The sequence below is a fragment of the Manis javanica genome, chromosome 16, assembly GCF_040802235.1.
Source record: "Manis javanica isolate MJ-LG chromosome 16, MJ_LKY, whole genome shotgun sequence".
Lineage (NCBI taxonomy): Eukaryota > Metazoa > Chordata > Mammalia > Pholidota > Manidae > Manis > Manis javanica.
Genome location: NC_133171.1, coordinates 62750768 through 62894946, shown reverse-complemented (window position 1 = coordinate 62894946; position 144179 = coordinate 62750768). Strand labels below are relative to the sequence as shown.

The following is a 144179-nucleotide window of genomic DNA, read 5'->3' as shown; positions in this document are numbered from 1 at the left end:
ACTCATGTTTATGTCTAAGAGGTTTTTGCCTATGTTTTTTTCCAAGAGTTTAATGGTTTCATGACTTACATTCAGGTCTTTGATCCATTTTGAGTTTACCTTTGTATATGGGGTTAGACAATGGTCCAGTTTCATTCTCCTACATGTAGCTGTCCAGTTTTGCCAGCACCATCTGTTGAAGAGACTGTCATTTTGCCATTTAATGTCCATGGCTCCTTTATCAAATGTTAATTGGCCATATATGTTTGGGTCCCAGTATATGTTAATGATTCCAACAGGACTCCTGGTCCTTATGACACTCATGGCCCCTTAAGTCCAGGAGAAGAGGGCATGAAAATTGAAAATTATACAGTGGGAGTAGAGGGGATACCCATTTGTATTGGACATGAAAACCACTGCTTGAAAATACAACCAGCTTCATGGCTATCCATTGTTAAAAATGATACCTATAAAGAATAAAAGAAAAAATTATCCCTTCTTTAAGCATTTGGATTCCACAAAATAATTAATACAAATGACATAAGAGATCATCCCCCTGATTTGCCAATCTGCACCTTGCCAATAGCTATGAACATCAGTGAATCGGTAAACCTGATGAATTGTCAAGGAGAAATAGGATGGGTTTTACTTAATACATACTATGGAAACTTCACTGATTGGAGCCCCCAAGGTTCCACCCAGACCAGAGGATGGGCATGACCTGAGATGGAATAAATATATTAATGGCACAAATTGCACCATTTATATATTTTCTAATGGGACCATTTATTGACATGGAAGTGGAATGTCTCCTCCTGCCCCACATTTACCTTTTGGGCACCTGCAATATCACTTATGGAAAATTCCCTCTGCTCTACTGGGTCTCATAGCTTGGAAAGACCATATATGGAATAATAGTTTTACAAAAAATAGTCAACCATGTTTCATAAGAAACAAAATTTAATTATGATTGGTCACACAGCATGGAGTTTGTCCAGATATTCCATTTCCTGTGTAAATTGTTCATTCTATATTTGTATTAACAGCTCTGTTCCTTTTTCCACAAAAGATAGTCCTTATATTCTTAAGGCTAGAACAGGTAGCCTTAAGACTACACTGAAAGTGGCAACATTCTCCAAGCATGATGCTTCTCCAATATGCTATTGACAATCTTTGGAAAAGAACTAAATGAATGATTGGATTAATCATTGCAGCTATCCTGGGAATCATAGCTATAACCGCAACTACTGTGACCACTATACTGCACTTCAGCAAAGTATTCAGACTGTGGACTTTGTGAATAATTGGTATTCTTATTTGTTGAAATTGTGATCCATCCAAAGATAAAAAGATAGTGAAATTAATGCACAATTGACTGATTTGCAACAAGCATTTATTATGCTATGAGACCAAATTGTTAGTTTGGAACATCAAATATCTATGAAATGTGATTGGAATACAACCAGATTTTGTGTTACTCCTGTACCTTATAATCATATATATTTTCCATGGAACAATGTTAAAAGGTATTTGTAAAATCATGGCAATATGACTCAAGAAATATTAGACTTTCAGCAGGATATTACTGACATGTTCCAGACACAATTACAGGTTTAAGTGGGTCTAATTTACCGGAAAGTATTGCAGATGGAATAAGTAACTTGAACCCAATCCAACACTTAAAAATATTTAGTGGGAGGAGGAGGAACCAAGATGGCAGCATGAGTAGTTCAGCAGAAATATCCTCCCAAAATCATATATATTTTTGAAAATACAACAAATACAACTATTCCTAAAAGAGAGACCAATGGACACAGTACAACAGCCAGGCTACATCTACATCTACGAGACTCAGCATCTCACGAAGGGGGTAAGATACAAGCCATGGCCCAGCAGGACCTGAGCACTCCCCCTACCCCAGCTCCCTGATGGGAGGAAAGGAGTCAGAGCAAGGAGGGAGTGAAAGCCCAGGACCACTAAACAACCAGCTCTAGTAATCTGAACTGGGAACAGTGCATGGTGTGCTGGATATTAGAGAAATGGAAAAGCAAAATCTGTGAGAGGGTCCCTGTAACCAGCTCCCCTGGGACAGAAGAAAAGAAAGTGCTTTGTGATGGTCTTAGACAGGAACCTCACAGCTGGATGGAATTGTCCCAGCACAGTCAACCCAGTAGCTGTGTATCTCAGGGAACTACAGGCAACCTAACCCCCTGGGTGGCAGTGGAGCTCTGAAGCCTCTCACAGTGATAAGCAGCCTGCCAGTCATTCCCCTGGCCAGCACAGCCCCTGACACACCGACCCAGTAGCCTGAGTGGCTGCGTGTGCCCGTGGGGAGCAACTGTGTGAGACAGGCAGCAGCGGCCAAGCGCCCAGAAAGCAGGTGCACAAGCCTGCAGCAGCAGCAGCCGAGCAGCATGGAAGAGGCTGGGTGAGAATGCGGCGGTGGCGGCAGTGGCCCACAGTGGTGGCAGAGTGGTCTAGGAGCAGCCGTGCCCCCAGCAGCCACCCAGAATATCCTCCCAGTGCACAGCCACTGGGCCAGAACCTAAGGCCACTGCAAGTGTGCAGCTGCCTGGCGCAGGCAGCAGAAATGGGGGCAAGGTGTGAAGGTGCTGCTTTCACAGGACAACACACCCAGTGCACCTGCCACTCCCCGTAGGGCTCTGCACTACCTGGACAGTGACCCAGCCCACAGCAGCTTAGGGGATTAACCCAGAGGCTGCTCCAGGAGTGTGGGTAACCAACACAGGCAGTGGAGAAGGGCAAGGTAACCAGCAAACAGGAAAGGAATTTGTTCTCCCAGCTGACACATGCGCTACCTGCCTACAGCTACCTCTATCACCATGAAAAGCAAAATTCGGTCCAGTCCAAAACTACCCAGACAAACACTGAGAGAGGGCCTGGGGAGATAGATTTAACCAATCTCTGAAGGGCCCCCACCAGTAAGATGGTGAACTTCCGGCTTCTCTTCGGGGTCCTTGGTTCCCGCCGGCGCCACCTGAAGCCCAATCACCTCTCACCCCCATCCCAATCCCAGCACCTAGCCAATAGCCACCAGTCTCGTAGAAGTAACACCACAATCACCCCATACCCCTTCCTATATAACCCAGCACCTTTCCCTAATAAAGCGGAATTCTCCAGTAAATTGCTGCTGTGTGTTGCTCCTTTCCTTTCAATCTCCATGAAAAAGAATTCAAAATAAAGGTCATAACCATGCTGATGGACCTGCAGAGAAATATGCAAGAGCTAAAGGAGCAAGTAGGGAGGGAGAATACAGAAATAAAACAAACTGGAAGGACTTAAGAGCAGACTGGATGAGGTGCAAGAGGCCATTAATGGAAGAGAAATCAGATAACAGGAATACAGAGAAGCTGAGGAAGAGAGAGATAAAAGGATCTCCAAGAATGAAACAATATTAAGAGAACTGTGTGACCAATACAAATGGAACAATATTCGCATTATAGCGGTACCAGAAGAAGAAGAGAGAGAAAAAGGGATAGAGAGTGTAGTTGAAGAAATAATTGCTGAAAACTTCCCCAAACTGGGGGAGGAAATAGTCTCTCAGACCATGGAGGCCCACAGAACACCCAACACAAGGGACCCAAGAAGGACAACACCAAGATATATAATAATTAAAATGGCAAAGATCAAAGACAAGGACAGAGTATGAAAGGCAGCCAGACAGACAAAAAAGGTGGCCTACAAAGGAAAACCCATCAGGCTATCATCAGACTTTTCAACAGAAACCATACAGGCAAGAAGAGAATGGCATGATGTATTTAATGCAATGAAATGGAAAGGCCTTGAACCAAGGATAGTATATCCAGCACTATTATCATTTAAATATGAAGGAGGGACTAAACAATTCCCAGACAAGCGAAAGTTGAGGGAATTCACCTACCATAAACCACCTCTACAGGATATTTTAAAGGGATAGCTCTAGAAGGAGGCACTCCTAAGGCTAAATAGATGTCACCAGAGAAAATAAAATCACAGCAAAGAAAGCAGACCAACCAAATACTAACTAAAGTCAAAAAATAAAATCAACTACTCACAAAAGCAGTCAAAGGAAACACAAAAGAGTGCAGAATAAAACACCTAACATATAAAGATTGGAGGAGGAGGAATAAGAAGGGAGAGAAATAATCATCAGACTGTGTTTATAATAGCTTTATAAGAGAGCTAAGCTAGATGGCTAGATAGTAAAGAAGCTACCCTTGAACCTTTGGTAACCACGAATCTAAAGCCTGCAATGGCAATAAGTACATATCTTTCAATAATCACTCTAAATGTAAATGGACTTAATGCACTAATCAAAAGACACAGAGTAACGAAATGGATCAAAAAGCAAGACCCATCTATATGCTGCTTATAAGAGACACACATCAAACCCAAAGACATACCCAGACTAAAAGTCAAGGGATGGAAAAAGATATTTCATGCAAACAATAGGGAGAAAAAAGCAAGTGCTTCAGTACTGGTATCAGACAAAATAGACTTCAAAACAAAGAAAGTAACAATAGATAAAGAAGGACATTAAATACTGATAAAGGGGTCAATTCAACAAGAGGATATAACCATTATAAATATATATGTACCCAATACAGGAGCACCAACATATGTGAAACAAATACTAACAGAATTAGAGGAGGAAATAGAATGCAATGCATTCGTTCTAGGAGACTTCAACACACCACTAACTCCAAAGGACAGATTCACCAGAAAGAAAATGAGTAAGGACACAGAGGCCCTGAACAACACACTAGAACACATGTACTTAACAGACATCTACAGAACTCTACACCCAAAAGCAGCAGGATACACATTCTTTTCAAGTGCACATGGAACATTTTCCAGAATAGACCATATACTAGGCCACAAAAAGAGCCTCAGTGAATTCAAAAAGATTGAAATTCTACCAACCAACTTCTCAGGCCAACAAGGCATAAAACTAGAAATAAATTGTAGAAAGAGAACAGAAAGGCTCACAAACACATGAATGCTTAACAACATACTCCTAAATAATCAATGGATCAATGACCAAATTATAACAGAGATCAAGCAATATATGGAGATAAATGACACTGAAAGCATAAAGCCCCAACTTCTGTGGGATGCAGTGAAGGCAGTTCTAAGAAGAAAGTATATAGCAATCCAGGCCTATTTAAAGAAGGAAGAACAATCCCAAATGAATAGTCTAAAGTCACAATTATTGAAACTGGAAAAAGAACAAATGGGGCCCACAGTCAGCAGAAAGAGGAACATAATAAAGATCAGAGAATAAATAAATAAAATTGAGAAGAATAAAACAATAGAAAAAATGATTGAAACCAAGACCTGGTTCTTTGAAAAAACAAACAAAATAGATAAGCCCCTAGCCAGACTTATTAAGAGAAAAAGAGAATCTATACACATCAACAGAATCAGAAATGAGAAAGGAAAAATCATGATGGACCCCACAGACATACAAAAAATTATTAGAGAATACTATGAAAATCTATATGCTAACAAGCTGCAAAACCTAGAAGAAATGGACAACTTCCTAGAAAAATACAACCTTCTGAGACTGACCAAGGAAGAAAGAAAATCTAAACAGACCAAATACCATCAAAGAAATTGAATTGATAATCAAAAACTACCCAGGAACAAAACCCCTGGACCAGAAGGCTTCACCGCTGAAGTTTATCAGACATATGGAGAAGACATAATAACCATTCTCCTTAAAGTTTTCCAAAAAATAGAAGAGGAGAGAATACTTCGAAAATCATTCTATAAAACCAGCATCACTCTAATACTAAAACCAGACAAAGACACCACCAAAAAAGAAAATTACAGACCAATATCCCTGATGAACATAGATGCAAAAATACTCAACAAAATATTAGCAAACTGAATTCAAAAATACATGAAGAGGATCATACACCATGATCAAGTGGGATTCATCTCAGGGATGCAAGGATGGTACAACATTCAAAAATCCATCAACATCATCCACAACATCAACAAAAAGAAGGACAGAAACCACATGATTATCCCTATAGATACTGACAAAGCATTCGACAAAATTCAACATCCGTTCATGCAAAAACTCTCAACAAAATGGGCGTAAAGGGCAAGTACCTCAGCATATTAAAGGCCATATATGACAAACTCACAGCCAACATCATACTGAACAGCGAGAAGCTGAAAGCTTTTCTTCCAAGACTGGGAACAAGACAGGGATGCCCACTCTCCCCAATTTTATTCAGCAAAGTACTGGAGGTCCTAGCCATGGCAATCAGGCAAAACAAAGAAATACAAGGCTTCCAGATTGGTAAAGAAAAAGCCAAACTGTCACTATTTGCAGATGACATGATATTGTACATAAAAAACCCTAAAGACTCCATTCCAGAACTACTAGAACTAATCTCTAAATTCAGCAAAGTTGCAGGATACAAAATTAATATGCAGAAATCAGTTGCTTTCCTATACGCTAATGTTGGATTAACAGAAAGAGAATCAGGAAACAATACCATTCACAAGTGCATCAAAAAGAATAAAATACCTAGGAATAAACCTAACCAAGGAACTGAAAGACCTATACCCTGAAAACTACAAGACATAAGAGAAAGTAAAAACGACACTGTAAATAGAAACTCATCCCCTGGTATTGGCTAGGAAGAATTAATATTGTCAAAATCGCCATCCTGCCTAAAGCAATCTACAGATTCAATGCAATGCCTATCAAAATACCAACAACATTCTTCAATGAACTGGAACAAAAAGACCCTAAATAGCCAAAGCAATCCTAAGAAGGAAGAATAAAGCAGGGGCATCTCACTTCCCAATTTCAACCTCTACTACAAAGCCACAGTAATCAAGACAATTTGGTACTGGCACAAGAACATAGCCACTGACCAGTGGAACAGAATAGAAACTCCAGACATTAACCCAAACATTTATGGTCAATTAATATACAATGAAGGAGCCATGGATATACAATGGGGAAATGACAGCCTCTTCAAAAGTTGGTGTTGGCAAAACTGGACAGCTACATGTAAGATAACGAAACTGGATTATTGTATAACCCCATACACAAAAGTAAATTCAAAATGAATCAAAGAACTGAATGTAAGTCATGAAACCACAGAACTCTTAGAAAAAAACATAGGCGAAAATCTTTTGGACATGAACATGAGCGACTTCTTCATGAACATATCTCCCTGGGCAAGGGGAACAAAAGCAAAAATGAACAAGTGGGACTATATCAAGCTGAAAAGCATCTGTACAGCAAAGATCACCATCAATAAAACAAAAAAGGCATCCTACAGTATGGGAGAATATATTCATAAATGACAGATCCGATAAAGGGTGACATCCAAAATATATAAAGAGTTCACACACCTCAACAAAAAGCAAATAATCCAGTTAAGAAATGGACAGAGGAGCTGAACAGACAGTTCTCCAAAGAAGAAATTCAGATGGCCAACAGTCACATGAAATGATGCTCCACATCACTAGTCATCAGAGCAGTGCAAATTAAAACCACAATGAGGTATCACCTCACACCAGTAAGGATGGCCACCATCCAAAAGACAAACAACATCAACTGTTGGGAAGGTTGTGGAGAAACAGGAACCCTCCTACACTGCTAGTGGTAATGTAAACTAGTTCAACCCTGTGGAAAGCAATATGAAGGTTCCTCAAAAAGTTCAAAATAGAAATACCATTTGATCCAGGAATTCCACTTCAAGGAATTTACCCTAAGAATGCAGCACTGCAGTTTGAAAAAGACAGATGCATCCCTATGGATAAAGATGTGGTACATATACACAATGGACTATTATTCAGTCATAAGAAGAAAACAAATCCTACCATTTGCAACAACATGGATGGAGCTAGAGTTGAAAAAGTCAGGCAGAGAGAGACAAATACCAAATGATTTCACTTGTATGTGGAGTATAATAACAAAGAAGAAACTGAAGGAACAAAACAACAGCAGAAACATAGAACCCAAGAATGGACTCACAGTTATGAAAGGGAAAAGGGCTGTGGAGGATGGGTGGGAAGGGAGGGAGAAGGGGGTGAATGACAGGGGGCATTATGATTAGTATGTATAATGTGGTGGTGGTGCACAGGGATGGCTGTGTAACAGAATACAAGTAGTGATTCTACAGCATCGTACTAAGCTGATGTACAGTCACTGTAATGGGATTTGTGGGGGGGACTTGGTGATGCAGGGAGTCTAGTAAATATAATGTTCCTCATGTAATTGCAGATTCATGATAACAAAAAAATATATATATATATATATATATATATATTTAGTGGTTTCACTGCTACACTTACAATAATTTTATTATGTTTGTTATTTGTGTTTTCTGTTGTCTGGAGAAGAGCTGCCAGAAAACGTCAATATGCTCAGCAGCAACCAGTAATCTTCTCACTAATGCTTCAAAAGATACAAGCTAAACAAAAAGGGGGAAATGTAGATATCTGAGTATAGATACCCCAACAGTTAACCTTGCTGTAATTTAGTTCCTGCTTAAGCTAAATCTATAGCCAAAACTAATTCAACAGAGAAGAACCAGAGAAGAACAAAAGGTACTGCATCTTGGAATCTGGTGTGAGTCATGAGCAGTGTGACAAGGACTGCAAACAGTTCTCATGACCTTTTCTGAGGCCAGTCCAGATAAGGAATACACCGTCAGACTCACGTGGCTGGATGACTTGATGAGACATAAGAGAAACTTTTAAGAGGTGATTAGCATGCAATTTTTAGTCTCAAATGGCCAGATGACTTAACGAGACATAAGAGAAACTTTAAGAGGTGATTAGTTTGCAATTGTTTAGCTTGAAGAAACTCATTCTATAACCATTAATTGATGCCTATCTCTTTACTTGTTGTAACTAAATAAAAGCACAGGGGAGCACTGACTTGGTGCTTAGTCTCCCAGGAAGTCTAAGCCCTCTATATTAAATGTCATTCTGACTTGGTTTCTCATTTTTGCGGTCCCCAACTGCAACAATGAGGTAGGATACATGTGAGACAGTGGTCCTATGATAGTGGCAGGAAGGGGACTTTGTCCTGGCCTAGTATACCAGATGTTCACTTCCCTCCCTGGGGAAGTTACAGTTTGGTCAATATATAGGGCTACAAGAGGTATATGCACTGCCATAAAGATAAGATAAAACTTCTCTGCAAGATGCTCCTACTGCCTGGATGTTTTGGATACACTACAGTAATCTTTGGGGGCCACTCTGCTGTTACTCCAGAAATACACATGAGGCCAGCTTCCAGGATTTTTTCCAAAGTGCCAGAAGGGCCAGCCATTGCTGCTCCATGTGTTGAAATGTCCAGGGCTATGTCCATTCCACAGTGTCTCCAGGGCTTAACGCAGTAGGGCCTGGCAGCCGGATGTTGCTCTGCTGATCATATCCTGGCTTCAATAACTCTTCTTTGGATTCGATGTACAATTGTATAGGAGAGGCAGGAAAGTGGGTGAGCATAAGCACAGGGCTCAAAGCTCCTTTATGTGGCTTCTCATTCAAACACTTTAACACCATCCATAGGTGAACTGACCAGCCCCATAGACTATTGGTGTCTGACTTCAGGCCAGATTTCAACAAACCATTATGCCTATCATGCCTGCCCTGGTAGGATTATACGGTACATGAAATTTCCACTCCATTCCTAATTGCTGAATTTACTCTTGTAATGCATGTCAAGTAAAGTGGGTGCCTTGATCACTTTCAATTACCTGTGGCTGGCCATAGGTTGCAAATATCCTCCAGGCCCCTCTTGGTGGTTTGCTGATCCACACGATGTGCAGGAAAAGCAAACAATAGTCCAGTAGCCATGTCCACACAAGTCATGGCATACCGATATACTTCTCATATTGGAAGCAGCCCAATATAGTCTATCTGCCAACTGAAAAGGTTAGAAACCCCTTACTATTGTCCCATGTTGCTGTGGGACACAGTATAAGTCCCTCTTAAAGCACACAAGGCACTCCTTCCAGGCTCACCTGACTTCTTCAAAGGTCAATGGCAAGTCCTATGGATGGACTAGAGCCCACATTGTCTTTTGTCCCATGTGCAACAAATGCAGATGTAGCCACTGGGCCACATCAGAGGCAGGTTTTTCTTCTAGCCAGCACACCTGGTCCAATGTGTCTGCTTTATCATTCCCTGGGGATGTTAAAGGCAAATGGCTAGTCACACGATATATGGTAAAGGTCTTAGTGTCACCAGAGGCCCATAGGTCTTGCCACAATTCTTGCCCATGAAGGGGTCTGTGACCAACCATCCAGTTGGAATGATATCATGTCTATAGCCATGGGGCCAAGCCCCAGTAGACAGCCCAGCTGTCAGTGCAGACAACTATGGAGGAAGGGTCCTGGGTGATCATGAGCCATATTATACTGCCCACAACTCAGCTCTTTGGCTGTTCTTCCCCTCTCCATCCTCTATCCATATTGTCTCAGTCTTAGGATGGAAAGCCACAGCCCTTCACTTTTGGGGCTGCCAATGAGTAGAGCCATCTGTGTATGAAGCATCTTCAGGTATAGAAGCTTTTCCCTCCTCATAAGGAGTCTCGGTTACCAATGGCTCAAAAGCAAGTTCTTCCTGCTTTCCACTGGTATATGTCACTGACCACAGTAAGCATCAGAGCTCTCCACTTAAGGGGCTAGTAGAGAAGGGGCTGCACTGATGTAAATATGCATCCCATTTGGCCAGTGTAGGCATCTGTGCTGGGCCACTCTGTGGCTTTTCAGTCCAGCCTCGTACCAACACCACAATGGGATAGGGTTATTACCTTGGTTGGAGCTGTTCCAATGATGGGCTTCATAGCCAGCAAGACATGGTACACAGCAGCCAGTTGCTTCTCTATCAAGGTGTACCAGACCTCTACTCCTTTCCATAACTGTGACCATAATCAAATAGGTTGGCATGTTCATTCAAGCTACTGCCAAAGACCCCATCCATAACCATCATCGGTTACATGAACATCTAATTCATAGGGATGTCACGATTCCACTACATTCAAGCCCTCTATGGCCTTGATTGCCTGCTTGGCAGCAGTAAAAGGAGCTGCACATGTCTCATCCCAGTCCCGTCTGATGCTCTTTTGTACCAACCATTATAAGGGCTTCAGAACTTGTGCCAAGTGTGGGATAAACACTCTCCAATAGCCCCAAAGACTCCAAAACTCTTCTAATACTGCCACAGTGGTAGGAGTGGAGAAAGTCTGGACCTTGCCTATGACTGCTTCAGGAACAACTTTAGTTTTACTGGACTCAACAACTCCCAAGAATTTCCCAGACAAACCAGGTCCCTGAACCTTGGTGCTGTTCCTGCAGATATTGCAACAGTCTGGGAACTTCCCCCTTCTAAATCTGAAAGAGAACCTGATGTGAGCATACTATCATCAGTGTAGTGATACAACTGCACTGTCTGCTACAAGCCTATCACAGATGGTGGGACTGTGGAGGTATCCCTGTGGAAGGACAGTGAATGTCTACTGCTGGCTTTCCCACATGAAGGCAAACTCTTCCTGGCTTTCCTGTGCTATGTCAATAGAGAAGAAAGCATTAGCAAGGTCTACTACATAATGATACATTCCCAGCTCATGGCTCAGGGTGTCCAGAATGAATGCTATAGAGGGGACAGCAGCATGCAAAGGGGGTGTGACTTTACTTAATTCTTTGTAGCCTACGGTCATACACCTGGAGCCATTTGACTTTTTCCCTGGCCATACTGGAGAATTAAAAGGACTATGTGTGGGCTTTATGATGCCCACCTTCTCCAACTCCTGTAGTTCCTCCAATTTCCTTGTGCCCCCCGGCAATTTATACTGCTCAGTATTTGTCACCTGTTGACTTACAGGCAGAGCTACAGGTGGGTGCTTAGCATGTCCCCTCAGAAGTGCCTTTACCACACATACCCTCAGTCTAAACTCACCTGCAGTGGTCTGTAACCACAGGCCCTGAAGGATATCTACCCACAAAATATATTCAGGGGAGAAATGTACATGGTCTTCTCCTTTGGGGGCAAATGCCCTATCCCCAATGAAATTTGGGCTTTCTTCACTCTAATTGGCTTACCCCCATAGCCATCTATCACATCAGTGTTCCCAGGAAAATGTTCAGAGTTGCCATAAATCAGAGAACACTCAGCTGCTGTGTCCACCAGCACCCAGGACACGTTGTACTTCACAGGAGATCAATGAATTGCTAGTTATACATGTGGCCTCTGGTCCCCAACATGTCCCCAAAAGTGGGGACGTTGACCCCCCTCTCAGTTGAACCACAATGCCCAATCATCACTGTATGATAGTAAGGGCTCAGGTGAATCCTGAATTCTCTCTCCCAGGAAATTTTGCAGGGACACAGGCCAGGAATGACACCTTCACTCTGGTTTTTGTGTCCTGGACCTCAACAGCTGGAACTACTGCTCTGGCTTTAATTGCTGCCACAGTTCTAACAATATTCTATTGGGCTTCCCATCAAGTTTTTCTTTCACTGCCCCTGCCTTTATGAAATCAACCCACATCTGGGTCCTTGAGACCTTCAGAAGGCCTTTTGCACTTCTCCTTTCAGTTGTAGCCCAAACTTCCTTCCATGCCCTTATTGTTTCAGACTCCTCCAGATCTGCTGAAGTACGAGTAGGCTCACTTATGGGTTGCCCTATGTGGGGGGCAAGAGTAGTCATTAGAGATCCAAAAAGAGATGTGGGAGTTGTGTGCAGCACCAAATTTCTCATTCCTACAGTGAACAACTCCTCACCCAGGCCCTGGAAGTCCATATTATAGATTATATTTTTCATACTCAGTTCCCACAATACCTGTTGGAGCTCTACATATGTTTTCCAACTACTGGGAAAATATGGTAAATCACCATGATTAAGCCAAACTATGCTGATGGCAGCTGTCAGCTATTCCAGAAGTGTCTGATTCCCTGAGGTATGCTGGGCATTTTGCAACTGTTGCCAGACTGAAGGGTGAGTCATCAGGGAAGGCATTCTACTCATCTCAGGATCTGACAGAACAATGTTTTCCACCCCCATATCCCAGAGATGTAAAAGCCAGGTAGGCAGAGATTCCAATGGCCTCTGCCTATACTAGACACTCATGTCCACCAGCTCATCCTTGGTATAGAGACAGAGCAAGGAGTGCTCCACAACCTGGAGAAGGGGTGGCTCCTTCCCTAGAGGAGCCCACGGTTGTTTTGTTTTTATTTTCTTAATTAAAGTTGAGTGGGCCTTTAAAAGAGGATAGGGTGGTATCTCCAGCAGTGGCCTTGGTAGCAGATTGGCCCATGGCTCTGCCTCCTCTTCTCCCCCCAGCTTCTCCTTCATCTCTGGGGCTGAAGGCACCATTCTTTCCTCCCCCTCCTCCATGGCCTCCTGCAACATGGCTTTTCCTGCCACTTCCCCCATTGCTGCTGCTAAGGGATCTTCTATAAGTGTTACCTGTCTTCTCAATCACTGTCTCTTTTCCTTAATGACATCCCTTAAGTTCCTCCAAGCAATGTCAAAGTGTGTCTCTGTCCCACCTACATCGTACTCTCTCCTCACTAACCCTCTCTCTAATCATTTCTCTCTCAATAACATTTTCTACTACTTCAATGAAAGACCCTACAATGCCAGGTGCTACATGGCCACCTAGGATGTCTAAGCAGTTTTCCAACTCATGGAGGTCTAATCCTGTGGCTTCTGGTGTTTCCACCCTTCGCCAGTTTTGGGGAAGTCTCCACCCCTCTAGGAGGTACTTTACCCTTGACCAATTCCCCATTAGGGGCTCCCAAATTGAAAGCCCCAAAGCTGGGGGGGTAATAACAGGTGAAGCTGCACCCTCTGCCACTACATTCACTGGTGCCTCACCACCATTCATGGGTGGGGGGTTCTGGGCATCTTCCCACCATCCCTACAGGTAGCTCTGCCAAGGGTTGTACCCATTTTGACAGATTTCAGGTTTAGAGATCCTGCTGACTATGCCAGATGTAATTTCAGGGAGAGGAAATCCCAGGGCAAAATACCTCTAAAACCAAAATCAGTCAAAGGGAAAAATAAAGTTTAAAACCCATTTATTGCTTACCAACTGAAGTCCAGGGCCATCTCTTTCCTGCTCTGGCAGAAGCAAGGAAGCCCTGCCCCCAACCTCTTAGTTTCAGATAAGCTCTTGATCACCATTCCCATTGATATGGAGATAAACTACTCTCTGCTCCTGAGGAACACCTGTTGATATGCAGATGCACTAAAGCCAGGCAAAATATTTTAGAAATATAATTTTACCCACAATCAGCCCTGTCTGAAAAGCGATGCAGCATCATTCCAGTAGCCATAAATCCTTCAAGACTTAGGGACAGCATTGTTTGACCCAAAGTTCAGTCAAAATGCGTGGACATGAGGGGACTCACCTGGGAACCTCAGGCTGGATGTACTGACCAACTGAGGCTGGCATTGGCCTCAAGAGGTTGACTTCAGTGGAACCTGTCCTCTGGCACCTGGTGGTCAGCTCTAGAATTGTGGGGCTTCCCTCAGTGGTTTGGGAGCTGCCAACATGAAAGGCACTGAGAATAAAAGATTCTATTTACTCCAAAGAAGGCATTTTCATTTTTATCTACTTTAGTCCCACAAAGCAGACATTACAGTCCTCTCATATATAAGAAAACTGAGAAGCAGGTAAGTTTTCCCATGTCAGATTACTAAAAAGCAGTAGAGATTAAATTTGAACCTGGATCTATCACAGTCCCAACTCCTTCCACTTAGCACTCAGAGACTACTCCCTAAATCTGTAAATTTAACACTGTTCGAATAAAAACATCAACTTTTTTACAAATAGATTTTAAAGTTCACATAGGAAAAAAAAAACAAGCAAGACTCCCTGGGAAAACCTTGGAAAAGATGGCCAATGAAGGGGCACATGTCCTAAAGGATTTTAACCATGGTATAAAGCCTCAGTAATGAAACAGTGTGGTCCTGGTGAGTGAAAGAGACATATGACACAAAATAGAAAGTCCAGAAATAGATGCACTCAGAGGCAGAAATTTACTATATAATAAAGTTACCAAATCAATAGGAAAAAGATGAGTAGACTCTTCAACAAGTGTATAGACATAAGTGGGTAATTATTTGGAAAAGTGCTGAATTGGATTCCTACTTCATTCTATATACAGGTAAATACACCAAATAAATCAAAGTTCTAAATGTTATAAATGAAACTGTAAAAGTACCAGAGAAAAAACATGGGAGAAGTCTTTTATAATCTCAGAGTAGAAAGGCCTTTCTAATTATAAGCCAAAATCCAGAGGCTATAATGGAAAAGATTAATAAACTTGAACTCCAATCAAAATTACTGCTAGATAAAACAAACAAAACCATTTTAAGCAAAGACAAAGACAAATAAAACATGGAAAATATATTTGCAACTTACATGTCAGAGGACAGCAAAGATGGAACTCCTGAACAATAAAATATTGTGGAAATTACTGAACAGAGCTGGGTGCCCTTGTTTCACCCTTACTTTGAATCAGATTTGCTAAGTGTTCAAAACAACACACTTCCCCTGGTACCCTTAAATGAAAGCTTTAAAAAGTCTCTTTAGGTCCCTTACTTCTAGAACCTTCAGAAGATTTCAGAATGTCAAAGTTTAACAGAACTCTACTGTAGGGGGAAGGGTCCCCATAATTGGTATTTCAATGTAATATTCTTGGATTGGAACTGTAAAGAAAATAATTCTCCTTCTGCTCCCAGAGATGGCATTTCTTGCTTGATCTTTTTTTTCACCCATCCCTCTTGCTAAATTACTTCTGTCTGCAGTCAAGACCTATTAAAAGTAAACACATGAAATTATGAATGAATCACTAATTAACAAATAAATCAGCAGGGCAGGCCAGTCCCAGGGAGGTTAAGAAAGAAAGAAATAATTACAAAAAATATCCAGACAGCACTTTTGATGCATCAGGTACTATTCACATAATCTTGATAACAAATCTAGACAGGTACTTTTATCATCCTCATTTACAGATGAGAAAATGGAAACCACAGAGAGATTAAGTGATTTGGTTTACCACAATCTAAACCACACTCACAGGTATATACTTATATGCCAAAAACAACAACAACAACAACAAAAACAAAATAAGCGAAGCCTTAAGAGACTAAAAGTTTTAAGATGACTTGATAAAGACTTCTCCCTTCCCTTCTTGCTGGGTTCATCAAAGGCTGTCCAGTTTATCCCCTTTCCCCCAAATCCTAACACACCATGCTGTTCCCAGTCCCAGACCTGGTGCTCCACAGACATAATGGTCAGGAACTGGCCTCAGCCATTGTCTACTGAGCTGTTGGATCCAGTTCAGTGCAGAGTTTTCAGGTAACAGAATCTTTGAAACCAGGAGAACCAGCTCCTCTAAAATGCAGCCATGCAGCTTTCTAAATGAATTCTGAGATTCAGTAAGATTCCTCTTGAGGACCACTTCTCTTCTGACCACTTTTGTAAAATAAACTTTATTTTACTCCTCGGGGAGGGGCTGGGAAGGGGCCTCAGGAGAGAACAACAACAGCTGGAAGGTGGTCCCCAGGCATGGATAGGAGTGACTGCTAAAGGGGAGGGCGATCATTTACTGACAAGCTGAAATTCAGAGGTGTATTCTGCATTCAAAATGAAACCTCATGGGCAAACGAAGTGGAATAGCAACTCCTAATACTTTTTCCCAATCATTTGCTGTTTCCCCTTTATGTTTGGAAAGAAGAGGAAAAGTTCTGGTGGGTACTGTCCACCGTACCAGGGATGGACAATTATGAGTCAATTAAACCCTCAACATCGTAGGAAAGACCAGGGTTATAATCTTATGAGGGAAGCAGTCCTAAATGTGGACTCCAGCAGTTCTGAATCACGAGAAAACCTCTACGAGGTTGAATTTGGGCTTAATCTCTACCATCCACAGAGAAGCCGTACCCGAGTCCCTGCCCAAGCTTCACCCGGGTCACCCAGGGAGGAATCTGGGGGGTTGCAGCTAAGCAATTCCCACTATGCCGCCGTCCACACGCAGGGAAAGCCCCCAGGGGCCCAAAGGTAGCAAACCGCAACCCCAGCCTCCCGCAAGACGGCAGTCCCTCCCAGCACTTTGGGGGCGTGCCTGACTTCTCCTGAGGCTGGCAGTTGCCTGAGTTTTCTACCCATCCAGGCACGGTTGGGTCCGCATTCAGTCCTGCCTGGGAGCGACTCTGCCTGAGCCAGCCATAAGACTCGGATTTCCCAACTTACCCTTCACAAAGGTAATTTTGCCTTCTGGTTTTACCCAGGGTATGATCACTCTTGAATCTTGGAATTTAAAGACATTGCAGCTGGGGAAAGGCACCAACTCCAGTGTGGCGCTACAGGATCCCTACAATGCATACATGGGACCGCAAAAGCTCTGGTCTTTATTATTAGTGATCTGAAAGCCAAAGCTGCATAACCTCTGTGCTTCTTGAAGATTAGGGACAAGGCCCAAGCCAGCAGGGCTTTTCAAAACTGTGATACTGTAAAATCCCTTTAACTCAAGGCACCAGTCAGTATTAGTGGTTTGGACATACAAAGCTGATAAAAGCAATATTCATAAAATGAAATATTACAGTTTGAGGTACTAATTAAGAATCCATCCCATAGAAGGATACTTAGAATATCCAGTAACAAGGGTCAGACCTGAGCACATAACCAGATAGAAAATAAATGGTCAAAGCCTGAGGAAACTTGGACTCTTTCCACCTGTACCACTAACTTAATGGGTGACCCAATGCAAGTTACCTGTCCTCTCTGGACCTCCTCCTTTATTTATGAAATAGACCTCAAAAGTCACTTCCAAACCTGGCATTCTATGGACTCTGAATAATTAAACACATCAGAGCGATGTAGTTATTTCTTTGGTGTATTACACATTGAAACTGACTTTCCAACTTTGGGGTTGATACTTTTTAAACTTGCTGAAGGAAGTACCGTAGAGCTACAAAAGGTTACTAGTATTTATAAAGTCTTCTTTTAAACTATTTAATTTAGGAATTTTCCCCTACGTATTTGCCTTCCTAAGTAGGATTAACAGTGTTAAAAACTTTAAGTGGGAATGCTTTTCACTTGGCAAACTGATATTCTGGCTTCTGGTTTTCTTCGAGTTGGTAATTTGTCTAGGGACTGCCTAAGGGACTGTGGAAGTTATGCATTGTCAACTGCCAGAGTCCAGCTCCAGGTGAGGTGTGGGTCACGAAGGAAAGGACAGCGTCAGCGAGTGAGGAGATGAGTGAGGAGATGAAACACCCAGTTAAGGTTGTAACATCTCCTGACATAAAGCGACAGGATTTTTATTTTTATATCTTTTTAAAGTTTATATAATGTTAAGTATTTTTCTTTAATTGTGAATAGTACAATTCTTTTCCTGTCAATCTACAGAATTCCAGCTTGTTACCATTAAGTAAATATCATAATTTAACGTTCCCCTAGTTTATTGTGATTAGTTATTCATAAAAGCTATGTGCTAAGTGCTAAACAGGAAATGGTGTAAGACAGTATATGAGCTAAGCATGTGGGCTATAATTTTTACTTTAAGCATGTAAAATTGTATAAAGTTTAAGATATGTGTCTAAGGCTATATAAAGTTTAAGCAGCTTATATAAAATGCAAGAAGGGGGCAGAGCCACGATGGCAGCGTGAGTAGAGCAGTGGAAATCTCCTCCCAAAAACACATAGATCTATGAAAATATAACAAAGAAAACTCTTCCTAAAATAGAGACCAGAGGACACAGGACAACATCCAGACCACATCCACACCTGCAAGAACCCAGCGCCTTGTGAAGGGGGTAAGATAGAATCCCCGGCCCGGCGGGACCTGAGCGCCCCTCCCCCCAGCTCCTGGCGGGAGGAAAGAAACCGGAGCGGTTTTTTTTTTTGGCGAGTGCTTTTTGGAAGCCTTAAAGGGACGGGGACCCCGGTGCTAGGGAGGCAGAGCAGCAGGACCGGTGAGCGGATACCTGGGACCGGCGCCTGACGACAAAGAATATCGCGCATTTTTCCCTGCGGGACCTGTGGGCGGGTGCCTGACACCGGCACCTGAGGATGGAGGAAATTGCGCGTTTTTCCCCCTTTTTTTTTCTCTTTTTGGCGAGTGCTTTTTGGAAGCCTTGCAGGGACGGGGACCCCAATACCAGGGAGGCAGGGCGCAAGACTGATGGGAGGGTGCCTGGGACCTGTACATGAGGAAAAAGAAAATCACGCGTTTCTCCCATTTTTTTCTTTTTGGCTAGTGCTTTTTGGAGGCCTTAGGGTGAGGGAACCCAGTGCCAGGGAGGCAGGGCGGCACGGCCGGTGAGCAGGTGGCTGGGACCGGCGCCTGGGGACGGAGAGGGTCGCGCATTTCTCCCTTTTTTTTTGGCGAGTGTTTTTTGGAGGCCTTGGAGGGACGGGGACGCCAGTGCTAGGGAGGCAGGGCAGCAGGACCGGTGGGAGGGTGCCTGGGACCGGCGCCTGAGGACAAACAATATCGCACATTTTTCCCTTTTTTTTTTTTTTCTGTTTCCTCTCTCATTGTTGCTGTTGTTATTTTGGTTTGGAGAGTGATTTTTGGAAGTCTTAAAGGGACAGGACAGGACACTTAGACCAGGGGCCCAGAATCTGGGAATCTCTGGGCACTCTAACCCCCTGGGCAACAGGGAGCACAGACGCCCATTATGGAGATAAATAGCCTCCTGGCCGCACCCCCTCCAACGGGGCTCCACCATTTTGGAGGAGCAGCCACAGCCAGGCCATGCCCACTGCAACAGTTGAGATAAACTCCATAGCAAGTGGGCAGGTAGCAGAAGCCCTGTCTGCACACAGCTGACAAGCATAAGCCACTAAAGGTCGCTATTCTCCCAGGAGAGGAAAGCCACAAACCAACAAGAAGGGAAGCTCTTCCAGCGGTCACTCATACCAGCTCTGCAAACTATCTCTATCACCATGAAAAGGCAAAACTACAGGCAGACAAAGATCACAGAGACAACACCTGAGGAGACAGACCTAACCAGTCCTCCTGAAAAAGAATTCAAAATAAAAATCATGAACATACTGACAGAGATGCAGAGAAAAGTGCAAGAGCAATGGAATGAGATGCAGAGAAAAATGCAAGAGCAATGGGATGAAGTCTGGAGGGAGATCACAGATGTCAGGAAGGAGATCACAGAAGTGAAACAATCCCTGGAAGGATTTATAAGCAGAATGGATAAGATGCAAGAGGCAATTGAAGGAATAGAAGCCAGAGAACAGGAATGTATAGAAGCTGACATAGAGAGAGATAAAAGGATCTCCAGGAATGAAACAATACTAAGAGAACTATGTGACCAATCAAAAAGGAGTAATATTCGTATTATAGGGGTACCAGAAGAAGAAAGAGGAAAAGGGATAGAAAGTCTCTTGGAAGAAATAACTGCTGAAAACTTCCCCCAAACTGGGGGAGGAAATAATCGAACAGACCATGGAATTACACAGAACCCCCAACAGAAAGGATCCAAGGAGGACAACACCAAGACTCATAGTAATTAAAATGGCAAGGATCAAGGACAAGGAAAGAGTTTTAAAGGCAGCTAGAGAGAAAAAGGTCACCTATAAAGGAAAACCCATCAGGCTAACATCAGACTTCTCGACAGAAACCCTACTGGCCAGAAGAGAATGGCATGATATACTTAATGCAATGAAACAGAAGGGTCTTGAACCAAGGATACTGTATCCAGCACAACTATCATTTAAATATGATGGCAGGATTGAACAATTCCCAGACAAGCAAAAGCTGAGGGAATTTGCTTCCCACAAACCACCTCTACAGGGCATCCTACAGGGACTCCTCTAGATGGGAGCACCACTAAAAAGAGCACAGAACAAAACACACAACATATGAAGAATGGAGGAGGAGGAATAAGAAGGGAGAGAAGAAAAGAGTCTCCAGACAGTGTATATAACAGCTCAATAAGTGACCTAAGTTAGGCAGTAAGATACTAAAGAAGCTAACCTTGAACCTTTGGTAACCACAAATCTAAAGCCTGCAATGGCAGTAAGTACATATCTCTCAATAGTCACCCTAAGTGTAAATGGACTTAATGCACCAATCAAACAACACAGAGTAATAGAATGGATAAAAAAGCAAGACCCATCTATATGCTGCTTACAAGAAACTCACCTCAAACCCAAAGACAAGCACAGACTAAAACTCAAGGGATGGAAAAACACATTTCAGGCAAACAACAGTGAGAAGAAAGCAGGGGTTGCACTACTAATATCAGACAAAATAGACTTCAAAACAAAGAAACTAACAAAAGATAAAGAAGGATACAACATAATGATAAAGGGCTCAGTCCAACAAGAGGATATAACCATTCTAAATATATATGCACCCAATACAGGAGCACCAGCATATGTGAAACAAATACTAACAGAACTAAAGAGGGAAATAGACTGCAATGCATTCAATTTAGGAGACTTCAACATGCCACTCACCCCAAAGGATAGATCCGCCGGGCAGAAAATAAGTAAGGACACACAGGCACTGAACAACACACTAGAAGAGATGGACCTAATAGACATCTATAGAACTCTACATCCAAAAGCAACAGGATATACATTCTTCTCAAGTGCACATGGAACATTCTCCAGAATAGACCACATACTACCTCACAAAAAGAGCCTCAGTAAATTTCAAAATATTGAAATTCTACCAACCAATTTTTCAGACCACAAAGGTATAAAAGTAGAAATAAATTCTACAAAGGAAACAAAAAGGCTCACAAACACATGGAGGCTTAACAACATGCTTCTAAATAATCAATGGATCAATGAACAAATCAAAATAGAGATTAAGGAATATATAGAAACAAATGACAACAAAACACAAAGCCCCAACTTCTGTGCAGTGAAAGCAGTCTTAAGAGGAAAGTATATAGCAATCCAGGCACACTTGAAGAAGGAAGAACAATCCCAAATGAATAGTCTAACATCACAATTATCGAAACTGGAAAAAGAAGAACAAATGAGGCCTAAAGTCAGCAGAAGAAGGGACATAATAAAGATCAGAGAAGAAATAAACAAAATTGAGAAGAATAAAACAATAGCAAAAATCAACGAAACCAAGAGCTGGTTCTTTGAGAAAATAAACAAAATAGATAAGCCTCTAGCCAAACCTGGTAAGAGAAAAAGAGAATCAACACAAATCAACAGAATCAGAAATGAGAACAGAAAAATCACGACAGACTCCACAGAAATACAAAGAATTATTAAAGACTACTATGAAAACCTATATGCCAACAAGCTGGAAAACCTAGAAGAGATGGACAACTTCCTAGAAAAATACAACCTCCCAAGACTGACCAAGGAAGAAACACAAAAGTTAAACAAACCAATTACGAGCAAAGAAATTGAAACGGTAATCAAAAAACTACCCAAGAACAAAACCCCGGGGCTGGACGGATTTACCTCGGAATTTTATCAGACACACAGAGAAGACATAATACCCATTCTCCTTAAAGTGTTCCAAAAAATAGAAGAAGAGGGAATACTCCCAAACTCATTCTATGAAGCCAACATCACCCTAATACCAAAGCCAGGCAAAGACCCCACCAAAAAAGAAAATTACAGACCAATATCCCTGATGAATGTAGATGCAAAAATACTAAATAAAATATTAGCAAACAGAATTGAACAGTATATCAAAAGGATCATACACCATGACCAAGTGGGATTCATCCCAGGGATGCAAGGATGGTACAACATTCGAAAATCCATCAACATCATCCACCACATCAACAAAAAGAAAGACAAAAACCACATGATCATCTCCATAGATGCTAAAAAAGCATTTGACAAAATTCAACATCCATTCATCATAAAACCTCTCAGCAAAATGGGAATAGAGGGCAAGTACCTCAACATAATAAAGGCCATATATGATAAACCCACAGCCAGCATTATACTGAACAACGAGAAGCTGAAAGCATTTCCTCTGAGATTGGGACAAGACAGGGATGCCCACTCTCCCCACTGTTATTTAACATAGTACTGGAGGTCCTAGCCATGGCAATCAGACAAAACAAAGAAATACAAGGAATCCAGATTGGTAAAGAAGAAGTTAAACTGTCACTATTTGCAGATGATATGATACTGTACATAAAAAACCCTAACGACTCCACTCCAAAACTACTAGAACTGATATCGGAATACAGAAAAGTTGCAGGATACAAAATTAACACACAGAAATCTGTAGCTTTCCTGTACACTAACAATGAACCAATAGAAAGAGAAATCAGGAAAACAATTCCATTCACCATTGCATCAAAAAGAATAAAATACCTAGGAATAAACCTAACCAAAGAAGTGAAAGACTTATACTCTGAAAACTACAAGTCACTCTTAAGAGAAATTAAAGGGGACACTAATAAATGGAAACTCATCCCATGCTCATGGCTAGGAAGAATTAATATCGTCAAAGTGGCCATCCTGCCCAAAGCAATATACAGATTTGATGCAATCTCTCTCAAATTACCAGCAACATTCTTCAATGAATTGGAACAAATAATTCAAAAATTCATATGGAAACACCAAAGACCCCGAATAGCCAAAGCAATCCTGAAAAAGAAGAATAAAGTAGGGGGGATCTCACTCCCCAACTTCAAGCTCTACTACAAAGCCATAGTAATCAAGACAATTTGGTACTGGCACAAGAACAGAGCCACAGACCAGTGGAACAGATTAGAGACTCCAGAAATTAACCCAAACATATATGGTCAATTAACATTTGATAAAGGAGCCATGGACGTACAATGGCAAAATGACAGTCTCTTCAACAGATGGTGCTGGCAAAACTGGACAGCTACATGTAGGAGAATGAAACTGGACCATTGTCTAACCCCATATTCAAAGGTAAACTCAAAATGGATCAATGACCTGAATGTAAGTCATGAAACCATTAAACTCTTGGAAAAAAACATAGGCAAAAACCTCTTAGACATAAACATGAATGACCTCTTCTTGAACATATCTCCCCGGGCAAGGAAAACAACAGCAAAAATGAGAAAGTGGGACTACATTAAGCTGAAAAGCTTCTGTACAGCGAAAGACACCATCAATAGAACAAAAAGGAACCCTACAGTATGGGAGAATATATTTGAAAATGACAGATCCAATAAAGGCTTGATGTCCAGAATATATAAAGAGCTCACATGCCTCAACAAACAAAAAACAAATAACCCAATTAAAAAATGGGCAGAGGAACTGAACAGACAGTTCTCTAAAAAAGAAATACAGATGGCCAACAGACACATGAAAAGATGCTCCACATCGCTAATTATCAGAGAAATGCAAATTAAAACTACAATGAGGTATCACCTCACACCAGTAAGGATGGCTGCCATCCAAAAGACAAACAACAAATGTTGGCGAGGCTGTGGAGAAAGGGGAACCCTCCTACACTGCTGGTGGGAATGTAAATTAGTTCAACCATTGTGGAAAGCAGTATGGAGGTTCATCAAAATGCTCAAAACAGACCTACCATTTGACCCAGGAATTCCACTCCTAGGAATTTACCCTAAGAACGCAGCAATCAAGTTTGAGAAAGACAGACGCACCCCTATGTTTATCTCAGCACTATTTACAATAGCCAAGAATTAGAAGCAACCTAAATGTGCATCGGTAGATGAATGGATAAAGAATATGTGGTACATATACACAATGGAATACTACTCAGCCATAAGAACTGAAAAAATCCAACCATTTGCAGCAACATGGATGGAGCTGGAGAGTATTATGCTCAGTGAAATAAGCCAAGCAGAGAAAGAGAAATACCAAATGATTTCACTCATCTGAGGAGTATAAGAACAAAGGAAAAACTGAAGGAAGAAAACAGCAGCGGAATTACAGAACCAAAAATGGACTAACAGGTACCAAAGGGAAAGGAACTGGGGAGGATGGGTGGGCAGGGAGGGATAAGGCGGGGGAAAGAAGGGGGGTATTAAGATTAGCATGCATGGGGGGGAGGGAGAAAGGGGAGGGTGGGCTGCATAACACAGAGAGGATAAGTAGTCTTTTTGCTAAGCTGATGGACAGTAACCATAATGTGGTTGTTAGGGGGGACCTGATACAGGGAGGAGCATAGTAAACATAGTACTCTTCATGTAAGTGTAAAGATTAAAAAAAAGAAAGAAAGAAAGAAAAGGGGGATTACTCCTTGATAGGATAAAACTATTGGTAAATCAAAGATCAACGCATGCTTTAAATATTCTCAATGTTGATCACTTAAAGGGTGTCAGATGGTCAGCTATGGAGGTACTCTTTTCTGATATATTCCTTTATTTTGATAAAAAAAAAAAAGCAGTCCCTGTGTGCTGACCTCCAATGAGTTCTGTACAGTGGTATAGAGGGCATGTCAAAGTGTGGGCAAAGGGTCTGTTTGTTTCTATGCAGAAAATCAAGGCCTAGCTTGGATACCCAGAAAATGAACTAAGATACGATATGAGGAGGAGCTTCCGGCATCAGCACTCTCTGGAGGACTCGTGCCGGGGGATGATCATCAAAAATCCTCAACAGGGATCCGGGTGATGCTGCGGTCATGGCTGCGTCCACCCGACCGTTTCCTGGATTTGCCATTGTAATGAGGAGGGAGATGTCTAGGCTGGCATGTGCATACAGTGAGACAACGAATTTGACCGGATCTGTACTGTTGGAACTCAACCAGGAGTTGGGAGGGGTGCAAGTTGTAGCACTCCAAAATCTTATGACTATAGACTATCGACGGTTAAAAGAACATATGGGATGTGAACAGATCCCAGAAATGGGCTGCTTTAGTTTGTCTGATTTCTCTCAGACTGTTCAAGTACAGTTGGACAATATCCATCATATCATAGATAAATTTTCACAAATGCCTAGGGTGCCTAACTGGTTTTCTTGGCTTCACTGGAGATGGATGGTAATTATAGATTTGCTTTGTTTATGTCACCGTATTCCTATTATGTTAATATGAGCGCAAAGTAGTTGGTAGTTTAAAATCTATACATGCTTAAGGTACTCTACAAGAAGATATGTCAAAGAAATAATCAATCCTCCCATGTTTTCTTCCATATGCTACCTCTATAGCTTTTCTTCTTCCTTCCTAATTACAACCCTTAAATAGAATTCGTGCCTCATATCGAATTTACCGAGTATCATAATTCCTCTAGGTGGTAAAGATACCTCGAGACAAGTGCTGGGCATAGAACCCACAGGGCATACATCTGCAAAGAAGTAAAAAGCTAACCTTTTCAAACAATATTGCTTCTCTCTCACTTAGCAACTTTACATTTCCCTGTATGGCCCCGGAAGATGACTGGTTAGCCAGAGACGGGTAAGATTCCTCAAGGGAGGAACAACCTAAGACAGGCACAGTTGCAGGGGGGCCATCAGGTGAGAAATTGGGGATCAACAGAGGTGAGGCTCAGAACCTCACCTCCCCTGTTTTGAGAGAAATCTTCTGCATCCGTGGATGTTTTCCTGCCCTTGTCTAGCCTGGATTAATACTTAGTCCATAGGCACACACCTGATCATCTACATTTGCCCTCATACAGCACTAAACTATGTTTTCTACCTTTATCTTGCATCTACCTACCACTTCAGCATTTTATTAAAAATAATAATAATAATAAAGTGAGAAATGTGGGATCAACATATAATCAAGTATAAAAATCAAACAAATATTCATATTTGACCTGATTGTTTATAGTTCATAATGCGTGATCAAAACCGAAAGTTTCTGTGATGAATGCCCTTGTCTGTTCACCATGTAAGAATTTATTCACTATGTAAGAATTCGTTCACCATGTAAGAACTTGTTCGTTATGCTTCAGAAGATTGGAGACTGATGAGAATTAGGCTTGAGATGGATTAATGATTGTACATTGAGCATAACCCCCCTGTACAGAATTTTATTGTTGTTAAGAACCACTTGATCAATAAATTTGAGAGATGCCTTCTCAAAAAAAAAATGCAAGCTATGTCTTTTGGTTATTGACTGTAACTATATTATTAAATCCTATCCTACACATGTGGGTTGAGGCTTACATCTAAAGTCTAGGGATGATACTCCTATCACCCATTCCTCAACAGTCTTACAAATACAATAAAAACACCTTCTTTTATATTCATTCCACAATTTCAGATGTTTACACCTTTCCTCCTGTATCTACATGCACTAGGGCCTTGCAGTCTTTTTTATTCTTTATATAATAACACGAAATCTGCTCTTACTACCTTACCATTAATATATTTTATCATAAGTTTATTATAAACTTTTATATATGGGATATTTATAAATATAAATTTTCTTATTTTGCTCATAAATTCTTTCTATGAGGGGGATACCAGAGGTGTCTTCTAATATTATAAGCAACATAAGGGGGACCCTGGGAAGTGGGGACTATTAATCTTTATTACTTTGCTGTTTCATATAAATTTCTTGGAAAAATGGGTTTTTCTATGGCCCAGTTTACCATAACTTCTGGTTAATCATGCTTCAATTGTTACAAAAGGAGGAACAAACTGCATCTAGTTTTGAGAGGCCTGGGTTGTTCTGCCTCCCTTCTTTGTGGCAGTCTGCCTGGAACAGTTGGTCCCACAGCACTGCTTTCATTTCCAGAATTGCTGCTTTGATCAATATTTTGGGTTATGTTATTTACTAAAGATAAATAAAGCTTAAATACATAAGATTTCCCATATATGAGCCCAATCACCAACATCATAACTGCAAAAATAAGTGCGGGAATTAGCAGGGGCCAGCTATGAGGTTCCCTGTTTTCAGGATTCCTCCTCGTGCCTGGACCTTGTCAAACAGCTGAGCAGCATGGCCCATGCCAGTCAACAAAGCTAAATCTTTGATGTTACACATTCCTACTAAAAGTATTTTATCTTTAATTCTATGTAATGAACCAAGATATGGAGGACTAAAACAAGACTTGTACTGCAGCACCTTCTACTTGGCATAAGGATGGAGGCAGATCTAATACTGAAAACAACCATATAATATCATCAACAATTTTAGTTTTACCTTCAATGACATGTAGGTTGCTGTGAACCAAGTATTAAGGATTTTTTTAAAACTCTTACAGACTACAGATATGTACACTTAGGATTCTTTTAAAGCTTGGTATAGCTAATTTTTCTACCTGTAATGCTAGCATTTCACATCTCTTCTTTTTCCCATATAACTTAAATTATCTAGACCAGGGTATCTTAACCTTGGCACTATTAAACATATGCAGCCAGGTAATTTTTTAATGTGGCCACTGTCCTGTGTATTCAGGCTGTTTAGCAACATCCCTCTGTTAAAAGCCAGTAGCATCCCAGCCATCCATTTGATGGTACAACCAAAAATGTCGCCAGTTGAGAACCACTGGTCTAAACTCACATACAAAAGCCTATTCTCAAACAGTTTTGCAATGGTAACCTAAACATGGTATTGAGGGTTTCTTATTTTCTTTCTTCCTTCACCAGCAAATAACTCTGGCCAAACAAATGGAGAGCTTCATATTTCAACTTTTCATCCATACTTTCCTGAAGCTGCATTTTTTGGTCTTCATCTTAGGTATTGGCAGTTACTGATGTACTATGGGAACAGGTTTGTGCACAACATGGTAAGAAGAAACACACAACTTTGAAAATAGCTTCAATTTTTCTGTAGATGACTGCATAAATAATCCACACAATAATTTGACAATCATTTATTAAACACCTACTGTGTGCGCAGGACTGTACTAGGCACTAAGGGGTGTAGATACAAATGTAAAAGTTACTATACCTGCCCTCAAGGAGCTTACAATTTAATTTCGAAAATAAATACAAATATGAAACTACAATACAGAGTGCTATAAAATGATTACATAGCAACATATTAGTAAGTGCATGGACCACAGTTTAAAGGATAAGTGCTGGACAGCATAGAATAAGGGAGGTCTCAGTGTGAGGTGATATCAGTCATGGATAGCTCACTCAGAAGACACAAAAGAAGTTAGGTTTTGAAGGGAGTGATGAACATGAGGAGGGGCCAAAGAGAAATCTTAGCAAAAAGAAAAGCATGAGAAAGGCACAGAGGCAAGGGCTTGTAAGACAACACTGGAAGGCCGCAGGAAGTGTGAACATGATGAATCAAGATGAATATGCTAGAGAATGAGTCTGAGGCAGATCAAGCATGGAGGGCATGATAATGGAGAACTTGGAACACCAATGCTCTGACAACAATTATCTGCTTGGTATTCTTGAGTTAAAGTTAGACATCAGGAAAATGAACTTCTGAGGGGGATCACCTCGGAAACATACAAGATGGGGATCTTGACAGCCAGGAAACTAATTGGAAAGAATTATATTTGGGCCTCAGATGACATGGATCTGCACAGAGAGCTATGAGGCTATAGTAAAATGTAAAAGATCCAGCCTCAAGGAAAAAACTGACTTTGAACAACTTAGCAAGATTCTGGACATGTACAGTGGAGAATAGAAAAGAATAAAAGGTAAGGCCAAGATTAGTTTAATAAATACAAAGGGTTTTTGTATTTATATATGGTTTTGTATTTATATATGAACCCTAATTCAACGTAAAGAAGTTAAGCATTGATGGCCATTTAAAAAGAAAATGGGGATGCGGGGACAAGAGTAATGAATTCTGTTTTCAAATACCAAGTTATGTGTGTACTGGTAGAAAAGTCCACAAGTAAAGAGATGACCCAAAAGGTGAAAAATCTTAAGTTACTGAAATATAGATAGTAAGTATAAATAATCAAAATATACAAGTAGGAGTGAATACAGAAAAAGTAGTGAATACAATTAAGACATATGTATTATTCTCAGTGAAGAGGAGGAGAAAAAGGACTAATAAAGAAAAACTAGAAATTGGAGGAAAATGACCAAAAAAGGAATCCCACAAGCTGAAAGAAGAAAATTCCTGAGATTCAGGGGAAATTCAACAGTGTGAAATATAGATCAAGTACAAGAACTAAGAAAAGGCATTAATATTTAGTTTAGCCACAGGATATTTCAGTGGATTGGTGAGGACAGAGCCACTAAGGAGAAGTTTCAAGAATAGATCAATAAGGAACTGAGGTTGAACAATGGATGACATGTTTGAAAAACCATGAATGATAGATGAAAAATAAAATGGTAGCTGGAAAGGAAAGTGAAGTTGAAAGTTTTCTACATTTTATGCTGTAGATTAACTTAATATTGTTATCCTAACTGTCCATCCACCTGGCCTTGCATTAATATTTCATTTCTTTCCACAATTCTACTTTCCCTGAAGCAGTTTAGATAGAAATGTATTTGAATCTGTAAGTTATTGCTTCATCCTCCCAGTTTCTCTTTTAAACACATTTTAATGCACAATAATTTAGTTTCCTAGAACTACAAAGCATCAACAGTATCAAACATTTAAAGATATGAACCAAAATGACATTTTCAACCAATTTCCCAGTAATCATAATGGATTTGTACTCTACTGTACACTCTCTTCCCCAGTACCTCTTATGACTGGGGATACATAATTTTTAAACAGCTGGCCAGGGTTAGGGTGTTCATTAGAGATATTGTAGCACAGTGGTCAGGAGCATAGGCTTCTGAACAGGTTAGAATCTCTACTCTACCACTTACCAGCTATGTGACCTTGGTTAACTCATTCAGCTCTCTGAGACTCAGTTTCCTCATCTATAAAATGGGAGACAATTTTATAAAAATAATACCTATCATAAGCTTATAAATACTTAACATAGGGTTTGGCATGCAGTATGTGCTCAACTGTCAGCTATTATCATTCATAGCCTCAGAACCAAGAGTAAAGCTACCTGCTCTGTATGGGAATCAACCAACACATTCTAGCACTGCCCCCTTGGCTCAATGGAGAAAATCTTTGAAACCTAAGATGCCTCTCCTAGGACTATGTTGGATGGTAGCAGTTATGGAAGAACACTTTATCATGCCAAGCCCTAAAATGAGAAGCTGAGGATGGGAGAAGAAAGTATTGGTAAACAGTTCATTCCATATTAAGAGCATAAAAATAGAATCTGTAGAATAAAGGAACCTAGTGCATGTAATCCACAGTTAAGAGTTCAAAATAAGGTCCTATAGATTGACCTACAATACTATAATGCTAACAGAACTAGAAACCAAAAATGGATTTCTGCTTATGCTCCCAAAGAAACAATAGCCTTTTTCTGATATGTTATACTACCTGGCTGTTTCTATATATAGAGTAAGATACGATGACAGTTTTTCAAAGTTACAATCTTTTCTCACATTCATACCAGTGTAACACTGATCTTTCTGGTCGTATTTTCTTTTATCTGAATTTCTACCAGATGCTTAGTAATTCTAATATTTAAGTAATCTCGTTACACATTATTCTGAGTAGAGATGTTAGCTGGTCTATCTAGTCATTTCAATATATTGCTCTACTAAAAGCTTTCACTAAAAGCCATATGGGAGAAACGTGTGTGTGTGTGTGTGTGTGTGTGTGTGTGTGTGTGTACACATGGCAGAAACGTGTGTGTGTGTGTGTGTACACATGGCACACATCTAATTTCCCTCTGACAGTGTACCCATCCTATGTAATATCTGCACACAGGTAGCACTGGCTTCAGGAACAATTAATATCTTATAGAGGGTAAGGCACAGAGATGACCAGATTTGTTTCTGGTTTCTTGAAATTTCAAGCATAAGGGAATTAAGAATAATAATCTATATGGAAAAAAAGAAAAGAAAGAAAAAAGAACAAAGGAAGGGAGGGTAAGAAGATAAAGGATAATGGAAAGCACTGGTTTGAAAAAGTTAACCAAGGAAACCAAGATGACAAATGACAATGGCTCAATGACACAGGTGTAGATAACCTTGATGTTGTTAGTAGTCAAGGTGGGCCCTGGAGGGGTAAAGAAGGGATATTAGAGGGAAGGAATTTATAATCTAAAAGGTGGACCTCTATAATGTAAGATTTTATGATTGATTTTTAAAAACATCAATCATAAAACATGACTCATAAATGTTACCCCTGTACAGGATAGTCAGTGTGAAGTTGTGTTCATCAGAACATATATTACATTCTGAATAGGATTAATGGAAAACCGATTTTGAAAGCCGATTTTGGAAATAACCATGTTACTCAATCCCAAATCTGGTGAATAAATGAGTAATCAAATGGCCAAAAATGAGATGTGATTCCAGATTAATAGTTTTCTTGTATGGTTTATTAAATGGGGATTTTGAATTGTTCCAAATATTTGAAGGAATGGTAGTACTATTGGAATAACAGCAGTACCTGAATAACTAGAATTGCCCAAAGGACAACCATGTTTAGATGCTTAAGTTCTGGTGTGTTACTTGAAACCAGCCTCAATACTTTATACAATATTCCTTGGTATACTGAAAGCCTCAAAAATGAAATACAGTACCTGGTGATAATGAGTTTTATATTGTCTTTGTTGGATTACAGATGTACTCCATAGTTCACCAGAATTCAGAAGAATGTAGAATTGTGAGGTGAAGAATTTAACAGATTACCACTGTGGATATATAAAACTAATGGCAAGAAACAGATGGCAAACTGAGTGAGGTGCTGAAGCCATCCAAGGAGGTGGACTGAGGGTAGTAACAAGAGTGACAGACATCTAGTCAGGAAGTTTGTGCACACTGATGGGAACCTGAGAGAGCAGTACTGAAATGGGCGAAAGGGATGTGTACGCATTCTCTGCAAGGGTTTTTATGACTTCTTCAAGCACCTCGGTCTCCTCTCTCCCATGTGATGTCCTAACTGGGACAGTGTAAATATCTATTTGTACCACAGCCTAGAATGGGAAGATGGAAAGAAGAGACAGAAGTCACCCCAAGATACAACCACCCAAGCTCAAGAGCAGCCAGGCTGAGTCTCCACTCACCTCTTTCTCTGCATCATTCCCACAACCAGCACTAATGTGTCCACTTCCTTTGCTGACAGGTACTGGGATGGGGGTGGTGAAGGAAACGTATGGATGCTCAATGACTCAGTGGAGTCAGTGAAGGTGATATATGAAGAAAAATGCTGGTGCGCTGTTAAAAATATAGCATTCAGAGTTTGCATGGGAATATGGATTTCTGCTATCAGGAACATTAGAATAAAATACAAATACACACTTAAGCATAAATACATTAAGTGTCTGTAAAAATTTCCCTAGAACTAGCATCTTAGAAAGCTATATACAAATATGTCTCACACAGAGGCTGCTTAGAACTCTAAAGCAGCTTCTTAGATCAGATTAGGTGGATAAGTGCACCTTCAGGAGAATAAATGGGAGAAGGGGATCACAGGAGATGGGAAGCAGAGAAACTAGGAGTAGCCTCTCTTAAACCTACAGCTACCCACCCAAAGACAAAGTTAAGTGCCTTGAGGAACAACAAGCAACTTGCTCTAAAGCTATTTTAGGTTTCTAAAGGATACATTAGACCCTTGGGGAGCTCCACTCCATCAGATACCTCCCAAGACAGTCAAGCTACTCAACCTACAGCAAGGCACTGCGCCCAAACTACTGAAGAGCTACTCTCTCTGCCACCACTATTAATTCTGACCCCAAGTAAGGCTGCAATGACGACAAACTTTCCACCTTTTTATTACACTGAAAGACCTCTCACTGGAATGTGGTTTCTCTAATGCTGAATAATGCCCAAACTATGACAAGTTTTTACCTAAACTCCCACAGATTCAGACTTTTCTCCACTGTGAATTCTCTGATGTCGAATGAGACTCGACCTCTGAATAAAAGCTTTCCCACACTCATTACATTGATAGGGTTTTTCCCCTGTATGAATTCTCAGATGCTGAATGAGGCCAGTGTTCCCATTGAAAGCTTTCCCACATTCTTTACATTTATAGGGTCTTTCTCCAGTGTGGATTCTCTGATGTTCAATAAGGCCTGATTTCTGACTGAAGGCCCTCCCACACTCATTGCATTTGTAGGGTTTTTCCCCAGTATGGCTTCTCTGATGGCCAATAAGATGTGAGCTCCGCCTGAAGGTTTTCCCACACTCATCACACTCATAGGGCTTCTCCCCAGTGTGGATTCTCTGGTGTCCAATGAGGTGTGAGCTATGACTGAAAGCTTTCCCACATTCATTACATTCATAAGGTCTCTCCCCACTGTGGATTCTCTGGTGCAGAATAAGGCCTGCACTCTGACTGAAAGCCTTCCCACACTGATTGCACTGATACGGCTTCTCCCCAGTATGGATTCTCTGGTGCAGGATCAGGCCTGTGTTTTGACTGAAGGCTTTACCACACTCCTTACAGTGATAGCGTTTTACTTTGTTGTGGATATCCTGATGGGAAAGAAGGGCTGACCTGTAACTGAAGGCTTTACCACATACATTACACTGATAGGGTTTCTCCCCAGTGTGGATTCTCCAATGGCGAACAAGGCCTGAACTCTGAGCAAAGCTCTTCCCACATTCATCACATTTATGTCGTCTCTCTTGGGTGGGATTTCCCAGCTGCCTCTCTAATCTGCCCATGTCTCGGGTTTCTCCATGCTCAAGACCCCCGATAACATCCCCGTTGCATTTGGCAGCTGTCTCTCCATGTGGTTGGATTCCAGAAGATATTACCTGTTTTGAAGCTAACTCCCTGTTCTCATTCCTGGTCTCACCACCTGAAATAAAAATGTAAACATCAAGCCAATGTCACTTCCTATTCTCTATGTTAGCAGAAAGTAACTGAAGATAGGGAAAAGGAAAACACACATCTAACAGTTACAAGTGAATGCAAAGCTTCCATATGTCTCCAAAATGCTTTTACAAGATGGGGAGATAAGAGCAAGGGCAAAGAGATGTACCATAGGCCATCTGGATAAGAGCCATGAAAAAAAAGGGTTGTTGGAAGGAAGACTAAAGTAGGGAAGGGACCAACTGAGAAGTGGAAATTGGAAGTGGAAAGGATGTTGCTACTACTGAAAAATCTAGTGAATGGGACAGAAATGGAAAAAAGCCCGTTATTAAGAAGGAGCACAAATAGTCTAAGTGACAGAAATCCATGTAACTACCTTATAGGAACTGGGAGCAAAGGAAATGAGTGAACTCAGCAATAAAAGATTTCAATTTCAAACTGGCAAACAGCAATACTCAGTTACAAACTGTCAAGTAAGTCCTGGATTGGAGAATAGAAGTTTCATTTTAGACTTTGAGAAGTCTCAACACTGTATCTTTCCACTGGATCCTGAGTTTAAACTCAACTGTGTCTTTCAGAAAGCTCACAGCTACCATACGCACATAACAAATAAAAAAATCTTAAATAATAATAGCAAGAGCTCTCCTTACCCAGGGAGAACAAGTTTCTGTAGTTCTCTGGCCTGTTATCTCTACTCAGATCCTTCTGTGATGGATCAAGAAGCCACTCCTCTTGAATTAGGGACACAGCCATGTCTTCAATTTTCTCCAAACTCTGAAACAAAACAAGATCCCCATTTGGGACTGGGACTGTTCCACAGCTCAAACCTTGAGTGTCAGAGGTTCCAACCAGCATTAAGAGGTGGGAATGTACTGTTTAAAGGGATCTGAATAGCCAGGAAAAAGGGGAAAATGAACCAGATTTACTGGGGGTAAATCAAGGATGGATCTGTCCCTGTGCAAAAAAGGTTGGGGCAAGTTCTTGATGGGTATTGCTACAGATAATGCAGACATGCGGCAGATGCCACAAACACTGCCAAGTAGAGCTCTGGGGTTTCAGTGAAAAGGAGTACAACTCACCTGGAACCCTGCTGTAAGAAGTGTAGCTGTCATCTCCTGGTCTCCAGGACTTTCTTTCTGGGAAGGGGCAGGACTCTGAGAAGTAGATATGGCTGAGAGAGAAGAGAGGAACTATGAGTAAGACACAGCCATATACTACAGTTGTGGGAGCCAACATTCAACCATTCCAAAATAATTTCTATTTCAGTAGATACACATGCCAGAGATTTTGCATATAAAATGCTCCTTTCTGGGCTCTGGGTCCATAACTATGGCTACCCACAAAACATCTGCACTTTGGTGTCCCACTCAGCCTGAAGTTTCATATAAAAAATATAGTGTACTGGTTTTTTTAATAGGAATTGCTTCACTATTTTCTCCCTTGTGTTTGTGCATAGTATTTCTTTAGGTCCTGATCTCTTGGCAAACTGAATATGAGAACCAATCTACCTCTATTACCTTTCTGAAATATCTACAATGACTGCCAGTATGTGCTTCCTATAGATATCAGAGAGTACAATCCCAAAATCAACACAGATTACTGTGTCCTGGATAATAAACTCTAGAACTTTAGACAAAAATTATATTAACTGAAGATGTTTCTACACTTCTTTTTTAGAAATACCAAAAATCCATTTATATACAACTACTATAAATGACATAAATGAAAAAATAAGAAATGCAGGACAAGTAGCAAATGAACATCACTTCTGGGATGTTCCTGCCAAATATATACAACTTGAGTCTAAATATGAGGCAATGTCACACAAACCCAAACTTCAGCAAGCAGGAACAAGTACATCTTGTTCTCCAAGAAAAGTTAGTTCTCAAAAAATTATGGGGAAGTGTCAAATGGACACAGGATCCAGACCGAAGGGCCTTCTCTGGCCAAATCTGAGACAATTTACACATTGAAATAAAGATAGTAATATAATATTTCTGGAATAAAATGAGAATTTATGAGTCCATACTAATAAAAAATAAAATGGCTAGAAGGGAATACTCTCCATTATAAAAACAAATGTAGAAGGAATGACAGAAAATTATCATTTTTTAATGTCATTTTCACTGATTGAGACAAGAAGCATCAATGAATACTAAAACTAGTGCTTTAGCAACAAAAGTTTGATGAGGACCAGGATATCTACAGATTAAAGAGTCTCTACCCACAAATTAATTGTTAATTATAAAGCAAAAAAACTTTACAATGATTAATTTAGCCAACAATTAATCTAACCTACAAAGGTAACTTTAACCAAGTTATGAAAGAGAACATCACCAGCCACAGGAAAAATTCCTGTTGTATCCTTGAGAAGGACACAACATCACTTCTAGGATGCTTCCACCAAATACAACTTGAATCTAAACATAAGGAAACATCAAACACAAATTGCAGCCATTCTACTGACCTGTACTCTTCAAAAATGTCAAAATCATGAAAGGCAAAGAAAGGCTGAAGAACTGTTCCAATTTAGGACCCTAAAGATATATGACAACTAATTGCAAAGTATAATCCTGAATTGGACTCTGGAAGAACATTACTGGCACAAGTGGCAAAATATGAATAGGAACTATGGACCAGATTAGTATCAGTGTCACATTTCCTAACTACGATAAATTTACTGTGGTTACCTAAGAAAATTGCCCTTGTTTGAGGAAATACATACTGAAATACAAATAAAGTGGCAAATTCACACCTAGATCGACATTGGATAACAAATATGTGAATACATAAAAATCCTCAAATTCTCTAATTTGTTCACTGGGACTGACAGTCTGTATTTGAAGCCTCAATAAACATTTAAACCTAGATCTTAGGACACTTTTGTAAACAGTGATTCTAGCTCCTGGACTAGATAGGTGTCTCCAATTTACTTTCTTTTATTTCCACTTCCCCAATGCTCATCACTGAAATACGGCCCCTCACCTCTCTCTGGTGGCCCCTGGGGGACTGGAGATTTGTGCTGGGTTGTCACAGGTTGGAGCTGAGTATTCGGAGGCTCTGGTGTGGATTCTGAATGTACCACCTCCTCCCAGATTACCCTATGTCCATGTGCATGAGTTGGGACCTGGAAACAATAGGACAGCTGCATTACAAGGAATTCTTCATTATAAGAAATGAAGTGAGCAATGGTTAAGAGGACCAAGAGCACATCTACAGGGATACATGCTTGGAAAGGAAGCAACAGACCCTCATTTACTTCCTAGGGGCAGTAAAGAATTCAAGTTCATGTTGATTAGCACAGAAAGGCATAATTTCTGCTCAGTACTGAAGGAAAATATTCCTGGTGATGCCCTCCCAGCTGCACCTAAAACCAGTATTTTGCACTCCCAAGGTATGGGGAAAACAATGAAGGAAATTTAAAGCAGTGCAGTTCACTGGAAAAGACTTATTATAAGGAATCAAGAAACCTGAGTTTCAGTCTCAGATCTACCTCTATTTGGGGGTCCCTGAAAAAGTAACTTAAGCTCTCTATGCATCAATTTCTCAACTGCCAGAAAGAGCAATATGTTTGTAGGGATGTTATGAAGATAAATAGCATTATAATCTTTACAAAAATAATAATTCTGCAAATACAAGCCATAATACACGATATTTTCATCCCCTTAAAACAGAAACTGATGCCCAGTATTTAGTCTCCCATTGTGGTGCCAATGTCCCTCCACCCAGCTTGCAGAACTCCCAGTCACAGCAGGCACACCTCCTCCTACTTACTGGCTGTCCTAGTATATCAATCTGCCTTTCCAAATCCTCCAATAGGGTCACCAACTTCTCTCCATTCTCTAGCTGATGTTCCTTAACCAGAGACTGGAGCTCCTCAGGCAGGATGGTCAGGAACTGCTCCAGCACCAGCAGCTCCAGGATCTGCTCCTTAGTATTCAAATCTGGCCTCAGCCACTGATGGCAAAGTGCCCGGAGTTGGATCAGAGCTTCTCGGGGTCCCAATGTCTCCTGGTAGCATAACTTCCTGAAGCGCAAGCGAAAAAGCTCTTGGCCAGGAGGGTTATTTTCATGCAGACTGGATTCTTGGTCCCAACCATGATCTTCTTCTACCTTGACGATTACAAGGTCCTCTTCGGGAGCCTGGTTTGGTGGGGATGGGACTAAAGACTTTCTTGATTCTGCAGCCATTTAGGGCTGGAAAAGCTCAGGAGGCTTGTTTCCACTACCTTCTTTTTATTCTTTACAGATTTCCAAGGGCCTCTTTTCTAAGGGTACTTTTCAGGGAAGAGAAAATGACAAATAGTGTGAAGGCAAGTGAAAGGTCACCATAATTTACTAAAACATCTTAACAAGCTCCATACTGTGACATGGACTTAATGGCTCTGTCATTTAAGTGATTCCCTCTACTGCTCCAGAAGTAACTCCTTACTTCCTTAGCCTTCTGCCATTGTCAAACCCTGGAGAATAACCCCTTCCTTCTGCTTTCTCTCCTTGGAGACATGGAACATGGCTCAACAAACTCAAGAAACCATGTTAAGACCGGGTCTAACTGAAAGTCTGCTTTAACCTCAGCTAGCCCTCATTGCTGCTGATATAACTCTGTTCAGTTTGCTACACATGCTGTACTGTCTATACACTTCCAGTCTCAAACTGTCCCTCACACTCAACAGATAAAAATAATGAAAATAATTTCCATATAGTCTGGCTCAAGGTATTGCCAAGTTCATTATCCTATCTGTGCTCCCCACTTTCCCTTCTGACTCAAGGCTAACTTCTGTAATGAACCTCATTCAAACTCTGGAACTAGAACTCTCTGTGCAGCACTGATCCTGTATCTATAAGGAACTGGGATGCCCTGTCAACAACAGCAACCCAAAAATCTACTCCCATGCACTAATGACCTTCCAAATGATTTTATAAAATCATACACTATTAGGGATTAAAGATGGCTGCATGAGAGGAGAGACAGAGGCTTCCTCCTAAAACTGGATACAATTAGAAAATTTAATTGGTGCAACTAATCCTGAGAGAGCAACAGGAAAGAGGACGGCATCAGACTGCACACACCTGGAGAAAAGAGCAGACCTCACCGAATGGGGTAACATACCAGAGCTGTGGCTCCGCAGGACCTGGGCCCCTCCCCCACCCCAGCTCACCGGTGGGAGGAAGACAAACAGAGCAGGGAGGGAGTGGAAGGCTTGGGACTGCTGAATACCTAGCTCTGGAGATCTGCTCTGGGAGCACAAACCTACATTTCATGGTGCTTTAATGAGACTCGCATAACTACTGGGTTGGAAAGTTAATACAGGCAGAGTTCCTGGGGAGACTGGGATTCTGGCTGCTTGTGGGATCACATACAAAGGAAGGCCCATCAGACTAACATCCGACTTCTCAGCAGAAACCTTACAGGCCAGAAGGGAGTGCCATGATGTATTAAATGCCATGAAGCAGAAGGGCCTGGAACCAAGATTACTTTATCCAGCAAGATTATCATTTAAATTTGAAGGAGGGATTAAACAACTTCCAGATATCTAATTACAACCCTTAAATAGAATTCGTGCCTCATATCGAATTTACCAAGTATCATAACTCCTCCAAGTGGTAAAGATACCTCAAGACAAATGCTGGGCATAGAAGCCACAGGGCATAAATCTGCAAAGAAGTAAAAAGCTAACCTTTTCATACAATGTGGCTTCTCTCTCACTTACCAACTTTACATTTCCCTGTATGGCCCCAGAAGATGACTGGTTAGCCAGAGACAGGTAAGATTCCTCAAGGGAGGAACAACCTAAGACAGGCACAGTTGCAGGGGGGCCATCAGGTGAGAAATTGGGGATCAACAGAGGTGAGGCTTAGAACCTCACCCCCCCTGTTTTGAGAGAAATCTTCTGCATCCGTGGATGTTTTATTGCCCTTGTCTAGCTTGGATTAACACATAGTCTACAGGCACACACCTGATCATTTACATTTGCTCTCTTACAACACTAAACTAAGTTTTCTACCTTTATCTTACATCTACCTACCACTTCAGCATTTTATTAAAAATAATAATAATAATAATAATAATAAAGGGAGAAATGTGGGATCCACATATAAATCAAGTATAAAAATCAAACAAATATTCATATTTGACCTGATTGTTTATAGTTCATAATGCATGATCAAAACCGAAAGTTTCTGTGATGACTGCCCTTGTACTGTTCACCATGTAACAACTTATTCACTATGTAAGAACTTGTTCACCATGTAAGAATTTGTTCATTATGCTTCAGAAGATTGGAGACTGATGAGAATTAGGCTTGGGGTGGATTAATGATTGTGCATTGAGCATTGACTCCCCTATACAGAATTCTATTGTTGTTAACAACCATTTGATCAATAAATATGAGAGATGCCCTCTCTGAATGAATGAATGAATGAATGAATAAATAAATAAACAAAACAACTTCCAGATAAGCAAAAGCTGAGAGAGTTTACCTCCCACAAACCATCTCTGCAGTCTATTTTGGAGGGACTGCTATAGATGGAAGTGTTCCTGGGGTTGGATAGCTGTCACCAGAGGTAGTAAAATCACGGTAGGGACGGTGGAGCAGCTGATTGTGAAGCAAATGCAAAATTAAATTGACTATCCCCAAAGTCAATCAAGGGATAGACAAAAAAGTACAGAATTTGATACCTAATATATAAAGAATGAAAGAGGAAGAAAAAAGAGGAGAAATAGAAAGTTGGCAAGGATGTGGAGAAAGGGAAACCCTCCTACACTGCTGGTGGGAATGTAAATTAGTTCAACCATTGCGGAAAGCAGTATGGAGGTTTCTCAAAAAACTAAAAATGGAAGTACCATTTGACCCAGGAATTCCACTCCTAGGAATTTACCCTAAGAATGCAGCAGCCTAGTTTGAGAAAGACATATGCACCCATACGTTTATCGCAGCACTATTCACAATAGCCAAGAAATGGAAGCAACCTAAGTGTCCATCAGTAGATGGATGGATAAAGATGTGGTACATATACACAATGGAATATTATTCAGCCATAAGAAGTAAACAAATCCTACCATTTGCAATAACATGGATGGAGCTAGAGGGTATTATGCTCAGTGAAATAAGCCAGGTGGAGATAGACAAGTATCAAATGATTTCACTCATCTGTGGAGTATAAGAACAAAGAAACACTGAAGGAGCAAAACAGGAGCAGACTCACAGACTCCAAGAAGGGACTAGTGGTTACCAAAGGGTGTGGAGGGCAGGTCAGGACGGAGAGAGATGGGGATTGAGGGTATTATGATTAGTACACATGGTGTGGGGGGGTGGGGTCACAGGGAAAACAGTGTAGCACAGAGAAGGCAAACAGTGGATCTGTGGCATCTTACTATACTGATGGACAGTGACTGCATTGGGATATAGGGTGGGGAACTTGATAGTCTGGGTAAATGTAGTAACCACATTGTTTTTTCATGTGAAACCTTCATAAGAGTGTATATCAATAATACCTTCAAAAAAAGTTTAAAAAAAAAAGGAACTAAGGAGCAAGAGATAAGGTGATTAACATTAGAGGCTTTAATTCATGGGTGATGACTTGATGGAGAAATGGGAGGATTTTCTGGAATTGTGAGATTTGAAGAAAGAGTGAATCTGGACAAGAGGTTAAAATTTTGTGGAGGATTTGAGATAAGGGGTAATTAATTGCTTTGAACAGAGAAGATTAACACCCACCTTTTAAAATGATTTATTTTAAAAATCAATTAAAATTTAATGAATTAATGAATTTTCTTAAAGAGCTACTTATGATTAAGAAACTTAAAAATTCATTACCATAGACATGAATTCTAAGCTTAATTGTTTAGAATGTGATGCTGCACAGCCATGGCTTTATCATGTTTTCTTATGAATTTCCTTAAAGCCAAATTCATCTTTACTGAACAACGAGCTATCTTCCATCTTAAAATCAATATTCATCATTGCCAGCTATAAAATATTTCAATGGTAAGTGTGCACCGTTCAAGAAATTTACATTATAGATATACTAAAATATTTGATCGATATATTATCATGCTATTAACTGATATTAAATAAAGTATTGACAGTGAAACTGGAAGTCATCTAATTACCAGGTATGTTCGTATTTTATATAGCAAATCAGCCAAGAAGTCTTGTCCATTCCCCATGTTATTCTTTTTAGTAGCTAATTTTCCATTTTTCAGTCTTGTCTCTCTCCAGTTTTTGATAATTACAATCTAACTAACCAAAGACAAAAAGTCCACTATGCATCTTCCTCTCAAACAGCTGTACATATACACATATGTGTTAAGCTGATAAGCACCTTGGTGATATATAAAGACTGCTTCTATTCTGTTTAAGAACAGCTCATCACATTTATTGAATTAATAAGTATAAATAATTTGTAAAGATTCTTCCCAAGTCAAATGCTATAATCCTGTGAATTACTGAAAGCACAACTCAGATTTTGACAGCATTATTTTTTCAGTAAACAGAGAAGGAATGTTTTCTTTCTTTAGAGTAATTAAATCTGAGATGTTTGGGAAATGAAAATAAAACAAAGCAAGATAGATGTTTTCCAGGCTTTAATTTAAAGGTCAAGAAAAAGTGGGTGAAGCAAATACTGTGCTTTATAGTTATCTCAAACTGCACTAAGTTGGCTTTAGCTTTAACATCTACCATTCTCACACTTAACCACACCAAATATTAAAAATATGTATGTATTTGCTAAAACTGATTATTGCATAAATATACCTAACTGAAATGAACTAATCAAAGAGATACGAATTGTTTTTAGAGATAATATTGGCAGCCTTAGTGTTGTCTAACAAAAACTACTCATGAGTGACCCGAGTTTTGGAAAGGGAGCCCCTCCTGAACAGTTTCTGGGCTTTATAGTCAGTTAGCTTTATAAACGAAGTATTATGAAAAAGGCTGAATTCTGTATTACTACGAAGTTGTCAAAATTATTTCTTTTGTACAATCATCCAGTCAACACACTACCTTTTTCTAAATACACTACGGAGAACAGAATAATAGCAAAATAGGTTTCCATGTTTAATTGGGGTTTTTTTAGGAAGGACAATTTTATTGTAACAGAATGCAAAATTATAAGTAAAAACAATTCAGCCCATAGAAATAGTTGGATAAAAGGTAACGTGGAGACAGGTTCCTACTTTAAGACAAATCGACCGCAAGTATCCCACAAAACAATCAGCGATGATGAAAGAGAACCCCCATAAAAGGCTCCCACACAAAAAGCCTGGGGACGCGGACTATGCCTGCACTGGCAACTAAAGCGGTCCCGGGCTGCCCGTCCCCACCTCGAGGCGCCAATCGAGATCCAGGATCCCTCCCCAGGGCCCTCAGGCCTGTCTCAGCAGCGGCCGGCTCTGGCCACAAAGCCCTCCCCTTTCTCCCTCCCGGAGCCCGAACCGTACTCACCGTGAGTTCCAGAGGCTGTCCGGGTGGGGAATGGAAACTGGGAGACTGCAATGATTGAGCGGACCTGGGTAAAGTCGGGGGGAAAAAGTACCGAAGGCCGCAATAGTACCAGGCCCCTCTGGCCCTTAACTTCCAAACCTGCGAAGGAACAAGACCGGCCAACACGCATTTTGCCTCCAAGCCACTTCCGGAAGCTCTCTAGGAATTTTGGAGGTCTGAAACCTCTGTGGTCGACCGACTGAGGGGACCGGGTACCAAGCTGCTCACAGTCAGTCGCCACGAGGTGTCTCCGGTTTCTGTCGCATCTGCGCGTATAAGGGCTGCGCAGCCCCAGAGCACAGAGAACGTCCTGGGAAACAACGGACCCTAGTCTCACTTCCGCCGTAGGCACCGGACCGCTCCGCGCGCTCGCTGGCTAGGGTAACTGTCCCTGAGGTCTGATCGCGGGCGTGCCGAGGCCGGGCTGGCAGCTGGCAGAAGCTGCGGAGCGGTAGAGGAGGATGTGCTTAAAGGATCCTTGAGAGGCCACTTACCTGGACCCGGGTTTGGCCAGATTGTATACCCCGCTACTTAATTGCTGTCTCTTCCTATATATCCAGTCCTCCCACACGGACCGCAAATTTATTGAGGAAGTCTTAATTCCTAACTACTGTTATCAATTCATAACAATTCACAACTTGTTCCCCTGTGGCACTTAGTAAGAGCACACCTTATACTATTAAAGTGTTCAAAAAATAATTGCGATTGACTAAATTCTATTTGAATCTTTGCATATATTCCATCTTTTCCTATCTTAATGAATTGCAATCTCACAAACCTGCCTTGCAGCATAAGGTATTAAATGCTAAATCTGTGACATAAGCTTCGGTAGTAGGCCTTAGTTTTAACACCACAAAGTTTGGGAAATATGGGTTCAAATCTATGTTCATTCTTTACACACCTGCTGTATTAAAGTTTTAACTTTTCAGACTAAAGATTTTGGTTTGGGGGTGAAGGTTGTGGAAATGACTTCTATTTCTACTGTTGTTCTGGTCCCCCATTTTTATTCTTCACGTCAGCACCTTTCCTTACCATATATTCTGAGTTTTCAGGTGCCCCTCCAATCTTCACCTTAATTTCCCCTCTTTATGTTCCCGCTGATAGCCACCACCAGCATTTCTATTTAGACCCAAATCCAAACTGGAAAATATTTTATCCACACACTAGAAACAAATCCTACTAATTTTTATTTGTTTTTAAGTGTTTGTCATCAAATCACCACAACAAAACAAACACGAAGAAGTTACAGTGCTTCTAGATGCTTTCTAAACACTTATTTTGCTGTTCATTTCACAGCTCTTGCCTTCTGACTGGGAAAATAACTGACAACTAGGGCTCTGCTCTGTTTCCTTTTTTATATTAAAAAATAATTCTTTTAAACCAAAGTTGTAGATGTACATAATTTAGAAGTACAATGGTTTCATGACCTAAGAAAAGATTTCTCAAAAAGCACTAATGGTAACAGATAAAATTGCTAAATTTGACTTCATAAAGATTAAAATCTTTGGCTCAACAAAAAGCATCATTAAGCACGTGGAAAGAGAAGCTACAGACTGGAAAATATTTGCAATACATATTTCTTACAACTGGTATCCAGAATATATAGAGAACCCTCACAACTCAGTTATCACTAGACAACCTGACATAAGAAGGCCAAAAATTTGAAAAAACAAACTTTACAAAAGAAGATATGTAACTACCCAAGAACAAAACCACCGGGCCAGATGGATTTACCGCAAAATTTTATCGGACATATAGAGAAGACGTAATACCCATCCTCCTTAAAGATTTCCAAAAAATAGAAGAGGGAATACTTCCAAACTCATTCTATGAAGCCAGAATCACTGTAATATCAAAACCAGGCAAAGACCCCACCAAAAAAGAAAATTACAAATGAACATTCCTGATGAAACATAGATGCAAAAATACTCAACAAAATATTAGCAAACTGAATTCAAAAATACATCAAGAGGATCATACATTATGATCAAATGGGATTCATATCAGGGATGCAAGGATGGTACAACATTTGAAAATCCATCAACATCATCCACCACATCAACAAAAAGGACAAAAATTATATGATCATCTCCATAGATACTGAATAAGCATTCGACAAAATTCAGCATCCATTCATGATAAAAACTCTCAATAAACCCACAGCCAACATCGTACTGAACAGCAAGAAGTTGAAAGCTTTTCCTCTAAGATCGGGAACAAGACAGGGATGCCCACTCTCCCCACTGTAATTCAACATAGTACTGGAGGTCCTAGCCATGGCAATTAGACAAAACAAATAAATACAAGGAATCCAGATTAGTAAAGAAGAAGTCAAACCGTCACTATTTGCAGATGACATGATATTGTACATAAAAAACCCTAAAGACCCACTCCAAAACTACTAGGACTAATATCTGAATTAAGCAAAGTTGCAGGATACAAAATTAATACACAGAAATCTGTAGCTTTCCTATACACTAACAATGAACTAACACAAAGAAAAATCAGGAAAAGAATTTCATTCACAATTGCATCAAAAAGAATACAATACCTAGGAATAAACCGAACCAAGGAAGTGAAAGACCTATACCCTGAAAACTACAAAACACTCTTAAGAGAAAGTAAAGAGGACACTAACAAATGGAAACTCATCCCATGCTCTTGGCTAGGAAGAATTAATATGGTCAGAACGGTCATCCTGCCCAAAGCAATCTACAGACTCAATGCAATCCCTATCAAATTACCAACAGCATTCTTCAATGAACTGGAACAAATAGTTCTAAAATTCATATGGAACCAGCAAAGACCCCAAATAGCCAAAGCAATCCTGAGAAGGAAGAATAAAGTAGGGGGGATATTGCTCCCTAACTTCAAGCTGTACAACAAAGCCACAGTAATCAAGACAATTTGGTACTGGCACAAGGACAGACCCACAAAACAGTGGAACAGAATAGAAACTCCAGATGTTAACTCAAACATATATGGCCAATTAATATATGATAAAGGACCCATGGATATACAATAGGGAAAGGACAGCCTCTTCAACAGGTGGTGCTGGCAAAACTGGATGGCTACATGTAAGAGAATGAAACTGGATCATTGTCTAACCCCATACACAAAAGTAAATTCAAAATGGATCAAAGACCTGAATGTAAGTCATGAAACCATAAAACTCTTATAAAAATACATAGGCAAAAATCTCTTGGACATAAATATGAGCAACTTCGTCATGAACATATTTCCCTGGGTAAGGGAAACAAGAGCAAAAATGAACAAGTTAGACTATATTGACCTGAAAAGCTTTTGTACAGCAAAGGACACCATCAATAGAACAAAAAGGTACCCTACAGTATGGGAGAATATATTCATAAATGACAGATCCATTAAAGGGTTGACATCCAAAATATATAAAGGGCTCACACAGCTCAACAAACAAAAAGCAAATAATCCAATTTAAAAAGGGGCAGAGGAGCTGAACAGACAGTTCTCCAAAGAAGAAATTCAGATGGCCAACAGTCACATGAAAAGATGCTCCACATCACTAGTCATCAGAGCAGTGCAAATTAAAACCACAATGAGGTATCACCTCACACCAGTAAGGATGGCCACCATCCAAAAGACAAACAACATCAAATGTTGGCAGGTTGTGGAGAAACGGGAACCCTCCTACACTGCTGGTGGTAATGTAAACTAGTTCAACCATTGTTGAAAGCAGTATGGAGGTTCCTCAAAAAGCTCAAAACAGACCTACCATTTGACCCAGGAATTGCACTCCTAGGAATTTACCCTAAGAATGCAGCACTCCAGTTTGAAAAAGACAGATGCACCCCTATGTTTATGGCAGCACTATTTACAATAGCCAAGAAATGGAAACAACCTAAGTGTCCATTAGTAGATGAATGGATAAAGAAGATGTGGTACATATACACAATGGAATATTACTCAACCATAAGAAGAAAACAAATCCTGCCATTTGCAACAACATGGATGGAGCTAGTGGGTATTATGCTCAGTGAAATAAGCCAGGTTGAGAATGACAAGTATCAAATGATTTCACTCATATGTGGAGTATAAGAACAAAGAAAAACTGAAGGAACAAAACAGCAGCAGAATCACAGAACCCAAGAATGGACTAACGGTTACCAAAGGGAAAGGGACTGGGCAGGAGGGATGGGAAGGGAGATATAAGTGCAGGGAAAAAGAAAGGGGGCCTTACGATTAGCATGTATAATGTAGGGGGGTGGCATAGGGAGGGCTGTGCAACACAGAGAAGACAAGTAGTAAGTCTACAGCATCTTACTATGCTGCAGGACAGTGACTAATGGGATTTGCGGGGGGGGGGGGACTTGGAGAAAGGGAGAGTCTAGTAACCATAATGTTCTTCATGTAATTGTAGATTAATGATAATAAAATGGAAAAAAATACATAGGCAATAACCTCTTGTACATAAACATGAGCAACTTCTTTATGAATGTATTTCCCGGGTAAGGGAAACAAAAGCAAAGATGAACAAGTGGGACTATATCAAGCGGAAAAGCTTCTGTACAGCAAAGGACACCACCAGTAGAACAAAAAGGCATCCTACCATATAGGAGAATACATTCATAAATGATAAATCCAATAAAGGGTTGACCTCCAAAATATACAAAGAGCTCACGCACCTCAACAAACAAAAACCAAATAATCCAATTAAAAAATGGGCACAGGATCTGAACAGACAGTTCTCCAAAGAAGAAATTCAGATGGCCAACAGACACATGAAAAGATGCTCCACATCACTAATCATCAGAGAAATGCAAATTAAAACCATGATGAGATATCACCTCACACCAGTAAGGATGGCCATCATCAAAAAGACAAGCAACAACAAATGTTGGTGAGGTTGTGGAGAAAGGGAACCCTCCTACACTGCTGGTGGGAAGGTAAATTAATTCAACCATTGTTGAAAGCAGTATGGAGGTCCCTCAAAAAACTCTAAATAGAAATACCATTTGACCCAAAAATTCCACTCCTAGGAATTTACCTAAAAATGCAGCAGCCCAGTTCAAAAAAGACATATGCACCCCTATGTTTGCCACAGCACTATTTACAATAGCCAAGAAATGGAAGCAACCTAAGTGTCCATCAGTAGATGAATGAATAAAGAAATTGTGGTACATATACACAATGGAATATTATTCAGCCCTAAGAAGAAAACAGATCCTACCATTTGCTACAACATGGATGGAGCTAAAGGGAACTATGCTCAGTGAAATAAGCCAGGCAGAGAAAGACAAGTATCAAATGATTTCATTCATCTGTGGAGTATAAGAACAAAGAAAAAAACTGAAGGAACAAAACAACAGCAGACTCACAGAACCCAAGAATGGACTAACAGTTACCAAAGTGTAAGGGACTTGGGTCAATGGGTGGGAAGGAAGGGATAAGGGTGAAAAAACATGGGGGTGGGCATTACTATTAGCAGACATAATGTGGGGTGGGGTCACAGGGAGGGTTGTACAACACGGAGAAGACATGTAGTGATTCTATAGCATCTTACTATGCTGATGGACAGTGACTGCAATGGGGTATGTGGGGGGACTTTATGATGGGGGAATCTAGTAAACATAATGTTCCCCATGTAATTGTCAATTAATGATACCAAAATTTAAAAAATTTTCTTACATAAAAACTTCAAACACTTCAAAAAAAAGGTGATTTGTAAATGGCCAATATTTACATGAAATTGTACTCATCAGCGTTCATCAGAGAAATATAACATTAAAACCACAATGAGTTACCACTACACATCTAGTAGAATGGCTAAAATTAAAATGACTGATAATACCAAGTGCTGCTGAGTATGTGAAGCAACTGAAACTCATATACTGCTAACAGGGAGTGTAAAATGGTACAAGTAATTTGGAAAACTGGCAATTTTTAATGAGGTTAAATAATGCCTGAATTTTGACCCAGAAATCTCACTCCAAAGTATTAACCTAAGAATTATGAAAACAAGTCCACAGCAGCTTTATTCATAATAGACCCAAATTGGAAAAACCCAATTGTTCATCAACAAAATAATCAAATCGTGTTATGTTCATATAATGAAATACTACCCAGAAAAAAAAGCAGCTACTGATAAATGAACAATGGAAAAATTTCAATAATATGTTGAATAGAAGTAGACTAATTTGAACAGATGTTCAAGAACAAATAAAATTAATCCATGGTGAAAGAAGACACAGGGTTGTGGTTACATAGTTGCACACATAATAAAAATCCTTGAGCTGCACACTGCTTGGTGCATTTTACTAACACAAATAAAATTAAGTGGTACTCTCAGGATTCTGGTGTGAAAAATAACAGGCCTCACTCCTCCCTTCCTTACCAGTATCTAATCCTCAGAGACAACCATATTTAACTCATTACTTTCACTTTTGAGATTGTCCTTCATATTTATAAATATGCTAACATTGGTATATATTGATTTTTCAGATATATATTTTATATAATATCTGTTGACTTCCTATGGAAAATAAGCATTTAACCCTTTTAAACCACTGCCAGAATTAGCTACACCAAGGATTAAAGGAAACATTTTAAATTTCCTACGTTGATGGATCCAACAATGATAGCAGCCCCACCAAAGCACAAATAACGTTAGATATGGGTTACTCAAACTTAATCTGTTTGTGTAAGTAAGGGATGTGTTTCTAAACATACTCTAAATATTCTGAACACCTAGGGTATCAAAGTTCTTCCCAGATTCTACTTCGTTGCTCTGCATTTTAGTTACAGAAGCATGACTTCATGCATAGTATATGGACTAGCACAGTAATTCTCAAATATTTTGGTTTCAGGACTTCTTTTACTCTTAAAAGCTAATGAGGTCAAGGATAAGGACAGGCTATTAAAAGCAGCCAGAGACAGAAATAAGATCACATGCAAATGAAAGCCCATCAGACTATCATCAGACTTCTCAGCAGAAACAGTACAGGCCAGAAGAGAGCGGCATAATGTATTTAATGCAATGAAGCAGAAGGGCCTTGAACCAATATTACTTTATCCTAAAGATAATCATTTAAATTTGAAGAAGGCATTAAACAATTTCCAAAGAAGTAAAAACTGAGAGAATTTATCTCCCACAAACCATCTCTACAGTGTATTTTGGAGGGACTGCTATAGATGGAAATGTACCTAAGGTATAATAGCTGTCACCAGAGGAAAAACAGTAGAACAGCTAATTACTAAGCAAATGTAAAATTAAATTAACTATCCCCAAAGTCAATCAAGGGATAGAAAAAGAGTACAGAATATGATAACTAATATATAAAGAATGGAGGAGGAGAAAAAAAAGGAAACTTTAGAATGTGTTTGTAATAGCATATTAAGTGAGTTAAGTTACTCTTAGATAGTAAGGAAGTTAACCCTGAACCTTTGGTAAGCATGAATCTAAACCCTGCAATGGCAAAAAAGTACATACCTATTGATAATCAACCTGAATGTAAATGGACTGAATGCACCAATCAAAAGACATACAGTCACTGAATGGATACAAAAACAAGACCCATCTATATGCTGCCTACAACAGTCCCACTTCACACCCGAAGACATATACAGACTAAAAGTGAAGGGATGGAAAATGATATTTCATGCAACAAATAGGGAGAAAAAAGCAGGTGTTACAGTACTTCTTTCAGACAAAATAGACTTCAAAATAAAGAAAGTCACAAGAGACAAAGAAGGACATTACATAATGATAAAAGGACCAATCCAGCAATAAGATATAACTGTTATAAATATCTATGCCCTCAACACAGGAGCACCTACATATGTGAAACAAATACTCACAGAATTAAAAGGGGAAATAGAATGCAATGCATTCGTTCTGAGAGACTTCAACACTCCACTCACTCTGAAGATAAGTAAGGAGACAGAGGCACTGAACAACACATTAGAAGAGATGAACCTAATAGGCATCTCCAGAACTCTATACCCAAAAGCAGCAGAATATACATTCTTCTCAAGTGCACATGGAACATTTTCAAAAATAGATCATATACCAGGCCACAAAAAGAGCCTTGGGAAGTTCAAAAAGACTGAAATTTTACCAACCAGTTTCTCAGACCACAAAGGTATGAAACTAGAAATAAATTATGCAAAGAAAATGAAAAATCCCACAAACACATGGAGGCTTCACAACATGCTCCTAAATAACCAATAGATCAATGACCAAATAAAAACAGAGATCAAGCAATATATGGAGACAAATGACAAAAATTTCAACACAGCAAAATCTGTGGGACACAGTGAAGGCAGTGCTAAGTGCTAAGAGGAAAGTATACTGCAGTACAGGTCTGCCTCAGGAAAGAAGAACTGCATATAAGCAGTCTAAATTCACAATTAATGAAACTAGAGAAAGAAAAACAAATCATGCCCAAAGTAAGTAGAAGGAGGGACATAATAAAGATTAGAGCAGAAATAAATAAAATGAAGAAGAATAGAACAGTAGAAAGAATCAATGAAAGCAAAAGCAGGTTCTTTGAGAAAATAAACAAAATAGATAAATCCCTAGCCAGACTTATCAAGAAAAAAAGAGAGTCTACTCACATAAACAGAATAAGAAATGAGAAAGGAAAAATCACTACGGACATCACAGAAATACAAAGAATTATTAGAGAATACTATGAAAAATTATATGCTAACAAACTGGATAACCTAGAAGAAATGGACAAATTTCTGGAATAATACAACATTCCAAGCCTGACCCAGACAGAAACAGAAAATCTGAACAGACCAATTACCAGCAATGAAATTGAACTGGTAATAAAAAACCTATGTAAGAACAAAACCCCTGTAACAGATGGCTTCACCACTGAATTTCATCAAACATTTGGTGAAGATCTAATACCCATCCTCCTAAAAGTTTACCAAAGAATAGAAGAGGGAATACTTCCAAACTCATTCTATAAAACCAACATCACTCTAATACCAAAACCAGGCAAAGACACCACAGAAAAAGAAAATTACAAACCAATATCCCTGATGAGCACAGATGTAAAAACACTCAACAAAATATTAGCAAACCGAATTAAAAAATACATACCAAACATCATCCATCATGATCAAGTAGGATTTATTCCAGGGATGCAAGAATGCTACAAGATTAGAAAAATCCATCAACATCACCCACCACATGAACAAAAAGGACAAAAGCCACATTATCATCCCCATAGATGCTGAAAAAGCATTCAACAAAATTCAACATCCATTCCTGATAAAACTCTCAACAAATGGGTATAGAGAGAGTAAGTACCTCAACATAATAAAGGCCATATATGTCAAACCCACAGCCAACATTATACATAACAGCAAGAAGCTGAAAGCCTTTCCTTTAAGATAGGGAACAAGACAAGGACGCCCATTCTCTCCACTTCTATTCAACATAGTACTGGAGGTCTTAGCCATGGCAATCAGACAACACAAAGAAATAAAAGGCATCCAGATTGGCGAGGAAGAAGTCAAACTGTCCCTGTTTGCAGATGACATGATATTATCATTAAAAAACCCTAACAAATCCACTCCAAAACTACTAGAACTAATATCTGAATTCAGCAAAGTTGCAGGATACAAAATTAATATGCAGAAATCTGTGGCATTCCTATAGACTAACAATGAACTAGCAGAAAGAGAAATCAGGAAAACAATTCCATTCACATTTGCACCAGAAGAATAAAATACCAAGGAATAAAGTTAACCAAGGAAGTGAAAGACCTATACTCTGAAAACTACAAGACACTCATGAGAGAAATTAGAGGATAAATGGAAACACATCCCATGCTCATGAATACAAAGAACTAATAGTGTCAAAATGGCCATCCTGCCTAAAGCAATCTACAGATTCAATGCAATTCCTATCAAAATACCAACAGCATTCTTAAATGAACTAGAGAAAATCATTCTAAAATTCATAGGAACCACAAAAGACCCCAAAAAGCCAAAGCAATCCTGAGAAGGAAGAATAAAGCATGGGGGATCTCGCTTCCCAACTTTAAGCTCTACTACAAAGTGACAGTAATCAAGACAATTTGTTACTGACACAAGAACAGACCCATAGGCCAATGGAACAGACTGGAGAGCCCCGATATAAACCCAACTATATATGGTCAATTGATATATGATAAAGGAGCCATGGATATACAGTGGAGAAATGAAAGCCTCTTCAACAGGTGGTGTTGCCAAAACTGGACAGCTATACGTAAGAGAATGAAACTGGATTATTGTTTAATGCCATACATAAAAGTAAACTTGAAATGGATAAAAGACCTGTATGTTAGTCAGGAAACCATAAAACTCTTAGAAGACAACATAAGCAAAAATCTCCTGAATTGCATGAGCAACTTCTCCCTGAATGCATCTCCTCAAGCAAGGGAAACAAAAGCAAAAATGAACTCATGCGGCTACATCAAACTAAAAAGTTTCTGTATGGCAAAGGAGACCATCAACAGAACAAAAAGCCATCCTACAGTATGGGAGAATATATTTGTAAATGACACATCTGACAAGGGGTTAACATCCAAAATATATAAAGAACTTACACATCTCAACCCCCAAAAAGTAAGTAACCCGATTAACAAATGGGCAGAGGATATAAAGAGACAGTTCTCCAAAGAAGAAATTCAAATAACCAACAGTCATATGAAAGGATGCTCTGCATCACTAATCATCAGGGAAATGCAAATTAAAACTACAATGAGATATCACCTCACACCAGTAAGGATGGCCAGCATCGAAAAGACTAAGAAGAACAAATACTGGCGAGGATGTGGAGAAAGGGGAATCCTCCTACACTGCTGGTGGGAACATAAGCTAGTTCAACCATTGTGGAAAGCAGTATGGAGGTTCCTCTAAAGACTACAAATAGAAATACCATTTGACTGGGGAATCCCACTTCTTTGAATTTACCCAAAGAAAACAACTTCTCAGATTCAAAAAGACATATGCACCCCTATATTTATTTCAGCTCTATTAACAATAGCCAAGATACGGAAGCAGCCTAAGTGTCCATCAGTAGATGAATGGTTAAAGAGAAGTGGTACGTATATGCAATGTAATGCTATTCAGCCATAAGAAAGAAACAAATCCTACTGTTTGCAATAACATGGATGGAGCTGGAGGATATTATGTTCAGTGAAATAAGCCAGGCGGAAAAAGACAAGTGCCAAATGATTTCCCTCATTTGTGGAGTATAACAATGAAGCAAAACTGAAGGAACAAAATAGCAGCAGACTCACAGACTCCAAGAAGGAACTAGTGGTTACTAAAGGGGAGGGGTGTGGGAGGGTGGATGAGGAGGGAGGGTGAAGGGGATTGAGGGATGTTATGTTTAGTACACATGGTATGGGGGATCATGGGGAAAACAGTATAGCACAGAGAAGGCAAACAGTGAATCTGTGGCATCTTCCTACACTGATGGACAGTGACTGCATTGGGGTATATAGGTGGGGACTTGATAATATGGTAAATGTAGTAACCACATTATTTTTTCATGTGAAACTTTCATAAGAGTATATGACTTAATAAAAATTTTAAAAAAACAAAACAAATCTAATGAGGACTCCAAACTTATGTTATGTGAGTCACAGCCATCACGGTTTGTTGTGTTCAAAATTAAAAGTTATTTAATTTTAATTAATTAATTTTTAAAAATAAGAATTACATTCCCATTACATGTTAAGTAACATTTTATGAAATTCAACTATATTTTCCAAAACAAAAGGTCAGTGAAAAGAATGAGATTTTTTCACATTTTTGCAAATCTCTTTAATATCTGGCTTAATAGAAGGTGGATGGATTCTCATATTGATTTCTTCATTAGTACACTTTTGCTCACACTGTTCCATCCTCCAGAAGTGTACTTCAGACTATTCTCCACTTACATAAACTGTGTCCATTCTTCAAGGTCTGGCTTAAATTTCACCTTAATGAGAAAGTCTCAAAGAATCCAAAAGAAGGTGTATAAAAATGAGAAAATGGGACAAAGGATGGTGTAAAGAACATGGCTTGTTTCAGATTCAAGTTGGAAGGGTACAAGTCTGGGGAGAGGAAATCCTGGGGCAAAATACCTTTAAAAACCAAAATCAGTCTGCCTGAGTCCACCTCCAGTGAGTCCAAGGCTCCCTGAAGGATGGACGGCATCGGCGACTTTTGAATGAGGACAGACACTAGCAAAAGCTGAGCCTGGCCTTTAATGAAAAGTAGCAGTTTGAGTATATACTCTTTGATTACATAAGGTAAAGTACAGATATTAATCATATAATTGACACATATCATGATTACATGAGTTTGGAGAATGAGATTACATCATTTGGCAGGTCTTAGCAGTTAACTTGTTTCTAAATAAGCTTGGTTTTTAGTTACTGCAGCTAGAAAATCTTACAAAGGTTAGGTAGGTGCCAGACTCTTGGTTTTTTTACAGATGACTATCTAAAGTTCACTATTCTATTATTTTTACGTAAGGCCCTCATTCTTTCATAGCTATACTCCCATTCTTCATCTCCAGTAGGAAAAAGGAGGCTCTCTTTAAAAGAACACGACGATTTTTTGGCAGGCAGGGACAAATTTTATGGATGTGCCTGGGACCCATTTTTAATAAGACTTACGGTGTAGATTTTTCTTATCTGGAGTTAGGTAATGCCCTGTTCTCATTTGTTTTATAGTTTATCAGGCTGTTCTCTGGCTGGCTAACCACAGAACAGCATTTGTTCTCTGTGTGCCCCTGTTGCCATTAATCATTGAATATGTTATTTGGAGGCCATGTAGGGGCAGGGAAAGGAACCTCGACCCAGGTAAATTTTCCATATCTTTTTCCTATAAACGGGTTCAATTCTCATGGGGTCTCACTTTCCCATCATCAGGGGTAGTCACAGTGGCAGTAGTGGTTTTTTCCAATTTCCTTTAGGGCCAGCAACTAAAATTTTCAGGAAGAATTAGATATAGCCTCTTCCCTGAAGGGGCAGTTTGACTTGAAACCAAAATAAGCAAATTTCTTAGGAGAGGCATTTTAAGCAGTAGGGATATAGGGTTTGCTTCTCTGGGAAGGCTGCTGTGCAGTCCCTTCCATCCGACTGCCTGGACTGTGTGATCAGGCTGGCCATTCAGACTGGCTCCCGACATCAGTCAAAGGGAGAAATAAAGTTTAAAACCCATTTATTAGTTACAAACTACAGTCCAGTGCCATCTCTCTCCCCTACTCCTGAAGAAGCAAGCAAGCAAGCCCCTCCCCTTAGCCTTTCAGGTTCAGACACTGTAGACACCCCATTGCAGATACTCCAGCAGTTATCCTTGCTGTAATTTAGTTTCTGCTTAACCTTAATTCATAGCCAAAACTAATCTAAGAGAGAAGAACAATAGGTGCTGAGTCTTGAAATCTGGTGTGAGTCATGAGCAGTGTGAGAGAGACTGCAAACAGTTCTCGTAATCCTTTCTGAGGCAAACCCAGTTAAGGAACACACCGTCAGACTCACATGGCTGAATGACTAGACGAAACATAAGAGAAACTTTTAAGAGGTGATTAGCTTGCGGTGGTTTAGACTCACATGGCCAGATGACTTAACGAGACATAAGAGAAACTTTAAGAGGTGATTAGTTTGCAATTGTTTAGCTTGATGAAAAAACTCATCCTATAATCATTAATCGATGCCTGTCTTTTTACTTGCTGTAACTTAATAAAAGCACAGGGGAGTGCTAACTTGGTGCTTAGTCTCCAAGGACGTCTAAGCCCTCTGCATTAAACATCATTCCGATGTAGTTTCTCATTTTCGTCGCCCTGACTGCAACATGACACACCCTCGGTTGCCCACGTAACTACCAGTTGACATAGAGATAGACTTCTCTCCACCCCTGAGGATATGCAAATGCACCAAAGCCAGGCAATATATTCTGAAAATATTACAATTTTACCCACAGGCCACCCCTCCAGTAATCTCGCCTTACAATCTATTCGTTCCCCTTCTGCAATGGTCCCTGGGCAAGAAAACTAGAGCATTGACATATCAGTAGCATATCTAATAACATATCAAGAGTGATATATCAATAGCAACAGCAATAAAATCCTGACAATCCTCAAGACAGAGGATTCAGCTAGGTTCAAAGTCTTATGCAAATTAAGTCCATAGTTCCTCCATTACATAAGCAGGCAGTAGCCCAAGGTTTAGAGCAATCATCATGCAGCAGCTACAACCAGGAGGCACATTCAGGCCATAAGGACTGAAGGAGAAAATAGCCTTAAGGGTGATAAGATACATGTTTTAATGACACCAGCATAGGCAAATCTTGTCCATCAGGTAGGATACATGCAAGAGAGTGGTCTTGTGATAAAACAGTGGCAGGAATGGGATCTTGTCCTGGTCTAGTATACCAGACTTTCACCCCCCTCCCCATGAGAGTTACAGATGAGCCAATATATAGGACCATGGGATGTACATGCACTGGCAATAAAGATAAAACAAAACTTCCATGCAAAATACTCTTACCTCCAGGAAGTTTTGGGTACACTACCATGACCTTTGGGGGCCACTCAGCTGTTACTCTAGGAATACACACAAGGCCAGCTTCCAGGCCATTCCCCCAAGGTGCCAGAAGGGCCAGCCATCACTGCTCCATGTGTCAAAGTATCCAGGGTCAGTTCCATTCAACAGTGTCTCCAGGGCTTAATGCAGTTGGGACTGGCAGCAGGATGTTGCTCTGCTGGTCACATCTGGGCTTCAATAATTCTTCTTTGGTTTGGACACACACTTGTATTGGAGATGCAGCAAGGTGTGTGAGCATATCCACAGGGCTCAAACCTCCTTTACATGGCTTCTCATTCAAATGCCACAGCACTCTCAATAGGCGAACCCCATAGACTATTGGTGTCCAACTTCAAGTCAAATTTCAACGAACCCTTGTACCTCTCTATCATGCCTGCCCTGGCAAAATTATATGATATGTTGACAACAAACAGGAAAGATGAGAAGGTACAATTAAGTAACATTATTTGTGTTGTAGGTTTTGTAGATATCCCTTATCACATTAAAAAATCCCTTCAATTAACTTGATAATTTAAAAAGTTATGAGTGGATGTTAAATTTTATCAAATACTTTTTCTAAAGCTAGTAAATGATTTGTATTATTTTTCATCTTTAACATGTTAATGTGATTTATGTTGATTTTCTAATGTTAAGCCAAGTTTGCAAGCCTAGAATAAACCCAATACAGTCACAGTATATAACATCCTTCCACATGAATTGGGATTTCAATTTGATTTAATATTTATTTCTGGATGATGTTTAAGTATATTAATGAGTGAGACTCTCTGGGTCAGGTTTGAAATCAAATATATGCTAGTCTCATCAAATGGTTATGTTGGATTCCCCTGAGGAAGGCGCCGCCCCAAATCACTCACCAAAGACGTTTCTTGATGCAACAAGCAAGAGGAATTTATTCAGAAGCCAACTAGTTGGGGTCCAAGTCAGCCCGTCGCAGCGGGTCTCAACGAGGACCCTGAGCACTTACAACTAAGTGGTTATATAGGATTTTCTGAGGCATTCAGCCCTAGAGGATTACCATGGTTACAGATTGTGTTGTAGTAACAAGATAACAATACTACATAGCAAGATAACAATACTACAAAGGCAGTAATTTTTCAAACCTACGATTTCTGGGTTAGTGCCACGTCCTGGGGGTGTAGCAAGGTAGGGTCGGCATTTATGATTAACTAACCGAGAGGTTAGCGCTGCCAGCAGTCATGATTGATTAACTTGTTTTTCCAGAGGAGTTACCTGGTTTCAGTTGTTCTCTCTGAGTCATATGTCAGAATGGCTTTTTGGGCTTCAAGATGGCCACTCTTAGGCTAACTTATTTCTCAGGGAGGTTGGGGTCCTACATTCCCCACTTCTTTTTCTGAACATTTTAATCATGGAATGTTGGTTTCTTCTTGTTGTGTGTGGGTATGATACTGTTGTCTCAGCATTAGCACCTGCACAGCACTTACTCTTTCTCTAATAAAGGTTATTACTCGATTTAAAATGCAGGGACCTAAGGTGAGGAGCAATATTAAAATAAGCAGGGGTCCTGCCAAAGTGGATATTAGAGTTGTAAGCCATGGGGATCTAGAAAACTAGGATTTAAACAGGCTCTGGTTAGCTTTTCGTTCTCACTTTCGCTGATCTAATCTTTCTCTTAATTTAGACATTGAGTCTCTTACTACTCCAGTATGGTCTGCATAGAAGCAGCACTCTTCCTTTAGAGCGGCACACAATCTACTTTCTTTTAGAAATAGTAAATCTAACCCTCGTCTATTTTGCAGCACTACTTCAGAGAGAGAGGTTAGGGACTTTTCAAGTTTAGAAATAGACTGTTCTATAGTTCTCAAATCTTCATCGATAGCTATTCTTAGTCCTTCGTAATGTTGGTTTCCTTGTATAATTGCAGCTGCCCCTGGTCCTACTCCAGCTTCGACTCTTACTCTTAGTAATACAGCTAGAGTGAGTGAGACTGGCTCTCTTTTATACCTTAGTTTAGGTTCTAATTCTGCCACGAATGATTAGTCATCATGATACATTAGTCTGGGTACTAACTGGACCATGATACAGAAATCACGGGAGGAGTTGAAGGCAGAAGTAGAGACACATGGGGTCACTCTAGTGTTACAAGCCCACCATCCCTTGGGAGGAGGGATTAAATACCTGTTTTTACCAGGGAAGGCTATGGGTATGGTCTCATTCTTTCTTTTACAGATAGAGACTCTAGCTGCTGCTAGGGAAAAGGGGCGATGACCGCTCTGGCTGCTTCGTGCTGAGAAGGGGGCGCAGTAAAGGGTGCAGCTAGGTCTCCATCACTGGTCAGTTGAGAGGGCTTCAGAAGGCTGGCGCTTCTATTCTGGGTTTCATTTTTATTACTATTTGCAGTTTTGTGGCTTCTAGGCAAGATAAAACAAATTGTGTTATTAGGTTATGTAGCAACATCTGGAGTTGGATTTTTTATTCTGGAAGGAGGCTACATTATTGAAACGATACTTCTCTTTAAAATTACTTTTATTTTTACTAGAAGTAACTAGGTTAAGAAAATAATTAACAGCTGGCTTGATTATTTGCACAGGTGCAGCACGAAGAGCAATTGATTACACAGGCTCTTTTAAATATGCTTTGCTGGAACTTTTTGTAAGGAATTTCAGATTGAACTTTTAAAGGCCTCTTGAGGCCAGACAGCCAAGCCAGACTTGCCATCAGGCTTTGCCTGCAGTACCTGTAGATTTGGATGAATTCTTCTCTTCTCGAGGTCTCTGCACCTGCCAGGAAGTGACCTTCTTTACTCACCTGGTAAGGCTGCTGGGAACTCTGTAAGCAAGGTACCAGGCCAGTTCTTCCAAGGGGTTTTGTTGGCTTTATAAAGTCAATCTTAGTTCTTTAAAGTTGTTCACATCTGAGTCTATGCACATGTCTCTCAGGTACGACATTCCAGTCAAAGCCCTGGTAGTATAACCAGTGTTCTTAAGTAGTCTTCTCACAAGGAAAGCAGATTCTTATTGAACTCTTGCAAATAAACATACTGCCATGGAATACAAAAACAGTCACTGAAAGTTTTTAAACTCTGGAGGGATCAAGTAGAGAGAAGGATGTTTCAATTCTGCTTATAAAGATAGTCATTTACTAAACTGTTGTCAGTTTAAGAGAACAAGGTTAAAACACTTTACCAGCAACATTTGAAACAAAAAGACACAAAATCATTTTTTTTAGTTTATGTAATCTTATGTAACTAATACCTGTTCTGCTGAAATCTAGTTCTTTACCAGTTTAGGGATAATACTATAAATGACAAAAGACTTACAAATGACAATGGTTAAAGATATGATGAGAGCTTACTGTAAAACAGTTGACATAAGGAAATTCTGATATTTCTGTAATACAAAACATTCAGTAACAAAGTTTAGCATCATTCTCTTTGACAGTGCTTTCCTGGTAAATTAATATATATATATCAGATAAATAAGCCAAATTAGTCAAATACTTTCTTTAGTGAGATAAAATTCTTCTGACATGTTCCAGGGGCCCTCTGGAAAATATCAGAGTTAACTAGAGGTAAAAGCACCTTTTTGCATTTATTTTTTTTAGAACTATTATTACACATTTATTGTCTATATACTCAGCACAGTAAACGAGATATCTTAAAAAGTGGGGCAGCAGAGGAGACTGCTGCTGTCAATTTTTAAAGACAACATACAGAAAGTCAAACTAATTTTAGGTTACTAAGCATTCTTGAGAGAATGGTAGCAGATGGTAGATTCTTCTGCTTTCATCTTCAGGAGGGGAAAAAAGCTACAATAAGAATTCATATTTAGCTGAAAGAACTGTCTAAACTCAAGGCAGAGTATAATATCACCAGGCATACAAAAGACCTGTTAGAGATACATACAAAGAATGAATATGGCTATAGTCAAATTCAACTTAAAAGTTTAAGCAGAATCTCAAATTTAAATGTCTCTTTTTTTCACACAGATATTCAGATATGACCAGAAATATGATTTGAGATGAAAGAGATCAGGCATTTTACTTCTTCATTTAGGGACTGAGAAATGATGACCTTGGCTTACAATTAATAACTTATAAACAGTGAAAATAATAAGAACATAACTCAGCATAAGTGTCTAAGACCAGATACAAAAAAGCAGAGAAAGTGCTTAAGTTTACAGGTCTTCCCTGAAAGCTTCAAGAATGTTTTACTCTTTAATAGTAGATATAAGCTGCTATGCAAATTCTATTAAAAGCTCTAAGATTATTTGCATTAAAAAATATGGAGAGTCCCCCATGTTTTTTTTAAAAACATACAGCATATAAATTAAACAAGAAGACTTGGTGGTTTTCAAAAAATCTATTACAACTTTTTTCAAAAGTGGTCACACGTTCGTCTATCTAAACCTTTACAGTGAAACCTGTTTTTCTGGGAGAAACATAATCTTGTCCAGATTCTACAGTTTAATAAATTTTGGTTTGTTAACTAAGTGCATTTAATCAGCTGAAAAAAACTTTGTTACTATTCTGCTTAGGAATTCAATTTTTCAGGCCATGCAATCATTTTTAATAACAAAATATTTCAAAGGCAAATAAAGGTTATACAGTTGTTAACAAACTTTAGCTTTTAGTCCCTTTAACATTACGATTTCATGGCAACTCACTGAGACTTTAAGCATGAGAAACTGCTGTGATCTTTCAACATTAAGAGCAGACTAACAGTTAAAGAAAACTGTTTAACTGGAAACGAGATTTTAATTTTGCTGTGCACTTGATATCAAGACTCACTTGCTTTAATTTCACTAGGCACGACTATATCTGTAAGAATATAGTAATTTATTCTTCATTTGCCCCATGGTCCCAAGCACATAAGCCGGTGAGAATTATGCCTGGGCTTGCCTGCGGCTTGACTGGGTTTATCTCACTTTATCTTTAAACATCTTAACCCTCCCCCCAAGCAACAGGCTGAGCGGATCTTCCACAACAAAAGGCACCACGCTGTTTTCTCTCTTTGTCTCTCTTTAAATAAATAGCTGTACTTTAGAACAAAGTTACTTTCTTTTATCACAAAACACATTCTTTAGCATGCAGAAGAGTTTTCATTTTTTATACTTTTTTTTATTAAAACATACATCTTCTAGCATAGAGAAATGCCCTCTCTATCACTTTAAGCAGTTCTAACCAGAACTCAAAACTATTAGAAACTTCAAGCTCCAGTGAACACTGAGAAGCAGGACACTGCAAACTGTCAAACCAACATTTTCTAGACTGACAAACTTACGAACACATTCTACAATTTCTGCAACCATGAGCTTCACAGCACAATCTCCCAGCAAACACAGAGCACATTTTCTCAACTTAACAAAACTCTAAGGCCTTAAGTTACTACAAAGATTCTCAGGCTGCAGGTAGGCATACACACTGCAACACACAATTAAAAAGGTGTTCACTTGCCACACTTATCCAGCTCACTTACCTGCAACAACTACGCTAGCCTACTCACAAGACCCCCACTGAACACTAGACAAAGCCAAGCTTCTAAGCATTCTATTCTTAAAAGATTTAGCAGATAACATGACTCAAATGACTCTAGGTAAACTCAGGCAGCCGACAACTACCAGGACATGCCCGCCTCAGGCAAACTCAAATTAGCATTAATGCTTAACACTTTTTTATCAGGTTTTCTGGAAGTTTTAGAACACTCAATTTTCACAAGCGCTTGTCTTTACATCAATTTCATTAATACCATCCAGAGGTAGAAAGATATATTCATTTACACACTTAGGGGGTTGTCTGAGTCTGTCCTATTGTCAGTATAACAATTATTAGGCACATGAAAGACACAAAAAACAGAGACACACACAGATTAGACACACAGCGGCCGCTTTTTGTTTTTTCTCAGATTTTCAAACAGCAACCGAAAGGAATCAGAGGGTTGATATTCTTGGCGCCTGAAAATCAACCCTATCTCATCAGATTCACCTTGCCAGAAAAACAGATGGGAGGCTACCAGGCGTCCCTGGCCTCCCAACCTCCCCGAGGCGTCCCCCAGGGTGCAGCCTGCGGTGCTCCTAGTACGTCTACCGACCGCAGTCTCGACCCCTTTACGGGATCGGGACAGCTGCCAGACAAGTGGGTACCCCTTTTCAGAATTCTGACCGGTCTCACTGAAAAACAGAAGACAGAACACAGACAACTCAAGGCGCCACTAATCTTACCTCTTCCTCCAAGAGCGACTTCGGGAGTGAAGCGGGGTGAACGCATGATCCCGGACGAGCCCCCAAATGTTGGATTCCCCTGAGGAAGGCGCCGCCCCAAATCACTCACCAAAGACGTTTCTTGATGCAACAAGCAAGAGGAATTTATTCAGAAGCCAACTAGTTGGGGTCCAAGTCAGCCCGTCGCAGCGGGTCTCAACGAGGACCCTGAGCACTTACAACTAAGTGGTTATATAGGATTTTCTGAGGCATTCAGCCCTAGAGGATTACCATGGTTACAGATTGTTTTGTAATAACAAGAGAACAATACTACATAGCAAGATAACAATACTACAAAGGCAGTAATTTTTCAAACCTACGATTTCTGGGTTAGTGCCACGTCCTGGGGGTGTAGCAAGGTAGGGTCGGCATTTATGATTAACTAACCGAGAGGTTAGCGCTGCCAGCAGTCATGATTGATTAACTTGTTTTTCCAGAGGAGTTACCTGGTTTCAGTTGTTCCCTCTGAGTCATATGTCAGAATGGCTTTTTGGGCTTCAAGATGGCCACTCTTAGGCTAACTTATTTCTCAGGGAGGTTGAGGTCCTACAGTTACAGTGTAACCTCATCTTCATTGTCTAGGAAGGTTACTATAAGAGAGAAATTATTTATTCTTAAGATGTTTAGTAGAACTTGCCAATTAAACCATCTGGACATGGAATTTTCTTTATCCTTCTTAAATTCAACTCTCCATGCAAACCCCATTGGATGTTATTAACAATACCAAGAATTTCTAAGTTATGCAGTCTTGCAAGGCTTCTTTGATTTATGCTGCTAAAATATGGAGATAAAAGAAATCATCACAATCAGATTTACCCTTTAAAATGGTGCTTTTCTACATTAATAACCACCATCCTCCATTCTAATAACCTCTTACCTACATGACTGTAGCCTTGAGATAGTCTTCGCAACTGTTGTCCATCCCAGATAGTTACTAGATTAATATTCCTTAAATATCATTGTCATTCCTCCAGTCACTGACCTTAAACCTTCTCCTTACTAAAAGTTTAGTTCTGTCTCTTACTAAAACTTAAACCTGTTTGCCTTTATATATTTTTTTAAAAATTAAATAACAAAATATTACAAAATTTAGAATCTAGATGTATATAAAGTAGAAAAAAAGCTGACATCTCCTCTACCCTCAAATGCTATTATCTAGTGTGCTGGGAAACAATTTTCTAAGGCTCTCTCAACATTTCTCCAAGTCTTCTGACAGATTTTTTTTTCAGATTATCTTTTTAAAGGTGTTTGTATCTCTTTTTAGAGCAGATTTGTTTCTTAACCAGGATAATAAAGATAAGCCTCATTCTGGGGCCTGGTTGGGCAAAGATTGGGTTTTCGTAAGTTTGGGGTTTCTCTGACAGGATGAAAGGCCATTGTATGAGAAGCATCCACAAAGGCCCCTCCATATCATACATATGAGCTTTGAGGACTAGAGGAATATGAAGCTCATAATGCTTATGTCACTAAATAAAGTCCTTATATCTGACACAGGAGTCAAGTGACTTCTGCCAGAATCCATGAAACTGGCAAGTTAAACTGTCAAATACTGTAAAATAGTCACAAATCTTAATATGACATAATCACTGTTAAATTTGGAGTGCATCCTTTTTCTTTACAAGCACAGACACCACACATAGTGACTCTCATTTCTATATACATTTTCTTCCAAGAAAAATGAAACATATATTGTTCCTACACTGCCTTTTTCATTGATTCATCATTTTAATGGCTGAATAGTATTCCATAATAGGAAATAGCATGTATAATTATTCTCCTTGAAACTTTGAGGGAAAATATGTTCCCAGCTCAGGGCAAATCACCTTTGAAACTGAACTCAGTCAAAGGGAGAGATAAAATGGGAGAAATCTGTTTATCTTTACAAGCAGTTGTCCACTTCTGCTCTGTGGGAAACACACTCACTGGTCCAAATTCAATCAGTGGACACAGAGACAAACAGAACAGCAGAGCAAGGCTTTTAATGATGGTCTTGCAAGATCCAGTGTCTGGTGGGCAGGCACACCTGGGGAGTTTGGTGCCAGTAATTTATTACGTAGTGTGCAAGTCCCTCCCCTGGTTCCTCATTGGCTGAGTACTACAGGGCTCACATTCTTTCCCGGATGTCACCTAAGCCAGTTTTATCTTTCCTTTACATTTGTCTTAATCATATTGGTAGGTTTAAAAAACTCAAACAGGTATCAACAGGCCCTTATCAATTCCTCGACCCCCACCCCCAGCCCAAGCAGCTTCCACCACATGGCCCTTTGTTAATACCTTACTGTTAAAATGTTTAAACATCCTAGTGGGAATAAATCACATTTAGGTTTTATACTCTTTCCTAACAGTGTCCCCCTCTTTTTATTTAAGAATTTCTGATTTTATTCCCAGTAATGTATTTTAATTTACATTTGGCCCTTTCTCAAATTTCTCTAATAGCTTTTTACTCTTTTCCTCATAGTTCAGTTTTTCTTCTAATAACATAAGATTATTTTGGGTGTAGGTCATAGGTATTTGCTTATTTATGGCTGCATCGACAAGCTTTTGAGTCAAGACTCTCACACAAGGGATAATACAGCATCCTACAGCAGTTAAAACTCCCGCAACTATAATAAGGGATATTAAAACAGAGGCAACCATACCTTTCCATTTTCCAAACCATCCTTCCAACCAGTCTGTAAATGGGCCACTGGTGCCAGAGTTTTCTGCTAATTCATTAGCTAAAATAGTGAGTCTCTATAGGGCTTTAGTAATAGTACCATCAGGGGCAGTATTATTTCGGATAAAAGTACAACATTTTCCTCCTAACATAACACAGACTCCTCCTTTTTCTGAAAACATCATATCTAATGCTATTCTGTATTCCCAGGCCATCCTGCTGGTAGCATCTAGTTGACTAGGTACTCACTCCTTGAAGAGCATCCCTGGTATAGTTAATGAATCTTTGTTGATTATAGTAAATGTAATTTATCCAATCTACGTTTTTGTTGATGCGGGACCACCAAAATAGTGCTGACTGAAATCCTGCAACTATTTGGTTTCTAGCTTTAAATTCATCAGGGCCTCCCTGGGGACTCCTATTGAGTCAATGTATACATTTAAATCAAAGGATCCTTGTAATGATCTGTGATTTTCTATGAAAATTTTTTTTGTTGGGTGTGGAGAGAAATGCCAGGGTAAATGGAATGGCCAATTGGACTAAAGCACAAGTCCAAGTCCAAGTGGGTGGCAATGACTAGCACAGGTTCCCCTTTCCACAGTACCACCAAACATCCGCTTGGGGGATGTGTAATTTCGAGAAGTTGCCTTCTTTAGAGACATTTAGGATGTGGGTACAAGTCAGTAAGTTTCCCACAGGAGTTGTGAAACCTTTCCCTTGCCTAGAGAGGCATGAGGAGTGATTCATCTTCCCTATGGAAAAAAGAGGGGATTGCTCTTGGGTCTGACTTCTTTAGTGCATGAAAGAGTAAAGACAAGCCCTTGCAAGTCTCATTTCCCCAAGCGTCCTTGTCCTGGTACAGGGCCAACATGCAGTTCATCCCAGTGGGATCTGTGTCTCAGCCAGAGGGAACAGGACCTCATGCACCTGCAGCTGTCCAGCAGCACATGCATAACAATCTCTTTTATTCAAAGTGAGTACTGAAAATTTAACCCACTCTACCCAAGCATTGGTGTCTCCTTAACCTATCTCTATTTCAAGAGTCTGTTTTAGATCTTTTATCTGTTACAGTAACTAGTCAAGGGTCATTATGGGGAAGCTCTGGCTCATTATTTCCCTCAGGATTGGGGGTGGCCACTATGGGTGAAGTCTTGCCTTTGATTAAATTAAGATCAAACCTTCCCACAGGATCTACTCCAATGACATCTGCACCAAGTCCCCAAAGATGAGAGGAAATTACAGGGTCTGAGTCTAAGTCTTGATGTTTATGTGTAGTTAATAAAAGGGGGTTAAACTGACTGTCCTGGAAATTGTTAGGAGGAATTCTTTTAGTTAAGTGGAGCTTTCTTTTAAGATTTTTCTACTGCATGAGGAGCTGTCCACCTTTGAAACTGGGTAGTCCAACAAACACTGCTCCACCTTGGACATGGGGCCTACTTGCCGTTTTTATTCTATTAAGATTTGTCCATTCAGGACAGAGATACTTATTATCTCCAGAAAGCTGTCTTTGGTCATTTAGGCCACCACAAGAGAGAACCTGACAAGCATCAAATCTAATGGTTTGGAGGCTTGATGTTTTAGTAATATTGATTTCCAATTTGACAGGATAACCAAGAGTCCCTTCCTCTTCTAACCTGTGACTTGCCTGTGAAATACAGAGTTAGAAGGATAAAAGTTAACATTTTTAGGTTCTTTTTAGGGTTTAGTTTCAGCCTTAAGGGTTGGTTAGCCACCTGGGACATCTGCCAATTCTCTGTTTTGTCCCCAGATACCCCAGTCAGTTTCTTTACTCTGGTGTAATGAGTCCAACCCTTTTCAGCCATCCTCCCTGCAGTCTCCATGATCAGGAGCACTTGGTAGGGGCCTTCCCAGCTGGGCTGGAGTCAATCTTTCCAGGATTTTACTAACAGCAGGTCTCTAGGCTGGAAGCAGTGAGCAAAGAACTCAAGTGGGGGAGTCAGGGTGAGGAATCCTTTCAGCCTAAGAGAAGATAAGGTAGAAGACATGGCCAGCACATATTCCCTTAAAATTGACCTTTCGTTTCCATAGTGGGCAAGTCTCTTGCCCTTCCCAGATGGTAGCTCATATAATAATCATTATTCCCTGTAGTACTTTTGAAGTAAAATGACTCCCATGATCTGAATCAACATTTTCTATTAACCCAAACCTAGGAATAACTTGTTCTAAAAGTACCTTTATCACTGATCCTGTCATTGCAATTGTTAATGGGGGGGGGCCTTCACCCATACAGTGAAATGGTCAACAATCACTACTAAGTATTTAAGCTTCCCCACTTTGGGCATCTCAGTAAAGTCAATCTGAATACTTTAGAATGGTATTGTTCCTGGGAGTCTCCCTCCAGATACTGGCTTTCTCATACACTTCCTATTAATTCTTTGGCACGTTATGCAGCTCCTACAAACCTGTTTATCAATAGTGTAAATGCTAATACACCCATAAACTTTTAGCAAAGCATCACACATTGCCTGGGGACCCCAATGTCTCCCTCTATGTAACATGTTCATCAGCTCTCTCATAATAGGATGACTGGTCATTTCTCTCCCATCTGGTAAAGTCCACCTCCCTTTCTCATCTCGAGATGCCCCCACATCCTGTAGCTTCTTAATCTCCTTGGAAAACTTTGGGATCAATGAAATTTTAGGGATATTTGGAGTGAGGTTCAAAAATCTAATTTCATCTTCAGATGCAGCCTCTTTAGCAGCTACATAAGCAATCTTATTACCCGTTGCTTCATAAGAACTTCCTTCCTGGTGACCATTCACATGTGTTATAGAAATCTCAGCTGGAAGTACAAGATTTTCCAGAACCTCTGTAATTAATTTCCCATGAATTAATTCCTTTCGTGTTTATGAGGCCTCTTTGTGTCGAAATTTTTCCAAGGTATGGACTACTCCAAGTCTGATATTCTATGAGGTCTATGTAACTTATGTCTCAATTCTGATTGGCCTTTAGCTTCCCCTGCACATAATCAGCTGGTCAGATTGAGACAGATGTCTGTGGTTAAGATCAAGTCATCTTTTTCAAGTAAACTTGCTTCATATTTTTAAATTTGAGAATCTATTAGCCAGCGCCCAGGCCACTGATTAAGTAAGTATGACCCAAAACTGGTGAGGAATACTGACCGTGAGGGTTCCTCCAAGTTAATTTCCTGCTCTCTTTCAGCAGTAAGGGCGTGGATGCGATGGCCTGAACACATTCAGTCCATCCTCAAGAGACAGGGTCCAATAGTTTAGACATTAAGGCCACTGGTTGTTTCGTTCCTCCCCAGGCTTGGGTCACCACCCCTACAGAGAACCTTGTTCAACAGTAACAAACTAGTGAAACGGCTTTTCTAAAGATGGGGTGCCAGGACTGGGGTGGTGACTAAGGATTGCTTTCAATTCCTATAGAATTTGCAGTTCCCCTGGGGTCCATTGGAGAGGGTCTGGCTCCCCCTCTAACAATTTGAAATCCAAGCTTCTAGCCTCTCTTCTAACAAACACTTTTGAATTTCTCTCAGTAATTCCTCTATATGTTCTCATTCCATCCATCGAAATTCTGTAATTTCTTAGCAATATCTGGCCAACTTTTGGCTACAAAATTGACCTTTAAAAGACCCTGTCCTACCTGAGCTTCTGGGACGAGTCCTGAATACTTTCTCATCTAGTCCCTGAGTCTCTATGAAAATGCAGTTGGGGTTTCTTCCTTTTCCCATTGGACTTCAAACACCTTAGAAACATTTTGAGATCTTGGGGCTGATTCCCTAATTCCCTTTATAATTAGCCCTCAAAGATCCTGCATTTTAGTTCTATCCCCTAGATTATTATTATCCCATCTAGGATCTACATTTGGGAACTCTTATTCCGCTGAATGAACACCCTGGCCTGGTGGGTGTTCTTGTTCCCAAATGGACACAGCAGCTCTCCTGATCATCCCCCTCTCACCAGGGAATAAGATATTCATGATAGATATCAGTTTGATCTAAGTATATATATTAGGTCCCAGGAATTGATCTAGTTGGTCCACTAGGCCAAGGGGATCTTCTAGCAATGCTTAAAATTTCTCACCTCAGTACCCGTGAGGGGAGCATTAACAAATTTCCCCTTATCCTAGTTGGACCTCTCTCACTGGAAACATCTTGGGATTCCTGGTGGACTCCCCAGAAGGCAATGGGATACTCTAAGTCTGCAGAGAGGAAATCTTGGGGCAAAATACCTCTAAAAACTCAAATCAATCAAAGGGAGAAAAAAAGTTTATAGTCCATTTATTGCTCACAAGCTGCAGTCTGGGGCCATTTCTCTCAGGCTCCAGCATCAGCCAAAAACTGGCCCTCCCCCTCACCTCTCAGATACAGAATAGCCCTCCATTGCCCAGGTAATTACCCATTGATATGGAGATGAACTTCTCTCCAAGTAACTCTGAACAAAACTCTCACTCCACCTCACTGCCATGTCCCCACCCCTCAACTCTCCACGCAGCTGTGGCCACGACAGGGACTGAGGAAAACACACAATGCTCTCCCAACACCAGGACTTGTTCTGGGAAGTCTCTTGTAGTTACTCCTCCTTAGTTTTCCCTTATCTGGTGTGGAGGGGAAATATGGGAAGTGCCCTTGGTACCAACAGATTCCTCAGGTGAACTGGAGGCTTTATTACTATCAAAAAAATAACTTAAACCTGGCAAAGCCAGTTTTCATTTGATCCAACATTAATCCAGACAAAACAGCAAAATTTGATTATCTTCTGTTTGTCCTTAATCATGTACAGGAGGTGTCCCCCCAGTACCGTAACCTTCACCCCAGCAGGCTATTTGGGGGAATTCCAAGGGAGCTCATCTGGTTCCCTTTCCCTGCTTCCCAAGGCCTAGAATTTGTATTTCCCATCTTTCAAGAGGTCCCTCTGTCTGAGATCCCTGGGTACTCATCCCCAATAATGAAAGTTTGTTGCATACACCCCGAGATTCACTTCATTCATCTCCGGCCATTTCCCTCGTGGGAGAACAGAACCGTGGATCAGGACTCCACAGTTGCTTTGTATCTAGGTCACGTCTCAGCTACACACACTCAACCTCTGAAAAATGCCCAACCACCAAGGCAGTACTTATAGCCCAGTTTTGCTACCTTGGCTTGTGCACAGGTTGCCTGGTTGCTGCAGTGCCTGCGTTTTCTCCCCTGTGTCAGTCACACTGTCTCCGCACAACAGTCTCTGGCCTTCTCTTCGCTTCCGTGCGAAGGTGAGACACCCAGAAAGAGCAGGCCACCCAAAGCCGGGCGGGACATGTCTTCCCACTCTGCTTGGGTCCGCACATAGCACAGGCAAGAGGGCCCTGGATGAGCCACCAAATTGTGAAAAACACACTCACCGGTTCAAATTCAATAAGTGGACATGGAGACAAAGAGAACAGTGGAGCAAGGCTTTAATAATGGTCTTGCAAGATCAGGTGTCTAGTGAGAAGTCACACCTGGAGAGTTTGGGGCCAGTAATTTATTTTCTAGTGCATGAGTCCCTCCCCTGGTTCCTCATTGGCTAATTACTACAGGGCTCACATTCTTTCCCAGTCATCTAAGCCAGTTATATCTTTCCTTTACATTTGTCTTGATCTTATTGGTGGGTTTAAAAAACTCAAACAGGTATCACCAGGCCCTTATCAATGCCCCCACCCCCAACCCCAACCCGAGCAGCTTCCACCACGTGGCCCTTTGAATATAACTTACTGTTAAAGTGTTTAAACATCCTAGTGGGAATAAATCACATATAGGTATTTTATTTTGAAAGGGCATCTCTCATATTTATTGATCAAATGGTTGTTAACAATAAAATTCTGTATAGGGGACTCAATATACCGTCATTAATCAACCTCAAGCCTAATTCTCAACAGGCTCCAATCTTCTGAAGCATAATGAACAAGTTCTTACATGGTGAACAAATTCTTACATAGTGAATAAGTTCTTACATGGTGAACAGTGCAAGGGCAGTCATCACAGAAACTTTCGGTTTTGATCACACATTATGAACTATAAACAATCAGATCAAATGTGAATATTCATTTGATTTTTTTTTGAGAGGGCATCTCTCAAATTTATTGATCAAATGCTTCTTAACAACAATAAAATTCTGTATAGGGGGGGTCAATGCTCAATGCACAATCATTAATCCATCTGAAGACTAATTCTCGTCAGTCTCCAATCTTCTGAAGCATAACGAACAAGTTCTTACATGGTGAACGAATTCTTGCATAGTGATTAAATTCTTACATGGTGAACAGTACAAGGGAATTCATCACAGAAACTTTCGGTTTTGATCATACATTATGAACTATAACCAATCAGGTCAAATATCAATATTCGTTTGACTTTTATACTTGATTTATATGTGGATCCCACATTTCTCCCTTTATTATTATTATTATTTTTATTTAATAAAATGCTGAAGTGGTAGGTAGATGTAAGATAAAGGTAGAAAACATAGTTTAGTGCTGTAAGAGGGCAAATGTAGATGATCAGGTGTGTGTCTATGGACTAAGTATTAATCCAAGCTAGACAAGGGCAGCAAAACATCCACGGATGCAGAAGATTTCTCTCAAAACAGGGGAGGTGAGGTTCTGAGCCTCACCTCTGTTGATCCCCAATTTCTCACCTGATGGCCCCCCTGCGACTGTGCCTGTCTTAGGTTGTTCCTCCCTTGAGGAATCTTACCCGTCTCTGGCTAACCAGTCATCTTCCGGGGCCATACAGGGAAATGTAAAGTTGCTAAGTAAGAGAGAAGCAATATTGTTTGAAAAGGTTAGCTTTTTACTTCTTTGCAGATTTATGCCCTGTGGGTTCTATACCCAGCACTTGTCTCGAGGTATCTTTACCACCTGGAAGAATTATGATACTCGGTAAATTCGATATGAGGCACGAATTCTATTTAAGGGTTGTAATTAGGAAGGAAGAAGAAAAGCTATAGAGGTAGCATATGGAAGAAAACATGGGAGGAATGATTATTTTTTTGACATATCTTCTTGTAGAGTACCTTAAGCATGTATAGGTTTTAAACTACTAACTAACTTGCGCTCACATATTAACATAATAGGAATACGGTGACATAAACAAAGCAAATCTACAATTACCATCCATCTCCAGTGAAGCCAAGAAAACCATTTAGGCACCCTAGGCATTTGTGAAAATTTGTCTATGATATGATGGATATTGTCCAACTGTACTTGAACAGTCTGAGAGAAATCAGACAAATTAAAGCAACCCATTTCTGGGATCTGTTCACATCCCATATGTCCTTTTAACCGTAGATAATCTATAGTCATAAGATTTTGGAGTGCTACAACTTACACCCCTCCCAACTCCTGGTTGAGTTCCAACAGTACAGATCCGGTCAAATTCGTTGTCTCACAGTATGCACATGCCAGCCTAGACATCTCCCCCTCCTCATTCCAAAGGCAAGTCCAGGAAACGGTGGGGTGGATGCAGCCACAACCGCACCATCGTCCGGATCTCTGTGGAGGCTTTTTGATGATCATCCCCCGGCATGAGTCCTCCAGAGTGTGCCGATGCCAGAAGCTCCTCCTCATATCGTATCTTAGTTCATTTTCTGGGTAGCCAAGCTAGGCCTTGATCTTCTGCATAGAAACAAACAGACCCTTTGCCTGCACTTTGACATGCCTTCTATACCACTGTGTAGAACTCATTGGAGGTTCAGCACACAGAACACAGGAACTGCTTTTTTTTTTTATTAAGAGAAAGGAATATTATCAGAAAAGACTACCTCCATACCTGATCATCTGACACCCTTTAAGTGATCAACATTAAGGATATTTAAAGCATGCGTTGATCTTTGATTTAACAATAGTTTTATCCTATCAAGGAGTAATCCCCTTTTTCTTTTTTTTTTTATCTTTAATCTACACTTACATGAAGAATACTATGTTTACTATGCTCTCCCCTATATCAGGTCCCCGCTAAAAACCACATTACGGTTACTGTCCATCAGCTTAACAAAATGTTGTAGAATCACTACTTGTTCTCTCGGTGTTGTACAGCCCACCCTCCCCTTTCTCCCTCCCCCCCATGCATGCTAATCTTAATACCCGCCTTCATCTTCCCCCCCCCCCCTTATCCCTCCCTGCCCACCCATCCTCCCCAGTTCCTCATTACGGTTACTGTCCATCAGCTTAACAAAATGTTGTAGAATCACTACTTGTCCTCTCTGTGTTGTACAGCCCACTCTCCCCTTTCTCCCTCCCCCCCCATGCATGCTAATCTTAATAACCCCCTTCTTCCCCCCCCCTTATCCCTCCCTGCCCACCCATCCTCCCCAGTTCCTTTCCCTTTGGTACCTGTTTGTCCACTTTTGGGTTCTGTAATTCCGCTGCTGTTTTGCTCCTTCAGTTTTTCCTTTGTTCTTATACTCCCCAGATGAGTAAAATCATTTGGTATTTCTCTCTCTCCGCTTGGCTTATTTCACTGAGCATAATACTCTCCAGCTCCATCCATGTTGCTGCAAATGGTAGGATTTTCCCTCTTCTTATGGCTGAGTAGTATTCCATTGTGTATATGTACCACATCTTCTTTATCCATTCATCTACCGATGGACATTTAGGTTGCTTCCAATTCTTGGCTATTGTAAATAGTGCTGCAATAAACATAGGGGCGCGTCTGTCTTTCTCAAACTTGATTGCTGCATTCTTAGGGTAAATTCCTAGGAGTGGAATTCCTGGGTCAAATGGCAGGTCTGTTTTGAACATTTTGATGAACCTCCATACTGCTTTCCACAATGGTTGAACTAATTTATATTCCCACCAGCAGTGTAGGAGGGTTCCCCTTTCTCCACAGCCTTGCCAACACTTGTTGTTGTTTGCCTTTTGGATGGCAGCTATCCTTACTGGTGTGAGGTGATATGTCATTGTAGTTTTAATTTGCATTTCTCTGATAATTAGCGATGTGGAGCATCTTTTCATGTGTCTGTTGGCCATCTGTATTTCTTTTTAAGAGAACTGTCTGTTCAGTTCCTCTGCACATTTTTAAATTGGGTTATTTTTTTTTGTTTGTTGAGGTGTGTGAGCTCTTTATATATTCTGGACGTCAAGCCTTTATCGGATCTGTCATTTTCAAATATATTCTCCCATACTGTAGGGTTCCTTTTTGTTCTATTGATGGTGTTTTACGCTGTACAGAAGCTTTTCAGCTTAATGTAGTCCCACTTTCTCATTTTTGCTGTCGTTTTCCTTGCCCGGGGAGATATGTTCAAAAAGAGGTCACTCATGTTTATGTCTAAGAGGTTTTTGCCTATGTTTTTTTCCAAGAGTTTAATGGTTTCATGACTTACATTCAGGTCTTTGATCCATTTTGAGTTTACCTTTGTATACGGGGTTAGACAATGGTCCAGTTTCATTCTTCTACATATAGCTGTCCAGTTTTGCCAGCACCATCTGTTGAAGAGACTGTCATTTGGCCATTGTATGTCCATGGCTCCTTTATCAAATATTAATTGACCATATATGTTTGGGTTAATTTCTGGGGTCTCTAATCTGTTCCACTGGTCTGTGGCTCTGTTCTTGTGCCAGTACCAAATTGTCTTGATTACTATGGCTTTGTAGTAGAGCTTGAAGTTGGGGAGTGAGATCCCCCCTACTTTATTCTTCTTTTTCAGTATTGCTTTGGCTATTCGGGGTCTTTGGTGTTTCATATGTATTTTTGAATTATTTGTTCCAATTCATTGAAGAATGTTGCTGATAATTTGAGAGGGATTGCATCAAATCTGTATATTGCTTTGGGCAGGATGGCCATTTTGACTATAGTAATTCTTCCTAGCATGAGCATGGGATGAGTTTCCATTTATTAGTGTCCCCTTTAATTTCTCTTAAGAGTGACTTGTAGTTTTCAGAGTATAAGTCTTTCACTTCTTTGGTTAGGTTTATTCCTAGGTATTTTATTCTTTTTGATGCAGTGGTAAATGGAATTGTTTTCCTGATTTCTCTTTCTATTGGTTCATTGTTAGTGTACAGGAAAGCTACAGATTTCTGTGTGTTAATTTTGTATCCTGCAACTTTTCTGTATTCCGATATCAGTTCTAGTAGTTTTGAGGTGGAGTCCTTAGGATTTTTAATGTACAGTATCATATCATCTGCAAATAGGGACAGTTTAACTTCTTCTTTACCAATCTGGATTCCTTGTATTTCTTTGTTTTGTCTGATTGCCGTGGCTAGGACGTCCAGTACTATGTTAAATAACAGTGGGGTGAGTGGGCATCCCTGTCTTGTTCCCGATCTCAGAGGAAAAGCTTTCAGCTTCTCGCTGTTCAGTATAATGCTGTCTGAGGCTTTATCATATATGGCCTTTATTATGTTGAGGTACTTGCCCTCTATTCCCATTTTGCTGAGAGTTTTTATCATGAATGGATGTTGAATTTTGTTGAATGCTTTTTTAGCATCTATGGAGATGATCATGTGGTTTTTGTCTTTCTTTTTGTTGATGTGGTGGATGATGTTGATAGATTTTCGAATGTTGTACCATCCTTGCATCCCTGGGATGAATCCCACTTGGTCATGGTGTATGATCCTTTTGATATACTGTTGAATTCTGTTTGCTAATATTTTATTGAGTATTTTTGCATCTACATTCATCAGGGATATTGGTCTGTAATTTTCTTTTTTGGTGGGGTCGTTACCTGGTTTTGGTATTAGGGTGATGTTGGCTTCATAGAATGAGTTTGGTAGTATTTCCTCTTATTCTATTTTTTGGAACACTTTAAGGAGAATGGGTATTATGTCTTCTCTGTGTGTCTGATAAAATTCCGAGGTAAATCAGTCCAGCCCCGGGGTATTGTTCTTGGGTAGTTTTTTGATTACCGTTTCAATTTCTTTGCTCGTAATTGGTTTGTTTAACTTTTGTGTTTCTTCCTTGGTCAGTCTTGGGAGGTTGTATTTTTCTAGGAAGTTGTCCATTTCTTCTAGGCTTTCCAGCCTGTTGGCATATAGGTTTTCATAGTAGTCTTTAATAATTCTTTGTATTTCTGTGGAGTCTGTCATGATTTTTCTGTTCTCATTTCTGATTCTGTTGATTTGTGTTGATTCTCTTTTTCTCTTACCAGGTTTGGCTAGAGGCTTATCTATTTTGTTTATTTTCTCAAAGAACCAGCTCTTGGTTTCGTTGATTTTTGCTATTGTTTTATTCTTCTCAATTTTGTTTATTTCTTCTCTGATCTTTATTATGTCCCTCCTTCTGCTGACTTTAGGCCTCATTTGTTCTTCTTTTTCCAGTTTCAATAATTGTGATATTAGACTATTCATTTGGGATTGTTCTTCCTTCTTCAAGTGTGCCTGGATTTCTATATACTTTCTTCTTAAGACTGCTTTCACTGCGTCCCACAGAAGTTGGGGCTTAGTGTTGTTGTTGTCATTTGTTTCTATATATTCCTTGATCTCTATTTTGATTTGTTCATTGATCCATTGATTATTTAGTAGCATGTTGTTAAGCCTCCATGTGTTTGTGAGCCTTTTTGTTTTCTTTGTAGAATTTATTTCTAGTTTTATACCTTTGTGATCTGAAAGATTCATTGGTTGAATTTCAATATTTTGAATTTACTGAGGCTCTTTTTGTGAGCTAGTATGTGGTCTATTCTGGAGAATGTTTCATGTGCACTTGAGAAGAATGTATATCCTGTTGCTTTTGGATGTAGAGTTCTATAGATGTCTATTAGGTCCATCTGTTCTAGTGTGTTGTTCAGTGCCTGTGTGTCAATACTTTTTTTCTGCCCAGTGAATCTATCCTTTGGGGTGAGTGGTGTGTTAAGTCTCCTAAAATGAATGCATTGCAGTCCATTTCTCTTTTTAGTTCTGTTAGTATTTGTTTCACATATGCGGTGCTCCTGTATTGGGTGCATATATATTTAGAATGGTTATGTCCTCTTGTTGGACTGAGCCCTTTATCACTATGTAGTGTACTTCTTTGTCTCTTGTTACTTTCTTTGTTTTGAAGTCTATTTTGTCTGATATTAGTAGTGCAACCCCTGCTTTCTTCTCACTGTTGTGTTGCCTGAAATATGTTTTTCCATCCCTTGACTTTTAGTCTGTGCTTGTCTTTGGGTTTAAGGTGAGTTTATTGTAGGCAGCATATAGATGGGTCTTGCTTTTTTATACATTCTATTACTCTGTGTCTTTTGATTGTTGCATTCAGTCCATTTACATTTAGGGTGACTATTGAGAGGTATGTACTTATTGCCATTGCAGGCTTTAGATTCTTGGTTACCAAAGGTTCAAGGTTAGCTTCTTTAGTATGTTACTACCTAACTTAGCTTGGTTATTGGGTTGGTATATACACTGTCTGGAGATTCTTTTCTTCTCTCCCTTCTTATTCCTCCTCCTCCATTCTTCATATGTTGTGTGTTTTGTTCTGTGCTCTTTTTAGCAGTGCTCCCTGTAGAGGTGGTTTATGGGAAGCAAATTCCCTCAGCTTTTGCTTGTCTGGGAATTGTTTAATCCCACTATCATATTTAAATGATAGTCGTGCTGGATACAGTATCATTGGTTCAAGGCCCTTCTGTTTCATTGCATTAAATATATCATGCCATTCTCTTCTGGCCTGTAGGGTTTCTTTTGAGAAGTCTGATGTTAGTCTGATGGGTTTTCCTTTATACGTGACCTTTTTCTCTCCAGCTTCCTTTAAAACTCTTTCCTTGTCCTTGATCCTTGCCATTTTAATTATTATGTGTCTTGGTGTTGTCCTCCTTGGATCCTTTCTGTTGGGGGTTCTGTGTAATTCCGTGGTCTGTTCAATTTTTTCCTCCCCCAGTTTGGGGAAGTTTTCAGCAATTATTTCTTCAAAGAGACTTTCTATCCCTTTTCCTCTTTCTTCTTCTTCTGGTACCCCTATAATATGAATATTATTCCTTTTGGATTGGTCACATAGTTCTCTTAGTGTTGTTTCATTCATGGAGATCCTTTTATCTCTCTCTATGTCAGCTTCTATACGTTCCTGCTCTCTGGCTTCTATTCCTTCTATGGCCTCTTGCATCTTATCCATTCTGCTTATAAATCCTTCCAGGGATTGTTTCACTTCTGTGATCTCCTTCCTGACATCTGTGATCTCCCTCCGGACTTCATCCCATTGCTCTTGCATTTTTCTCTTCATCTCATCCCATTGCTCTTGCACTTTTCTCTGCATCTCTGTCAGCATGTTCATGATTTTTATTTTGAATTCTTTTTCAGGAGGACTGGTTAGGTCTGTCTCCTTCTCAAGTGTTGTCTCTGTGATCTTTGTCTGCCTGTAGTTTTGCCTTTTCATGGTGATAGAGATAGTTTGCAGAGCTGGTACAAGTGACTGCTGGAAGAGCTTCCCTTCTTGTTTGTTTGTGGCCTTCCTCTCCTGGAGAATAGCGACCTCTAGTGGCTTATGCTTGTCATCTGTGTTCAGACAGGGTTTCTGCTACCTGCCCGTTTGCTATGGAGTTTATCTCTGCTGTTGCTGTGGGTGTGGCCTGGCTGGGATGCTCCTCCAAAATGGTGGAGCCCAGTTGGAGGGGGAGCAGCCGGGAGGCTATTTATCTCCGTAAGGAGCCTCTGTGCTCCCTGTTGCCCACGGGGTTAGAGTGCCCAGAGATCCCCAGATTCCCTGCCTCTGGTCTCAGTGTCCTCTCCTGCCCCTTTAAGACTTCCAAAAAGCACTCTCCAAACCAAAACAACAACGGCAACAATGAAAGAGAATAAAGAAAAAAAAATAGTAAACAACACACGATTTTCTTTGTCCTCAGACACCGGTCCCCGGCACTGGCTCACTGGTCCTACTGCCCTGCCTCCCTAGCTCCGGGGTCTCTGTCCATTCAAGGCTTCCAAAAAGCACCCGCAAAAAAAAAAAAAAAAGGAAAAATGTGCGATATTGTTTGTCCTCAGGCCCCGGTCCCAGGCACCCGCTCACCGGTCCTGCTGCCCTGCCTCCCTAGCACTGGGGTCCCCGTCCCTACAAGGCCTCTGAAAAGTACTTGCCAAAAAAAAAGGGAAAAGCACACAACCCTTTCCATCCCAAGGCGCCGTTCCCAGGCACCCGCTCACCGGCCCTGGCGCCCTGCCTCACTGGCACTGAGGTCCCTGTCCCCCTAAGGCCTCCAAAAAGCACTTGCCAAAAAGAAAAAAAAAGGGAGAAATGCGTGATTTTCTTTTTCCTCAGGTGCTGACCCCAGGCCCTCGCCCACCGGTTTCACCGCCCTGCCTCCCTAGTATTGGGAAAAACACGTGATTTTCATTGTCCCTGAGGCGCCCATCTCAGGCACCCACTCACCAGTCTTGCTGCCCTGTTTCACTGGTATTGGGGTCCCTGTCCCTTTAAGGCTTCCAAAAAGCACTCGCCAAAAAGAAAAAAAAAGGGAAAAATGCGCGATTTTCTCCGTCTTCAGGCGCCGGTCTCAGGCACCCGCCCACCGGTCCCACCGCAGTGCCTCCCTGGCATCCGGGTCCTGATCCCTTTAAGGCTTCCAAAAAGCACTCGCCAAAAAAGAAAAAATCAAGGGAAAAACGTGCGATATTCTTTGTCCTCAGGCTCCAGTCCCAGGCACCCGCTCACCGGTCCTGCTGCCCTGCCTCCCTAGCACCGGGGTCCCTGTCCCTTTAAGGCTTCCAAAAAGCACTGCTGGGAGCCAGGGGGAGGGGCGCTCGGGTCCCGCCGGACCGGGGCTTGTATGTTACCCCCTTCGCAAGGCGCTGGGTTCTTGCAGGTGTGGATGTGGTCTGGATGTTGTCCTGTGTCCTCTGGTCTCTATTTTAGGAAGATATTTCTTTGTTATATTTTCATAGATCTATGTGTTTTTGGGAGGAGATTTCCACTGCTCTACTCACGCCGCCATCCTGGCTCCGCCTACTCATTTGATTTTTATACTTGATTTATATGTGAATCCCACATTTCTCCCTTATTATTATTATTATTATTTTTTGAATAAAATGCTGAAGTGGTAGATAGATGCAAGATAAAGGTAGAAAACATAGTTTAGTGCTGTATGAGGGCAAATGTAGATGATCAGGTGTGTGCCTATGGACTAAGTATTAATCCAAGCTAGACAAGGGCAGCAAAACATCCACGGATGCAGAAGATTTCTCTCAAAACAGAGGGGGTGAGGTTCTAAGCCTCACCTCTGTGGATCCCCAATTTCTCACCTGATGGCCCCCCTGCGACTGTGCCTGTCTTAGGTTGTTCCTCCCTTGAGGAATCTTACCCGTCTCTGGCTAGCCAGTCATCTTCCGGGGCCATACAGGGAAATGTAAAGTTGCTAAGTGAGAGAGAAGCAATATTGTTTGAAAAGGTTAGCTTTTTACTTCTTTGCAGATTTATGCCCTGTGGCTTCAATGCCCTGCATTTGTCTTGAGGTATCTTTACCACTTGGAAGAATTATGATACTTGGTAATTTCGATATGAGGCATGAATTCTACTTAAGCATTGTAATTAGGAAGGAAGATGAAAAGCTGTAGAAGTAGCAGATGGAAGAAAACATGGGAGGATTGATTATTTCTTTGACATATCTTCTTGTAGTGTAACATAAGAATGTATGGGTTTTAAACTACTAATTAAATTGCGTGCACACATTAGCATAATAGGAATACAGCTACATAATCAAAGCAGACCTACAATTACCAGCCATATCCAGTGAATCCAAGAAAACCAGTTAGGCACCCTAGGCATTTGTGAAAACTTATCAATGATATGATGGATATTGTCTAACTGAATTTGAATAACTTGAGAAAAATCAGACAAATTAAAACAACACATTCCTGGGAACTGTTCACATCCCATATGTTCTTTTAACAGTAGATAGTCTATAGTCACAAGATTTTGGAGCGCTGCAACTTGCACTTCTCCTAATTCTTGGTTGAGTTCTGACAGTAGAGAACCAGTCAAATTTGTTGTCTTACTGTATGCACAGGCCAGCTTATATATCTCCTTCTTCATTCCAATGGCAAGTCCAGGAACCGGTGGGATGAATGCAGCTACAACTGCAACAACACCAGGATCTTGGTTGAAGTTTTTTGATGATCATCTTCTGGAATGTCTCTTCCAGAGAATGTTGATGTTGAAAGTTCTTCTTCATATCGTATCTTTATTCTTTTTCTGGGTAGCCAAATTAGGCTTTGATCCTCTGTATAAACACAAACAGACCCTTTGCCCACACTTTGATATGCCCTTTATACCATTGTGAAGAACTTATTGGAGATCACCACACAGGAACTGCTTTTTTTTTTTTAAGAGAAAGGAATATTATCAGAAAAATGTATTTCCATAGCTGGTCATCTGACACCCTTTAAATGATCAAAATTAAGGATATTTAAAGCATGCATTAATCATTGATTTACAGTTAGCTTTATCCTATCATGGAGTAATCCCCCTTTTCTTTCTCTTTTTCTTTTTTGTTATCATTAATCTACAATTACATGAAGAATATTATGTTTATTACACTCTCTCCTATACCAGGTCACCCCCACAAACTCCTTTACAGTCACTGTCCATTAGCATAGCAAAATGTTGTAGAATCACTTCTTATCTTCTCTGTGTTGTACAGCCCTCCCCCTTCTCCCACCCACCCCCATTATGCATGCTAATCATAATACCCCCTTTCTTCTTCCACCCCCTTATCCCTCCCTACCCACCCATCCTCCCCAGTCCCTTTCCCTTTGGTACCTGTTAGTCCTTCCTTGGGTTCTGTGACTCTGCTGCTGTTATGTTCCTTCAGTGTTTCTTTATTCTCATGCTACACATATGAGTGAAATCATTTGATACTTTTCTTTCTCTGCCTGGCTTATTTCACTGAGCATAATACCCTCTAGCTCCATCTGTGTTGTTGCAAATGGTAGGATTTGTTTTCTTCTTATGGCTGAGCAATATTCCATTGTGTATATGTACCACATCTTCTTTATCCATTCATCTACTGATGGACCCAGGTTTCTTCCAGTTCTTGGCTATTGTAAATAGTGCTGTGATAAACATAGGGATGCATCTGTCTTTTTCAAAGTTGAGTGCTGTGTTCTTAGGGTAAATTCCTAGGAGTGGAATTCCAGAGTCAAATGGTAAGTAAATTTTGAGCATTTTGAGGAACCTCCATACTGCTTTCCACAATGGTTGAACTAATTTACATTCCCACCAGCAGTGTAGGAGGGTACCCCTTTCTCCACAACCTCGCCAACATTTGTTGTTGTTTGTCTTTTGGATGGTAGCCATCCTTACTGGTGTGAGGTGATATCTCATTGTGGTCTTAATTTGCATTTCTCTGATAATTAGTGATGTGGAGCATCTTTTCATGTGTCTGTTGGCTATCTGTATTTCTTCTTTGGAGAACTGTTCAGTTCCTCTGCCCATTTTTTAAGTGGATTATTTGTTTTTTGTTTGTTGAGGTGGGTGTGCTCTTTATATATTTTGGACATCAAGCCTTTATCGGATCTGTCATTTACAAACATATTCTCCCATACTGTAGGGTACCTTTTTGTTCTATTGATGGTGTCTTTTGCTGTACAGAAGCTTTTCAGCTTAATATAGTCCCACTTCTTCATTTTTGCTGTTGTTTTCCTTGCCTGGGGAGATATGTTCAAGAAGAGGTCACACATGTTTATGTCTAAGAGGTTTTTGCCTATGTTTTTTTCTAAGAGTTTTATGGTTTCATGACTTACATTCATGTCTTTGATCCATTTTGAGTTTACTTTTGTGTATGGGGTTAGACAATGGTCCAGTTTCATTCTCCTACATGTAGCTGTCCAGTTTTGCCAGCACCATCTGTTGAAGAGATTGTCATTCTGCCATTGTATGTCCATGGCTCCTTTATCAAATATTAATTGACCATATATGTTTGGGTTAATGTCTGGTGTCTCTAATCTGTTCCACTGGTCTGTGGCTCTGTTCTTGTGCCAGTAACAAATTGTATTGATTACTATGGCTTTGTAGTAGAGCTTGAAGTTGGGAAGTGAGACCCCCCTACTTTATTCTTCTTTCTCAGGATTGCTTTGGCTATTTGGGGTCTTTGGTGTTTCCATATGAATTTTTGAACTGTTTGTTCCAGTTCATTGAAGAATGTTGCTGGTAATTTGATAGGGATTGCATCAAATCTGTATATTGCTTTGGGCAGGATGGCCATTTTGACGATATTAATTCTTCCTAGCCAGGAGCATGGGATGAGTTTCCATTTGTTAGTGTCCCATTTAATTTCTCTGAAGAGTGTCTTATAGTTTTCAGGGTATAGTTCTTTCACTTCCTTCGTTCGGTTTATTCCTAGGTATTGTATTCTTTATGATGCAATTGTGAATGAAATTCTTTTCCTGATTTTTCTTTGTGTTAGTTCATTGTTAGTGTATAGGAAAGCTACAGATTTCTGTGTATTAATTTTGTATCCTGCAACTTTGCTTAATTCAGATATTAGTCCTAGTAGTTTTGGAGTGGGTCTTTAGAGTTTTTTATGTACAATATCATGTCATCTGCAAATAGTGACAGTTTGACTTCTTCTTTACCAATCTGGATTCCTTGTATTTCTTTGTTTTGTCTAATTGCCATGACTAGGACCTCCACTACTATGTTGAATTACAGTGGGGAGAGTGGGCATCCCTGTCTTGTTCCCGATCTCAGAGGAAAAGCTTTAAGCATCTTGCTGTTCAGTATAATGCTGGCTGTGGGGTTATCATATATGGCCTTTATTATGTTGAGGTACTTGCCCTCTATTCCCATTTTGCTGCTAGTTTTTATCATGAATGGATGTTGAATTTTGTTGAATGCTTTTTCAGCATCTATGGAGATGATCATGTAGTTTTTGTCTTTCTTTTTGTTTATCTGGTGGATGATGTTCATGGATTTTAGAATGTTGTACCATCCTTGCATCCCTGGGATGAATCCCACTTGGTTATGGTGTATGATCCTTTTGATACATTTTTTAATTTGGTTTGCTAATATTTTATTGCTTCTACATTCGTCAGGGATATTGGTCTGTTATTTTCTTTTTTGGTGGGGTCTTTGCCTGGTTTTGGTATTAGGGTGATGTTGGCTTCATAGAATGAGTTTGGGAGTACTCCCTCCTCTTCTATATTTTGGAAAGCTTTAAGGTGAATGGGTATTATATATTCTCTGTGTGTCTGATAAAATTCCGAGGTAAATCCGTCCGGCTCAGGGGTTTTGTTTCTGGGTAGTTTTTTGATTACCGTTTCAATTTCTTTGCTCGTAATTGGTTTGTTTTACTTTTGTGTTTCTTCCTTGGTCAGTCTTGGGAGGTTGTATTTTTCTAGGAAGTTGTCCATTTCTTCTAGGTTTTCCAACTTGTTGGCATATAGGTTTTCATAGTAGTCTTTAATAATTCTTTGTATTTCTGTGGAGTCTGTCGTGATTTTTCCATTCTCATTTCTGATTCTGTTGATTTGCGTTGATTCTCTTTTTCTCTTAATAAGTTGGACTAGAGGCTTATCTATTTTGTTTATTTTCTCAAAGCACTAGCTCTTGGTTTGGTTGATTTTTGCTATTGTTTTATTCTTCTCAATTTTGTTTATTTCTTCTCTGATCTTTATTATGTCCCTCCTTCTGCTGACTTTAGGCCTCATTTGTTCTTCTTTTTCCAGTTTCGATAATTGTAATGTTAGACTATTCATTTGGGATTGTTCTTCCTTCTTCAAGTGTGCCTGTATCTCTATATACTTTCTTCTTAAGACTGCTTTCGCTGCATCCCACAAAAGTTGGGGCTTTGTGTTGTTGTTGTTATTTGTTTCCATTTATTCCTTGATCTCTGTTTTAATTTGTTCATTGATCCATTGATTATTTAGGAGCATGTTGTTAAGCCTCCATGTGTTTGTAAGCCTTTTTGTTTTCTTTGTAGAATTTATTTCTAGTTTTATACCTTTGTGGTCAGAAAAGTTGGTTGGTAGAATTTCAATATTTTGGAATTTACTGAGGCTCTTTTTTGTGGGCCAGTATGTGGTCTATTCTGGAGAATGTTCCATGTGCACTTGAGAAGAATGTATATCCTGTTGATTTTGGATGTAGAGTTCTATAGATGTCTATTAGGTTCATCTGTTCTAGTGTGTTGTTCAGTACCTCCGTGTCCTTACTTATTTTCTGCCCGGTGGTTCTATCCTTTGGGGTGTGTGGCATGTTGAAGTCTCCTAAAATGAATGCATTGCAGTCTATTTCACCCTTTTGTTCTGTTAGTATTTGTTTCACATATTCTGGTGCTCCGGTGTTGGGTGCATATATATTTAGAATGGTTATATCCTCTTGTTGGACAGAGCCCTTTATCATTGTGTAGTGTCCTTCTTTATCTCTTGTTACTTTCTTTGTTTTGAAGTCTATTTTGTCTGATGCTAGTACCACAACCCCTGCTTTCTTCTCTCTGTTGTTTGCTTGAAATATGTTTCTCCATCCCTTGACTTTTAGTCTGTGCATGTCTTTGGGTTTGAGGTGAGTTTCTTGTAAGCAGCATATAGGTGGGTCTTGCTTTTTTTATCCATTCTATTACTCTGTGTCTTTCGTTTGGTGCATTCAGTCCATTTACATTTAGGGTGACTACGGAAAGATATGTACTTATTGCCATTGCAGGCTTTAAATTCGTGTTACCAAAGGTTCAAGGTTAGCCTCTTTACTATCTTACTGCCTAACTTAGCTCGCTTATTGAGCTGTTATATACACTTTCTGGAGATTCTTTTCTTCTCTCCCTTCTTATTTCTCCTCTTCCATTCTTCATATGTTGGGTGTTTTGTTCTGTGCTCTTTTTTTGAGTGCTCCCATCTAGAGCAGTCCCTATAAGATGCCCTGTAGAGGTGGTTTGTGGGAGGAAAATTCCCTCAGCTTTTGCTTGTCTGGGAATTTTTTAATCCCTCCATCATATTTAAATGATAATTGTACTGGATACTGTATCCTTGGTTCAAGGCCCTTCTGTTTTATTGCATTAAATATATCATGCCATTCTCTTCTGGCCTGTACTGTTTCTATAGAGAAGTCTGATGATGGCCTGTACTGTTTCTATAGAGAAGTCTGATGATAGGCTGATGGGTTTTCCTTTATAGGTGAACTTTTTCTTTCTAGCTTCCTTTAAATCTCTTTCCTTGTCCTTGATCTTTGCCATTTTAATTATTATGTGTCTTGGTGTTGTCCTCCTTGGGTCCTTTCTGTTGGGAGTTCTGTGTATTTCCGTGGTCTGTTCGATTATTTCCTCCCCCAGTTTGGGGAAGTTTTCAGCAATTATTTCTTTAAAGACACTTTCTATCCCTTTTTCTCTTTCTTCTTTTTCTGGTACCCCTATAATATGGATATTGTTCCTTTTGGATTGGTCACACAGTTCTCTTAATATTGTTTCATTCCTGGAGATCCTTTTATCTCTCTCTATGTCAGCTTCTATGCATTCCTGTTCTCTGGTTTCTATTCCATCAATGGCCTCTTGCATCTTATCCATTCTGCTTATAAATCCTTCCAGTTTGTTTCACTTCTGTAATCTCCTTCCTGGCATCTGTGATCCTCCTCCGGACTTCATCCCTTAGCTTTTGCATATTTCTCTGCATCTCCATCAGCATGTTTATGATTTTTATTTTGAATTCTTTTTCATGAAGACTGGTTAGGTCTGTCTCCTTTTCTGGTTTTGTCTCTGTGTTCTTGGTTTGCCTGTAATTTTGCCTTTTCATGGTGATAGAAATAGTTTGCAGAGCTGGGACGAGTGACGTCTGGAAGTACTTCCCTTCTTATTTGTTTGTGGCCTTCCTCTCCTGGGAGAACAGCAACCTCTAGTGGCTTGTGCTGGGCAGCTGCGTGCAGACAGGGCTTCTGACTCCTGCCCGGCTACTATGGAGTTTATTGCTGCTGTTGCTGTGGGCATTGCCTGTCTTGGGCTGCTGCTCCAAAATGGTGGAGCTGTGTTGGAGGGGGAGCGGCTGGGAGGCTATTTATCTCCATGAAGGGCCTCTGTGCTCCCTGCTGCCCAGGGGGTTAGAGTGCCCAGAGATCCCCAGTTTCCCTGCCTCTGGACTAAATGTCTCCTGGGGCACTTCCATCTGGTTTTGGGGTCCCTGTCCCTTTAAGACTTCTGAAAAGCACTCACAAAAAAAAAAAACAAAGAAAAAAAATTTTTTAAAAAAGCCACTCGCTTTTCTTTATCCTATGGCACCAGCCTCAGGGACCTGCTCACTGGTCTTGCTGCCCTGTTTCCCTAATATCCAGGACCCCATGCATGCACTGTGTCTGCGCTCCGGTGCAGATGGCTGGGGCTGTGTGTTCAGCAGTCCTGGGCTCCTCTCCCTCCTCATTCCGACTCCTGTCCTCCTGCCGGCCAGGGCTTGTATCTTACCCCCTTCGTGAGGTGCTGGGTTCTCGCAGGTGTGGATGTGGTCTGGATGTTGTCCTGTGTCCTCTGGTCTCTATTCTAGGAAGAGTAATATATGTGGTTTTGGGAGGAGATTTCCGCTGCTCTACTCACGCTGCCATGTTGGCTCCACCCTCACATCTACTCTTTCCTAACACTCCACCATGTCTCTCGTGACCTGGCTGCAAAAAGGGACTCCACGCAACCTCTCCAATCCAGATATGCCCTTGCTCCCCCTCGTAATCATTTATGGAGATGGACTACTTCTCTCCCCCGCTTGGAAACACCTATTAATATGGAGATGTACTAAGGCCAGGCAAGAGATTCTGCAAATATTGCAATATTACCCAAATCCCCAGTGGGTAAAATTGTAATATTTCCAGAATATCTCACCAGGCTTTAGTATACCTGCATATTTGTAGGCATTCAGAAGTGGAAAGAAGTATAGCTTTAGTGCCTTCACATCATTCCTCAGAGGTGGAGAATAGTTCTTCTGCATATCAATGGGTGATTACCTGGGCAAGGAGGGCTTACCTGTACATGAGAGGTGAGGGGATGCTGGTTTTGGCTTCTGCTGGAGCAGGGAAGAGAGAAACAGCCCCAGACTGCAGTTTGTAAGCAATAAATGGATTTTAAACTTTATATGTCCCTTTGACTGATTTCAGTTTTTAGAGGTATTTTGCCCCAAGATTTCCACTCCCCAGACTTACATTCCCTATTGATAGAAATTCAATTCCCACACCCTCTTTTTTGTTTACCATTAGCAATCCTGTCTGCCTTTTACAGCCCTCTAGAATGATAGTCTCCCTCTGCCATAGCCACTGTCACATTTCTCAGTACTCTAAATTCAAAGGACTTCTCTCTTTGCTCCGTACCCATTATAAACACTGCTCTAATAACAGGTCTCTCTCCTAGAGATTTTGTCATAGTGTAAAGCCTTGCTACCTTATCTCTTATCTGGCCTAGGATCCCTGGGAGGCTTCTTAGACATGGGCAAGGGCCTCCACACACTAATTCAAAAGCGGAAAAGCTTTGAGTCCCAGGTGTGCAGTAAGTATGCAGAGGTAGGAGCAGTAATTCTGGCCACTGGAGGATAGTTTCTTGGCAAAACTTAGCTGGGTTCCCCTGAGGGTGCAATTCATTCATTCCACTTTCCCTGAATTTTGTGGCATGTATGCAGTGTGGAGTTTTTGGGTAACTTTAAGCGATTTGGTTAAAATCTGTACTGCATCTGTGTAGGAAAAATTGTAACATTTCGAGAACATCTTGCCTAGCCTTAGTGAATTTGCATATCCTCAGGGGTGGAGAGAAGTTCATCTCCATACCAATGGGTAATTACTTGGGCAACTGAGGGCCTGTGTGTGAACCTGAGAGGTTAAGGGGTGGGAGCTGGCTTGCTTGCTTGCTGGCTTCGTGCAGAGCAGAGGAGAAAGACGGACTGGGACTGCAGTTTGTGCACAAAACACGGGTTTTAAACTTTATTTCTCGCTTTGAGTGATTTAGGTTTTTAGAGGTATTTTGACCCAGGATTTCCTCTCCCCGGACTTACAATCTAGCACAGTTGGCAGGATGCCTCTGAACCTGAAATCTGTCATAATAGGTGTGAACTTTAGGAGGGATGCTCCTGTTGATGGCAGGGAGGTTCCAGTGGATGCTGGGACAGATGGTGCTGTTTCACCTGTTATTATCTCTCCAGCTGTGGGGCTTCCAAATTGGGAGACCCCAGTGGGGAATTGGTCTAGGGTAAATTACCTCCTAGAGTGGTGGGGCCTACTCCAGAACCGGGGAAGGGTGGAAACGCTGGAAGCTGCAGAATTAGCCCTCTGTGAGTTAGAAGACTGCTTCAAGACCTTAGGGGGCCATGTAGTGGCAGGCATTGTAGGGTCACTTTTTATCAAAATAGTGGAAAATGTTATACAGTAGAAAGAGAGAATTATGGAGGGACTCAGGCGGGAGAGAGACACACTTCAGCCTTGCTTGGAGAAACTGGGTGATAACCTATGGGATGCTGTTAAAGAAGAGGCAGTTACTGAAAATGCAGGTCATGCTCCTAGAAGATTCCTTAGCAGCGGTGAGGGGGAAGATGGCAGGAAAAACCTCGTAACAGGAGGCCATGCAGGAGAGCAAGGAAAGAGCAATGCCTTAACTCCCAGAAATGGTGGAGGAAGAGCAATTGGTGAAGAACCCCGAGGGAGAAGAGGAGGGGGTAGGGCCACTGGCGGATCTGCTACCCAGGCCACCTCTGGAGGTACCATCTTCTGTTTTAAAGGCCTTCCTAGTTGTAATTAAGAAAATAAAAATGAAAAAAACTGTGGTCTCCTCAGCGGGAGGAGCCGCCCGCTCTCCAGCTTGTGGAGCACTCCATGCTCCACCCCTATACCCAGGATGAGCTGGTGGACATTAGCATCTGGTATAGGCAGAGGGCATTGGAATCTCTGCCTGCATGGCTTTTACATCTCTGGGATATGAGGGTGGAAAGCATTGTTGTCAGGTACTGAGAAGAGTAGAACGGCTTCCCTGAGGACTCACTTTCCCTCCAGCAGTGGTTGCAAAATGCCCGTCATGCCTCAGGGAATCAGACACTCCTGGAATGGCTGACAGCTGCCATCAGGACAGTTTGGCCTAATCAGGGTGATTTACCATTTTTCCCAGGAGTTGGAAAATATATACAAATCTCCAACAGGTACTGTGGGAATTGGATATGAAAAACATCATCCATAATATGAACCCCCAGGGACCTGATGAGGTGTTCACTATAGGAATGAGAAACCTGGTGCTGCATACACTTCACACATCTCTCTTTGAGTCTGTACTGAATACTCTTGCCCTCCACCTAGGGCAACCCATAAGAGAGGCTACTCTACTTTAGCAGATCTGGGAGAGGTTGAAACAATAAGGGCCATGAATAAAAGGAGAAGTGCAAAGGCCCCACGAAGGTCTCAAGGACCCAGATGTGGGTTGATTTGATAAATGCTAGGGTAGTGAAAGAAAAATTTGGTTGGCAGCCTAAAAGAATATTGTTAGAACTGTGGCACCAATTAAAGCCAGAGCAGCAGTTCCAGCAACTGAGGTCCAAGACATGGAGACTAGAGTCAAGGCCTCATGCCTGGCCTGTGTTCCTGCAAAACTTCATACGAGACAGTACTCAGGATTCACCTGAGTCCTTACCTGCACAGGAGGAGAATAGGGCATCTTGGTTTCACTCAGGGGGGGTCAAAGTCCCCACTGTGGGGGACATGGTGAGGACCAGAGGCTACATGTAGAAATTAGCAATTCATTGGTACCCTGTGAATGTACGTGTCCTGGCACTGGTGGACACGGGACCTAAGTGTTCTTTGATTCATGGCAACCCTGAGAGTTTTCCCAGGACCCCTGCTGTGATAGATGGCTATGGGGGTTAGGTGATTAGAGTGAAGAAAGCCCAAATCTCATTGGGGATATGGTATTTACCCCCAAAGAAGTATACAGTGTACATTTCTCCCATCCCTGAATACATTTTGGGGGTAGACATCCTGTAGGGCCTGTGGTTACAGACCACTGCAGATGAGTTCAGACTGAGGGTATGTGTGGAAAAGGCAGTTCTGAGGTGACATGTTAAGCACCCATCTATAGCTCGGCCTGTACCTCTGCAGGTGACAAATATTAAGCAGTATAAATTGCCTGGAGTCACAAGGAAGTTGGAGAAACTCAACAGGAGTTGGAGAGGGTGGGCATCATAAAGCCCACTCATAGTCCTTTTAAGTCCCCAGTGTGGCCAGTGAGAAAGCCAGATGGCTCCTAGCGTATGACTGTAGACTACAGGAAATTGAAGAAAGTCACACCCCCTTTGCATGCTGCTGTCCCCTCTATAGCAGACATTCTGGACACCCTCAGCCATGAACTGGGAAGATTATCATTATGTAATAGACCTTGCTAATGCTTTCTTCTCTATTGACATAGCACAGAAAAGCCAGGAACAGTTTGCCTTCACAAGGGAAGGGCTGCAGTGGACATTTACTGTCCTTCCACAGGGATATCTCAACAGTCCCAACATCTGTCATGGCCTTGTAGCCCAGGACTTGGCCAACTTAAAGAAACTGAAAACAGTGTGGTTGTATCACTACATTGATAATATTATGCTCACGTCTGATTCTATCTCAAATTTATAAGGGGAAGTTCCTAGACTGTTGCAACATCTACAGGAAAAAGGATGGGCTGTGAACAGCACCAAGATTCAGGGACCCAGTTTGTCTGTGAAATTCTTGGGGGTTGTCTGGTTGGGTAAAACTGAAGTTGTTCCTGAAGCAGTTATAGACAAGGTCTAGGCTTTCCCCATCCCTACCACTGTGGCAGTATTACAAGAGTTTCTGGGTCCTTTGTGCTCCTGGAGAGTATTTATTACATACTTGGCACAAATTCTGAAGCCCTTATACAGATTAGTATGAAAGGGCATCAGGTGGGACTGGGATGAGGCATGGGCAGCTGCTTTTACTGCTGCCAAGTAGGCAGTCAGGGCGGTACAGGACTTGAATGTAATGGACTCAAGGCTTGTGAACTAGATGTTCATGTAAACAAAGATGGTTATGGATGGGGCGTTTGGCAGCAGCTTGAATGGACACGCTAACCTATTGGATTCTGGTCACTACTATGGAAAGGAGCAGAGGTCTGGTACACCTTGATAGAGAAGTAACTGGCTGATGTGTACCATGCTTTGCTGACTATGGAGCCTATTGTGGGAACAGCTCTGACCAATATAATAACCACCTATCCCATGGCGGGGTGAGTGCAAACTGGACCCAAAGGCCATGGAGTCACATGGCTCAGACACCCACAGTGGCCAAGTGGGGTGCATATTTACAGCAGCACAGTGTCCTCTCTACTATCCCCTTAAGTGGAAAACTCCAATGCTTATTGGGGCCAGTGACCTATACCAGTGGAAAGCTAGAATAACTTGGTTTTCAGTGACTGGTAGCCAAAATCTGGAGGAAAAAGTGTTTATACCTGAAGACATTTAGTACACAGTCAGCTCCAGTCGTGGACAGCCCACTAAGTGGCAGGCTGTGGCTTTACATCACAAGATTGAGACAACATGCATGGAGGACCAAGAGGGGAAGACTAGCCAATGGGCTGAGTTGTGGGCAGTACGGCTTGTGATCACCCAGGAGCCTTTCCACATAGCTGTCTGCACTGACAGCTGAGCCATCTATTGGGGCATAACCCTGTGCCTACCGACATGGTATCATGTCAACTGGGTGGTTGGTCACTGGCCCCTTTGGGTGCAAGAGTTTTGGCAAGACCTATGGACCTCTGGTCAGAGTAAAACTGTTACTGTATATCATGTGGCTGGCCATTTGCCTTTGGCATCCCCAGGGAATGATGAAGCAGACACATTGGCCCAGGTGTGCAGGCTAGAAGGAAAGCCTGCCTCTGATGTGTCTCAATGGCTACACCAGCGTTTGTTGCACGTGGGGCAAAAGACAATGTGTGCTGTAGCCTGTCGGTCGGGCTTGCCATTGACCTATGAAGAAGTCAGTAGAGCCCAGAAGGAGTGCCTTGTGTGCTCTAGGAGGAACTTACACCATGTCCCACAGCAACATGGGACAATAGTAAGGGGGCCAATACCCCTTGTCAGGTGGCAAATAGACTACATTAGGCCTCTGCCCATATCAGTAGGATATCATTATGCCGTGACATGTGTGGACATGCCTACTGGACTATTGGTTGCTTTCCCTGCACATCATGCAGATCAGTAAACCACCAAGAGGGGCCTGTAGCATCTCTTTGTAGCCTATGGCCGGCAGCAGGTGATTGAAAGTGATCAAGACACCCACTTTACCCGACATGTGTTACAAGAATGGGTGCAGCAATTAGGAATGGAGTGGAAATTTCATGTACCATATAATCCTTCTGGGACAGGCATGATAGAGAGGTACAACGGTTTGTTGAAATCTGGCCTGAAGTGGGACACCAATAGCCTATGGGGTTGGTCAGTTCACTTATGGACAGTGCTGCAGCGCTTGAATGAGAAGCCATGTAAAGGAGCTTTGAGCCCTGTGGATATGTTCACACACCTTGCTGCCTCTCTTATACAATTGTATGTCCAAACCAAAGAAGAGCTATTGAAGCCAGGATATGGCCAGCAGAGCAACATCCTGCTGCCAGCCCCTACTGCATTAAGCCCTGGAGACACTGTTGAATGGACCTGACCCTGGACATTTTGACATATGGGCCAGTGATGGCTGGCCCTTCTGGCACCTTGGGGGAAAGGCCTGGAAGCTGGCCTCATGTATATTCCTGGAGTAACAGTTAAGTAGCCCCCAAAAGTCATGGTAGTGTTACCAAAACTTCCAGGAAAACATCTTGCATGGAAGTTTTGTTTTATCTTTATGGCCAGTGAATGTACATCCCGTGGCCCTATATATCGACCCATCTGTAACTCTCACAGTGAGGGGGCTGAAAGTCTGGTATACTAGACCAGGACGAGATCCCATGCCTGCCACTGTTTTATCACAAGACCACTCTCTTGCATGTATCCTACCTGATGGACAAGATTTGCCTATGCTGGTGTTATTAAAACGTATCTTATCACCCTTAAGGCTATTTTCTCCTTCCGTTCTTATGGCCTGAATGTGCCCCCTGGTTGTAGCTGCTGCATGATGATTGCTCTGAACCCTCAGCGACTTCCTGCCTATAGAATGGATGAGTTATGGACTTAATCTGCATGGGACTTTGCATCTAGCTGAATCCTCGGGTTTGAGGATTGTCATAATTTTATTGCTGTTGCTATTGTTATGTCATTAATCTGGTCACAATGCTCCAGTTTTCTCACCTAGGGACCACTGTGGAAAAGGAGAATGAGTAGATTGTAAGGCGATATTTCTGGAGGGGTAGTCTGGTGGGTAAATTTGTAATATTTCCAGAATATATCACTTGGCTTTGGTGTATTTGCATGTCCTCAGAGGTGGAGAGAAGTTCATCTCCATATCAATGGGTAATTAACTGGGCAACCAAGTATATGTCTGTACCTGAGAGGTTAATGGGCCGGGGCTGTGTTGCTTGCCTGCTGGCTTCTTCCAGACCAGAGGAGAAAGACAGCCCGGCAGTGCAGTTTGTGAGCAATAAACGGGTTTTAAACTTTATTTCTCCCTTTGTCTAATTTCTATCTTCAGAGGTATTTTCCCGAGGATTTCCTCTCCCCAGATTTATAATCTGCTTCATTTGTGTCCTGATTGGGAATGCTTTGATCCCCGCAAGAGTATGTATTGACTATTGCAAAAAGGTATCTGAGTCCTCTGCTTGGCTGGGCATCTGTGAAGTTTATCTCAAGGTCTTTAAAAGGAGCAAACTCCTGCTTTTTTGGACACCTGGCAGGGATCCAGGTGTAGACTGAGCATTATTTTTGGCACAGGTCATTTATTGCTCACTTACTGCTGGGCATAATGTTATCAACTGACTGAGGTAGTATTGCTCTTCGGCAGGGCTTCCAGTGCAGTTTTTTTTTTTTTCTAGGTGGGTGATCTAATGGTATTTGCTGACTAGGTGCCTTCCGGTTGCAGTTGGGACAAAGACTGTGTTTGTCAGGTAACATTTACCACATTTTTAGTTAGGGTGGCTCCTTCAGCCATGGCCCAGTCCTTTCCATTTTTTAGTGTGCTTGGGTGGAGGGCCCTCCACTGGGGGTGTTAGGGCCATAGTGAGGGAAGGAGCTTTACCTGTTTTTATTGGCTGCTGTTTTAGCTGCTTTATCTGCTAGCTGGTTCCCCTGTGTTATAGGGTTGTTTTCCTTTTAGTGTTCTTGGCAATGCAGAACTGCTACTTTTTTTTATGTTTGAGGAGATTGAAGGGCTTTTTTGTATCTGGCAGGCCTAGGGCTGGTGCCTGTTCTGAAGCAGCCTTTTTTCCAGGAAGGTGGCTCTTGCTTCTTTTGTCCAGACAGGGGGCTTTCAGTCTGGCACCCCAAGGAGGTTGTAGAGGGGTCTTGCCATTGCCAAGAATCTGGGAATCCAGATTCTGCAGAACCTGGTGGCCCCCAGGAACTCTCGTATGCCTTTCTTCATCTGGCGCTGGGGTAAGGAGTTAATGACCTTTTTCCTCTCTGGCCACTAGTGCACTTTCTACCTGGGTGGGAAGGAAGCTCAAGTCCCAGAATTGTTGCTGGCAGATTTGTGCCTTTTTCCATGAGGCTTGGTATCCTGAGTGTCACAGGAGTTGCAGGAGGGACTTGTTTCTTTTGCACAATTTTCCTGGGTGTCACTGGGAAGGAGGAGGTCATCTACGTACTTCAGGAGGGCACAGCACGTGGCTTCCCCCAGAAAGCTGTCAAGGTCTGCAGCCAGTGTCTCTCCAAAGAGAGTGGGTGAGTTCTTGAACCTTTGTGGAAGCCACATCCATGTTAACTGCATCTGCCGCCCTTTATCTGGTTCAGTCCATTCAAAGGCAAACAAGAGCTAGCTTTGGGGAAGCCAGCCAGACACAGAAAACAGCATCTTTTAAGTCTAGGCAAGTGAACCATTTGGCAGACCCCAGGATCTGGCTGAGGAGGCTGTACGGACTTGGGACCACCAGGTGTAAAGAAACAGTCACTTTGTTAATGGCTCGCAGGTCTTGAACAGGCTGGTACCCTCCTCCTGGCCTTTTGACTGGTAGAAGTGGGGTGTTCCCAGGTGACTGACAGTCTATTAGAATGCCTGCCTCTTTGAGTCTAATCAGGTGTTCCTGGATGCCTGATCTCACCTCTTGTGAGAGGGGTTCCTGCTGCTGTCTTTGTGGCTCTGAGAATAGTTGCAGTCTTTTTTACTGAAGGGGACTACAGGGAGGGTGACCACAGAGTGTTCTGCCCATATGTCAACCATAAAAGTCATGTTTTGGTCCCCCACTTTCGTTTTGGCTGAGGGCTCATGGAGGCTGAAAGCAAGAGAGCCTGGTCCTTGTGAATCTGAGTCTGTTCCTGCAAGTCCAATGAGCCTTTCCCCATAAGGCTCCTCCTGGTAGCGACTGGGCTTCAGGGCTTTGCCTTGGGACATTCATTCTTCCAATGCCCCTTCTGTTTACAGTAAGCACACTGGTTCCTGGCTGGGAGGGTCCTAGGCCTCCTCCCTCTTGGTGGTCTGCTTTTTCCTGCCTTTTGGTCATCTCTCTCTTTAAGGGCAGGTGCCAGGAGACTGGCCTTTTTCTTCATTTCTCTTTCAGCCTCCCTGCCAGCCCAAACTATTCTGTTTAGATACTTTGCTGGCAATTTTAATCAGCTGAGTGATATTCATCCCAGCAAAACCTTCAAGTTTTTGGAGCTTTCCTTTGATGTCTGGGGCTGCTTGAGCTATGAATGAGGTGCTGATTGTTTGTTGGCTCCCTGGTGACTCAGGATTGAAGAGGATGTAGATGTGATAAGCTTCACACAACCATTCATAATAGTCCCCAGGAGACTCTCCTGGTTGTTGAGTGACTGAAGACACTTTGGTCATTTTCATAGGCTTTTTGGACCCGGCTTTGATCCCCTGGATGAGGGCGTCCTGATATCAGCGGATCTGGTGCTATCCCTCAGGGGTGGTGAGGTGCCTCTCGGGGTACTCCCCAGGGACAGTGATTTCAGCCTATGCACCCCAATCAAGGACCCCAGCTGCCTCCTCTCATCTGTTGGCTGATGGGATTGGAAGAGGGATTTCACGAGATCAACCAGGCCTTTTGGCTTTTCTGATGGGGTGTTAGTCATGAAGGGTTGATAGTAAAACATGGACCAGCTGGGCTGGATGGTCCTATATTTATTATGTCTTTCAGGCTCCCGTGTCTCTTGCACCAGCATCTGAAGGGTGCCTGCTCCTGGTGGAGGGTGCAGTCCAGCTGCTGGTCCGGGCAAGAGTTTGTTCACTGGTTCTGGAGTTGGCAGGGAGGCCGATGGTGGTGGGGTTTCTTGGACCGGGGGGCTGGGCGCTGATTGCCTTTGGGGCGCATAAGGTGGGGGCAATATTAGCTCTTTCTCTGGATCACTAGCAAGAATATGCAGATTCTCAGGCTTCTGTTGATTCTTTGTAGGCTTCTTTCTTGAGCCAACTAAGACCCTACCCTGTCCCTGCCTATTGCAAGCTAATTTCACCTAAGGTGGGAAGGGTCTGGGTGATTCCTAACCATTAAAATATGAGAACTCATTAGGATGACCTGGATCTCCAGTGATGACCCACAAGACCTGGCAGACTATTGGGATATCTAGGACCCCTTCTGGAGGCCATCCTATACTAAAGGTGGGCTATTCAGATTCACACAGGGTTTTTAAACTGTTGGGAGTTCAGTTTCTTTTGAAAATCCCTTTCTTAAATTTTTGATCATGGTGTCAAGAACTGTGGGTTTGCTATGCCCTGACCCCATGTCGTGTTTGTGTAATGGTACCGTGACAACAGACAAGGGACAGGTGCTTCCTCTGGAGATGAGACCAATCAGATGCCCATCTGTTTGCACTCCTCTCAGAGACTTTGGTCAGCCTTGACTAGGATGCACCCATGTAAGTCACAGGCCAGGTCAGCCGAAGCTGAGTCACCATTATGTCTAGGCGGCTCACCACGAATATGGTGAAGGACTCACTCAGATTCCATAACGCAGGCCATGGAATCACAGATTCAGTGCAGACTGAATGGCTTTAGCCACCCTGCACACTAACTCACACACTCAGACCAGAGTTTAAACATTCCCCCCTCCATGGGAATGTCTACCTGTGAGACTTCTAAGAAGTCTCCTGGACATGATCAGGCTTCCCTTCGACCCCAACAGGTGGGAACTGGCTGGGTCAGGGGCCCTGGGACCTTACCAGTTCAACATCAGAACCAGGTAGTCACCTGCCAAGCCTCCTTGAATCCGGTGGCAACAGCAGAGTGGGGCCAGCACAGGATGACAGGGTGGGAGGCTGATGAAAGATCAGGCAGGGCGCACCTCCTCCATTGTGATCTCCTGTTCTGTCACAGCCCCGCTGTTGCCCCAAACCAGTGGCAACAAAGGGCCAGTATGGCTGGGTTTCTGGATCAGGGAACAAAATGTTATAGAAAATACTGAAAAAACCTGGCCTGGATCACTGAAGGAAGAACCAAGCAGCACTCAGAGGTCTTGGAGCATTGAGGGTTTAATTTTACACTGGCGGGCTCAGAGGGGAGTAATCTCCCAAGGTACAACCCCCAAACAAAAGCAAGGGGAGCAATATATATCTTTCTGCTTCCTTATCTGCAACATTTCTATGTGCACAGCAAACAAGCAAGGGGAATAAGTTTAGGGACTGAGTTTGGGGACTGAGTCCCTGGCAGAAAGGGAATTAAGGAAGTGTTCTGTTGTTTTTGCTGAGAAGCAGAAGGGAGCCACCTGGACTAGACTGCTGTTTTTGTAAATTTTTCCCTATCAATAGGATGGTGGGGGCTGTAGGAGAGGCCTATCTCCAAAGTCACTTTCAGCCATTTGTTATCCTGGAGGTTTCCGTAGGTCAGCAGTGGTCCACTTTGCAAGAATGCCCTGACTGCTGACAGCAGCGTCTTAATTGGCTGCCAGAGCTCCTAAAAGAATCTCCTCTTCCTCTACGTGCGAGCCAGAGGGTTCTTCCCAGGTGGGAAGCCTAGTGATTTCAGACCTGGAAAGAACCTCCCTTTCTCAGTGCTCTTGCGACTCCTGTCCATTTCCTGTTGCTAAAGGTTCCACAGCTGTCTAAAGCTGGGGAAGAGGTTTGCTGCTGGGTAAATGGCGTTGTGAGCTGGGCCCTGTGCCAGGGACTGAAAACAGCCCAGAGGGCAGGGCTGGTGGGTGAGTGTTGGAGTGAGGGCAAAACAGGTGGTTTTCTCTGCCCCATGGGGTAGGCGGGACCATCTGGGTTGGGTTTTGGATTAGGTATTATGGTAACTGTTAATACTATGTGTATTATATTAAAACACACAAAAGAGCAACACCACAGTGAATTTATGATGATCAAATACCAGTTAACTGATTTAAGCAGCTTTGAGTAGAAGAAAATGCTGAACAGGATGCTTAACCAAAAGATCTAACAGTGCTACTACCTGCCAGGCACCTCTCTGACCTGAAGTTGTACCATGTTCTCTCTCATCCAGTCCTTTAGACACAATGAACTTTCAGTTCCTGTAACACTTCAGATTCATTCCTACTGTAGAGTCTGCATTATCTGTTCCCTTTACCTGGCATGGCATTCTGCATGGACTTCCCAGGGATAGGAATTTGTATTTCAGTTAGAATGTCAGTTCCCAAAAAAAGCCTTTTCTGACTACTTGGGGAGTAGTCATTCAGTCACTCTGTTCATTTAAATTCATTTTGTTCGACATAACAATTAATCCTATTTGATACTTATCTACAGTTTTACTATATATAAATAAATATTAAAATATATTTGCATTGGAGGAGGAGCCAAGATGGCAGCATGAGTAGGACAGTGGAAATCTCCTCCCAAAAATATATATATTTTTGAAAATACAACAAATACAACTATTCCTAAAAGAGAGACCAGAAGATACAGAACAACAGCCAGGCTACATCTACAATTGTGAGAACCCAGTGCCTCACAAAGGGGGTAAGATACAAGCCATGGCCTGGAGGGACCTGAGACCCCTCACCACAGCTCCCAGTGGGAGGAGAGGAGTTGGAGCGGGGAGGGAGAGGGCTCCCAGGACTGCTTAATACACAGCCCTAGCCATCTGCACTGGGAGCATGGACACAAAGAGCGTGGTGTGCTGGATACTGGGGAAACAGGACAGTAAAACCTGCAAGCAGGTCCCCTCAGTGGGACCCCTGGGACAAAAGAAAAGCGAGTGCTTTTTGAAAGTCTTAAAGGGACAGGGGCCTCACAGCTGGACAGAAGCATCCCAGCGCAATCAGCCCAGACCTGGGAATCACAGGGAACTCCGGGTGCCATAACCCCTGGGTGGCAGCACAGCTTGGAGGCCCCTCAGAGTGATAAACAGCTTCCCAACTGTTCCCCCTCTGGCACAGCCCTGCCATAGAAGAGCAGCAGCCTGAGGCCAGCCACACCCACAGCAACTGCAGAGCTTACTCCACAGTGGCCCAGGCAAGAATCAGAGACACCGTCTGCATGCAACTGCCCTGCACAAGCAGCTAAGGGTCGCCATTCTCCCAGGAAAGGAAGGCCAGGAGCAAGTGGAAAGGGTCTTTGTTTGCCCAGTTGACACATGCACCAACTGCCTATGACTACCTCTATCACCATGAAAAGGCAGAAGAATTTGATACAGACCAGATTAACCCAGACATCCTCCCCTGAGAGGGAATCTGAGGAGATAGATTTAACCAATCTTCCTGAAGAAGAATTCAAAATAAAGGTCATAAACATGCTGATGGATTGCAGAGAAATATGCAAGAGTTAAGGAGGGAGAATATAGAAATAAAACAGTCTCTGGAAGGACTTAAAAGCATAAAGGATGAGATGCAAAAGGCAATTAATGGAATAGAAATCAGAGAACAGGAACCCAGAGAGCTGACGCAGAGAGAGATAAAAGGATCTACAGAAACGAAATAATATTAAGAGAACTGTGTGACCTATCAAAACAGAACAATATCTGCATTATAGGGGCACCAGAAGAAGAAGAGAGAGAAAGTGTATTTGAAGAAACAATTGCTAAAAACTTCCCCAAACTGGGGGAGGAAATAGCCTACCAAACCACAGAAGCACACAGAACTCCCAACACAAGGAACCCAAGGAGGACAACAAGACACAAAATAATTAAAATGGCAAACATCAAGGACAAGGACAGACTATTAAAAGTAGCCAGAGAGAGAGAAAAGGTCACCTACAAAGGAAAACAGATCAGGCTATCATTAGACTTCTCAACAGAAATCTTACAGGCCAAAAGAGAATGGTATGATATATTTAATGCAATGAAACAGAAGGGCCTTGAACCAAGGATACTGTATCCAGCATGATTATCATTTAAATATGAAGGAGGGATCAAACAATTCCCATACAAGCAAAAGTTGAGGGAATTTGCCTCCAGAAACCACCTCTACAGGATATTTTAGAGGGACTGCGTTAGACGGAAGCACTCCTAAGACTAAACAGATGTCACCAGAGAAAATAAAATCACAACAAAGAAAGTGGAACAATCAAATACTAATGAAAAGCAAAAAATAAAATCAACCACCCACAAAAGCAGTCAAAGGAAACATAAAAGAGCACACACACACACACACACACACACACACACACACACAAAACACCTAACATACAAAGAATGGAGGAGGAGGAATAAGAAGGGAGAGAAATAAAGAATCATCAGACTGTGTTTATAATACCTCAATAAGTAAGTTAAGTTAGACAGTAAGATAGTAAAGATGCTAACCTTGAACCTTTGGTAACCAAGAACCTAAAGCCTGCAATGGCAATAAGTACATATCTTTCAATAATCACCCTAAATGTAAATGGAATGAATGCACCAATCAAAAGACACAGAGTGATAGAATGGGTAAAAAAGCAAGATCCATCTATATGCTCCTTACAAGAGACTCATCTCAAACTCAAAGACATGCACAGACTAAAAGTCAAGGGAGGGGAAAAGATATTTCATGCAAACAACAAGGAAAAAAAAACAGGTGTTGCAGTACTAGTATCAGACAAAATAGACTTCAAAACAAAGAGAGTGACAAGAGATAAAGAAGGACATTACATAATGATAAAGGGGTCAATCCAACAAGAGGATATAACCATTATGAATACCTATGCACCCAATACAGGAGCACCAACATATGTGTAACAAATACTAACAGAACTAAAGGAGGAAATAGAATGCAATACATTTATTTTAGGAGACTTCAACACACCACTCACTCCAAAGGACAGATCCACCAGACAGAAAATAAGTAAAGACACAGAGGCACTGAACAACACACTAGAACAGATGGACCTAATAGATATCTATAGAACTCTACACTGAAAAGCAACAGGATACACATTCTTCTCAAGTGCAGATGGAACATTCTCCAAAATAGACCACATACTAGGCCACAAAAAGAGCCTCAGTAAATTTAAAAAGATTGAAATCCTACCAACCAACTTCTCAGACCACAAGGGTATAAAACTAGAGATAAATTGTACAAAGAAAGCAAAAAGGCTTGCAAACATATGGAGGCTTAACAACATGCTCCTAAATAATCAATGGATCAATGACCAAAACAGAATAGAGATCAAGCAATACATGGAAACAAATGACGACAACAACACTAAGCCCCAACTTCTGTGGGATGCAGCGAAAGCAGTCTTAAGAGGAAAGTATATAGCAATCAAGGCCTATTTAAAGAAAGAAGAACACTCCCAAATGAATAGTCTAAAGACAGAGTTATCAAAATTGGAAAAAGAAGAACAAAAGAGGCCTAAAGTCAGCAGAAGGAGGGACATAATAAAGATCAGAGAAGAAATAAATAAAACTGAGAAGAATTAAACAATAGAAAAAATCAATGAAACCAAGAGCTGGTTCTTTGAGAAAATAAACAAAATAGATAAGCCCCTAGCCAGACTTATAAAAAGAGAAACAGAATCTACACACATCAACAGAATCAGAAATGAGAAAGGATAAATCACGACGGACCCCACAGAGATTCAAATAATTATTAGAGAATATTACAAAGAACTATATGCCAACAAGCTGGAGAACCTAGAAGATATGGACAACTTCCTAGAAAAATACAACCTTCCAAAACTGACCAAGGAAGAAACATAAAATCTAAACAGACCAATTTTAGATTTTTTGCTATGCTAATCAGCAACAAAATTGAAGCAGCAATAAAAAAACTCCCCAAGAGCAAAACTCCCTGGCCAGATGGATTTACTGTGGAGTTTTATCAGACATACAGAGAAGACATAATACCCATTCTCCTTAAAGTTTTCCAAAAAATAGAAGAAGAAGGAATACTTCCACACTCATTCTATGAAGGCAGCATTACCCTAACACCAAAACCAGGCAAAGACCCCACCAAAAAGAAAATTACAGACCAATATCCCTGATGAACATAGATGCAAAAATACTCAACAAAATATTATCAAACCGAATTCTAAAGTACATCAAGAGGATCATACACCATGGTCAAGTGGGATTCATCTCAGGGATACAAGGATGGTACAATATTCGAAAATCTATCAACGTCATATATCACATCAACAAAAAGGACAAAAATCACATGACGCTGAAAGAGCATTCGACAAAATACATCCATTCATGATAAAAACTCTCAACAAAATGGGTATAGAGGGCAAGTACCTCAACATAATAAAGGCCATATATGACAAACCCACAGCCAACATCATACTGAACAGCAGGAAGCTGAAAGCATTTCCTCTAAGATTGGGAACAAGACAGTGACGCCCACTCTCCCCACTATTATTCTACATAGTACTGGAGGTCCTAGCCACAGCAATTAGACAAAACAAAGAAATACAAGGAATCCAGATAGGTAAAGAAGAAGTCAAACTATCACTATTTGCAGATGAGATGATATTGTACATCAAATACCCTAAAGACTCCACTCTAAAGCTACTAGAACTGATATCGGAATAGAGCAAAGTTGCAGGGTACAAAATTAATACACAGAATTCTGAGGCTTTCCTGTACACTAACAATGAACTAATAGAAAGATTAGAACTAATAGAAAGAAACCAGGAAAACAATTCCATTCACAATTGCATCAAAAAGAATACAATACCTAGGAATAAACCGAACCAAGGAAGTGAAAGACCTATACCCTGAAAACTACAAAACACTCTTAAGAGAAAGTAAAGAGGACACTAACAAATGGAAACTCATCCCATGCTCTTGGCTTGGAAGAATTAATGTTGTCAAAATGGCCATCCTGCCCAATGCAATCTACAGATTTAATGCAATCCCTATCAAACTACCAACAGCATTCACCAGTGTATTGGAAAAATAGTTCTAAAATTCATATGGAACCACCAAAGACCCAAATAGCCAAAGCAATCCTGAGAAGTATAATAAAGTGGAAGGGATCTCATTTCCCAACTTCAAGCTCTACTACAAAGGCACAGTAATCAAGACAATTTGGTACCGGTACAAGAACAGAGCCACAGACCAGTGGAACAGAATAGAGACTCCAACCATTAACCCAAACATATATGGTCAATTAATATATGATAAAGGAGCCATGGACATACAATGGGGAAATAACAGCCTCTTTAACAGCTGGTGTTGGCAATACTGGACAGCTACATGTCAGAGAATGAAACTGAATCACTGTCTAACCCCATACACAAAAGTAAATTTAAAATGGATCAAAGACCTGAATGTAAGTCATGAAACCATACAACTCTTAGAAAAAAACATAGGCGAAATCTCTTGGACCTAAAAATGACCAACTTTTTCATAAACATATCTCCCCGGACAAGGGGAACAGAAGCAAAAAAAAAAAAAACAAAACAGAAGGGAAACAGAACAAGTGGGACTATATCAAGCTGAAAAGCTTCTGTACTGCAAAGGACACTAGAACAAAAAGGTATCCTATAGTATGGGAGAATATATTCATAAATGACAGATCCAATAAATGGTTGACATAAAAAATATATAAGAAGCTCATGCACCTCAACAAACAAAAAGTGAATAATCCAATTAAAAAATGGGCAGAGGAGCTGAACAGACAGTTCTCCAAAGAAGAAATTCAGTTGGCTAACAGACACATGAAAAGATGCTCCACATTGCTAATTATCAGAGAAATGCAAATTAAAACCACAATGAGATATCACCTCACACCAGTAAGGATCGCCACCATCCAAAAGACAAACAACAAATGTTGGCGAGGATGTGGAGAAAGGGAAACCCTCCTACACTGCTGGTGGGAATGTAAATTAGTTCAACCATTGAGGAAAGCAGTATGGAGCTTCCTCAAAAAGCTCAAAATAGAAATACCACTTGACCCAGGAACCCCACTTCTAGAATTTTACCCTAAGAATGCAGCAGCCCAATTTGAAAAAGACATATGCACCCATATGTTTATCACAGCACTATTTACAATAGCCAAGAAATGGAAGCAACCTAAGTGTCCATCGTACATGAATCATTAAAGAAGATGTGATACATATACACAATGGAATATTATTCATCCATAAGAAGAAAACAAATCCTACCATTTGCAACAACATGGCTGGAGCTAGACGGTATTATGCTCAGTGAAATAAGCCAGGCAGAGAAAGACAAGTACCAAATGATTTCACTCATATATGGAATATAAGAACAAAGAAAAAACTGAAGGAATAAAACAGCAGCAGAATCACAGAACCCAAGAAAGGACTAATAGTTACCAAAGGGAAAGGGACTGGGGAGCATGTGTGGGAAGGGAGGGAGAAGTGGGGGACAGGAAAAAGGGGGCCTTATGATTAGCATGTGTAATGTGTGGGGGGCACGTCGAGGGCTGTGCAACACAGAGAAGACAAATAGTGAATTTACAGCATCTTACTATGCTGATGGACAGTGACTAATGTGGTATGTGGCGGGGGGGACTTGGTGAAGGGGGGAGTCTAGTAAACATAATGTTCCTCATGTAATTGTAAATTAATGATACCAAAATAAAATTTAAAAAAGAGAAAAAATGTATATTTGCATTTACTGTAACAGACTTATAGGAGCATAAATAATTTTTTATACATGTCTGCACAACACTTGCAGGGCCTGGGAATCCGTATGTTTATTTTGTTTCCCAAGTATTCTGGAACAGGCAGCCAGGCCCTGTTTCCTGCCCAGATATTTTGGGTATTACTAGTTGGCACTAACTGAAAAGGGACGTAACATTTAATGGCTGACAGTTCCAGTTAAATATTGACTCATGAATCATGACTGATGAATCAATATTGGCTTTTTTTCTTCCTTTTACCTTTGACCCCTTCACCTATTTCTCTCACTCTCCACTGCTCTCTCTGGTAATCTCCAATCTGTTCTCTGTATCTGAGTTTTTGTTTTGTTTAGATTTCACATATAAGAGAGATCATATGATATTTGTCATTCTCTGACATTTCACTTAGCATAATGCCCTCAAGGTTTAGCCATGTTTTCACAAATGCCAAAATTTCACTGTTTTTTAATGGCTGATAGAAATTTTCATTCTATTTTAATAATATTCCATTATATATATATATATATATACCACAATTTTTTTTATCATTTCATCCATTGTTGGGCAGCATTAGGTTGTTTCCATTATCTGGGCTGTTGTAAATAGTGCTGTAGTGAACATGGGGTTACATATTATCTTATTGAATTAGTGTTTTTATTTTCTTCTGATAAATACCCACAAGTGGAATTGCTGGATCATATGGTAGTTTCTATTTTTATTTTTTGAAGAAACTCCAAACTGTTTTCCATAGTGGTTGCCCCAATTTACTTTCCTACCAACAGTGTATTTTTCTCCACAACCTCTCCAATGCTTATTTCTTGTCTTTTTGGTAATAGCCATTCTAACACGTGTGAGGTGATATCTCCCTTTACTGTAACATAGGTATATAAGGCCAGGGATCTTATTTGTTTCCTGCTATATCACCAGGACCTAGAATAGGGGCTTGGCATTTAACCTGTGTTCAATAAGTACTTACTGAATGAATGAATGGTAGGTAGGAAGGAAGTCCTTGGTAGCACAGAACTAACAGAATTGCTGTGGTTTATAACATATAGAATGGGAGCCATCCCGAAGCTGAGAATATCTTGGTCAGTGCTGTCCAATAAATGGGAATATAATGTGATCCACCTATGTAATTTTAAGTTTTCTAGTAGCTGCTTTAAAAAATAAAAAGGGGAAATTAATTTTAGTGTATTTTATTTAAAAGAGTATAGTAAAAATATTAACATCTAATCAATATAAAGTTACTAATAACTTACATTCCTTTCTTCATACATCTTTGAAAGCTGGTGTGTTTCTACTCATTGCACATCTCAGTTGAAATATTAAAGTTTCACTGAAAATACTTTATCTATATTGAGGTTATATGCAATTTAAAGTGGGAAATGTCGATTAATATACCCAAATTATTCCAAACATACTTAAAGGTTCCAAAAACTGAATTATGTTTTTAATTTAAATTTTTTAAAATGTAGTTCCTTAGTTGCATAGCCGCATGTACATGTAGCTACTGTATTGGACAATACAGGTATAGATCAGGGAGTGTCTATTTGTGGTTGGATCAAGGGGCAAAGCAGAGGGTGGCACCAGAAGTATGGCGTGAAGGGAAGAGGTAGGTCTAAAAAAATGCCATGTAAGCTCTTCATGCAAGTCACATTTGAGGACAGATTCCTCTGTTCCTCAAATGTAAGTGAGGTATGGCTTCCTAAAGTAGACTACTTTTTTGCAGGACTGCTGCCTAGACTTTAGGAACTCAGGGAATTATTTTGTGGGGAAGGAGAAGGGTCTAGTAGTGCTGGTCATATGTACCATTTCTATAGAATCTTACTGTATATGATGTGGAACACTTATGAATATTGGATTATTTTCCTATTGATCAGTTGTTCTCAACTGGGGATAGTTTTGCCCTCAGCCCCCTTAAGAAAATTTTGCTTGTCACAGGTAGCACACGCTGATGGCATCAGGGGGTGGAAGCCAGGGACACTGATAAACATCCTGTAAGGTGGAGGACAGCCCGCTACAAGGAGTTGTCGGGCTGAAAATGTCAATAGCACCAAGCTTGAGAAACCGTGCTCTAGATGATTTGAGTAAGAAAGACTGAGATAGCTATTCTCTCAGAACCTCAGTATGACTTCCTTGTGATATTACTAAGGGGAAAATAGGCAATTTTGAAGAGTTTCAGAATTTGTTGTGTTTTCACTATTGATGCACCTTTTGAATAGACTATAAAAAATAGTTTCGTGCTCAGGATGAGAATGTGGACTCACCAAATAAGGATGTAATATGTCCTGTGTGTACATAAGACTCAACATTACTTGGAAGTAAGGAGTTGATCCGTTTATCTTTTTATGTATGTCTTGTATCATAACCCACTGTCTCAAATATGATTGATGCCAATATTATAATTGCTTGCCACTCTCCCTATCACTATCTCCTATTTTATCTTGTTCCTTTCCCTATGCTCTTGTTCCTTTTTAACTCTCTTCCCCTTCCATCCTTTTCTCCTCATCTTGTTTTCCCCCTCTTCACCAGTGCCCACACATACCTACTTTCCCTCCTATCCCAACATTCACCTATTTTCTCCCTTCATAGCTGTTGGCTCCTCATTCAGAATCACTACTTTACCACCATCCCTCATCTGTGTCAGAGTTGCCCCTCATACTCCCTGTAAATGCCTTTTACAATCATATCTATCCTGTTAAGTCATGAAAACTACAAAGTACAAGTTCTTGCCTCCCTCAAAAAAAAGTCTTCTCTCCAGAAAGGTGGGAGAAGCCATGCACATGCTTCTGACACAACTGTTTGAGAAACTGCCTTCTATATTCAGGTTCCTATTTTTTTCTTTTTTTTTTTCGTGCTCCTTTTAAAGCAGATGCTATCCATCTAGATTGGCTCTGCTAAAACTCAGTGGTTCTGATTAGTGTCTAACATATTACATCTGTTCTTCCAATATCTGTGGCTGTGATTGAACTCAGAGCTCTGCTTTCTAACTGGTTGCACCCACACCAATTTTTTCTGTGGGGTTCTGCAGACTTATTAGGACATTGCCAGCTTCTTCAAAGTACCAGCAACTACTTAGATCTCCTTTAGCTTCATGCCTCCTTGGCTTATGCCTACAGTTATTTCATGTCCCATTGGACTTTCTTCTCTTGCTTACATCACTCTAGGCCATCTCTGGCCCCATATCTTTCTGTCCCTCCTTGACTATTATCATTGCCCCTCTGGTCAACATCAAGTGGTGGACACTATGGTGGCAATTTGAAGTCAACACCAAATCTAATAAGGGTAGCATGGTCTCAGTGCTCCAAACTAGTTTTCACTCAGCCTTTGAGGTAATAACAACTCTAAGACTAGAACAATTCTTTGTACATAACAAGAATTCAAAACTACAACCTGAGTAGATTGCTCTGTCATACAGAAGATGATAAAGGAAAATGTCATGTCTTTACCAATTTTAGAAAAGCTAACCTCATGGTAGTCAAGATTACTTTTTACCATTGCAGAAGTCTCTCTAAATTCAAGGAAGCATAAAATCAGAAACACGAGTTTCCTGTTTACAAAGATTGTGAACAGCTTCTACCCATGACAGTGTTTGCAGAACGGTAAAGGAGCAAAAGCTATGAGTTGGTAAGAACCTAACTTTTTTTTTAAATAAGGATGTTTCTAATACTAAATATTTAATACTTTACTTTTATCTCAATGACCATTAAAAAAAAATCTTTGAAGTATTGCTCAGATAATTATGTCATAAAAACAAATGAGTGTGAGACAGCATGTTTTAAAAATATTGTTTGTTATAACAAAGTAAACATTTTCTTTTAAAGGAGCATTATGTTCAAAAGACATAAAAGTTTAGTTTATCTTTGTGGTGTTGCAAGGAATGATTAAGATTCATCTTCCAATACTAGTAGACACAAAAATGATTCTGGTGGTTTTCTTACTCTCAAACACAATACAAAAGCAAGTATGTATAATTAGTATCTTCAACAAGAGATCAGATCACTTCTGATCATTTTGGTGATGGCTATTCCTAGAACCAATGGTTCATGGAAGTTTGATGGGGTTATATATTTGAATGTGTTGGGCCTTCGGCCATAATTGCTGTCATGTTATCAAATTCTCAAAATTGGGATGTAAATCTGTTACAAGTACATGAAATGATAATACATTTTTAAGCTAAAAAGAAAAAAAGTGGATTGTTCACTGTCTTAAAGTATCGGTGTCCTGAGAGCCCCTGTTTCTCGTTAGTATAGGGTGTTTGAAAGGGGATGTTACCTATAAAGGTAATTACACTCTTTTTATAGAGATGAGTTAGTGGTTTAAGTTTTTAGTTTAGGTTATTAGGTTATTGCATTTACTTTAATAATCATCTTCCTTCAATTATAATATACTCCTCTCAAGGCTGAAGAAATGCCATAGTTATTATTACTAAAATATTTTCTTTTAGGGTGTTCGTATTTTATCTCCTGTTGCTATTGCAGCCACCTCATTTGTCTCTTTTACTACCTGCCTGAACTCAGAATCACACAATATAAAAGTTGGAGGTATCTTACCGGTATCAACTTGGATAGTAGTATACTTTAGAACTTCCTAAAATGATAAAAATGACCTGTATTTATGCTGTCCTATATAGAAGCTTTTAGCCACATGTGGCTATTGAGTAGCTGAAATGTGGCTAATCACTAAGGAATCGCATTTTCCATTTTATCTGAGTTAATAAACAGCCACATGTGGGTACTGGCTACCACATTGGACAGTAGAGTCTAGGCCAATCTCCCTAGCTCCCTCAGTTTATATGACCTGAGACTTAGAAGTGATTTATACAGTTACAGAGCCTTAACACACTGTTATCCCCTTCCCAGCAGCTCCTATGGATTACTTACTGTTTTCCTTTCTCCAGAATATTTTCCTGCTGTCTTTTGTAATGGTTTCCTACCATTGATAAACATATTCCACAAAATTATTATAATACCCCCCTACTTTAAAATAAAATGATAAATATTTAGGCCATTATATCAGTAATGATAGAAAACAAATAGTGTTGTTTTAGTTCTTAATTTCAGAAGCAGTGTTCATCTATTTTAACTTAATACAACATACTTGATGGGGCTGGCCTTTATTATAGTCAGCTACATTTTATGGAAGGAGAAATGAAGGCAGAGAAAAATTTTGAATGTCTTGCCTAAAGTAAACACTGAATGGTCAAGTAAAAAGGAGCTAGGGCCAAAAGGTAAAATTCATTGTCTTCCAACCAGAAAACATGGTTATCTTGGGCTGCAAGTGAGCAGTCGTGTTAATAGACAAGGCTTTCAAGAATAACTGAATTCCTCCTAAGAAACTGAACTAATTTAAAAAGAAAAGGAAATTTTACTCAGATTCTGTGGTGCCAGAGAAATTTTTAATGATGACTGAAATTTTGTTTACATTCAGGATAATCATAAGGTCCCTAGGATAGATTCTCTGATAACTAACTAGGCCTGATCATCTAAAGAACTTTTGTTACTTCCCACATATTAGTAGAGCTTATTTACTGTATGAATCCTTTGATGTCTAATAAGGGCTGAACTTACATGGAAGGGCCTCCCACACTCATCACATTCATACGGTTTTTCACCTGTGTGGATTCTCTGATGCTGAATAAGACCTGTGCGTCCACTAAAATCTTTCCCACATTCTTTACATTTATAAGGTTTCACTCCAGTATGTACTCTATGATGTCCAATGAGATGTGAGCGTTGAATGAAGGCTTTTCCACACACATCACATTTATAGGGCCTCTCTCCAGTGTGAGTTCTCCTATGTTTACTAAGGTCTGAGCTATGACTGAAACTTTTTCCACAGTCATCACATTTATAGTGTCTTCTTTCCTTCTGCTGCCATTCAAATCTGCCCTCACTTTCAATAGCATCTTTGAATTCAGAATGCTGAGGAATGTCTTTGTTAAGTCTGTCTTTTATCTTCCCAAGGAATTCCATGTCCTCAGGCATATCATCCTTGTGGGATGACTCTTCTTTCTTAGTTCTGGTTTTATTACCTGTAATGAACAAACAGTACACAAACAGGTCCTAATCCAAGTTGGAGAAACAAAAAGCCTATGGAAAAAAGAACATGTAAATATTATAAAAGCATTATAAAAAATGAAAAGTCACATACAATGCACAAATTAGATATTTGGGACCATCAAAACATGTACTGACAATATAGGGAAGAAATTAAGAAGAGGCCAGTAAGGAAGATAGCAAGATACTTTATTTGGGAATAAATAAAGAGAGGAAAAGGCAAAAATGTAGATTAAGGGGTTACCTGGTAATCCTGTGCAAAGTGGTAAATAGTAAATGGGGATGTAGATAGGCCAAGAATAATAATGAGGGATAGACAGGGAGATAAATGAACAGAGATGGGGTGGGAGAGGTAAAAGTTTGAGAGAAACACGCAAGGGCTGCAAACATAAGGAGGTAGTAAAATCAAGCAAAAGTGACTTCAGACGTTAATGGGATTGGGAACTGAAAGGAATGTAGTAAACAGCAACCATCAAAGTAGGGATGAGTGTATGAAGGATAATTAGCTAAAAGCAGAGAAAGCATGCAGATCAGGATAAATAAAGGGAGGAAGATAAGCATGAAGTCACAGTGGATGGTCTGCTATATGTGGTGGGTTGAATCCTTTTTTCTGAAACTAAAGTCCTTGCTGTCATCTCTTCCTGTCTAAATCCTAGCTTGGTGTTTCAGAATCAACTGGATTCTGGCTTATTAAAATATGGATATTTGGCCTCCCACCACACCATAGCTTCTGATTTGATGAGGCTGGAGTAGAGCCCAAGAATTTGCATTTCTAACAAGTTTCCTGGTGTGATATATACGATTAGTCCAGGGACTAGACTTTGAGAACTAATGACCTAGCTATTATTCGAGGTCTGTCTCAAATGCTGTTTCCTCCAGAAAGTCTTACCTAATCTCACTGCATGCACTTATTCCCTCTTCCTGATCCTCATGTCCTCAACCACAAGCTTAGCACAGAACTGGGCACACAGCAAGTTCTCAATAAATATTTGTTGAGTTGAATTCTATAAGAAAATAGTTGTTTTGTGATTTAGAGAGGTAAAAGATGTCACCTCTTTGGCCATGCTGAAACCAACATCTCACCAAACGTAGGAATCCCAACTGTGCAATGATCATTTAATCACAGGTGGTGTCACTTGGCATGATGGCAACAGCAGCAAGAGCTACCAGGACATTTCAATGCCTGGGCTGGGTATGGAATTTTTCATTGTTACCTTGCTACCAAAATTTTCTCAAATCTTACCTTCCTCCTTACAATCATTTTTTTTTAATAAGGCAATAGACTTTCTCAAAGTTTAGTTATTTGTTGTAAGATGATATTGTTTTGGACTTTAATTGCTGCACTATCTCTGGCTAGAAATTAGAAGGACTAGAGTTAGAAAGTTTAGATTCTAGTCTTGGCTCTGCTGATGGTTGTTTAAATTTTGGCAGATGAAAACCATTTTGGTTTTCTTATCATCTCTGTCCTAGTCCTTACCTATTATTTGATCAGATGAGAGAATGTATGATAAAGCATTTATAAAAGTATAATGCATGGTAGAAGTACTGCCAATTTAGTAGGGTAATAATTAAGCAAATCATGGAAATCAGAGACACTCATACCATTAAGAAGAGTGTTCTTAAACAAACATACTGGCTCAACAGCTTCTTTTACATATTGGAATCACTTCTGGTTGGCTTTCATGTGGCTTATTGATGAAGATAAATAATAAAGAAAAAAAAGTACTCAAAGAGTTTACCCCAGTGGTCAGTTCTTTATCTTCACAGTAATCTACCAGTCCTCAGCATGAGTCTCTCCAACTTCAGGAGAAATCTGGAGAAAAATCTCTCACCAAGACTTTGAAAGACTTAAAAAAAAAAATAAAGGGTCTGTTTTACTTGGTCAGTAATTCAAATTGTAACGCTGTCCCTTATATCTGCAACTGAACAATGTAAATAAAATTGTAGGGAAGCTGTCAAATGTGAACTTTTCTTATCTGAGGGACCTGCAGCCTACTTCTTGGTCAATTGGAATTTCAGGGCCTTGTCTATGTACCTCTTCCAAGTGCCTCCTAGTCCCTGGCTAATAGGATTCCAAGAAACCTTGTTTCAGAACAAAATTAAGAATATATGGTCTGAACATCTTTTGCCAGAGCTGTTCTTCCAATGTTATTTTGGCATATGTAATACCAAGAGACCTTATCAGTTACAATTCCAGGTAAATTCAGGCCTGCTGGTCACTGTGATAAGGTAAGTTCACAAACACCATTTGATTACCATGTGTATAACTTGCTTGACAGTCTGGAGAGAAAGGACAAGGTTATATGCTGAATGAAGTGAAACTGTAACAGAGTTAATGAAGTAGACTATCACTTAATGCTAATGGAGAGAGGCAGTGATGTGGGTTAAAAGCATATCCAAAAAGTTCCCTTTGAAATGTGTTACAAAGAATTGCAGGATACACAGCTCCCTCAATTTCTGTCAAATATATAATTCTGTATTAAGTGACTATTATAATTTCATTATATTTACAGAGATAAGCACCATTACTGTAGTCAACAACTAATACTATCTTGTTAGTATGGACCAGAACGATTTTTTTTTTTGAACAAGAAATACTGCAAAAAAACAGTTTCTCTATTTAAATAATGAATTTTTTTTTAAAAGACACTGGCTTTTGGTACATTATCATGATGGCTTTTAAAATTGTTCTGAACTAGCAGGCAGGAGCCCAGATTCTGATAATCTCAGCTCAGCCTCTAATTCCTTATGGAAACTTGTACAAGTCACAGCTACTGTGGGAATAGTTCTTCAACTGTAAAATCAGGATTTAGACCAGATATTAAATACTTTTTTATTAATAAAGTTGAGAGGCACTTCTTGAAATGTAGGTGTTGTGATTTCTACAGTTTTTTGTGTGTAGGGCCGAGAAGTATTGTTTTGGTGAGTTTTGCTTTTTGCTTGTCTGTTTTTTTGGTGAGGAGTGTAGTGGTGGTGGTGGGGACACAGATAAAAATTGTGTAAGGTTGTTGGTGGTGTACTTTAGAAAAAAAGTCTTACTTATACTGTTTAATGTAGACAGAATGTACTTCCCTAAGAATTTTCAGGCCTCACAGGATTGTTAGATCTCATGAGGCATAATCCACCTAATTAGATTAAGAAAATTAGTATTTTAACTGTAGAGTACCCCCATAAAGTTATTGTGGTAGTAGCACAAGTGGGAGCCTCTACAATTTTAGGTACAGGAAGTGTATATCATTCTGGACTTATGCTAATAGAAAGCAGAGTGAACGTGGTCCAGAAGTATTTATACAAAAACAAGGCAAGATCTAGAACTTAAGAGTTTTGCATAGATAAGCCACTAGTCATAATCAGTAATTCTGTGTTCTACACAGAATTATGACCTATTTTATGAGAGTATATCCTATCTTCTCCCAAAGGTAGGGAAATTCATTATATGTCTCCTCCCAGAAAATAGATGAAGACTCCACACAGTTAAGCTTATCAAAGCTTAGTAAAAGTTTGCATCCTTTAGTTTCTGCCTCCTAAAACTATTCTTGATAAGACTACATGATAATTTCTAAATGCCAAATTCAGTGGACTCTTACCAGTCCTTATTCTGTGTCCTAACAGTAACATTCACAACATCTTGCTGAAATTCTTATCTTCAGTGACACCATCCTCTTCTGCTTAACACTCTGATAGTCCCTGCTCTGTCTCCTTCACAGAATCCTCCTCTTCTACCCAAATTTTTCAAATGGTGGCATGCCTCAAAATTTTGCATGTGGCTGTCTTCTCTTTTTACTTTATGTATGTTCTTGGCCAACTTCATCTATACCCATGTCTTCTATCATACACCATGTCTTCTATCATCTACCCAGAGATGACTCTTAAATCTCTTACCTTTTCTCCTGTATCTGGAATCATATTTTAAAGTATACTTACTGCAGTGAATTTTATTTATTTGGAGTTTCACAGGCATGGAATATTCACTTGCATAAAAATTGAATTTACTCTATTGTTTACACATATAAATCCCCCTTTTGACTTTTCTGTTACCTATACTGCTGTCTGCCAAGTTGCCCAAGTTATAAACTTGGATTGAAGTAAGACACTGCCCCCTCCCGTGCCACCATATCCAATCAGATCTGTTCATTCTGCTTACTTACTATCTTTTGATTTTTTTTCCCCCTTAGAGCCTCTCTCTCCAGCTTGGTCCACCATCCTCATATTTGAGAGAAATTCATTATATGCCTTTCTCATTCAGTTACAGACTTTGGACTTTTGGTTTTATATTTTAAAATAATCTTTGTCTACACTGTTCTCTGTGCCTGGAATGCTCCCTCCTCCCACACACCTGACCATCTCAGCTGAAACAAACCTACTCTGTGATACTTTTGCAGGCCTGCCACAGGGATAGCTATCCTTTTCTTGGTACAGTGTATTTTAACTGCTCACTTTTCTATTTCTTAAAGAGAAGAACAAAAGTGTCTTATCTTTGTATTCCTAATATCTAGAATAGTGCTTGGTATATAGCTGCTGATCAAGAAATGTTTAATGAAAAATGAAAGAAATGAATAAAACGGAATCTCAACCTCACTTCTAAAGTCACCAATAGCCAAAACTCCATTTTAAAGCACTAAAAGATATAAAACTATGTTTTTTAAATATAAATTATCGAATGCCATACTTTTTAGGTGTCAGCTAGAAATATCTTAGCTTAAAAAAAATGTTTAGATTAGACAAATCACTTGGCGTGGATCCCAGAGAATGAGAAAGCCATATTGGTAAAATTTAAAGTAGTAAGAATGGACTTCAGAATAGGTCAGAGTATAACACACTGCCCAGAGAAGGCATCATGGATGTGAGAACCTCCAGAGCAAGGAGTACTGAACAGTAGAGTTCAGGCAAACTGGAATTTCAAGTTTGTCTCCTTTTTATTGTAGCCTGGGGATACACTAGACACCTGGCTTTTAAATAGTTAGCTAGCTGATCAGCAAACTACAGTCAGTCTGACATACAGAGAAACAAACAAACAAAAAACCTGCTACACTGATTGATTCTTGCTCTCTCCCTTACTTCTTTTAGCATGGGGGTATCATGGACTGAAATGTGTCCTCCCAAAATTTATATATTGTAGCTGTAACTCCCAATTTGAGTTTATTTGGAAAAAGAGCCTTTAGGTAGATAATGAAGGATAAATGAGGTCCTAAGGGTGGGACCATAATCCAATAGTGTTGGCATCCTTATAAAAGTAAGCAATACCAGGAGTGTGTGTGTGCACAGAGAAAAGGCCATGTGAAGACACAGTGAGTCAGCTAGCTAAGGAGAGAGGCCTCATCCCGCCTCCAGAACTGTAAGAAAATAAATTTCTGTTGTTTAAGCCACAGAGTTTGCAGTATTCTGTTCTGGCAGACCTAACAGACAAATACAGGGTGTCATACAAATCTTCTTGCTCAAATGGAAATTTAAGGGAATTTGGAACTAGAATCATCAGATAACACAAGTATAAGATATTATTAATTTGAGTGAGTATTTAAATATCATTTCCCACCCACTGGACCAAAAAGCAGCTTTTAAGTCTAATGAAAAGCTAAAATACAATTTTTTTCTATGTGGGGGCCAGGGTAGGAAAAGGGGTAAAATCTTCTAGAGAAGGAGAAGATGAGTGAGAACACTCCTCTGTAACCTAAGGAACCACCTTTTCCTCATATGTACAAAACTCTTGCTCCTTACCATTTCTTTGGGTATCCCCAGATTCCTGCTCCTGCTGGGTCTTCCTGGGATGGAGCTGGACAGTCAGTAACTCATGAGGCCTTCCCAACTTGTCCAAGAGTGTGTCCTGTTTTCCTGAATTGGCTGTCACCTGGGAATGATGAAGTATGATTGGTCTTGTAAGTTAGATTTTGTGAAAGAACTGAAAGAATTTCAGAGAAAAGATCAAAAGAAGCATCTGCCAGGGACCAAGGACATAGAAAAATGGTCAGATCCTCATTCAATTACAAATGGCAATGACTAAAAAAGAAGAGACAAAGGCTAATCTCTATAGTTCAGGATGCTGGAGAGTGAAATTCAGTGTCTCTTCTCATGGTGATTTGCAGAGGTGTAGGATCATAGTCTTGGGCTTTGGAAGGTACCTTAAAATTAGCCCAACTTCCACCAAATGGAGCATTTCTTCTATAATGCATTGTCCAATATGATAGCCATGATTAAAATATGGTTATTAAGCACTTGAAATGTAGCTAGTATCAACTGAGATATATGAAATATACCCACCAAATTTTGAAAACCAAGTACAAGAAAAGAAGGTAAAATACCTCATTCTAAATCTTGATTACATGATTACATATTTTGGGTTAAGTAAAATATATTTAATTTCATTTGTTATTTTAAAAATGAGACTACAAGAAAATTCTAATATATAAGGCTCACATTATATTTTTATTGGACAGTGCTGTTTTATAAAATCATTGACATCTGCTTGAACCCCAACTTGAATACTCCTATGGAAAGGGAGTTTTTTATTACACCATAGTCCATTTTATTTATAGGTAGCTATGAATGTCAGAAAATTCTGTTTTCCTCTGATACTTATTTGCCTTCTTGTAACTTCTCACTGATCTTCGCCTTTCAAATGGACAAAATGCCTTTGCTTTGGTTCGGTCCATATACGCTGATCTCTCACACCCAAATAACTGCCTCCTTTCTCACCTGCTTTTGAGGTTCAAGCTCTCTCTCCAGATCTTCCAGCACACTGACTGCCTCCTCTACAGTCTCTGGATGGTGTGCCTGCACCCATGTTTGCAAGTCCCTAGGAAGAATGCTCAGGAACTGTTCCAGCACCAGTAAGTCTAAAATCTGCTCCTTGGTGTTGCATTCTGGCCTCAGCCACTGGCGGCAAAGCTTCCAGAGACGGGTAAGAGCGTCACGGGGTCCAGGTGCATCCTGATAGCAGAGCTTCCTAAAGTGCTGCCTGAAGAGTTCCCTCCTATGAAGATAGCACTTTTGGGAGATGGAGTCCTGTCCCCAGGAATGGTCTTCTGCTTCAACTATGAGAAGTCCTTTTTGTTCCTTAGGTTCCAGGGCTGTGGCCATTCTAGGCTGTTTTTCAGGAGTGTAATCCTCTATCTGGGCTTGATTCAAAAAGAATCTCTTAGAATCTTGTCTAATGAAAAATGAGGAGAAATGACAAAAGCTGCTGTGAACATAAACACATAAGGAACCAGAGCTGAATAGAGAAAACAGTCTGATAGGAGGCGGTCAAAAAGAACACTGAAGCAAGGACATGAATTTGAATTTGGGCTCTGTGTACTGTAGAGCAAGTTACTTACCTATTGAGTTACAGATCCTCATCTGTAAAATTCTAACATTTCTCATAGGGTGGATGTGTATGTAGGAGAACGTACGCAAAGTCCCTGTCCTGACAGCTGGGACTAGTAAGCTCTAATAAACACTTAGTATGACAGCTTTGTTAAAAGGCTGTTTTCATCCCACAGCCTGAGGTGCACGGCTCCCTAGAAGTCCCTGGTTGTGGTGTACGTGCACAAACCTAGGAAGGGGGTTAGATGGGTGCCTCTGGGTAACAGCTCTCAACCACTGACCCCTTTTCACCCCATTCTGTTCCAGAGGCTCGGCCCACGTCCATTCTTGCCGCTCTGTCGAAGCATGGGGAGAGAGGCCAGCGGGGGGCGGGGAGATGCGGGAGGGGGTTGCTTCTGACCGCAACTGTGCCTTGACCCCTGCCTCCTCAACACCCAGGAGCTGGGAGAGACTCACCTCACACCCTGATAGGGAGGGACAGGTGCCACAGCTAGTGCCCTTTGGGGCCCGGAACAAAGGCTAGACAAGCCATTCAGCGCCCGGCCGCTGTCAACAGGGCACTTCCGGGCCACTCTAGGAATCCTCACCTCGGTGGCGGCGACCCGAGTCCGCGAAGCTCTCCGGTCCTGTAAGCTTCACGGGCGGAGCTTTTGGCCCCTCACGCACGTCTTTGCTCTTTTCAAAAACACGTTTTCCAACTCAAGATTTTTTTTCGGTTTAATTATTAAATAAGTAATATGAATAATGTATTCACCTGGTTCAAAATTTAGAAAGAAACTGGTTTGGACAACCAATGTTTTTCGTGACATATATATCGGTTCAGCATGTATGTATTACCCTCGCTCCTCCTCCCGCGTCCTTACATAGTAGCATTTCTGCACCTTGCTTATTTTCCACCTACCATTTTGGACATCGTACATAAAGTGCTTCTCTATCTTGCTTTTTTTTTTTAAACACATGCATAGTATACAATTGTTTATATGTGTCATAATTTATTAATAAATACCTCATTAATGGTCATGTTATGTTAACCTAAAAAACAAAACAGTAATTTTATTAGCAAAAATGGGTTTATAAGGGAAAAACAAAAAACTAATCCAACACATGGAGCTATGGCAAAGCCATAGCCAAGTCCAACAAAGCGGAGGAACCATTAATTTATGGGGAAGTTGGGAGGAGTTAATGATTTCTCAGTGGCTGAGTTGCAGGCGTAATAGATTTCTTGTAGGGGATGCAAAGTACATCTTTTCCTTTTTGGACCTGTAATTGACTTTTTATTGTTGGGGTCTATAATTGACAATTCTTCCTATAATTGACATTGAGTGGCACTGGGCTCCCTTTTCTGGCTTCCCTATTTCATTTTAGAGAGGTTTCCCTTTATTAATTCCCGCATTTCCAATCTTTTCTTTTTCAAATACTGCTGCAGTAAATTACTGTGAACATACATGATTTCTCATGCAAGCATATATAGAATACTAGAGCATAGAGTAGGGGTATTTGTATTTTTGTTAGTGCCAAATTACCAATCACAGAACACACTAGCAATGTTCTTGTTTACTTATACTTGTCAACACAATGCCCTTGATTAGAAATGCCAGCTCAGAAGGCAGAGCAAATAAGAACACAACATTACTGTGGAAAATATATCTACATGATGCTCTGCTCTGTGTTTGAGTTGAAACACGACGACAGCTATAAGCTATGCTTTTTCTTGCTTTCCTCCAGTTTCCAGATCTCTCCAAAACTAGTCTAGTATTAGAATATTCATGACTTTAGCTGAAGAGGCTAGACTTTAGCTGAAGAGGCTAGAAGCCAGCCTCTGAAGGAGAAAGGCTGCATGCAGCCTTATCTGAGCCTGTCTCTTTACAGACCCAGTGCCTAGGATATGAAAAGCTCAGTATTTTCCCTGGGGTGAGGTGAGATGCTGAAGGCTGGGGCAGAACCCAGACTGGCACGAATGCAAACCAATGTCAACCAGTGACATTGCTAATTAAGTCAACCAGGATGGAGAGGTTAAATTTCTCCAGTAACTGGAAGTAAGCTGTGAACATTCAATTTATTCTCAACATATTCCTCTCTGAATTAAATTACATTTAAAAATTTGTATGTCATCTTTATTAAATTTATTGGGTGTGATAATGGCATTGTGATTACATAGGAAAATGTCCTTGCTTTTAGCACATGCAGAATTTTTTAGGGGTGGAGTGATCCAGTTTCAGAAACTTACTTTCAAATGCTTTGTAAGAGAAAGAGAGAGAGAGTGTGCAAATATGGCGAAATGTTAACAACTGATCAGTCCAGGATGAAGGGTAAATGAGGTGTTCCTTTCTTCTACAGGTTTGAACTTTTTTTTAATTGGGAAAAACACTTAGGAATAAATGTAACAAAATACAGTGCCTATATGGACAAATGTATAAAATTATATTTAAGGACATAAAATGCCATTTGAGTATCTGAAAAAAGTTGTGTATCATTATAGAAATTAACAGATGTGGAATACTTTTTTTCTGGTGTTTGTATTTTAAAAACACTCACATTTTTATGGATTTGGAAGGATGTTAATTTAAATTGTAAATTAGAAAATACAGAAGATTCATTCATTCTTTTATTTTACATTTGCAAACTCATGATACTGGGCCCCAGCAGAGGGTCCCATGCCCACTGGCACCCACTCCTCATTCCCTGAAGGTACTGGGCTGGACAAGAGAGAAGTGGGAGGTGAACAGGGGCATCAGAAGTGAATAACCCATGGTTAACACCCAAAATATATAAAGAACTAACACGCCTCAACACCCAAAAAGCAAATAAACTGATTAACAAATGGGCAGAGGATATGAAGAGACAGTTCTCCAAAGAATAAATTCAGATGGCCAACAGACACATGAAAAGATGCTCCACATCACTAATCATCAGGGAAATGCACATTAAAACCACAATGAGATATCACCTCACACCAGTAAGCATGGCCAACATCGAAAAGACTAAGAACAACAAATGCTGGTGAGGATGCAGAGAAAGGGGAACCCTCCTACACTGCTGGTGGGAATGTAAGCTAGTTCAACCATTGTGGAAAGAAATATGGAAGTTCCTCAAAAAACTAAAAATAGAAATACCATTTGACCCAGGAATCCCACTCCTTGGAATTTACCCAAAGAATACAACTTCTCAGATTCAAAAAGATATATGCACCCCTATGTTTATTGTAGCACTTTTTGCAATAGCCAAGATATAGAAGCAGCCTAAGTGTCCATCAGTAGATGAATGGATAAAGAATAGGTGGTACATATACCCAATGGAATACTATTCAGCCATAAGAAAGAAACAAATCTTACCATTTGCAACAACACGGATGGAGCTGGAGAACATTTTGCTCAGTGAAATAAGCCAGGCAGAGAAAGACAAGTGCCAAATGATTTCCCTCATTTGTGGAGTATAACAATGAAGCAAAACTGAAGGAAGAAAATAGCAGCAGACTCAGAGACTCCAAGAAGGAACTAGTGGTTACCAAAGAGGAGGGGTGTGGGAGGGCAGGTGGGGACGGAGGGAGAAGCAGATTGAGGGGTATTATGTTTAGTACACATGGTGTGGGGGATCATGGGGAGAACAGTGTACTACAGAGAAGGCACGTAGTGGATCTGTGGCATCTTACTACACTGATGGGCAGTGACTGCATTGGGGTATGGGTGGGGACTTGATAATATGGGTAAATGTAGTAACCACATTGTTTTTTCATGTGAAGCCTTCATAAGAGTGTATATAAATAATACCTTAATAAAAAGTTTTTTTTAAGTGAATAACCCATGGTTCTTCTCCTCAAGGATGTCAACACATTAATCTCTACCCAGGCTGGAAAAGGATGGGCTCAGAATTTCAGGGCGAGTTGGGAGCTCCTGTAGCTTTAGATAAGCCATATTTGCATGGCTGCTTTGGGAGTCCATGAATGAATCTCCTCATTCCCCCCCAGTGCTGTCATGTATTTTTCTGTAATTTGACGTAGTGGAAAGAGTGTGGAAATCCTGCTAAGAAAATGTGGTTCCTGCCATCCGCTGGCTCTGTGATCCTGGGCATGTTCCTTCAATTCTCTGGGCCTGTCTCTTTGCAGTAAAAGGAGGGGGCTGGACTGACTTCACTCAATCTTCAAGGTCGCTTCTGGTCTAATAGTCTTGTATGTGCATTAGGGGTCCCTATTTCTTTTAGTCTGATGTGTTCTTCCAGGTTACCCACCATCAGGAAGTAAATGGGCACCACAGTGAGGATATAAGCACTTTAGATGCTGAAAGCCCATGTCTTGGAATTCATACATGGAAACGCTGAAAGCCCACTAGCTCTCCCTCATGTCCATGGCGCAGCACCAAGGCACAGCCTTCCTGTCCCCCTGAGGTGTCCATGACCTTTCTGGCTCCTGCCCAGCCCCTCAGAGCAGTGAAGTGCTGCAGCATCCTCCAGTATGCATACTGGGGCTGAAAGGGGCCTTTCCCTTTCAAGAAATCAGCTTCCTATGCCATGGAGCATCACCTCCCCATTGGCAGGACAGATTTCTGTGTCTCCCTGCTGCTCCTTGGCTGGAGTTGCTCTGCTTTTTGTAACATCAGTTCAGGCCTTGAGAGAGCTGTGTCCTTTTCTACCTGTTCTCCTCTTTCTTCAAAGTGCAGATACTCAGAAAACAGCTGTAGGGAGAGAGTTGAGTCAGATCTTTGCTCAGTTCCTCTGCTGAGAAGGGCGATTCAAAGGGCAGGGGGCACATTTCTCCAATAGGACTTGGTAGGGAGCAGTCCATCAGTAAGGAGTCTGAGGGCTTTGGTTTAATATTTGGTCATTAGGGATACATGATGTGTCTTTCTTCTGATCACATCAATCAAATGAAATAATTTCTTCTCTGAAAGCTGGGATTAGACCGCAAGCTTCCAAAGAACAAGGACTATGGCCTTTTCCTCTTTGAGATGTGACCTTGAAGAGAGAGCTGAGGCTTGGAATCAGCCAGCCTGGACTGGAGGCTCCTGACAGTTTACCTCAGGGATAAAATGACCACTGCAGGGCTTCTCAGTTCACTGGAGGGTGTAGATAGTGTGGACAGCAGTCCGTATCCCCTGCACCCAGGACACTTCCCTCCTAGAGTACCTGTAAGCAGGTGGTCATGACATATGGTTAAAGCCTCATTCTCAGTAGTTGGCATCTGCATTAAGAGCCCCTGGGAGGGCAGGGACTGTCATGGGGGTTTCCTTTAACCAAAAAGATGGTGTAATGTGCTGGGATTTCCATAGGATTAGAGATGAGGCTGACTCCACCCTTTGACCATCTTCTCTTAAGTCACTTAGTCATCATTGTCAAAGATGAAAGTCTTTATGCCAGGTGCTTGGCACAGAATTAATCTTCAAAAACACTCTGGAGTTAGTACTATTATTCGTATTTGGCCTTATGGATGGATGAGTGAACTGAGGTTCAGGGAGTTAGGGACAGAACCCAAACTGGAACCCCGCCTGAGCGTCTGCAGGTCCTGCTCCTCACATACCACCTGCACTGCCACATCTCCAGCCAGGCAAGCTGTCAAGTTGGTAAATTTGGAAAACCCTTATCCTGGATTGCTCTGTGTCCCTCAGGTGTTAGCTGTTCTCAGGCCAACCCTTAAGGGTCCTGGGGGTCCCTACTGTACTATGCCCTCCAAGCTTGCCTGGGGCTTCTGTTTTCTCCTCAAGTTTAACTTAATCCAACATTTTCTGAGCTATGTCTGTGTGCCAGGCACCATGCTAGCTTCTATAGTAGATACAAAGGGTAAAAGAATGCTTCCTGGGCCAGGAAGCTTGAAGTTTTGTCAAGGGATAGGACAATCTTAAAATAAGTAGAAAATGTGGCAAAAACAGGTAAACATTATAAGAGAGGTTCAAAGGGCTGAAGGAGAGGATCACAGTAAATGTGTGACACCTTGTAAGGTGGGAAGCACTATAAAATACACAATAATAAATGCCATTGTTCAGGGTCACATAGTAGGCATTTCACATTTGTTCATTTGAATCCTCACAAAAGTCCTCCGAAAGAGATATTATTTATTGTTCCCATTTTTGCAGATGAGAAAAATCAAGTTACAGTCCAGAGACTCTGACTATGGCTGTGTAGCCAGCAATAGCAGAGCTGAAATGCAAATACCTGTCTTTCTGGCCCCCAAGTCAGTCTATTCCCATTATCCCCCATCATTACCTATCACTTCATTTTAATGCCATTGTGTGGAGTTGGCTACCTTATGACCACCCTGCTGCTAAGTGGAGGACTCAGACTCCTCAAGTCTGTTGTTTCGTCTGTGTTAAAGCTACTCAAGAGCTTCCAGCAAAGGCCTTGGTGAAAGTACACCTTTGGGAGAGTCTTAATAAAAATTAAGGCATGTTCATGTGGACAGAAAGAGCTACAGGAGCTGTTTCAGGGGATTGGTGCTCATCTGGGAGTTGGAGAAGGTGGTGTGAGGGTGAGTTAGAGCCCCCTGTGGATGGCCTTCAGTGATACAGCATTTGAGGGGTGAAGAGCCTTCACACATTCATAGCCTTGGTGTGAACAGAGCTGCAGAGTGTGAGGAGGCCGACCAGACAGGAGCTACTGCTCAGGCCATCAGCCCCGTCTTGAGCTGCTGGGCAGGTGGGGGTCAAAAGTGTTGGAATGAGCTTTTGAACAGGAGAAAACCACATGATTGGGAAGCAGAGGAAAGCTGCTTCCAGAGGCCCTCCAAGGCAGAATCTACAGAAATAAACCATCTCTCTCAAATTGAAGGGAGGTCCCAGGGTGACTGAGCTTTCCAGTCTGTGGTGGAGAGATGGTGCTGACCTTGACGAATGGAGAAATCAGAGAGGATCTGGTTTGGATTTTTTTTTTTTTTATTTCAAGGCTGCTGAGTGCCAGATATAGTCAGATATTGTGGAGATATTGTCAGATTACAGGAAGAGAGGCTGTTGAGCTCAGGAACAAGAACAGAGAGAGTTTGGGGTCAACTACAAAAGGCGATGGTTGAAGCAGGGAGAATGGGGACATCCCCTAGGGCAGAGGTTCTCAAACTTTAGTGTGCTGCAGGATCACCCAAGAGCTGTGGTGGTGACCTTATATACAATGCATACTTAGTAGATATTGTTTCCTTCCCTAGCAGATACCATTTGTGTAGAGTCTTATGGTGTTGGTCTAAAGAAATGAGCAATATCAGAATTTCAGGAAATATGGATGTTATTTTAGAATTTGCTTGCTTGTTTTATATAAACAGCCATTTTACTACCTTTCAAATCATATAGGCACTTATTTAGTAAGTTAGCTATAATGTTGATTCCACCCCTAAATTTTGTGTACTGAGATCTGCCCAGTTTCCAGTGTCCAGTAGCTAGGAATGTAGACTTTGGAACGATGGTGCTTGGGTTTGTATTTTGAATTCAACAACATGAGATCTTGGGCAATTTACCCAAAGCTTGCAGCCTGAAACTGACCCTTGCCTTTGTTAAAAAGGGATAGCAGATGTGTGCACCTCGTAGGCTGTTGTGATATAGAATAACACAGCAATTGGCACTAGTGCATGTGTAATAACTGTTGGTTCTGAGTTTTATCATTTGTTAGCATTTGGGAGAGGGGGACGGGTACAGAGAAGCTACAGGAAGGAGCTGGTGAGTCAGAAGGTCATGAGTGGTTCCCTGAGTCACATGCCAGCCTGAGCCACAGCAGAAGTTCATAGTAATACCTGCCTGAAACCCAATCAAGTCACCATGGGTTGACAAGCAGGGGTCCCTTTTGAGCCTTCTGGCCACTTGACCAAGTTTCCAATTTGGGGAATTACAGTGACCTGTGGGAGAATTCTCCTTCCATTCCAGGCATTCAGTGGCCTGAGCACTGACATCACTTCTGTTCTTACTGTGGTGGAGGGAACACACTGTGCTCCTCCTATGGGCTGGAACAATCTCCCAGGAAACCGTGTGGTCTACAAAATATACTTCCATAGCCTGAAAGGCTGGAAAGTCAAGCTAACAACCAGGCTTCTTTTTGATCTACAGTCATCTAGTCATTGCTTGGCTGATGCTTTTCTCCTGGCTTGGCCAGTTATTTCACTGATTTGATCAAGTCTTCATTTTCTTGGCCCAGGCCATGCCTTCTGTCTTGATTATCACCCACATCTTGATAAAAGCTGACATTTAGTGACACCTCCTCATGTGTCAATATGGTGCTTAGCTCTTGGAAATATAATCTCATTTAATCCTCACAGCATCACTTATGAGGAAGGCACTGTTTTCATTTCCATTTTGCAAGTGAGGAAACTGACACTTGTCTGGTGGTGTCATTAACTTAAGTGCACATCACTGTTGGGGTGTGCATTTGTAGGTGACCTCAAAGCTTAAAATTCTTGAAGCTTTAAACAGTCCATTTAAAAATGAAGAAAGAAGACAAAGATGTGTGAAATAATCAAAGAGTACAAAGGAAATAAATAGCAGGGCTAGCACAGGAGGCCATGTGGGTGTCATGGAGGGAGACAATCACCTGGGAGTTGGCAGGATGGATAAAGAAGATGGGGAAGAGATCATGGAATCATGGATATCACTTTGATGTATACCTCTCCTCAAGTCTGCAACTGCTGACATTGAGGGTTAGGAGTGGGTAGGGGAGCAGCAAAAAGAGTGAAATTGTAAAGAAAACATCTGTCTTCCCTTCTCCAGGACCCAAGACTGGAATGATATGAAATCTTCACATAGAAATCCAAATTCCACTAAATAAATTTAGCTTTATAAATATTCTCTTAACAGATATTATAAGTTAGTGGTTTGTGTATAAATCTTGATATTTAAAATGTAAAAAAAGGAAGAAGAGATGGAGGAGGAAATCTTCACATAGAAATCCAAATTCCACTAAATAAATTTAGCTTTATAAATATTCTCTTAACAGATATTATAGTTAGTGGTTTGTATATAAATCTTGATATTTAAAATGTAAAAAAAAAGAAGAAGAGACGGAGGAGAGGATGCTGCCTGGGGCGGAGGAAGGCACTGGGGCTGGGGAGACAGAATGAGCCAAGGCCTTCGCATCAGGGCTCAGCAGGTGTTACTTCAGGAACAGGTAATAACAAATCACTGCGTTATTAAATCATATGTGTTTTTGTTTACTGAAGAAACAGAAAAGGTTTTATTCAAAACTAATGCTTTTTTTCTATTCCAGGGAGGGGGTGTAAATTGATATCATCACTGGGAAGTATCTCTAGACTTTTCCCTGCACTTAGAGAGATTAGTGGAGGACAGAAAAAGGAAAACTGACATTTTCAGAGGACCTGCAAATCTTTCTGTGTTGCTGAAGAATAATAGCATTTATTTTAGCGTAGCATTTCAAAGTTTTGAAGAGCAAAGGGCAGGCCTAGGCTGAGAAGGCAGTGGGAGGCTGAGGAACGGGCTGAGGGGGTGGCCCAGTAAGCAGAGCTGAGGCAGAGTAGGAGGTGGGGAAGCTGAGTCTCATATGCACAGGGGGTCACCTGAGGGCATGGGCCCTGGGGACAGGCTGGTGGGAAAGAAAGGAGGGTATGCAGGTTGGCATCTGAGCACCTCCACTGACAGTCCCTCTAACACTGAATGGCAATATTTGCAACACACCTCACCTGTTGGACAATAGTTTGGGGATTCACACAAAAGGGATAAGTTCCACATTGGAATCTGTGTGGAGGAAGGAACCAGGACAGCTGCGGAAACTGAGGCCCATGGGAGAGTGTGAGCTCACAGAGTGCTCCTGGGGGATTAGCTACCTGCCAGATGAGTCCCCATCGTGAGGGGCCAAGGGCTTTCCCCAGAATATAGAATAAAGAGACAGAACCATTATACAAATCTCTAGGATAGGGCGGCCTCAGCTGGCACACAGCCCTTCAGATGTGTCCATGTAGAAATGTCCATGTAGAATGGTCTTCAGTCACCATTTGCAGAAAGTAGCTGTGGCACTGCTGTTTTGCTTCTACCTGCTGACTCCTTCAAAGTCAGTTAGAAACAGATACTCCTAAGGAGCAACTGGTACTTTCATTATTTATGGGGTGGTTTCATGGTCTGTATGGTCTCCTTCCCTTTCTCTTTTTACTGATCTCAACAGTATTTGAAAATTGGTATGGATGTGGTCAATTTTGTGATTTCCCCTTCCACAGAGACAGAGAAATTCCCTCTCTCTTATCTTCTTTCCCTGTGCTTCTGGTCTCCCCCTGGCAGTTGGTGCGAGCATGTCTGGTCACCACACCCTGATGAGCCATCGTGGGCATCACCTTGCCCTCACCCAGCCCTGCCCTCCAAGGACAGCACTGCGGTTGATCTTCTCACACGTCTCTGCCGACAATTGCTGTGACACCTCCAACCTTTCTGCAAAGTTCTAAACCAGTGACAAGACCCCACTCCCCCCACCTCACACACCCAAACCTGCATTTTTCTAAGAATTGTTGATTCATATTTCAAAGAACACATAGGGGAGAACAGAGCTAAAGATAGCAGAGGCTCAATTGTCAAAACTCAAATGAAACCACTCAGAGAGGAAAAGCTACTCATCCCACTTTACAGGTTAGGAGACTGAAAGCGCTTCTGCCCTGGAGGAAGGGTGGGAGGGCCTTGGTTGGCAGAAAGGAGAGACTGTGGCCACATCCCACCAAGGCTGCCCTGATGAAGGCCGTGTGGAGCTATCAACAGACTCCTGCTACTCATCGAGAGGCAGTTAACCCAGGCAAAGGAAGGTGTGGTCAGTAGGTGAGCAGGATCCCAGTTGGCCTTTGGTTTCCACTACCTACCTTGAATAATTTCACTGTTATTTGATAATAAAACACAAAACTGCTTTGTGGCTCTTCTAGCATGCCTGTATTTTTAAGTAAATTATAGGGATTTTAAGTCCTAACAGGGAGTGTATGTAGTAAAGGGAGGAAGCACCCTCCTGAGGTGGTATTAGGGGCATTATATGACTTCCCTGTGTGTGAGACCTTGAGCAGTTACCCTCCCACTTTGATTGTATTTCAGTGTGAAATAGGGACCGTGCTCTCTATTTCACAGAGTAACCATGAGGATTACTGCAGCTCATGAAAAGAGTCTGGGAACTGCAAACATGCCTTAAATAATTTAATCTGTCAAGGACTGAAGCACACAGCTCAGATTTAGGGACCCGCTTGAGGTATGACCCGGAAGCTTCCTCTCAGCTGCCTGCTTTCCTTTTCTGAAAATTGGCTCCTGCTCAGCAGTTTCTTCTGCCCACCTCAGGCATCCAGTGTCTGGACATCGTGCTGTTGTGCTGGCTGATAAGAACACACTAGTGAAATGTCCCCACACCCTGTCATCAGAAAGAGCACCTCAGAGAGGAGCATTTTTCTGAGCAGATGAGTTGGTCACTAGATAATTTGTCAGTGCATTATTTTTACACCACATCAAATCATTTTAAACATCACTTTTATATGTGAAAACACTTGGACCTATCAGGAAATAAAATGCAGAGCTCATTAGAATTTGGAAATTTTTTTTTAAAAAAGGGGGGAAACCTTTAAGAAATGTTCCCATCTGAAATAGAAATCACAGTTCAAGTGATTTTCCCAAGCTCTGAAGATATTTAATTTCTGGCCCAGCTCTCAGTTAATTTGCTCAGGGCAGGTGTGGGAGGATAAGGGACAGGGGACTGAGGCCCAGAGAAGGCCTCCTTCTCTAGACCTTTCTTGTTGCCCCCTTTCTTGTTATCTCCTCTGACAAGGAACCATGAGCAAAGGTTTCCATCTGTCTTGTTCTGTGATGAATCTTCACTGCAAGAAGAGTGTCTGGTGACAATAGTTGGCACTCAGTAAATATTTATTGAACATGTCTATTAATTTTAAGGGGCAGGAGGACTCAGAAAGTCTCTGAGTCTCCAAAGGAATATACACATTAATTCAAAGGTAGGTCATGGCACTTCCCAGGGCAGATGGGGATGGGGATTTTTACATCCAACTAAGAAGATAAGAGGAGTCTTTCTCAGGTGTAAAACTGACCCCAGCATTTCCCTGGATTTGAAAAGCCCCTTATTTCCTAAAAGCTTTCCTCAGGGCAGCAAAGACACTACAATATTCACAGAGATTATTTTACACAGTTAGATTAGGGGTAAATTTCATCCCCTTTAAGAAAAAAAATTTATTGAGCTTGTCTCACTTACAAAGTAAGAATTATTAACTTTATAGCACTGTTCACATATATGTAAACAGAAGAGAGCATTACCCAAACTTTGTGTTTATTTGTACTTCTTTAGAGCCAAAGCAGACATTTACTGGCCTCCCCAGGGAGCACATGTGCTAGCTCTCTGCCACGGGTGCTGCTGGCCACAGTCTTGGAGGAACTCACAACTGCCTGAGGACCAGCCCTGCCACATGGGTGCCTTTAATAGTGCCCCCAGACCTGCAAGGTTTCCTTAGAAAGAAAGTAACTTGGCTGACACACAACCAGGCATGAGCGCCAGAGAAGCAGCTTCCCTCGCTTTCTTCAGCAGAGCTCTGCTCCTGGTCTCTGCTCATGGCATTTTCCTTCACGGCTGACATTCTGTTCATCAGAGCTCAGAACTCTGTCTTTGTGGAGCGGCATGAACAAAAGACCCAGGAGTTTGTCTTAGGTAAAAACACTCTCTGTTTAGGGTAAGAATATCCTAGCCTGCTTGAGGTAGGGAAGGTGAGCTACAGGAACTGTGGGCTGCTCCGCAATGGTTTAGAAGACTTTGAGCATGGGAGCTGGGAAGGAATTGCAGAAGAAGGAGGAATGCAGAGAAGTTGCAGCACTACTAACAGGAGGCTGAAGTCTAGCACAAAAAGTGTCTCTGAAAAATTCCTGGCCTGGGGTTGCTGAAGAACTTTCAAAAATAAGGCCATCAAAAAAATAAAGGGCTGAGACTATTTTCAGCTTCTGTCTCTAACCTGTAAAGACTTCTCAACATACAGAGGTCCTAATGGGGGAGGTTTAGAGGACACCGGGAAGGAGGAACTGCGGCCAAGGTAGGGCCTGCACAGCCTGGAAAGGGGGTGCCAGCCGGCAGATGGAAGGCATGGAGAGGTGTCCACAGGGCAGACTTCCAGAGGCAGAAGTGGATATGCTGAACGCAGAACTTCCCGGAGAGGCAACAGACCTAATGTTCCTACTGTTGAGGGACTGAAACAAATTTTATTTAAATTATAAAGGACGGTGTGACTATAGCTGATACTTGAGTTACATTTCCAGGTGTATTCCTCAGAATAAGAAGAGCTTAAATTCTGTGGAAATTCTAGAACTTCCCTTTTATATTTAAACAAGTTTCCTCTGTTTCCAAATCCTGAAATTCTCAAGAGGAGCTGGTAAATGTAAGCATTTTATTTTTCATTTGTGCTTCAGGGAGCTAAGTGAGTCAACAACTATTTACCACACGTTTATCTTGTGCTCATACCTATTGAAAAATAAATATTACTGACCTCAATGCTCTTACAACCTAACTGAGTATATGGGATAAAACAAATGCAAGATTTGCTAACATCTGTTTAAGAGGGGAAGTGCTAAACAGGGCAAGATTCAAAGAAAAAAAAGATGCTGGTGACCCTTCTGTGAGAAGGTGGGATATGGAGAAGAGTCTCAGGACTGACTACTCATGGGGAGGGCCCTGCAGACCAGAGCATCTCAACAGACCTAGCAATATTTGGGCCCAGAAAGTTCTTTGCTAGGAGCTGCCCTATGCAATGTAGGACGTGAAACAGCATGCCTGACCTCCACCCACTAGATGCCAGTAGCACCCACCCCCAGTTTTGACAACTAAAAATATCTCCAGACATTGCTACATGTCCTCTGGGGGCATAATCGGCCCCAGCTGATAACTATATACTGTGTAAAGGCAACAGCATCCAAGGAGGGAAAGGGAAAGAAAGCTGATTGATGAAGGAGCTCGCCACAGTGTTCTTGTAAACTCCCAGACAGTGGTGGCCATGTGGTCCCCAGAAATGGTGTCTGGCAAATGGGAACCTTCTCCAGTTACCACTGGTGACCATTCTGCTCAGAAATTTGCTGTGATGGTGGCAGTCACTGCTGAGCATAACAAACACACTATTAGGTGGTGTGGGTAAAATTGTTACATTTCCAGAGTATCTCGCCTGGCTTTGGTGCATCTGCATATCCTTAGGGGTGGGCAGAAGTTCACCTCCACGTCAATGGGTAATTACCTGGGCAGCCGAAGGCATGTCTGAACCTTAGAGTTTAAAGGGAGGGGCTTGCCTGCTTGCTTATTCTGGATTAGGGGAGAGAGAGGCAGTGCTGGACTGCAGTTTGTAAGCAATAAAAGGGTTTTAAACTTTATTTCTCCTTTTGACTGATTTCAGTCTTTAGAGGTATTTTGCCCTGGGATTTACTTTCCCCAGATTTACAGGTAGAAAGACAGACATGAGCAGCCAGGGAAGGGGAAGAGAAGTTTCAAGGAAAAACTGCCCAGTTGGTGGTCCCACGTGAAGACAATAAAGGCTTTTTGCAAGGAGACAACTTCCTTGCCTTTCAGGACCCGGCCAAACCCGTCCCAACCAGGTCCCAATGCAGGTTCAATCAAACAGAACTAAGAAATGCCCAAACCACACCTCATCATGATCTCATTCAAAGAAAATTGCAGTTTTGCTCCCTGCCCCTTTTCTGTGTGCATTTTGGAAAAAGATGTGTGCACCAAGAGGAATGGGTGTACAACTAGAGCTGTCAGTCAAATAACCTCATCCTGTTAATCAAAAAGGCACTTTCCAGGCCAGGATCAGGTAAACAGATCCTCCCCTAAAAGTTCCATGCTTTTGTCTATCTTGACTCTGGTCCGCTCCTCCCTTGGAGTGGATTCAAATAAAACTTTCACTCTGCTTTGCTACTGTGTCTTTGCCTTTCAATTCTTTGTTTCAGCAGGAACAAGAACCGAGGAGAACAAACTCAACCTGTAACAACACCTCTCTCCTATCAACAGTCTGACTCCATACTGGGGATACTAGGAGGTTGGTACAGATGGGTTACAGATTGGTTTACAACCAATCAGTAAAGAGGCATGAGTGCCAAGCTGAAGAATTCAGTTTTGTTCTACTCAGTAAGAGAACATTTCTGATACAGATTCTTGATGTACTTCAGAAAGAGTAACTTGACAGTAACATGCCCAGTTGGATACAAGGATGGAGTAGGGCTTTCTATCCTACAGATCATGCATCTCAGGAGACCTAGGACCCTGAAATTGTAGCCATCATTTGCCAGCTCCCACCTGGTGCCAGTAGCTGGGCTGCAAGGAGGGTGGGAAGGGACCCCCACCCTAAGAAACTCCCAGGCAGGAGGAAAGGACAAAGAAGGGATTTAATGAAGTGTAGTCTAGGTGAACCCAGAGGATTCCAGAATAATGAAAAATTCTAGAGGCAACATTTGCACCCTGCTGTATCAGTAGACATTGCTAGTCAGAAAAGATATGTGGAAAGGGGAACATGGACCTCCAGAGATGAGAGAGGAAAGAGCAAACCTCAGAGCTGCTAGAAGGAACCCTCTTGTCAACAGTGTGATTTAGTGACTGATCGCATATCCTTCTGGAGGTGTTTGAGTTGAGGATTATGCCAAAGGTCCAGGCCAGGAAACCTAGAGATGGTACGACTGCAGTTTGAGTGGGAAGACTGAATTTTGTGCCTAGACACTGAATTGAAGGCCAATGAGGGGACATCAGATTTCAGAAAGTGCCATTTGAGGGCAGTTGGAGTGCTGAGGCAAGTAGGGAGGAGAGCTGGGAGGAGGGGAATGGGAAGAAGAATGGGAGGAGGGTCCAGAGGAGGGCTGTGAGGGGTGGTCTGTCTCCCCAGGTGGCAGTGAGGAGCCCTGCCCAGCCTGCTTTGCTCTCCCAGGCACTTTCTTCTGCAGACTTTTGTAGATCACAGAGATGTTGTATGTGAGGGGAAATAAGTATCTTAGAGCATGGACATTATATCAATTTCTGTCTCTGGCTGAATGAGTGGAGAGATGGACATCCACGGCCCCTTGTCTGGAGGAGTGAGGGAGGGGTGGACGCATTAGGGTGGGCTGGTACTGGTTGGCTAGAAGCTTTGCTTCATGGACCAGGCCCAGAGACGGTCTCAGCAGCGGCTGTCGCTCCCCTCCAACTGGGGGAGTCCTCAGTGGCCAGGGCTGAGCCCCAGCATGTGGTGCACCTGCAAGCAGGACACTTCAGCCAGATTCAGGTGATTGCCTCCTCCAGTCAGCCTGTGCTGCATGCAGGTGGACAGAGGTGCAGAGAGATGAGCCTGCACTCTGCAAGTTCATGGTGCAGTACTGGCAGCCGGGCACTGGAGACCACCCAGGTGCTACAGAGCTCACCAAAGGCTTTAGAGACGGGCATCTGGGGAGGGCCAGAAGCCTGAATGGCCTTAGACAGGTCAATGGAGGGGATGGAGGTCAGTTCAGGAGGAAGACCAGAGCCATGCTCTCAAAGAGACAGCTCGGTGCAAGCACACTGCCTTGCTCTCTTCTCCAATGGACAGGTGCAGTCAGGCACAGGAGACCTTGAGGTTTGACTTCCTAATAAGACTCCCAAAGAGGTGGTGGTGGGACTGTGCTTCAAATTTTGTGTTTATTTTTGTATGTGTTTGCCTCTGTGAAATGACATTGGTTTGAAAGTCTCACATGGTATCAGCTGAGATGCTTTTTTCTCCAGGATTGTGTCTCAGAGGCAGTGAGGAATAAAGTCAGCCGACAAGAGTACAAAGCAACCAGCAAAGATTTTAATGAGAAGTGAAAAGGTTTCTAATTAGGAGGGGGTCCAAGAAAGGATACAGCTAAAAACGACGAGTCTAGGAGTTTATATAACTTCTTGAAAGAAGGAAGTCCCAACCAGCGGACCTAATAAACAACTGAACTAATGATATCACAACACACTCCTGATTGGCTGAAAGTACAATCCTTCATTTGCATAGGGCATAACCAGTCAGAGCTCAGGTTTATCTAAGGGTACTTTTGAATGGCTGAGTTGGACTGGAGCTTTTCTTTTTTGAAATGTACAAGGACCTTGAAACTACAGGGTCCCTGAACTCTTATCTGCCTGCTTCCCACAATCACTGGACTCACACAAAGGGATACAAATGCAAACACATTTAATGTTTTTTTTTACTGTTATTCTTGGACATCAATAAGAGGACTGGTGCCAGGCCTCTGATTCCTCAGGAGGAATCAGATAATGAGCTGACTCTGTGTGAGAGTTCCCCATTTGTTTAAGGGGAGGCAACTCATTCCCATTTTCTTTGTAGGTCACATGGAAGCAGGTAAAGCTGTTAGGAGCTGCAACCTGTTCACTGAAGAGTTCTTCACAGATGCATTAGAATGCAAACATAAAATTTTAGGCATAGTCTCTTACTCCACTGCATGCTTATTAATGCACAACATGGCTGCAGCATAATTTATTTCACTGTTTGCTGTTGATGGAAATTTAAGTTGCTCCCAATTTTCACTACTTCATTATTGCTGTGGCTATGTCTGTACATGATCTTGCAAACTCCTGTGAGTATATCCATACAATAAATCCCTTAAAGTGGATTGCTAAGTAAAAGCATATGTACATTCTACATTTTCATAGACATTTCTAATTATCATCCAGAACGTGGTACAAGCTTACACACCTATGAATAATCATGAGAAGCAATATACTAAAAACATACCATCCATTAGAATCACTGAGAGCTTGTTGGGAAAAGCCATTGGCTTGACCCCACTTGCCCAAAGTCTGAGGTGGGCCCTCTACATGTGTTTTTTTTTTTTAATTTTCACAAAGTAAGTCTGACTTTTAGGAAGGTGGAGTGTATCATTCTGTGAGTTTTAACACAGATAGCAGATCTGTGTAACCACTACAACCAGCACACAGAAGGTTCCATCACTTATCAGGCACAGGTGATGACTATAGCAAGCTCACCCTACCTCAAACCCCTGGTGAACACCAGTCTTTTCTCTGTCACTATTGATCTTTTTCTTTGTAAGTCTGAAATCACTGGGCATATAACCTTTGAAATTGGCTTCTTTAACTCAGAATAATGCCATTAAGATTCATCTAACTTGTTGCCTGTACTGATGACTGTTCCTTTTCATTGCTGAGTAGTATTTCCTGGTGTGAACTTGCCACGCTTTGTCAGCTCAGCCATTGAAGGACATCTGGGTTGTTTCCAAGTTTTGCTGATTGCCTTTTAAGTAAACCCACTGAATGATTCTGATGAAAATTGTCTTCAGGTCATGCTTAGAGAAACAATGCCCAACAGTCTCCACAAAAGTAATAGATATTAGCAATATTTTACATTTTTGCTGATCTTATACATTGAAATGCTGTCTTGTTATCTGATTTTCAGGTCCCTAATCCTAAGGAATCTTTAAAATCCTTATCAACCACTTCTAATTCTTCTATGAACTGTCTACTCATATCCTTTGTTATTTTAAAAAATTCAGTTGTTTTTGTTTTTCATGTTTGGGGAGCTTTGTATGTTAAGGATTTTAACCTTTGTTGCATTTTTTTAATGGAGTCTGCTGGGTTTTGTTTTTTTTTTTACTGTGTTTTGATCTGTTGAGGAATAATTGGTGGCTCACACTGACCAAACTTCCTGGAACTGTGGCCTCGGATGGAATTCTAGCCAAGCACTGGCAGTCACATAGTCTATCTGGATGACTAAGTGGACCATTTTGAAACATACCACCTCATCCTTATTGCTGTAGGTTTATCTACTTTCTCCTGCTGCTCCAACAGGCTATTTAACAATGAACTAAATCTAAAAAGCACAGCCTAGTTTCAGGTGTATCAGTTTTGGTTCTATTTATTACAGGGTCCTTTACTTTGGTTATTACAGCTGTTTTCCTGTAGTGGGTGTAGCTGTTAGGGTCTAGGACTCTAGGGTTTCCCAGAGAACAAGACACACGGACACGGAGATGAAAATCCAAGCAAAGTCTTTATTCAGCCAGCAAGCTGGGGTCGACAGCACCTCCCCTGACACGCAGGCCGAGTCCAAGCTGCCGACCCCGAAGCAACTTTGGGTACTGATTATATCGGATCTTCACAGCAGTTACACCAAAGCCCACACAGTTCTACAACTAATAGGTTTAAAACACACTCTATATTGTAACCAATGGGAAACATTGTAACCTTTTTAGGGAACGTGCCAGTTGCCTGCCCGCTTCAACTGTTATCTCTTGCTTACTCAAGCATGTCTATGTGACTTATCACGGGTTACATCCCCAGGCGTTCCCAGGCTGTTGCCCACTTCTAGTTCTCTAACTTAGGGTAGGCGCATTTCTCAGAAGCCTCGGGTAATTTACACAAGAAAAGACTGGGTGGCTCTCGCTCTAGGCAGTCAGGTTAAGTGTCATTAGTTCTTTTTCCTGACTTGATGCTCTCTGCACTCCGTTACAAGGTATTTTTATTTGCATTATATATATATAATAATGACCCACAAGGATTTGAGAATGTAGGAAAGTAAAAAATAAACTTAATATTTTTGAAAGATGACTGACTCTATTGTGGATGAGACAGGGACTGTGCGTGTAGTCTGGAAAAAGCAAGGCAGGATATTTGCAGTCAGAGCAATGTAACTACAAGCAAGGAAACCCCTACTAAAGTCTGTGTTAAATATTCATTTCTAGAGTCATTTTTCAGTGAGATCAGTTAATATACCCCAGATAAAGAAGAGTAGCACATGTTTTTATTACACTAATCACTTATAATCATGTGTAGGATTCACTTTAACATACTAAAAGGCCCAGGCCTATGTGCTGTCTTTCCTCCTTCAGATCTGATGAAGTGATTTTGCAAACTGGGCAAACTAATTTATCATGCAGGTTCAGACATAAACAACACAGTAAAAGGCAAGAAGGAGTCCACCATAAAGATAAGATTGCATTTTAATACCCAAGAAGTTGAGACATTAGAAGTTCTTAACTTACTCTTTAGCAAACAATACCTTAGACCACCTTGGGGGCTGAGCAGGTGGCCCTGTTTCTTATGCCCCCAGACCAAGATGCTGGTATCTCAGGGAGAAATCATCAGAGGAGGAAGTTCCTTGTATTAATTCTAAATATTCGGGGACCACTTAATAAGTCCACATCCCTAAGCTCTTTTTCATGTTCTCGAAAATCCTCAACTGCCTATAAAACACCCTAGACAACGCACCACTGTGAACTCTCTTGTCCCCTCCTGGTGTGAGCCAGGAGCTCTGTCTTTTCACTTTATCTCTAAATAAAAGTCTGTACCTTGCTCTCCTACCTTGAGTGTTTGTGAAGCTCATTCTTTGGCTTTGTGAACAAGAATACCAGCATCATCTTTGGGGGCTCATCTGGGATAACTTCAGAAGTGAGTATTGACATCCAAGCCTGCCTTTTCCTTCACTGTCCTTATAGAAGGAGCTGTCTATGGCACCCAAAATCGGGTGCTTGTCAGTTACTTAAATGGGACTAGCCTGGCTGCCAACCTCAAAGTCTCAAGTGACAGGTTCCCCTGCGTCTCTCTCAGTGGATCCCCTATCTCTCTTGGGAGCTGGGAAAGTGAGCTGAGTGGAGGCCAGGATTCCCTTTCAGAGGCATCTCCTTGGATGCAAGGAACTGAGGAAAGGCATGGGCAACTGTGAGAGTCTAGGCTAAGGCTACACTTCAGAGGCTTCTCAAAGGTCCATGTGTCTGGAATGAAACCCTGACAGCCCGACTGGGTATCCATGAGGAATGTCTCTCTCTGTCTCTGACTTCCAGTCTGCTTCTTCAGGTAGCCCTGGCCTCTGAGTGAGGCAGGGAGCATTCCTTACGCTCTTCTAACTTCATCAATTTCATTGAACCCGATGCTCACCACTGCAAGATAGGATATCTACACTTTGCTCTTATTCCTGACTAAATGCTGTACTTTTTATCTCATAAAAATGTGTCTGGGCATCCACTGTAAGATTAATTCTAGCCAAAATAAGAAGGTGGCAAAAGCAACAAAGGGCCAGGCAGTTTATTTGAGCACAATTCCCGGGTGATGTTCCCCGGTCTGACTATCACAGGCCAGGAAAGTCACACTCAGCAGGGCTAGCAGAGAGTTTTTAAAGAAGGTAGGGGGAGGCAGAGCTCATATTTATAGTGGTGTGAGGATTGGCTAGCCTAAGGCACATTTTGCAGGTTGGGAGGGGGCAGCAGCCGGGGACATTGGCATGTCATCAGTGTCCAATGTGCTCACCTCTCCCTGCAGTACCTCTAACGTTACATTCCAGACTTTTGGTCATAATGGGTGATGACTCAATCTGGCTACTTCTGGCTGACAAGGGGTGTCGTGGTGGGGGAAGTTTCCTAGCATGTAGTTACATTGCTCTGACTGCAAATATCTTGCCTTGCTTTCTCTAGAGGCTCTCACCTTATTCTGTCTAAGCCTATGGTCCCTGTCTCATTTTCCCTCTACAGATAGAGACTATAGCTGCTGCTAGGGAAAAGGGGTGATGACTGCTCTGGCTGCTTCATGCTGAGAGGAGGCTCAGTAAAGGGTGCAGCTAGGTTTCCATCACTGGTCAGTTGAGAGGGCCTTGGAAGGTTGGTGCTTCTATTCTGAAAGGACAAACTTGATGAGATTAAGAATGCATGGCTGTTGGACAATATCCATTATATCATAGACAAATTTTCACAAATGCCTAGGGTGCCTAACTGGTTTTCTTGGCTTCACTGGAGATGGCTGGTAATTATAGATCTGCTTTGGTTATATAACTGTATTGCTATTATGTTAATGTGTGTGCACAATTTAGTTAGTAGTTTAAAACCTATACATGCTCAAGTTACTCTACAAGAAGATATGTCAAAGAAATAATCAATCCTCCCATGTTTTCTTCCGTCTGCTACCTCTATAGCTTTTCTTCTTCCTTCCTAATTGCAACCCTTAAATAGAATTCATGCCTCATATCAAATTTACCGAGTATCATAATTCCTCTAAGTGGTAAAGATACCTCAAGACAAATGCTGGGCATAGAAGCCATAGGGCATAAATATGCAAAGAAGTAAAAAGCTAACCTTTTCAAACAATAAGGCTTCTCTCTCACTTACCAACTTTACATCTCCCTGTATGGCCCCAGAAGATGACTGGTTAGCCAGAGACGGGTAAGATTCCTCAAGGGAGGAACAACCTAAGACAGGCACAGTCGCAGGGGAGCCATCAGGTGAGAAATTGGGGATCAACAGTGGTGAGGCTTAGAACCTCACCGCCCCCCCCCCCGTTTTGAGAGAAATCTTCTGCATCTGTGGATGTTTTAATGCCCTTGTCTAGCTTGGATTAACACATAGTCTACAGGCACAGACTTGATCATCTACATTTGCCCTCCTACAGCACTAAACTATGTTTTCTACCTTTATCTTGCATCTACCTACCACTTCAGCATTTTATTAAAAATAAAAATAATAATAATAATAAAGGGAGAAATGTGGGATCCACATATAAATCAAGTATAGTA

At 41.1% G+C, this 144179-nt stretch overlaps 2 protein-coding genes and 2 long non-coding RNA genes across 12 annotated transcripts; 1 reads left to right on the top strand and 3 right to left on the bottom strand.

Annotated features, from left to right (window-relative positions):
- Positions 1-28680: 28680 nt before the first annotated feature.
- ZKSCAN8 (zinc finger with KRAB and SCAN domains 8) lies at positions 28681-44499 on the bottom strand. Of its 2 annotated transcripts, XM_017670698.3 has the most exons (6): positions 44090-44230; positions 38418-38920; positions 37629-37770; positions 35723-35814; positions 35294-35417; positions 28681-34629 (listed from the first exon to the last, which is right to left on the bottom strand). In XM_017670698.3, the coding sequence occupies exons 2-6, from the start codon at positions 38832-38834 to the stop codon at positions 33671-33673; spliced, it is 1734 nt and encodes a 577-aa protein (XP_017526187.3). In that variant the 5' UTR covers positions 38835-38920; positions 44090-44230; the 3' UTR covers positions 28681-33670. The 2 variants fall into 2 exon arrangements, with proteins under 2 accessions (XP_017526187.3, XP_073080369.1); XM_073224268.1 differs by lacking the exons at positions 37629-37770; positions 38418-38920 and having other exon boundaries at positions 44090-44499.
- Positions 44500-59563: 15064 nt separating this feature from the next.
- On the bottom strand, positions 59564-65225 carry LOC140846702 (uncharacterized). The gene is made up of 2 exons (XR_012126092.1): positions 64878-65225; positions 59564-61699 (listed from the first exon to the last, which is right to left on the bottom strand). It is a non-coding gene; the product is annotated as an uncharacterized lncRNA (long non-coding RNA).
- On the top strand, positions 61332-132585 carry LOC108392472 (uncharacterized). Of its 2 annotated transcripts, none has more exons than XR_012126094.1 (5): positions 61332-61470; positions 111929-112052; positions 115611-115676; positions 121186-121308; positions 131968-132585. It is a non-coding gene; the product is annotated as an uncharacterized lncRNA (long non-coding RNA). The 2 variants fall into 2 exon arrangements; XR_012126093.1 differs by lacking the exon at positions 131968-132585 and adding an exon at positions 122090-122233.
- Positions 113810-125302, bottom strand: ZSCAN16 (zinc finger and SCAN domain containing 16). Of its 7 annotated transcripts, none has more exons than XM_037025101.2 (5): positions 122240-125295; positions 121175-121628; positions 120200-120329; positions 116224-116331; positions 114321-114459 (listed from the first exon to the last, which is right to left on the bottom strand). In XM_037025101.2, exons 2-4 carry the CDS (start codon positions 121556-121558, stop codon positions 116246-116248), a joined length of 600 nt encoding a protein of 199 aa, XP_036880996.1. In that variant the 5' UTR covers positions 121559-121628; positions 122240-125295; the 3' UTR covers positions 114321-114459; positions 116224-116245. The 7 variants fall into 7 exon arrangements, with proteins under 7 accessions (XP_017508249.3, XP_017508250.3, XP_017508248.3 ...); XM_037025102.2 differs by having other exon boundaries at positions 114372-114517; positions 122240-125296; XM_017652760.3 differs by lacking the exon at positions 116224-116331 and having other exon boundaries at positions 113810-114459; positions 121175-121661; positions 122240-125293.
- Positions 132586-144179: the final 11594 nt, after the last annotated feature.

Coding starts and splice junctions, on each gene's coding strand:
- ZKSCAN8 (XM_017670698.3), bottom strand. CDS start 38,834: ATGGCTGCAGAATCAAGAAAGTCTTTAGTCCCATCCCCACCAAACCAG. Junction 37,771..38,417: donor TTGATATACTAGGACAGCCA/GTAAGTAGGAGG, acceptor TATTGTTTCCAG/GTCCCAACTCATGCACATGG. Junction 35,418..35,722: donor TTCTTACAGCAGGGTTCCAG/GTGAGTTGTACT, acceptor GTTTTGTTTCAG/AGTTTGGAGAAAATTGAAGA.
- ZSCAN16 (XM_017652760.3), bottom strand. CDS start 121,558: ATGGCCACAGCCCTGGAACCTAAGGAACAAAAAGGACTTCTCATAGTT. Junction 120,330..121,174: donor AGCTTGAACCTCAAAAGCAG/GTGAGAAAGGAG, acceptor CATCATTCCCAG/GTGACAGCCAATTCAGGAAA. Junction 114,460..120,199: donor TGGGGATACCCAAAGAAATG/GTAAGGAGCAAG, acceptor TGTTCATTACAG/GTAATAAAACCAGAACTAAG.